This window comes from Drosophila novamexicana, unplaced genomic scaffold (genome assembly GCF_003285875.2).
Source record: "Drosophila novamexicana strain 15010-1031.04,08,12 unplaced genomic scaffold, DnovRS2.1 tig00000485-arrow-pilon, whole genome shotgun sequence".
In the NCBI taxonomy this organism is placed as follows: Eukaryota; Metazoa; Arthropoda; class Insecta; order Diptera; family Drosophilidae; genus Drosophila; species Drosophila novamexicana.
This window is the reverse complement of record NW_020824808.1, coordinates 3,808,843-3,930,790: the sequence shown is the minus strand read 5'-3', so window position 1 is coordinate 3,930,790 and position 121,948 is coordinate 3,808,843. Positions and strand designations below refer to the sequence as shown.

The following is a 121,948-nucleotide window of genomic DNA, read 5'->3' as shown; positions in this document are numbered from 1 at the left end:
CAGCACGATAAGTAGAGGACTAGCTTGAAAGGATAGATGACTAGATGTTGCCAGAGAAGCGGAGAAGCTAGGGAATTGGATGCAACAGCCCTCGGTATGTGAATTGTGTCCTTTGACTGACCGACGTCCTCGAATATCGTCCCTGTGGCTGTGTTGACTCAACATAGTCGCAAGTCCCCACTGCTTTGCTTGGGACGCTCCCTGTCCCGGTTCTCGCATGTATTTGGCAAATCAATGGCTGGCCGGGTGTCATTAAACGTTTGATCGTTTAATGCCCTCATTTCTGCCCACCTCTCCCTTTGCAGGCAGCAGCTGTTACTGCCACAGTCACTGCCACAGCCACTGGCACTTCGACTGCTGCTGTTGCCCGTTGCTGCTCCTGTTTCTGTTGTTCTTGGTGAAGTATGTGCTGGGTTTCAATTGTCCTTGTTGCTGCTGCTGCCGTTGCTGCTGTTGCTGTTGCTGTTGGTGTTGGTGTTGCCTTTGCGACTCCTCTCGTTGCTGTTTATCGTTTCGCACTTCCGTTGGTCAACTTCCTGCAGCGATTGGGAAAGCAGCGACAAGGGGCCAAAATCAATTGGAAATTAATTTCATGCTTTGATTACCGGTTGTGTCGCACGTTTTATGACCTTGAATACGACACATTTGTGTCGTCACCAGCGCTGCCCTGTTGTCCTGTTGTCCTGTTGTCCTGTTGTCCTGCTGTCCTGTGGTCCTGTTGCCCTCATGGCCCCCGTGGCTGTGTCCATTTCCTCACTAAATTAGCCAGGCAATGGCATGAATTGAAACGAATCGACCAGCTATAGTTACAGGCACACATTTGTCGTCTTGGCTCTGTTGCTTCAATTTATCAAACACTACGGCTCATTCGTCCTCGATGCCTGTCAGGTGGAACTGCCAATGGAAATGGAGAGGTGAGAGCGTTAAAGAAAGCAGAATAAGCCGGACAATTGCGGCTGTGGCTCCGATCAGAATTGGCCCAGTGACGGCTACGTGTGGACCACGTTAATTGAAATGTTTATATGACTTTTTATGGGCTGCCAAAAAGGCTCATTACATTTACGAGATTTCAATGCTCCCTTTTCGGCCCATTCGAGCGCTGATTAAAGCAATTCGCACCAATAAGTCTTCTGTCTAAGTCAGCCACTGGAGCATCCGAATGCCATTATGCGATTACCATTCAGTTGCATATATATACATATGTATATATATTTTATTAGGTGCGCATATTTTATATATAGTGCCTTTTGTAGTAGTTTATATGTAAAAATATTGCACCAAATCAAGTTTGTCCGAGTTTGGCTAAAGGGCTGTTGCGGCTGCAGCTGTCCCGCTGCGCTGCGTCTTTCACCTTTTTGCATCCTTTGTGTCAGCAAAAGTTTTCTGCACGTTTGTGCAAATCCATTCAATATGGCTGCCGTTGCCGTTGCCGCTGTCGCTGCACAGGATACCTCGAGGAGCCACTTCTGCTGCTCCTTTTGCGCACCTCGGCAACATTCTTGGACTGCCTGCCTTCCTGCTGTCGGCTGGCTGCCTGCCGCCTAACATCTTGCACCTTGCCCTTTTGGCGTCCGTCGGCTCGTTCGCTTATTCAATGCTTTTCTTCGATTTTGCAGCACAGTTGGATTTTGCCTTTTATCAGGGGCAGCAGCGCATGGTGGGACGAGCAAACGCATTTGAGGATAACCAAAAGGTGCTTTTATATGCTTAATGGAAAATCTAATTTATGACCTATGGCTTTTCTGTTCGTTGCGTTTTCTTTGCCACGTCGTCGTCGTTCATCGATGCCGCAGACATTTGTGCTTTAGATTTGTATTTGTCCTTTTGCAGCTGGAGCTGGAGCTGGAGCTGAAGCAGCACTAGCAGCAGCAGCGGCAGCAGAGCCAGTCTATTCTGAAACAAATGAAGATTAATGCGAATCGAATGTGCTGCCTGTGAAAGTGCGGCCGTCAAAGTGTGCGTGTGTGCGTGTGTGTGTGTGTGTGTGTGTAGAAAGGAGTGCAAGTCCTAGCTGCTGCTGCTGCTGTTGGCCACACTATTCAAAAATTAAACATTCCGAATGCATTTATAATTTAAATGAATAACCCGGGCCACATTTTTTTCTTTTTTGGTTCACTCTTTGGTGCCAAATCAAATTGCATGCCATTTTTATACTTCAAATGAGCGGAAGTTTTGGCGCATAAATTTGAATGTAGGGATGGTCCCAAGTCGTTTCCTCAATGGCCAGCTGATGATCATTATGATGATGGCCATAATGATGATGGCGAGCGATGAGCTCAACGCCCACATAAGGCACGCAATAAATTGGCCAAAAATTATGTTTCGCAAAAGTTGCCGCAAATTGCGCAATTCGGAAAAAAGGCAACTCCTACTGGAACGGTAGCGTCAGCAGGAGGGGCAGCGGCAGCGACATGGCGGGGGCGGGGGCGGGGGCAACACCAACTGCAATGCATTGCAATTGACGTCGATTATCGCGCCGAAAATAGTTAGTTTGTTTGTTCAACATTTTCGTTTTACGCTGGGTCTATTGGTGTTTTAAACGTTATCGAAAACTAACCAAAAACTCCAAAACTATCGAGCGTTCCTAAGCTCGTGCGGCTGTGTGTGTGTGTGTGTGTGTGTGTGTGTGTGTGTGTGTGTGCCTGGGTGAGCTCAAACAGTTATAAGCCCCTTCATGTACATTGGTTGCCAAGTGTGCGCGTGTGTGTGTGTTTGAGTGTGTGAATTGTGCAGTGCCTGCCAAAAGTTGCAGTTGCAATTGCGCTTTTTGTTAGCGGGTCGAGGTTTGGTCTAGCCGGCTCTGGCGTCTCTCCCACCCCGCAGCCGTTCCCGTTCCCGCGCCCGCCAGCCCGCCAGCCCACCAGTTCAATTGGGGCAAAGCGGAGCAATTAAGTGTAAAAATGCGAAACACATACGCTCAAAGTGCACACACACCCACACACACACACGCACACACACGCGTACCAGAACAACCCTCTTGGCATTTTTGGCCCTGGCCAGAGCTTCCACAATCATGCCAAGCCCGTCCGTTGCGTCCGTCGCGTCCGTTCCGTGCGGCCCGCTGCCCGTTGCCGCAGATGCCACGCATGTGCCATGGCCATGTCACCTTCTAAACGAAATGAGCAGCAAATTGGCAGTAAATTTGTTTGCTATTTTTCTTCTGCTGTTCTGTTGATGTTGTTGTTTTACTAGTTCTTGTTCTGGTTGCTGTTGCTGTTGCTGTGGCAGCGTCTGCTGCTGCTGTTTTTGGTGGCTGCAGCAGCCTTTAGAAATGCAACAGTTTTTTTTTATTTTGTTTTTGTTGCATTGCAAACGAGTTTGGCGTGCACTGGCCAAATAGCCCTGGGCATGGACCAAGGGCACGGGTGTGGGCGGCGCCCGGCGTTGCAGTCGTTTAGGGCAACACGCAAGCAACAAAAACGCGTCTCCAACACCAATGCTATTCGGCTGGAGCCCCGCTGCCAGTTTGCCACTTTGCCACCACTTAAACTTGTTCTGTGCGCAAATTTAATTTTTTCGCAACTGAGATTCGAATTGCATGGCATAAAGGCGGCAGCTATTGCTGCTGTTGCATATGCAGCTGCGATTGCCGTCGCGGCGTGGTTCTGGTTTTGTGCAGCCGCCCAGCGACATCGTCGACTGCAATAACTGGCAATAACTCGAAATCAAAACTCAGCGGGCAGCCGGCAGGCGGCCGTCTAGGCACTCTGTCATGCACTTGCCGTGAACACGCCCTGTGCTGACCCCGCGACCTCAGCAACGAGCTGCCGGCCAGTGCCCGGCGGTGGTCTCTATGTGGACATCATTTACTGCTGCTGCTGACACGCGCTTGAAACCTGCCCCGCTGGGCATTTCGATAGCCACAGGCAACAAATTGCGCAAGTGCTGAGCGCGTACACAGAAAATGATTCAAACGTTCGTCCCTCGATTTGCGGACAGACCCCAAGCCGGACAGTCCTATCGCAACTATCTGCGCCCTCGGTTATATCGTCGACTTCACGCTATTGTTTAGAGAAATCAGCCCAGAAAATAACTAGGCTGCATGCATTCACATGGCACAGGGCCATTGCCAGTGTCCGTTCGCAGTAGCCGACCCATTAATTCGCCTCTCCCCCTCCCCAACCATCCTCCCTCAGCATCCACAGGCTTGTTAGCCCAACGATTCGACGAGAAGTGAATTTGCGCACAAATCGATTGGCAAATTATTATGTATGGGCCCTTTATAACTAGCATGTTGAATGGCTGGCCCGAGGTGTTCGCCGGCAGATTGCAAAATACTGTAGTGTCGGCATCCAAAGGGGCGTATCGATATTTGATATTTAATAAATTATTCCTTGAACGACTGCAAAAGCATGTTCTGTGCTTATCTAGTTAGCGGGCAATTTAAAAGATTAACTTAACTGTGTCTTTGAACTAAAGGTTTCAATTTGCTTATTTCATTTACTTTTCTATTTTTATCATCATTTTTTTTATTTAACATCAAATTTTTATTTCTTTTTTCGTAAACATACGTTACAAAAGTTGTGTTATGTGTTGACCGTTATATACGTAAGGCTGCCACATAGTCAAATAAACTTAGAGCGTTGCCCATCAGTAAAAACAAGAGTGTACTACACGTATCGCAGCAGTTTGCTTTTGCTTACCCAGCTACTAAAAGCTAATTGGTACAATACTGTAATATATTTAGCACCGTCTGTCTGAAGAGCTAAAAAATACAGGGTTTAATTATTTAGATCATACGATATTTAAGGGAAATATACGTACTAATATGAAGAGTACACTTCGCTGTGTGAAACTGGGCTGATACTTCATTTGAACGAATTCGGTGAGCCTTCGTTAAAGCAATCGTTAGGAAATTTCCATAATCAAATCTACTTCGCACTTAACGAACAGCTCTAGACTTAACGGAACTCTACCCCTACACTTCGCTGTGTGAAACTTGACTGAAATCACAAATGAACGAATTCAGTGCGCCTTCGTTAAAGCAATCGTTAGGAAACTGCCATAATCAAATGTACTTCGCACTTAACGAACAGCTCTATACTTAACGAAACTCTAACCCTGATAGCAAAACGACTCCACACTTAACATAACGGCTCCACACCTAGCATGGACGACTCCACACTGAGCATAAACTACTCCACATTTAACAGAACTGCAACTCCACAATTAACAGAGTGAGTTATGTAGACTTTTTGAGTAAAATAAGAAAACATTTCGGTTAATAATTCGATGCACTTTAAAAAATTCATGAAGTGGTTAATAACCAAATCTAATTTGCTGTACAGCCAGGCTGAAACTAGGCTGCTTCTCACCCAGAAATAAGTTTGTTTAGCCACAAGAGGGAAGTTTTATCTGAAACTTGCTCTCGTACTGGCGACAAAAGTGGGCCTCAAAGTTATAGCGAATGCTGCTCTGCTCGTAGGCCGCAAAATGCTGTGAATTTAAATGAGTGATAAGGACAGTTTGTCAACTGCAGCCAGCGCACTTACATTGTCAATCACAATACTGGGCACAAAGGATAGCTCGAGTGCCAGAGTCTCCTTGCCGTAGGGCAGCAGGATATCGGGGGTCTTGCGCGTGTGCTTGCACTCCTTGGCTGCGGTCACGTTGAGGCGCAGGTGGGTGGCACAGCCATCAATGCTGTTGCCATAGGTGCGCAGCATGCAGTAGATCAGATCAAAGGCCTGACGCAGCTCCAGATGCTCCAGCACACAGACATGCAGGGCATTCAGCTCGCACTCATCATCGCCGTGCTGGCAAAACACTTGCAGCTCTCCGATCTCAGTGTTGTTGTAGAACTGCCAATGAGAGTGATTCAATTTGGATGCTCTCGCAGATCGGGGTAAAGCATCTACTTACTGCCGCCTTGCCAAAGGGATAGAGCTTCAGCTCGGTGCGTGACCACCAATCGTTGTCCAGCAGCGCATCGTAGAGTCTACGCCTTATAAAGTACATGCTATCCGGGCAGAGCGCCTCGTAGTGTATGGCCAGTGGTAGCCTGGGTATTGTCGTAGTAGCCGTAGACGTGGCCGTCTCCAGCGTAGCTTCATCCGCCAGCTGCGTTTGACCAGAGACGCTAGTTATTGTAATAGTCGCAAGCGATAAGGCGCACAATGCGCACAATGCCCAAAACGTTTTATCCATTGCCAGAGACCGTTGCGGTGCTACCTTACGGACTCACAAATGGAACACAACTGTTCAGCCAGTATATACTTATGATCCGCATGCTCTCCCGTTTTCACAGCGCTATGCAAACTACGCGTGGTCCACAATACTCATTTTATTATCTAAGTATAAATACAAATTTGCGTCCGTGTGTGCGCATTTGTACTCGCACGTGCATGTGTGTGTGTGTGTGTGTGTGTGTGTGTGTGTGTGTGTGTGTGTGTGTATTGAATACGTCGAATTAACCCATTAAACAATGGGCTGCATTTTAAATGAATGTTGTAAAGTACATGATACTTACTTTACTAGGGGAAAGACAATGGGCTAAAAAGGAAGCTGACTTGTAAAAAAGCAAAGAAAATATTGTTATTTAGTTGAATTCTGTAATAACTTATAAGCACAAGATTTTTTGAGAAAACGCGTTTAAACTATTCAATTTAGTATAAATTTAATAAAAAAAACTGTGTTTATCATGTTCTCACGTAAAGGCTATACAAGATTTACAAGATATAAAGATTGATATATTGAATAATGCTGCAGCATTACTCATATATTCCTTTTTTTACCCTTTTAGAGGGTTTTATAATTTTGAAATGAAATTTGGCATCAACAGACAAGTCGTTATAGTCATGCCCGAATCCACGTCTGTCGCCTTCCATGCAAACTAGTCTCTCAGAAAGCTTGAGCCGTATTTCTGATGCAGGCAGTACATAAGTCGAATCCCGCCGGATCGAATCACTATATCATAATAGCTTCAATGGGAATGCTCGGTATGAACAAGTTTTTTGTTTATCAAGACATAAAGTGTCCAAACTAGGCATTTATTAGATTCATATGACCGATAATTTTGAGCCAAGGCTTATCAACAACGGAATACTTCATTTTATAGCTCTGTAGAAAGAATCGATCGAGTTTTTGTGTGACAACATTTTCGCTACTCAAGATACGTTCACCAAATCCAGCAATTACGAGCTATACAAATCTTTTTCCATATCTGGAAAACCGCAAAAAAATTCTAACAATTCTAAGCCTTTCTTTCTGGTTTTGCGCTTATGACAGCCTCTTAATAAATGAGCTATATGTATATCAAACCATTAAAGTATCATTTAAAAATTAATGGAAAATAAAATAATATATATTATTTATAGGCAAGCTAGGCTCAAACTTAACATTTATGTGCCTGCATTTGGGTTAGTTAGATTATTTTTTTGTGATATCTGCATATTTATTTGACGTATTTACAATTTGCGAAGAGCACGAGCGGGTTAAGTTGTGTGAATCGTTTGACGTCAGATTTGGTAGCAGATACGTATTCATACTTATTCATGCCCAATTATGCTTGTCCACGGTGCCCGCTGGCCATTAACAATTCATAAACAATGAAGACTTCATGCGCAACAAGTTCAGTGCACTGTCATGTCGCGCCGGCGCTAATTGACAGACAGCTCCATTTTGGAAGCGAAGGCCGGAGTAACTGTTTCGGCGATCCAACCGGTTGGACAACCCACACGCGATATACAAGGAGCAACTGTCGTCGGCACGAGTGCCATTGACCAGAGCCTGGCCAGAGCTTGACCAGAGCTTGGACAATTTCAATTTCTAACTTATTTACAATGGATTTAATTGCCATTGAATTCTTCAAATGGCTGTCAGAAGCATTTATGGTGCGTGTTTCATGGTCAAGGCTTGCGCCCAAGAATGCCGCCCGACTAGCCTGGCTAATTGTGTGGCAACTAGCAACTGGCAGCTGCCCATTTCCATCGGCCAGCCAGCTAGCTGGCCAGCTAGCCAGCCATGCAGTCCAAGACAAGTTGGTTGCAAAAAGTGACAGTGTTTTTTATGAGGCGCCTTGCAGATTTCCGCACATTAATTGGCCGCTGGCCGAGCCCGAATCCGACTCCGACTCCGGCTCTGACTCTGACTCTGTCTCTGAGAATATGATCCGCAGCGGAGCTCCAATGCGTCACTGCAGCAATTAACCCAAATTGAGCTTGCTGTCCAATTGGGCGGCAACTGAAACTCTCTGCACGCCCAGGCACAGCTCCAGGCCCACTCACGAATATCGTTTATTTCTCGCTGGTGTTGTTTGTCCCAGTTTCTCACTCTTCCGCTCTTCCACTCTTCCCCAGTCTCCGATTCCAATTTGCATTTGTGCTCTGGCTGTTGCTGTAATTTGCTTTTGTTGCTTGAGTGTTGCTCGTGTCGCTTGCTGTCTGTCTTGTATTTAAGTGCCGTGTTCTTTTCATACCCTGCACAGATAAAAATGCTTTAAATGCTTTGAATTGCGCAAAGCAATAGAAAGACTCGAACAACTCGAAGTGGGAAGTCGAGAAAGTCCAATTAATAAGCAAGGGAGAAATCTGCGCGTTTTTCTTCCGGAAGTTCTTGCTATCTTATGCAAATAAAAACACAGCGAAATCTCTTGACTGCGACCATTACAGGGCAGCAGCTAGTCGAACATTCTCGACCATTCTAACTTGTTGTTTCATCGGTTTATGGCCAAAGCTGTTCTCATTGCAACATTTTAACCGCTAGTGAGTAAAGCCAACATCGTGATGTTGTTGCTGTTACTGATCTTGTTTAGCTGCCAAAAAATAAAAAAACGGGTAAGTCATGGACATTAACCTTTGTGTTTGCAGTCGGACACAGACGCAATAATCATCATGCACACGTATAGATATGCATGTACTCGTGACAACATTGGCGAAATAATGCGTGCTTGAGTGAGCACCAATACACTCACACATTGGGAGTCTTCGATGGGACCCGCGTCCAAATATGTCCTCATTATACTTTGTTTAGTATACACAAAGTTTGTTAAATTCCGCTGTTCTTTTGTTTTGTTAACTTTGTGCGATGCATAATAAGCGTTGGATTCTTGCTTATGACAAGCGCGCTTTTTATAAAATATAGTAGGTACTATAATACAATGATAGCTCCCATAACCGTACGCCCACCATCCTGGTGCTTATGCCCAGCTGTGGAAGACGGCGCCAATGCAAAGTTTCAAGACGATAGCTTTAAAACTTAGACTTGTTCGAATAGAAAACAGACGGACAGACAGACGGCCGGACGAACAGACGGACGGACAGACAGACATATCACATGATGTTAATGATGATCTAGAATATATTTACTTTTTAGGGTTGGAGATGACTCCTTCTATGCCTTGCACACTAAATGTCTACATTTTAATGCTCTTTACAAGGGTATACACATTGAGACGGGTTAAGGTACCAAGCTCTTCAAGAAATCTGCAAAATCTTTGCCATTTTTAAGACTTGGGGCATGAGTATGCACACTTGTATCAAAATGGGAACAACCTATTTAATGGGCATCAAATATGGTTGAAAACTAATTACAAGTGGCTTACAGTTCTTGTTTGAGTTCTGTTGCATCTGTTCGCTTATGAGAGATGTAAAGGTGTGGATGACTCTTCGTATTTTATATTGAGAAAATTTGTCCGGTTGTAAGAGCAGTCGGGTTGTGGAAGCCCTCCGTGATGGGAGCTTTCACTGTATATTATATGTTGGACTTAAATAGCAGTCGGAGCCGTCAGTTTGAAATGTAATTGAGATCATCTGGGCCATCACAACATCTTCCGTTTAGCTCTCTTTGAAATTGTAAAAACAATTTAAGAAATGTAAATTTTTGGTAACAACACATTAATTGGGTCTTTTTTGCCGCCTCGCAACTCGAGTGTTAAAGGCAATTCTCAATGTGGCTTCGCATGCGGCCATTTGTGGGTCATGGTAGACCAGTTTTCGCCGGGTAGGAAGAAATTGGCTGCTGCGCATATCATTTGGAACAGCGCACTTTCCCGCTCAGGCTCTTGCGGCGCAGTGAGTGTTTTTTATTTTTTTGTGGCTGAAAGAGCTGAATAAAGCTGATGGAAAATTTCACAAGATTTACAAATTAGTGACCGTTATACGCTTAAAGGGGCACATGCTCCTTTTGTCTAAGCCCCGAGAGATGCGTCCAGTGCACGTTTGGGGCCGTGCTGGGGCATAACATAACAATAAAATGCGTCTCTAAGCCGAAGTCTTATGCAAATGACGTCTCTCTAAATGCCCAATTTCCGCTGATTCAGCGGCATTGTCAATTTCTGATTCTCTGCGGCAAACAGACGCGAGTGTCGAGACTTATTAGAGACTCGCTGGCATAACTCAGTTGGGGCTTGCCTCATCGCTATATTTCTTGGGTGTTACATGATGACTGGCAGCGGCTTGGCCGGGCTTGGCTGTCTTTCGGTTTGCGTGCAAACCTCAAATAATGCAGAGAGAATGCATTTTTCGGCATTCGAAGACTTGCGGATGCGCTGTAATCGTGTTAAATGTGAACATATGAAACATAGACTAGCAGCTTGACAGACCTAGCTGTATCTGTTGCCTTAACTTTATTGATTGAAACTCACAAGTTGAATATATTTCTTGCGAGTGACAAACATGTTACCGAAATCAAGCGAACCCTTTTTGCAGAGTCTTGCCGCACAAGAAACTGAAGCCAAAGCCAAAGACAAAGCTATGAGCCAAGTTAATGACGCCACAGCCAAAATGCATTCTCCATATAAAGCTGCTGGCGGCTCCCTAACAATTGCTGCTTGGGCGGCTCTAGTGTGTTTCGGTCTGGGGCTGGGCTGTGATTCAACTTTGGCATTCAATACCCTCGACTTGTCCAAGCGTCATTAAAGTATTCGACAGCTTTTGCATTTCTGCGGCGCATTCAAAGAATTTCATACAAAATATGCGCGCTCCACTTAGGCAACTTGAGGAATTGGCGGAACATCAACTCGAATCGAATCTGTTTCGCATTTTCAGAGCAAGTGCCAGACTGAAAACTGGTTCTCATATCTTCGGTTAGCGGTTAAGTGCCATTTTCATCTCAGCCATGTTACGTGGAGCATCACTTTTTTTTATGACACTTGCCACTGAATGTTGCAACCGCAGAGAAAACAGTTAGCACCGATGCCAATAACCTGTATCAATGTGCTGAGCAAACCTAAGCTCAGTTACAAGGTACGTGCCATATTCTACGTACCTTCATTCGATAATAACCGAGTCCATAAATTATATGTGATGGAGCAGATAGTGCAGTGCATAGTACACAACACCTTTGGAGCATGAGCTAAGCGCCCCAAACTGGGCACAAAACCAACGCAGATAAAACGCCTCTGGCTGTAAGGCACCTACATACATGTGAGATACGCTGGGGCTTATTTATAATTGTCACATAATTGTCTTGTGGCAAACATCGAAAATAGCAGCTGACTCAAATTGAGAGCACAGCAACCTAATCGGCTGACGGCGACTGATACTGACTTTAGTAGGGCAACTGCTGCTCGGTCGTTGGCTGCTTTTTTTTTCTAAATTGGATATTGAGCGCGCAGACCTAACTGCAAGCTAAGAGCTGAAAGATACAAATACTATGCTTGTTCTACATGCTAAACAAACGAAAGGCTAAATACAAATAACGACTTTTTCTAGTCTCTATTTAATATACACTTCAGAGCGTGTTTTAACTATGTCGCACAAGATTAATGCCTATGTAGACGCTTCGAATGATATGGACATATCGAATCATATGGAATGCGGTCTAACTATCTACCTTTTATTTTCATAAAGTTAACATAGTTTTTAATCAAACATTTCTACTATTGTATACTTAAAAAAATCAAAAAGAACATCTTAAAATGACTGATATCTGTGTATTAACTTGGTTTTTCCAAAATTTTGAGTTAAAAGAAAGGCAAATATATATAATAAAATATTTATAGATATAATTAATTAATTTTTGAAAAAATTTTCTTAAAATTTTATCTACATTTGACATTTTCTACTTTTTAGAATAGGAATCTCTGGGTTTCAGTTTTTCAGTTTTTTTATTTGTTTTTTTTTTTTTTAGGAATGGGACGAATCCTCTTAAGGCAGACTTTAAAGGCAAATTTCTAAGTTAGGACAATTTGTTACTATATTTTATTGTGGATGTAAAAAATAATCTATTAAAAGATACTTTTTACTTATATCCCATAAATATAGAATGTTATGGACATATCATATCATATGGAATGCGTTCGATATCTGACTGTTTTTATACGTTCTACTTTTTATCTTAATACGGATTCGATCATTTTTAATTTAAAATTATTTGGTTTATTATGAATAAACCCTAAAAAGATACTTTTTACTTATATCACATAAGTATCTGCCCCAGGTGAAAGTGAGCGTATTTTGAGTTCGGGCTGCCTAGTTTCCGTGCTTTTATGTTTTCCCATTTGCTTGTTTTGTCAGCAGTGAGAATAGCAAATATGTTGCTTTGCCGGGCAGGTAGAAGCGGAAACGCCACGCAAAAATTTACGAGCATTGGCCGGTGGCTTCTTGCGGCAAGGCTGGCGGCGTTGATGCGTTGAGCAACAAGTGGTCGTGGTCAAGCCAACGTCAAGTTCTAATCACATTAGCACACTGACCAACAATGGGCTATTAGAACAAACGTTCACGACCCGGCCATAATTTGCGGCTGTGCAAATAGAGTTTATGCCCAGGCAAATCCATTGTTTGGCTTGGCACGGCTCGAAGGTGTTCACAGGCCACAGCCCACGCCAATGAGCCATTGCGCAAGATTTATAACGCCTCTGGCCGGGGAATCTTCGAATCTACGTACATAGTATCTACCGAATACAAATAGCTTGGAGCTTCCGTTAGAAGCGGTAGCAATTGCTTTAAGCCCGGCGCAAATGTGGGTCTAGGTCGCCGCGCAGAGGTTGACGTTGCCTGCGGCCACACTGGTCGAGTGCAGCCAACTGTGCAGTCAGCTGAGAAATTCTTTGACGTCTATTTTGGTTGCCAGTCCGGTTGGTGTGTGTGTGTGTGTGTGTGTGTGACACAAATTTTGGGGTCTTCGGTCTGGCGAAAAGCAAATTACAATTTGCTGCCAAGTGACGATTTTTGGGAGTGTGACAGCCAAAATAGTATCTAATTGTGTGCTTGGGGGATTGCAATTTGTTGCTGCCTCTGGCACAGGCAGGGTCGCATCTGCGCCCCCTCTATTGGAAACTCGTTTCCGTCTACCTTGGCTTTGTTTTTGTTCATGTTGATTACAATTATTTTCAATTAAATGTGAGAGCATTCAAAAGCTTTTTTCACAGTCTGTTTACATTTTGTGCACGCCAAACAGCTGTTTTGGTGAGCGCGAGAGCGAACGCTCGACGGCGGGAGAGCGGTTGAATGGGAGAAAGAGAGCGCGAGCACAGATGAGAACGCTGTAATGAAAAGCTAAGCCTCTGCAAAACTTTTGTCAATTGATTGAGCGGCAGCCCCAACACCAATACACAGCCGCAAACTACACTACACCGACAACCACTGTGCATGCCGAGGCATCACACGTAGTAGAAACATCGCAAAGCAACGGAAAGCAAAGCAAAGCCAACAAACAAAACTCAGAGGCCCGCTGCTGTGCCTCAGTCAGTTGTTATCGGAACTTGCTGCCGCTGTCATGTCCGAGACGTAGACGCGCACGGTTCGTTTGCTGGTGGGTTTGTCTGTTTTGGGTCTGTGCTGGGTCTGGTCTGGCATGGTGTTGATTGCCTTACCTTACCTCTTTTTCGTTTTCTGTTCGGTTTACGGCCGCGCGCGCTCTCTTTTTCTCGCCCTCTCTTCTTCTCTCCGTCTCAACATCTTACATCTCCCACGCGCGCTCTCTTGACATCGTACACACAATATATTTTATAGTTGCTTATTTTGTTTGTGGCAGCTGAAAATTTACTAAAATAACGAAAAGCTATTGAATAAATCTGTGAAGTGCACATATAAATATATATATATATATATATTTAAAAATACGAATTTGAATTGCCTCTATTAAGTCGGATTGTTGTGAATGCAAATGAATTCTACCTATGCACACAAACACACAACGTTTAATAATCAATTTATACAGCGAAATCAAATTTCTTTGGTGTGCACCTCAAGTTCACGGCTTTGGCTCTAGCTCTTGTTGTTTGTTGTTGTTGTCAAAACAATAATTTCGTGTGTACTTGCGCAAAGTGAAATTATTTGGCGCAGTGAAATTGTTTATAAGAAAAAAATCAATTTACCTCCGACCGTCTATGCTACTCAAATCTATCACTATTGTTCACGAATACCTATGTACGCCTATGTATGGCCTGCCGGTCTTTTTGGGTTTCGGTTCCCTCTGCTTGTCTTTTATCATGGTATCTTATCGTTTGTTGTTAACAGCGTACTAGGCCTGGCAAGCTGAGCATGAATGAACGAACGAATACATAGAGATGTTTATGTACGTATGTACGAGTATGTATGTACATATGTAGTGATGAACTGTACAACCGTGTCGTACAAGCTGCTGTTATTGTGCTGATTGCATAGTTGTTCAATTTGTATACATGTCTGATTGGGCATCTTTATCTGCGCCCATCGTCAGCATATTCGAGGCTGATAACGCAGTTAGCTCTTTCGTTAGTCTATCGTCTATATTTCCATAGTCTTATCTGTCTGACCCGCCTACGACCTGCCACCGGTCAATTCAATGTTATACTAACTACGTACATACACATGTACCTATTGTACATTGTATATGTGTACACTGAGATCAGTTGCTTGCGGGGATTTCGCGTGTGCGATAGTCGCCAGTTTTCACTGTCGTCGTTTAGCAAATCGTCTTGCAAAATGTCTTCATCAGCTGAGCTGTGCGAATGTAAAAGCTATAATCATATGCAAGCGGCGCAGAAAACAAACGCGAGTGCATAAATAAATAATAATTGTATATGTGTGTTTTAATTGCATTTAATTCAAAGCGGAAATACACACAAATACACATACGGATATATAAATGTACAGATGCACAATAATAAGAGATTGTTGCTATAAAAAATAAGTATAATTATAACGTATTTTATAAAAAATACCAAGTGCAAGAAAGGAAACCAAAAACAAAATTAAAAAATCAGCTAACTAGCTAAAAGTTATAATCAGAGCTGACTCAATCCATATCGAGTGGTAAGTTTAATCATTAATTAGCTAATTAAGCAGTTATCATATGCCGTAGAAATGTCCATTGCTGGGTTCAGGAAATTAATTCCCAGCACCCACGCACACCGTCATAAAAAACTGCCACAAAAATCAATAAAAGTTGATATTTGACGTCGTGCATACGCGAGTGCACCCCGCTCCGCAGCCGCTTTTCATTGCTAAGCCAGGCGACGCTTTTGTATTAGCAACAGCTGATTGCACAAGTTGCTGACTAAATGACCTCCCACCTTTGCTCAAAGTATGCCCCAGTCGACAATCGTCTAACCTTGGCGCGCCCAGCTTGAAGGAGTGGCAGACTTTGTGGGCGTGTGTGCTAACTGTTTGTTGTTGCCGTTTGCGCTGCTCGCTTTTCCGGCGCCTTATTAGTTTGTCCCCAGACGACGCGACGCTGGCTTGTCACACATGAGATACTTTCGCTGGGACCCCAACGCGCTCCCTTTTTCCTTCGGCTCTCAAGTGTCCCGCCCATTTGCTGTTCTGGTTGCTGCTGTCGCTGGCTGAAGTGGACACTGCTCGGCTCTCAAGTGCAGCATTTGCTTCTTCTTCATTATGTCAATCAAAGTCGCTGTGAGCTGGGTGCTCTTTGTGTGTGCCACAGTTCGCTTGTCTAATCAGGCCAACTTTTAACAACAAACCCACACCAGCCCGAAACAACAACAATAACAAGAGCTTAGCTTGTTTTGACATTAGAAGCGACTGCGCAAAGCTTATCCTGGCGCTGCTCTCTCTCTCTCTCTCGCTCGCTCTCATTGGCAACCACGTGATTTTCACATGCTCAGCTGTCGGCTGCACTTTGACTTTCGTTTCTTAGCCCCGGAGCGCAAAAAAGCTGACTCAAAGCTTTAACGGTAGTTGCCAAGCCAGCGCATCCATCAAATGCGCCACCTTGAGCTTCTGTTCCTTGCATTGTATGTGAATACTTTTGCATTGCACACTTGTTGATGTCACTTGGGCAAAATGTATTTTAAAGTCCTTGCTGATGTCATTTCGGTCCTCTTGTGTTCTATTGTGGTTCCATATGCAGTATACCGTTCGGTTATGAATGGAACCGATTTGAACCTAGAAGTTCAATTTGCTACCGAACCATATGTTCAAATATTTTTATACTTACATTATATTGCAAACTTTGTTATCCTATTTAATAGTGTCACGAATAAATTATGTTTTATTGCACATCAAAATACTGTGCTGAAGGATGTGGGTATTAAGTCCTACGAATCGAATCTAAACTCTAAACTAACAGACTTGTTGTAAGTAGCTGTGTTTGTTCGTAGGGTCTGTTTGAGGTTTATAAAAACTGGATGATTTTCAACGCTAATTACAGTTATTTGCCGAGCCGCAGTTGTTTGGGCCGTATATGTTTGTTTTGCTCTGGGCATTTGACTTTTGCCAGGTGCACTTTCACTCGCCCCGATCGCATTCTAAAGTGAAAGGAGCTAGCTATACATAGGTAAGCTGATGCTGTTGCCGCTTTGCTGCTTTCTAAATGATGGCCACTTACTCTGTGCTAACAACAAAATAGTTGGCCATGAGAGTGCCATTCACAATAGCCAGTACACACACGCTAAGAAAACTGATCGTGTATCTTTTATGGGTTCCCAGCGCCCACATCATTCATAAACGATAGACGAGACCGGCAAAAAACTGACCAGCAACATTCTATTTCAATTAGTGTAACTGACCTATGCCATTTGCCATGGCCTGAAGATTAATCGGTACGTTTTCAGCACATTTTTGTATGCATTGGCCTTTTGTTTATGCCCACAAAAACTGGGCGAACGCATGACCAATCCGAAGCAGCAAACGATAAACAGTTCAATGTCTAATGTATTTGGCTTAACTGAATCGTTGGCATTCACAGCAAAAACCACAACTACAGCAACAACAACAACAACAACAAAAAGAACAACAACAATATACATCGATGACAACAACTTCACATGAATATGAAACTCTTGCACGGCCTGCTTTGTGGATATTCGTTTCTAGTTTCCACTTTGATTACAAAATTTCGGAGTGTTATTCGAGTTTATCTGATGTGATTTTAATACGCCCCCAAACAGTACAAAAACACGATTTACTTAACGTTATTCATAACTATTTAAGCGTGGGAGCACTTGTATCGGATTTATAAACACAAGCAAGGTGCGATGTTCACATTAAGACAGTCTTTTACTTGATTTTTAAAATTTGTTGATTCAAATGAAACACAGTAAATCAATTATCCGAGCAGCTAGCTTAAGGTAATTGCCTAAATTAGCTAACCTGCAGCTGGCTGTAAATGTGATTATTACTAAATTCAGTCGGAACCACTCAATTTTGAGTCACGCAAAGTCATGCATCCGCAATATATCATCTTGGTATACCTCATTGAATGTGTCTGTAAGTGCCGCCAATTTCCATTACATCAATCATCCTTAATGCCGTTTGCGGGCATTTGATTGTATTATATTTGACGAGCTGTCCGCTATTTTGATATATATATGTATATAAATATTTTTCTTCTTTTTTTTTTTGCTGAAAACTTGTGTGTAGTAAAAAACGGTGTATGTAAAAACTTAGTAATTTATACATTCGTACAAATGCGCATGCATCATACAATTTATGAAATGTGTTTTGACATTGACGTTTAATACCTGCCACGACTCCGTTGTCGGTGTCGCTGTCGTGTGAAGGCCCCGCTTACCGTTAACTGGTTGATACCGCAACCCTCCCAATGCCCGAACAGCGTGCCAAAGGTATTCGTTTTTACCTTACACGGTTGATTTCTTTTTTGTTGTTGTTTTCTGGCTGATTGCTCTTCGACTAACTGTTGTTTTGACGGCCGGCATAACATAAAAAATGCAACCACGCAGAATTATACAATCGACCACATTAAATGCATGGGACGTACAAATATATCTGAAAATATTTTGTACATTTTTTGGCCAACGGTTCAAATTACACTTAAAAGCAATTTTTGTAATTACTTTGCAATTTATCATACATTTTTGTTTATTTTGTTGTTTTGTTTTATTGTTTAAAAATGCTTCATTTGTAGTTTATAGCACGCGAACTTTCCAAAAGCCCAGCACGGTCCCATAGCTTTGCTTAGTTGCCAGGATTTTGCATAGAGGGCGTTGCTTGCTGAGAGCTTTGACAGGCAGCGCTTGCTAAAAGCTTCGTTTCCCCAGGACCTGTTGCACTCAGTTGACCTTATCGTATGATATCAGCGTATTAAATGCCCCTTTTCGCTTATCAGCATATATATGTCAGCCAACAATGCTGTGATAAACAGCTGGCTGATTAGCTGATAAGGGACATGAATTCTCTGGAACCATTGCAGTTGCGTTTGTAAAACTTATCATGTAATTTTTATAAGCACTTGAGTGCATACGCGCCTGTATATACATATGACTTATTTTTGTGCGCGACACATCGCGTGGGTGCGCTGTGAACGTGCGCATCAACAACAATAGATGGAGTACAAAAATGAATAACAACAATAATAATAATAATAATAATAAATGAAACAACTGCATATAGAAACGAAAACCAAATGACGTTTGTCATTAAAATGAAACAACTGCAATGTGAGCAAATGTCACGTTTATGTAACAGCAGCAGCCCGTTTTCGGCTGGGGCTTGCTTTGGAAAATGAAATAGTCTCGTATTAGCAACAAATCTCATAAACAATAGAAACAAAAGTCGAATAACAATTGCCAATTGCCGATGTTCAAAAAAAAAATACGCACAAATTTTGGCTTGCTCTGCAGCAGGAAATTAAATATTGCAAGCGATATAAAACTGGGCACCTAAAGCAAACCCCAAAATAAATGACGTGACATCAAAACAGCAAAAACAATAAACAGTGCCAGCCAAATGTAAACCACACAGAAACGTGCGAGCCGGTTTTTTGCATTGAATTTTGATGATTGAACGAGCATGAGTGAGAGATACAGATACATATACAGATACAGATATAGATACAGATACAAAGACAACAACTATATAGATACATTTCGTGGGCTTGTGTAAAAATAAAAACTTATTGGGGCATCTAGGCAGTCTGCTTATATTTAAGAATCACAAAGACGGAGAGGGAAATATTTATATTGAATCGATCATTTTCCCTGCATAATCCAATAAATTGGCTGCTTGAGTTGGGCTTGAGAAAGTGCTAGAGGCCAGTAACACATTTAATTATTTAACATATAACAAAAGCCATATTAAACAAAGGGTGATTTGTTGATTTTATTATTTGTTAAGCATCTAGCTGAACATAGTCGTAGTTGGCAATAGTAATAGGAATAGCATGTCTTTGACATTTCTTTCATCAAACCGGTTCAGCTCCAAACCGCATTTACAGATCTCCGAATGTACATAAATGGTAAAGAATCAGCTCTCGCGTTCTACATAAATTTGCATATTTTTTAAGAAAGACAACGGCCACGACAACATCGGCCTGGCAACTTTTAGTTACTGTTGCAGACGAGTTTACAGCTGACATGAAAAAAGAGAAAAAAACACAAAAAGTTCGGGAAAAAAAAACACCCAAAACTGTGTCAATGAAATTTCGAGCATTAAATTGCAATGGTCGCACCGAAAATGCCGGACTGCCTGTTGTGTGGCGTCTTTGAATTGCCAACTTTTTTGATACCCTTCCAAGGCAGCGCGTCAATTTGCAACGCGCGAAGGACGTCATTGTTCATACTTTTAATTACAGCTGCATGCAATAAATAACTATTATCAACTTTAGCCAACTTTAACTATTAACACACTGTATGAACAATCTTAAGCTCGACTTTCATTTTACGCTCAGAGCTACCTGAGAAATATTCTCATATGAACGTGATGCCATTAACATTTGCTGAGATCAAAATCTAACTAGAGCATAATTAGTAGCATTTATGAGTACAACCTCCTTTTCATGTGAATCACAAACTTGTTTATTTTAATAGGTTGCTTAAACGACCTCCCTGGCCCGAGGTTTCGATGGGCTTGCGTTGAGCGTTAAGCGAGTATCTATGAGTATTTAAGCAATTAGCTTGTATCATTTGAATTTTGTTTGCTAGACGAATTGTGCTCAGGCATTCGACTTAGCTCAAAACAAGTTAGACTAGTCGATGTCGTCAACATCGTCACTTTACTAAGCGTCGCACACCCTCACGAGTCTACATCCATTCTTTGGCCATATCTGTTGTGCGAGCGGTAGGTATTATTAAATAACTAATGTATTTTATCTGAAATTAGTATGCATAGCAGCGCATCGCACTCTAGAGACCAGGAAGCCGCAGCACAAGCCAAGCTGCCAGCCTGTTTTGTATTCTTTGGCTGTCAGCTTGTTACATTTGTTGTATCATAGTGCACTTGAGGTTCGTTTCGATTGCAGGCAGTTGTGATTGGCTTTCTCTGCCTATGACGATGCAGCGCCAAGCTTTTCCCTATATAGCTTATGATTGGTATAAGCTGCAAAGGGGAAAATATTTCCGTTGCATTTAACGATATGAGTTTAATCGGGCATTGCTCCCATTATGCTACATTATAGCTGCATAAGCCGCTGGACTATCAAGTGCCGATGGGCAGCAAAGCCATCCCGTTAAAAGGTTGACCCAAGTACGTACAGCTTTACCTTGTTGCAAGTGCGTGAATCATCAATGGAATAGAAATTCTTCTTAAGAGCAATTTTATTGTTGCTGCTCTTGATATTATTATTGTTCTTGGCATTAAACTGCATGATTAAACAGAAATATAATTGTAATTGTTGCTGGCAAAATGTGAAAATCATGGCGAGTCTGACAAAACGACTCAATTGCTGTTTTTGCCCCTTCGCTCTAGTTTTCTCTAACATCGGCTCAAGCTAATGAAGCACATTCAACGAAGCTCAAATGTGTTGAGTATTTTACAGATGCTTAAAGTGCCGCTCTGTGCCAGTGACACACAAGCCAGATACAACTTAGACAAACATAAACATACACACAAACATTGACAGACGCACGATCCACACACATGTTTACGCAGCAGACGTCAAAGAGAAGTTTCTGGCCATTTGCTGGGTTCGGTCGAAAAGGTTAATGATTTATAAAACTTAACCCATGCGCTTTGCCTGGTGAAAAAGATACGCATTATTAAAATCCCCTTTATGCGCATGTGTGTGTCTGCAATTGTCATATGCCAGACATAATAGTGTTTTAGTGGTCCCTTAGAGATACACAGATATAAGTACAATTTTCACTCTGCTTTTATTTCGTATTATATTTATTTTTCTTTTCCTTTTGTTGCTCTGTTATTTTGTTACGCTTTCCAGAACATGACTCGTACATTTTCGGCATGGCTTTCGTTTTTGGGGAAAGAGTCTTTCAGAATTTCACGCCAGCTTTCTGCGCAGCATAAAGACATCTCAAGGTAGAATTATAATGGCATTTATATGAAAAGAGGACCGAGTAGACTCAATCTCAGTGATGGCAACAGAAGCAGCAGCTAAACGACCCAGAAACTGTGTCAAACATTTAACAAAAGTGCAAAGCTTATAAACAGAACAATGCCAAAAAGGGGCCAGCAAACGGGGCAGCATTTAGGCGGCAAAAGCTGGAAATACAAAGCGTAACTGTTTATATATATTTTTTGGGCTAGTTTGCTTTTTGGCCTGGCCGAGGGCAGGTGAAAGGGGGCGTCGTAATTAAATCTTATAGAATACTGGAATACTGGATACAAAAATAAAGCAACCAAATCGTTGCGCTGTGTTTTGCAACACCGGCAAGCTCAAGCTCTACGGCACTGGCCATGCTTGAGTTGGCTGTCAAAGTTGCCTGCTTTGCGCTTACGGTTCTTTTATTTCGGGGCTAAGCATTTTGGATAAGAAAAGATACTAGACGAACCGCAACCAAGCGCGCAACAGCCCAAGCCCAACCTTAAAACGCTCGATTACCTCCGGTGACAGTTGCAGCTAAAAAGGGCGTGACTTAACCCTCGCCTTCTGCGTTCCGCGCTCAAACATCAAAATATGTCGCAATATACATACCATATTCTTTGCCTACGGCTTTGGGCTAACACATTGCCACAATTCAGACACATTTAATTTGATTTCCATCCGATATGGTTTTTCTTTTAGCACGAATCCGGCGGTTACATAGCGAAGTGCTGTTGTTGTTGCCGTGCTGACTGATTGATTTCGGGTTGGTTTTTCTTTTTTTTTTGTCATTTCGAATTGCAGCTAAATGCCCATGCCTGCCAATGCTGCGTCGTCTCTTTTCATCTGCTGCTGTCAATCAAACTGTTAGGTTTTCATCTATGGGTTATATTTGAATGCGCGTTGATGTCGCACGTTGTCCAATTCAAATTAAGCGCAGTTAAGCAACCATTTTGGTTGATACAAATTAAGATGGATGCATTGAACACTTTACTAACTTTGAATCGGACTTTAAACTATTTAAAAGGCTGGTTAACAAATTTTGTTAGTACTTTTCCATACAAAAACACATAAAATTTGGCTTATAAGTGTGCTTAATTTAATTTAATTGCCTGGGCGAATTGTAGATTTATCTATTAGCACAGTCATTGACAGATCATTTTGTACCTATATGTATATATCTTTGCGCATTTTATGAATAAGTTGGTATGGTTTGAATTTCAAGCCGACTTTGACCAGTGTTGACAAACACATATTAGTACATACATACATGCCAAATTAGCACACTTAACTTGTTTGTTTTGTAATTTGGAAATATTAAATATTTCAGCGAAAAAATAACCCTGAACTATTTGGCAAAGTTTTGTTATTGTTATTTAACACCTTCAAAAAGAATTGCCCGGTAAGCTGCCAGCCTTTACACAAGTGCATAGAGTTTCCACAAGTTCAAACGGGAGCACCATAAGTACATATGTGAGTTAAACCTACTCCGAGTTCCGACAAGATGTACTCATTTGCACTTTAGTTTTCTAATGCTTAGCTAGTTCTATTATCAAAGTGTGGCCAAAGCTAAAAAATTGCTGTAGTCCAGCTGTATTATATGTACATGTGTAAACTTCCTAATTGCTTGCTTTGATCTGGAGGCATCTGAGGTCGCTTATTATTTTTTACCAAACTTCATTTTGAATGCCTTTAATTTGATTTATGTTCGAAATTCAAAGGAAAAAATACTTGCATAACATCATTACTGCGCCTCTGTCGGGAACAGTACAATTTACAGATACATATTTGCAATTGCATACTTGTGCATATCGCTTAAAATCTGTTCAAATATAAGAATTTATATTTATTTTTGTTTGGCTTTTAATTTTGTGCATGTTCGCTCGTGCATGAAATGGCAGTTTGAACAGCGCATGTCAGGCAAAAATTTAATTTCGAGTTGTAAACAGAAAATATTTTTGATTTACTCTTAAAGTTTATATAATATTAACTTCCGTTTTGGCATTCATTTATTGAAAATACATTTCAAGTATTCCTGTTGGATAGATGCGTGAGAAAATGTGTAAGCAAGTAAATACATTTATATATCAAATGCTTGGAAACTTATGCATACATACGTATCACTCGGAAGTATAATAACGAAGCGGATAGTAAAAAACATGATACTGGGCTTAGCCAACATTTAAAGGCCTGCTGCATCATCACGAATTTATTTTGTCAGTCAATAGAAAAGTGGTCTTTCAAATATTTATTGGATATGTACACTAAGTACTTGCACTTGCACTAATTATACATATGCGTATCTAATTCATACTTGGGCATTTTCAATTAAGATATTTTTAGCTTTCACATTTGAATATCCCTTCACATATAATGCCGCTCACTTTTTAAATAGAATTCGTCCCATTTAGCTGGCCCCGTATCTTGTGTCGTAAGGTTATTTAGCCTTCACACTGCTGTAAGGCATACAGAGTACATAAAAAATGCTCATTATTCTAATTTTCTATTTTTTAGTTCAGGGCTTTTGCTTATGTAAATTGGGCAAAGCATTGTAATTGTCTTAAATCAAATTCAAATACTTACCCATTGAGCGATTCGCTGAGAGCCTTTTAAAAATAGACGCCTCTATTTATAATGCTCTAATTTGGCCTGCAAGCTATTCAGTTGCCGCTGATGAATTTATTTCTAGTTCAAAATTTAATGCGAAATAAGTTTGGTTGAAATTAATTTTAAAGTTCGGGAATTGTTTTTGTTTGCTTTTAATTATAAAACCTCAATGTTGGCCGTCGCGGACAGCATGTTGATAGCCATAGATCGTTCGTGGTGTTGTTGCCGCTTTCCGGTGCTGCTGCCTGTTTATCAATTTTCAATATTGACCTTTGCCTTCTTCACCTTTTCCTTTGCTCTTTTAGTTTAGGCACATTAAGTATATACACAGCATGAACGTTGCGCATTTGCTCCGTGTTGCTTTTTGCCGCTGTCTTTACACCTTCGGCCATTGGGAGGCTATGAAAATGTTGTTGTTACTAGCAGCTTGGCGACAACAGCCACAGTTCCCAAAAGAGAACGAGAGAGAGGCACGAATAATTGTTTTATGTGTCTTGGGGAATTTAGCGCTGCGTCGCGGTCTTTCTCTCTCATATCTGCTCACACTTAGTTATACTTTTAAAAGTTTTGGTATCGCGGCAAAAAATAGAATTCAGTTCCATATCAATTGAATTAGACCCACAAATGCGAGACGATCTGCGTGAGCTAATTAATTTGAAGTGCATGGCATAAGCAATGCCGTTGTTCATTGATTAGTCACCGCTCAACGGCAGGCCAGCTGATAAGCGGCAGCGCACTTAACCTAATTACGTAGTTGGCCAAATGATGATAAAATAATTGCATTTAATTTAATTTGATTTCAATTCAGTTGTGAGTAACGCTGAGAAGTTGAGCACAAAGCGGAACGCAGCTAATTAATCATTTCATCTGGGATTGGCAGCTTCTGTTGGCCTTTAATTTCATTTTCAAGCAGCCAAGATTTCTACACGGTCTCCGTTGGTTCTGATTTTTCTTTACTTTCTAATAGGATTCAAGTTTCAATGCAAGTTAAATTAACGTCTGTATGTAGCGAAAGTTGACGCAATATCAGGGAAAACGGGAAAGAGTTGAGAGTCATCAGCTCGCAGCATAAAGAAAAAATGTTTTATCCTAGGCTATTGACCATTCCGTTTGCCTTGCTACAATGCATGTTAAAAAGAATAAAACAATATAAAACTATCTGAAAAAATAAACTGCTTTGACTTCAACTAAATTCGCATCCATAGAAACTTGTCAGCACAAAAGCTGTGACAAGTTTAATCAGAATTTTATTTCTTCAATTAAATGAGTTATCCAAACGGTTATCGCAATTAGAATTCCATGAATAATGGCAAAGTCTGTGTTTTTACATTTACTATGTTTTCTTTTTTGTTTTTTTATCATGCATGGCAAATGGAGGATCTATGATTGACATTGCAATTTTGTTGCAATCCGGCAAAAATAATCAAAAAGTTTGCGACACTTTACGTGTGGAAAAATGTGTTTTCATGTCTGAATTGTTTTTTTTTTTTAATTTTTTTTTTGGTTTATTCTTTTATTGTTATGTGTGTGCACAGATTTTTGTATTCGTTCTTATTTTTTTTAGCCTTTTTGAGTTCAAATTGTTTTTCCAGAACGTTGCCTGGACAAATTAAAAATTGGTCCTTCATGTTACGTATACGCAACACTGCCCGTGGACTTAATTGATTCTTGTTTTTAATGACTGTCCAAATTTTAAAATAAATGACAAAAAAAACATAATTGAGTGCGCCATTGAAGAGGATCTACTAATTTGTAGTTTTAAATGTAAAACTTTGATAACGTCAAGCGCATTTATTTATTAAAAATATTTCAAACAAATTGTATATATAAAATGTTTTTGATATTTTTATTTGTCATCAATATTGAATTTAATTGCATCATATATTTTCGGTTTTTAAATGAAAATTGACGTTGCATAAGATATAAATGGTTTTTATAATTGTGCTTCTGTTTTTGAACAGAAAAAGTGAGCATTTTAAGGTAGCTTTTATGTATAAGACTGGGAGTCAAATATATATTGGACAAGTGAATATATAAATTAATTTTTTTTAACAATTATTACAAGTCCTTGTCGTTGCACTTAACTATGAAAGCTTTTTAGCTGGAAATAAAACTTTAAAATCTTGGCTTTGTACGTACTTTAACTTAGACTTGGAAGACAGAAAATGTCCTTGCATGATGAACTGAGTTTTCCATTGTTTAATTTTGTTGGTAAAAGGATCAATTATTGTCGTGGTGACAGTTTGTTGTTGCGTACTTTTGATTTTCATGAAGAGTTTAGTCAATATGGTCTATAAGTCTCTTCGTGTGCCTCACAATGCGCCGCTTATTATTTAGCGAAACATCATTAACCTAATTACCATTACGTTGGGCTTATATTTAATCAACTAATTTCCTTATACTCTTGGTCTTACAAATATGATTTTTTTTACTCAACAGCTCTTAAATTTCACAGCCCAAGACCTTGGTTTGGTCTTGAGCTAGCCCATGATACATATTTAAGCTAATTTAATGCAAGAGTCGCATGTCAAAAGACATTTGAACTCTTGCCCATTTTAGTTGGTAGCTAGACGGGTCCCAGCAGCCTTTAGCTTCCGTCTAGGCTGGTAATTATTTTTATGGCATTTTAATGACTTAATTAAACAATTTACTTTAAACCCAGCGATAGTTCAATTATGTAAACAGCTGCAGTCGCAACAGTATGAGACTGCGACTGACTCTGAACCCAAGCCATGGCGGCATTCAAGATGCAAACAATTAAATGTTCATTAAAAACAAAGGCAAAAAGAATCGGGCCAGAAGATTAAGAGACGCAGTAAAAATTGTTTGGCTTTGCGGGCAGCCGCAGTTGCAGCAACAAAGAATCTAATTGTGTACCAAGTGCAAGTGTAATTGTAATTGTGGGTGTATGGTTGCGAATACTTAGCTGGGGTGTGTAAGTGTATGTGCGCATGTATGGGAACGAGTGCATTTTGTGCGCCAATAAGCAATTCGCAGACCTAGAGGCGAACGCCTTGCCTCACTTGTAAACTAATTCAATTAACCACTAAGCAGCTTAACATTAAGTGCCTTCAGCGGCTGTGTATGTGCGAGTGTGGATGTGGCTGGTGCTTTGAGTAACTCAAAAGGTTGACCCATAACTCGTTGCAAAACCGACAACATCAGCAATGTCTTAATTAGTAAGGCGCACGTATCAAACTTCAAGGCATCATGTGGAGTGCACTTTAAACATTTGCCCATTGGCTTAAGTTATGCAATAACCATTAAGCCGATTGTGACATTTTCCAAGCCGTCGAGAGCTGACAAAAAGAGTAAGACTTTTGCCATTATTTGCTGGCTACATGGGGGGTTTGATCTTGAGTTGTATATCTGCGCTGACTTCTTGACAGCTTTGGCTGTGTTGTGCACATTTCAAGCGACACTCGTATTTTGTTCATAGCTTCGACTCTAGCTTTAACTCTGAGTCTGCCTGTGGTCTCTGACTTATTGTTTAAGCCACGTCAAGTGCACGAAGCTCCATTTGTGGCTTTTGGAGTATTTTGTTTTGTTTTTGTTAGCGGAAGCGTGCCGGCTTAAAAGAAAAACTGGGTTGAGCAGTTAATCAAATCGCCCGACATTAGCATATTAATCATGTTTGCTTTTTGTTCTCTTTGCAGACAATTGCCGTGTATGGTGGACTGAAGTAGGTGAGTAAAAGCGACCAAAACAATGCTGTGAAAACGTTACACACAGACTGTTTTGCAACATTTACTTACAGTACTTATCAAACAGAGTAAGAGAATTGACGTCAACCAATTTTGTCGCACTATCATCATAAGTCGCAGTTTTGGACGTTCCCACAGTTGTTCTTTTTTTTTTGTCTACTTGCTTGTATCTGATCTTGCAAATGTGGCAAATGCGGTAGTTCTCGCAATTGTAAAGCTTATCTGACAAACAGGTACTTGAGGTGCCTATTTGCCTCTTGATTCACACTCTTTATTAAATAAGCAGAAGTCCGATAATTAGATAGCCGACACATGTATATAAATATACGAATATGAAATTGCATTGTACTATTGGTTATGTGCGACTTTTGATTTGTATGGCTGCCATAAAAGCATTTTATCATTTAACCGGCGAATTTATTTGCTATTTTCTATTTACCGGGTCTGGGTCCGGGTCGTTTGTAATCGCCAGGGCTTTGCAGCGTATCAACTGAGGCATTAGCATGTCAGGGGCAGATAAAAAATTGCGCATGGACAATGGAATTAAGTACATTTGTACAAGTGTGTATGCCAAATAGATACCAAATAACTTAGTTAAATATTTGCTAGCCTCAAATTTGTCTGTTTACAGTTGACGAATGCAGTCATTTCTCTGTGACATCCGAAAATGGGACATACAAGATTTTTCGAAAATTCAAAGTAAAACGTAAGGAATATTTTCCAACTGTGCAAATAAAGTGTTGGAACAATGAGGACTTTAGCTAATCGATTTGTTTAACATGGTAAATATTTTTAAGACATAAAGGTAAATACGAAATTTGATCAACAGGTCCATATGCTCGGCATATATGTGCGTGACACAAACATTTACTAAAACATTTGCTAAAATTATATTTAAGTGCCATTTCGTACATTCAGTCATTTATGAGGTCGGAGATACCACAGCCAATATAGATTAGCAAATATATTTGAAATTAAAATAAATATGTGCACATACTAAATAAATGCTGATACATTTTAATGGCAACAACATTTACAGGCGTTAAACGAATAGCACAATTAAAACCACCAATTAGCCAACTTTCACATGCAGCCATAAAGACCAATTTTCATTTTATCATTTTATTTAAATGCACTTCCATTAGGTATGGCATAGAAAGTGCACGCTAATAGAAATCAATAACAAACAAAGGCAAGTCGCTTGGCTGTCGGCTTATCAGCTAGTTGTTGGCAGCAGCAGCAGCTGCTTAGGTAAATGGGTGAGTAAGTAAATATTTGTGCATATTTGCGCTGACACAACAGTATTACACATACGCCATGTGGGCCCAACCAATAGTATATACAAATCTTGGCCAATTGCTTGTGTGATTTCAAATGCTTTAGGCGCTTACTTAAGAAACATGCAATTATTTGCGAATTTAGTAGCTTCAACGGTCAGTTAAAATACTTATGGTTTCTCAAAGAATAATATATACTACAAAATACCAATTGAAAGCTGTTTTATTTGCTCGAGAAACCACATATTATATTTTCCTATCTAATCAACTAAAAATTTGTGCATTTTTTTATTGGTGCAATTGACCCACTTTAAGGGTTGTTTTCCAGAAAGCCTTGCACCTCTTGGCCTATATTCTAGTTTCCCAACTCGAACCATATCTCTGGGGAAGGCTGAGCCACTTGTTGTTAACAAACTTTTACAGTGGCGAAATTGAAAACGTGTGCGAGAAAACTAATTTGATGCCCAAATATTCTATTCAAAACTTGAATTTTACTACTTTTTTCTTGCTGCTCACATATGGTTATATTAGTGGTTGTGTTGTTGTTGTAAAAGAAATAATTGCTTTAATGTTGCCAAAAGTTGCGCCCATTTTGTGCACTTTGGCTAGAGTGTTGTTTGGAAATAATGTATTGTTCAGCACACATTAATGAAAATGTTCGTATGCAAATTCTAAGTGAAAATTGGCAGAAAAATTTAAATAAATAAATGCGACACAATTATGCAAATGACCAAAATGGGCATGCCACGCCAAAAGGTCAGCTAAAAAACAACAGCAACAAAAAACAAACAACAAACAACGTAATTAAGCCGTTGTTGAGCCGCCCGCTTGCAATTAGCAGCGAGTGTTTTTGGCTTTTCTTGTAGCCGCTCCCCCAAAAAGGTGTCAACTTATTTAGCATGTCGAATTTGGCGAAACATGAAAATCTACAAGATGTGTTGAAAAAATATGCTAATTTTAATGGGCTGGCATTGAAGCGGGGCCATAATTGAACCAAGACTCTCAGCTTGAGGTCGCGGCTCAAAGCCGAGCCAGCCACCTCTTCATTAGCATTTGGATTGAAGACATCATTCGGTTCTTGTTCCTTTGTCAGCTCATAATTGGCGTGAGAATTTGGTTGCATTTCTTTCTTTTGGCTACTTCGTTAGGGCTTGTTAATTTTACTTGAGTTTCTTTTTATCAACATCAGAGTTAATGCTTCCACAATATGTTTGTAGTTTGTTAGCAATGGAAATCAACTTATTTCAAGGTTCATCTCGTTAAATAATTCAAGAGCTAATAGCTAAAAACATTTTCCATTTATAAAAGACAATGCTGTGATAGTTGACGATCAAACATGAAATACATAAGTATGTACTTATTGTATGGATATTAATGCGTACATACTTTGTTCACACCATTTCATCCTGTTACCTTTTCCATGAAGTCAATTCATGTTTAGAGCACTCCTGATAAAAATAACACGTCTCTTGACAGTTTGTGTATTTATCCTTTCGAATGTGCGCCAGTGCACAAACATAAGCAGTCATAAAGTAGCCATAATGATCCTGGAGCCTATGTCGACAGGGATTTACTGAATTTTTATTGACTCGCCCATGAAGGCTGTCAGGCAGACAGCCAGTCATCCAGGCGGGCCACTTAAGCGTCAGGCCCAGGCAAGGACAATGACAGGCACTGGCTTCTAATCCAATAAAAGTCGTCATCATAATTTGGTTGGCTTGACACATAAGCGCCGGCTAGCAGGTTCGCAGAGCCCATAAATGCCCATTGTCCGTGCACATTATTCGCACATTTTGTCGCAGTTTATGGGCGTGGCAGCTGGTAAAGCTTTTACGCTCTTAGCGTCTGTTGTCAGTCAAGCGTTTGCCTAATCATTATTTGGGCTTGCGGCTGGCGCTATTCAAGGATCACCAAGTGTTGATTTTTACTGTTAGCGAAATAATTTTTTAATTAAATTTTTACGACGTGCGCGCCCACAAAAACCACATTTGGCCATTGGCCAAAACTAAATATTGTGTCTCGCCTTTTTGTAGCCACCCCAAAATTGTTTTCAAATGGCCTGAGCAGCAGGACAATGACAATGCCGATTCCTTCACCGTTGTCTGTGGACAGCTTTGCGTGTTTTATACATTTCGCTTGTAAGAAAGGATACAAAAAAAAAAAAATAGTAAATACAGTGTACCCTTTGTTTTCCTTTTTTTTGCAAAGGATCTGGTGCGTGTTCGTATGAAATGCACAAATAGGACAGAAAGGATTGTGCTGAGCGTGTAGAGGGGGTATTCGTTTGTATTATATTGGTTATACAGGCGCTAATAAATTTTCCCCGCAAAGAATTTCAATTGATTTGATTGATAGCGGTTTTTTAATTACAAATTTTATAAAACATTTAAACTATAAAATATGTTATTTTAGCAATGTGTTCAAGGGTATTTTAATGTTGAGTTTCATGGCATTTCGTTTATTTTATTTTATATTTGCCATTTGTTGTGTGTGTTTTTTTTTTTTTTTTAGCAAAAACGTAGGATTCCGTTGAAAAAATGACGTTCATTTTATTGCTTTCTATGCTTTTGGGTTCTAGTTTAAGTTTCAGTCCTCAACCGTGAGGCACAACGCATTGAATTGGCTTTTTTACGTTTTTGAGTTTAAGGTTAGCTTGGGGTCACTCTGTTACATGAATTGCCCGTCTGGGCTACATACTATAAACATGCAAATGTGCAAAAATGTTTGTTCAGTCCCTATTTGTATGCGTGTGCAAATCTTTTACAAAGGGTTAGTCGACCGAACTGGCTGGATGGGTTATTCTTTGTCCACTTGTAGTCTACTCTCAATGTCCCCAGTTCAATTCAATGGAAAATAATTGAATTGCATATATGCACATTACGTTGACATTCCAAAAATTATGCAAATTGAAATTCAATTGGTTGGAAAATGCTACGACCCGCCCACACACTGCTACGCCCATAACATTCGTATCGGTTCAAGTTTAACTGACTTAGTCACGCATACAATATGTTCTCATAATGCCGAACCAATTTGAATGTGATTTCCATTTCGCCTACACTTCAATTCCATGTAAATATTCGTAAACCATTTGTAACGCTAAAATCCGTCTGCAGGTTTTATTTGTTACCTATGTTGGCCTTTCCGTTGCCATTCGACAGTTCTAAGTCCGCGATATGTTTGTTTTTCACACAGTTATCCTTTTGGGTTGGTTGGCGTTGCCATTGGCCCACTCGAAAGAGACCGACTCTGCCTTATTCAATCATTTTAATGAGTCAAATATTTGACAACACATAAGCCGTGGTGAGCCCCATAAACCATAAATCGCACTCTCAAATGTATATATACCATAAATTTTGTCAGTGCCTGAAAGTGTCACAAGTTCGTCCTGCAAAGCTATCGCAGCGCCAAAAGTGTAAATAAAAACATAAATAGCTTGTTGATGCTTTAAACTCTTATGAATTTAAATTAAATATCTGTAATTGAAATAAATATAAATTAAAATATAAAAACATATTAATAACATCTCTTTTAGAGAAACTGTTAGCTTTGAAAACATTTTATTTCCAAGTGAAAGCGTTTGACTTTTCGTTTACAATGATTTATTGGTGCTCCAAAAGGATTACCGAGCTTAGGCCAAAATAAATGCGAGGCCAAAAGGGCTGAACCACAGAATTTGGCACGCACAATTCTACTACCCGTAATGCGTGTTTAGGCCGTAATAAATACACACGCTTACAAAAACGCGGTCGATTGTGCAACTGAAAAGAGCCGTTCAAACAATGAGATTGAGCCATTGTAACCAAAGGCACATCATCAATTTCAGTTAATTTGATTAATGGGAAAGTGTAAACGCAGCTGTATTGATTTTTAGTTCTTGCTTGGAAAGCAGATTGATTTGCCGAGCGGTTAATCAACTGTGGTCAATGTGTATGCATATTTGGTAGTTAACTGTGTGGCCAGTTGTCAATCCGACCGCCCATAGATTTGAATTGTAAACTAATTATGGCCAACCGGCAACATTATGGGCTTCATTTCACTTAATTGTGGTGTGCATGAGATTGCAACTGGGTCCTTGCACAATAACAGCTGAACGACAAGTCGATAATTTGCCTGGCCATACAAAGCCAAATGCAGATTTTGAACGGAACAAAAAGAAAGAAAAAACTTGCTCAGAGTATCAAAATTTGATTTACCCTCTAATATAAGTTATCGATTTTCCTAGAATGCAATCCTGTGGGTTATAGTTGCTGAGTGCAAATACAAAGTAAGCTTGTAATACATTTGATTCCTATTTCAGATTAATATTGACAAAAAAAAACATTGAGCACATCGAACAATATTACCTTCCTGAAAAATAAATTGTTAGGTTTTTTACAGGGTATTGGCGACGTTTTAGTCGTCAATTGCATTGACTCTTCGCTGGCCAGCTCGCGCGGCCAATTACCTGGCAGGAAAAGCAGCTTAAACAAATAATTTGTTTACACAAGCGACAACGAACTTTTGAACTTTTCCGCGACTTGAGCCAGCCAGCCAGTGTCATTCGGGCAGTTTGTCAGTCAGTCAGTCAGTCGGCCAGTCCACTGACAGACGTCAGTTGGGCTACTGCCGCCCTGTTGCCTGTCTCAGGCTTTTGTCTTTTGGCTCTCCGAATGTAATTTTGTTGCAAGTTGCGCGTCACATTAAAAGCATTTTGTGTTTTGGCATGTTTGCCTTTGCACCTGCCCTGCCCACCCACCTCCCTTGACAGCTGTCGGGTTGCAGCTAGACAACAAACAAATTGACAGATGACCTGACAATTGAATTCGTTTGCTTTTATTTTAAGGCAGCTTGGCAACTAAACGGCTTCAGCTAGTTTAGCATCAGCTTGTGCTCCAAATTCGATGGACGCAATTACAACTCAGCTGCTGGAAATACCATCAGCATGCAAATTTCACTGGCCAAAGTCAATTACTGCCACAGAGAAACAACAAAATTGAAAGTGCTCTGTACTATGTATATTCGTGTTTAAATTAAAACGCATCCCATCCCAGTTTTGTCTGCCCCGGGCTACTGGAGACCGCAAACTTTTTGTGCCATGCCCTGTTACTTACTTTGCTCAGCAAATAACAATTTCAATTTTGCGATTCAAGCAAATCGCGTAAATTCAAATTTTGTAGCTGCGACACCTAAGGGTAGCCCCTAAGCGGAATTTAGTCGGTGTTAGATATTTTCACACGCGCCGCGCTCGTTGAAAGTTTTGCTTTGTCTGCCTTTGGGCGCACTAGCTCGTGGCGCTGTTCGCAAAAGGCTCTCGCGCCATGCTACAAAAACTAACAATAATGACAGCAAATCAATATCATCGATATGGCTCGGGGGATTATCAAAGTAAAAGTCTGGTTTGTAATTCAGCGCAACCCGCAAAAAACTGTGTGATTTGCATTCGTCGCCTGTTAGCCCGAAGACTTTTTGAGATTGCCATGGTTGTGCCTGCTTGATGGGTCGTTAGTTGTTTTTTACCTTATTTGCTGGCTACCAATGCACACAAAAACTAACACACACACACACTGGCCGCTCATTCACTCACACCCTGCACACGCATTCATTCACTCAACCAAGCATTCAGTCAGTCATGCAATGAAATGCAATGCACTTGAATTACAACAGAAGGAAACTTGCTGCAGCTATTTATTACCCACATGCCAAGGGATAGGCAGGGGGATGTTGTGGTCTTCCCTCGCACAGATGCGAATAGCTTAGCTGTTTGCCTCTACTCAGTCAAGCATTCAGGCGACAGTAGTTGCAATTGATTGCAGTTGTTGTTTGTTTGTTTCTGGTCGTGCTTTGTGTTAGTGCTGCACCGAAGTGTGATACGATAGTTTTGTGACCTACTAGCATATAGCTTCAAATAGAATTTATAATTAAAAGCAGATACTGTACACCCTCAGAATCAAATCCATTATCAATATAGCAATATAGCTGTGTGTACAAACGTACATACTTGAACTACCTTGAATGTAATGAAATTTAGAATGGCTTACTTATTCATTTACCAACCATAAATACCTCCTAATTATTTACTTATAGTTTCTCCTTTATGCTTTTGACATTTATTTTATTTTCTTGAACATGCAACATTGCCTGGTTGTTGCTTTATGTTGCAGGTTTCGGTAAACATTGTTGGACACCGTGTGCCATTTATAAGTCTCTTGCTCAACTCCGACGCTTTACGACCAGCTCGAAAAGGCGGCATCCTCAGCGGGCTCACATAATACTCACATACTACGGGGTAACATGAGATCAGAGACTTAGCAATGCGCGGCTGCTGTTGTTGTTGCTGGTACAGCTGCTTCTGCCTTTGCCCCCTGTGACTCGTCGACGCATTGTTGTGACAACAACACATTGTTGTTGCCGTTGTGCCACATAAGTATGTATGTCCCGCGTGTCGCCTGGGCTACACATAAGGCTAGAGTTAGAAAGTGAAATTTTCGCATACGCTGCTGCTTCCGGCTCGCGATGCTCAGCTGCTGCAGTGATGAGAGTTACGCTTAATATTTACCTTTGCAATGATGCCACCAGGCAGCTGTCAGTGGCTGCTGCAGACGTCAGTCGCTGCCACTCGTCGCCTCTCAACTGACAAGTTGCACGTGAAAAGTGAAATTGCTGGCAGCGCTGAGTAGCGCCAAGTAGCAATTGCTTCTAATTGTTATGGCTGCTAGTATTTGGCTTAGAGGCTTCTCGACCCAACTGACATTTTATAGCAGCATTTAAATTCAACTTTGTTCAACGCTTAAGTGCAATGCAATTAAGTGATAAGCGCGGAAAACGGTTAAACAGCGCGTATGTTGAAAATGACAAATAATTCGAGGGATTTATTGCGACGCTTGTGTAGTTAAAATAATGTATATGTAAATTGGCATATTAACAGGACGAAAGCGGCCAAAGAAATGATAGCGATAAACGCAAATAAAGCATTGACAACAGCACACGCCAACACACAGTCGCACACATACTCGCTAAGCCCTCCGTGGAGAGCAATTATGCTGAGCGAAAAGCGGCACAAATGACCAACGGCAGGAAAGCGAATGTGTCCTTTATGCGTTGGCGCTTTGCCGGTCTGCTTTATTTTTCATTCATATAATGCTGCATATCCGTATCTGCGTTGCGTATACGCAATGTGTGCTTTAATAACTGTCGCCGGAGCTGCCGTCAGTTGGGCTGTCAATTACATTTTAAATTCGTTGTCGTTAATTTTGATGCATCTCGGTTGAGGCAACGCAGCGCTTTTAAACAGATTAAGGACACGCTTCGGCAGCCTCGTCTTCTGGCTTGTTCATTTAATTCGCCTGATTTTTTATCTGCTGGCCTTATATTTTCACAACGGTCAACGTCATTAAATTTCACCTTTATAAATGTCCTTTCGGTCATTGTGAAATTGCGTTTTTATATTTGGCCTTAGCCCGCTGCCATCTCTCAGCAGCTAAATTCATTTGGCTCGCAATCAGCAGCAGCAGGAGCACCAGCGACAAATGTTTACATATACATAAAGATAAATTGGTTCTGTCCATACGACAAGCCAGAAACGTCTAGCATCCTGCTCTGACCCAGTCTTACTCAGGTGTAGCTGCATCATCAGAAACCGTCTCACTTTTTATTAGTTAAAAACTGGGACAGGTTTATTTACCTGTGCGAATTTTTTTTGTGCTCTCGCTTCGCTTGTTAATTTGATTTTTATCTGGCTTTTATTTTTTACTGGCGCCAGTTGGCAACTAGGCATCTCATTGCCACGTCACGTATACATCACCCCTCTGTTAATTTTATTAGGGTCTATTTATTAAGGTCCTGCCTAGGATATGGGATGCATTTGTTGCTTGTAACCCATCGCAAAAAGATTCCCTACTGTTCTCACTTAATTAATTTAATTAATATTACCTGGCTCAGACCTGGGTTATGGGCCAACTTTCAGCTCGTTTACTAAGCCATCAAGGAGTTTAACGTGCTTTGCTTGAAACTTACCAATTATGTGCAGAGCTTTAATTACTTCCTGGCCCAGTGCATCCGCTCCCTGGCACATTTTTATAATAATGATTCCGGATATTTGAGTAGTTTCGAGCATAAGCTGCCAACTACTAACAACCAACAACAACAACAAACAGTAATAACAATAATGCCTCTTGGGGCGCATCTTCGCCTTTTGTGTGTTGGGCAAGCAAAAATATCTGAGCAGAACAAAGGCCATGGAAAGCGATAACAGACATGTACAGTGGAAAAGTATTCATTTTTTCATACAGATTCTTATTGCAATTGTTGTGATGGTTGTGTATCAAATTTATAATAATAATTTAGAAAAATACAATTCTACAAATATGATATTTATTCGTCCAAGCAAGTTCAATAACGGTCAGCACTGTACAATTTTTAAAATTTTCTTATCATTTTATTCCATTGTACTTCGTACATCCCATGTCGCCAGTTGTAAAGCAGAAGCGCTTCGAGTCTGGGTCTAATGATTTCCGCTAACTTCCGGTCGGCATCGTCAACGTCTCAATCTTTTTTGTCCGATTCCAATGTAGACAACATTGCGTAAGCTTAATTTGAAGACCAAAAATGTTTATTTTTTATGAAACATGCAACTTAATCCAAGTTTTGATTCGTTTGTTGCTGTTGTTGCAATGTGCATTTTATATTTAATTTAATGTATTTCGAAAATATTTTCAGAGAGCGACAGAACTTTTAATCAGTTTGTTGTGTCAGTAAATCGAGGCATTTGAAAGTCGTTAACTAGCGACAATTGTTGTTAATGAAATTGTCTGACAGAATGCGCAGCGGCTTGCTTGTGAGTTTGTCTGCAAATGAAATTATTTATAAGTACTTATAATTTAACAGCTTACAGTTAATAAAGAAATGCAGAAACCAAACATTGCGAGCGCAAAACGCACTGCAAACAAATTCAATTAACTCGTTTATACAGCAAATGTCTACGAAAAGAGAATTATATACGACTGTCGCAAACCCTTAATATTAAGTAGTTATTTTGTATATGTAGTTAATAGAGATGATCTAATTTGTTAGTAGCTTAGAACGGTTCTGGCATTGTTTAAATAGGCAGTCAGTTGATTAATTTGTTTTATACATTTGTATGAGTAAGCAGGATACTAGTGTATTCTGAAACATGCATAAGAGTACATATATTTCACATACTATGTGCAAACGAATAGTCTACACAATGCAACTCGCATGCAACAGCCAAATTACGACAATGACAACAATACCACAAACAGCAACAGCAACAGCAACAACAACAACAAAAACAATCAAACTCGTTTTGAGTGGTTCCCATAATCAACAACGCCAACTTCGTGTCGTGTGAATTTTTTCGAAACGAGCTCCCTCAACATTTTGGAAGATTTCTTGCTGCCACAATTGCACTGCACTTAACTGCAAGTACGAGTAGGAGTAGGAGTTCGAGTAGGAATACGGGTACGTGTACGAGTATGAATGAGTATGAGTATGAGTATGAGTTGTGGCCGTTGAATGTATGTAGCAGCTATTTTCACAATATTTCACGGATACGTGCGCATCGCTTTTGTTGGTGTGGAAAAGCGCGCTCTGCCGTTAAATTGCGCACAATTTTTGCCTTTTGGCTTAACTAACTGAACGTTCAGTTGTTTGCATTTGCCAAGAGCTGATGGCGAGTGCAGCATAGCAGAAAATTATGAGTTAATGGATTTTGTTTAATTCTCATACACAATTGCAGACCGGCAATTATCACGTATGCAACAATTTGCAATAGCGTTAAATGTGTTGACAATAACGAACACGTGTTGATGCATTCAATTGACAGAGCATGAAAGTGTTGGCAGTTTTCAATCCACAAACAACAACAAATTAAATCGTTTAATCTGCAGTAGTTTCAAGTTCAATGTTATGATATACCAAGGCACCATAACAGGAAACTCATTGACGCTAAATACTTGCTTGAAAATGGCACTGGCATTGGACATGCCAAGAAGTTAACAATAGGCAAAAGTTCAAATACTCTTGCCCAATAAAGCTATTACATAAATTGAAATAAACTTAAAATACCAAATTTAAAATTATGTAATGCCAGCGTAAAGGGTTTGCTCTAGCGTCCCTTTGGAAGAGTATAATCAACTCTCCGCCTATAAAGCACGGCCCAATAGTCAGGCCATTTCGTATTAATGTATTTTGATTGATCCGCATACACGCAATGCAAATTTGCAATTATTATGGCCTAATGGTTTTCAATATTTATACAAAAATAGGCAACCGCATTCGTAGTTAGAAAATGGGAAATTAAATACATTGCGTTAATCAGAACAGAGTATATTAGGAAATAACAATTTTTTGTAGAATATAATAAAATATGGCATGCAATAAAGTCTGGCTTAACCCGAAAACTGGCTTCGTAATTAAAATTTAAAAATGTATTTAGGCAAATGTAAATCCTATTAAATATATTGTTGTTGACCTAATTATCAATTTAAATTTCAATAACGAACGAAATATGCCAAAATCCCTGAACACGTTTCATTTATTTTAATTTATGCATACATTATTTTAATTATGTATAATTCTAGCTTTTCCAGCGGGGCATTAAAATTTTATGTCAATCTTTGTTTTTATTTTAATTATTTATGTAGCTTGAATTGATTTTTTTTTCTGGTATATAATGGATTAAATTGAATAAAGCCAAATATATACATCTGGCTTGTGGCCATTCGGCTGCGCATTGCATCAAAGTCTGACGGATACAAAAATAGTTAAATTATATTATTGTAATATTTATTAAAGGAACACGTATTAAGGGGATTAACAGAATAAGCTGGAAAGGCAACTTTCTAGTATATATTAATGAATAATATAATAATATCTCTTTTTCATGAGCTTGCGGACAGCCAGTTAATTATTTAAAGTACTTATGGCTGTGGCTTTCGATGTATTGTATCCTATTAACATTGCTGTCTCATTATCACTTTAATCAAATGCTTACTTAACATGTCATTTCAGTTGACTTTACTTTGCTTATCCTCTCACGTTTTAAAGATACGTCACATGCTCCTTGTTTAAACAAGTTTCTCTAGCTGGCTTACTGCTTCCTCGTTGCTTTGGATAGATTTTGCTTGTACTTTTATGTTTTTAGAAAAGCGAAATTGCATATTTGCTTTTATTATAATAAATGCCAATTTAGCTGCCAGCAATTCAATTACGTGAGCACCGTAAAATTTCCCTTTTTGTTTTCGCTTTTCTGCACAAAACGTGCAGTGCCTGAATCTTGGCTGGTCTCATAATCTAAGGCGCATGATCACGTCGACCAAATCGTGAGGTTCGTGTATCAATGACTGAATCTGGCTTGGGAGGCTCTCGATCTATTACCACAACATAATGAGGCACAGCCATCGGGCAGTTGGCAACCCGCACTTAAGCCATAAATTTGCGTTTATAGAAAAATACAGGGGCCTGATGAGCGATGACGATAACGACAATGTTGCCACGTTTGAGTGAATTGGATAATTGTGCATATCTAAATGCTCTGGCCCACGGGCTGCAGTTTCCTGCAATATTACGACCTTATTGCGTTGTCTTGTCGCGGCTGTTGTGCTGCCATCTGATATCTTACGCGATATTGCTTTTAAAAGCCAATGTTAATGTGCGGCTGTTTATCATGGCATCTGCACGGTGTCCTATTAATTCACATCGATGCCAATATTCGATCTGGAAGGGCCAAACAGCTTTTGTGCATTATGCGTAGGTTTACTGTGGATGGAGTGGGTGTTGTGCGGAGTATCTATCAGTTGGCTTATCAAAAGTTGCAGCATAAAAGCTGCCATATATAGGCCTCATAGATGCGGCAGATACAGCAACAATGCAACTGCGAAAGCAATAACAATGCAGACTCAATCGCATGAAGAGATAGATAATTACATTTGACTATACATGAAATGTAGCTGACAGCTGACATTTCTATTTGAATCAAATTGCTGCGTTAATGTGTTGTCATCTCCTTGGCTTGGCTTAAGTTAACAATTCAATTTATTTCCAATTACATCAAACCAAGCAACGACTTGAGGTCTATAAACTATTTCATTCGGATTGCAACTGTTATATACGAATGAGTCAATAAATGAATTGTGTATTTAATTTTAATTGACATTTGGTTCTCGCATTAAAAAAGAAATCATTAGGTATAAGACATTAAGGAGGAATATGAATAAACATATTTGAAATGAATGTTGTTGAATGTTTTAAGCTAATGAAACAAATGTTTGCACTATTTTCAGTTGATAATTCATCGTATTTGCATAAACCCGTCGGCCACATCCAATTGTTAGCTGGTGGAGCTTGTTTGGTAAGTGCTCGTTTGTTAGATTTTGTTTGCCTTGTTTTATTTCGCTTGTTATCGCCAAATATTGAAAAAGTCAAACCCTGGCCAAATATCACACGTTCATTCTCACACCAAGGATTAGTATTTGTTGGGCGTCAAAACGCTAACAGCGCTCCATGGAGCTGTACACTCGTCCGGTTGAGGCTGTCATCAGCATGCAACATTTGCGGGGCGGACAGTTTTGCATGTGATACCCGCGATATTGCATAGATAGGGGGCGAGTATGCAGAATGCGTGATGCAAAGTGTTGCATGTTGCATTTTAAATGAATATTTTATGGTCGACATCAGCAGCAACGCTGGAAATGACGTTGGCAGCAGCGGCTTGCTGCTGATTGTTTCAGTTGACTGCGTGCGCGAGCGCCTTAAATTATGCAATGGTATCGCAACGCGTTGCATGCGTGTTGCATTTTAATGGGCGTTCGCTGTCGCAAGCCTACTTGCCGTTTTTTATGGCACATGCAATAAAATACACAATAAAATATTTATAGACCCCGCATACTACAGCTGCGTATTCTTAAAGCCACACTATTCGATCAGGGTGTCAAAAATATTTATCGGGGACATTGACAACAGCTCAACGTGAATGGACAAACAAGTGCAAGGCAAGTGCACTTTAGTTGAAACAAAATATATGACTGAAGTAAAATAAGAACCACACGGAGCTACTGTTCGAAGTTCATCGTGCCAGGCATTCATCTCAATTTATCGCTCCTAGTCGCATATCCGTGCAGATAGAAGTGTCGCCTGCATATATCAGAGTTCTGGCCTGGACATGGATACATGTGTAGGTGTGGCCGAAGCAGATGCACCCTTGGCCGAGTCTGGCATCGATTGCTACAGCTGACCTCCATGACCGCCAATCTGTTGCCACTGCAAACAAGTAATTTCACTTGACATGCATTTTTTGGATGCTCTGGCTCTACTTCGTTCGGTGGAACAAACAAACAGATGTAAAGTTGCATCAGATAGAACGACACGTCCCGTATCCAATCTTGTCAGTTTGTTTTTCTGTGTGCGCTTATGTGTGTGCGTGTTTGCCATTGTTGTTGGTGAACACTTTTGATTATTTTTCTTGCGAAACCACAAAAAATTAAAAGTACTAATATTATACAGACGAGGGGAAACTGACATACCTTGGGCTAAATGGGACATGACTAGGGAGTATTTAAATCAGTCGTTGACACGTTCAAATTTAGATAAACTTTCTCAACGCGTGTCAGATAAAAGCAGGGACACAAATTAAGCTGGTAAAACAAAATAACCCAATATTTGCAAAAACACTTTTCAATAGTTACAGACCACTTTGATCAAATTTACAATTGGTCTGCGAGCTGCAAAATTCAAAAGTACTCAATTTGCATGCAAGCAATGTTTTCGGGCTGAATGTATTGATTGATCTTTCAATCAGATCTTTTATCATACTTTATCTACCTTTTACAACTCTTAATAGAGCCTCAATAGTATATATTCCTTCGACTGCTTAGCTGCTCTCTGAATCTGTGGCAAGTTCGATCTTCTGCTTCTGCTGTTATTGTTGTGCGCTTTGCCACTCAAAATGCGAATATAAAGGAGCCTTAACCGAGCTACAGAGCAGCTGAAGCTCAAGCATACAGTGCTTCACATTTGTATTGATGTGGCTTTGTATTTTTGGCACTCGCCTGAGCTCCATACGCTCGCTGTTGCTCTGTTTGCTATGCATTTGAGAATTGCTTGGCATCAGCACTTAGATGTTCACACATGCTTCCGATTCCATACTATGTTGGGCTTTCCAAATTGTGCTGCAGTTGCTGTTTTGTTGTCAATGCTTTGTTTGGGTATTATCCGCTTATGCTAATCTGTCTTACGTTTCAAATTTTCTCTCGTCTATCTCTGCTCGTTCCGATTTCTTTGCCATGTTTGCTGTATACCGGTGTTTTACGGATGAAGAGATTGAGTCGACTTTGAGGCGCAAACAAAATTTTCTGTATCCGTATACTTTGATGACCCCCTGAATTGTTTGCTCTCTACTTACGGCTGGTTCAATGTCACTTTCGTCAAGGATATCGCTGACAGGCACTGTAAGTACTACATTTTCCGAAGTTGTTACGCTTATAAACTGCTCCAAAAGTAACTCATCCAAATTTATCTTCAAATTGAGTTAACCAAAGTTGCCTTTTACGTCTCCTCTGGTAGCCCGTTTATAACAATTGTTACCGTTATTATGATGTTTGCTCCGTTGCCGTCTTGCAGCTGTGTTCTTTACTAACCAACAAATTTGTTGCTGAATTTCCTTGAGCATGATTTGTCTGAGCGTCAGAATTTTTCCTAGCGCCAGTCCAATTAACAATATTAAACGGCCAAAAAAACCGCTTCTAGCTGAAAAAGAAATGAAAACCAAATTGCAAACAATTCACAATTATTCAGGTTAAGCAGAACAGCGACGCGGGCAACGCCCAATTTTGCGCCACCCAACGCAATGCAAACATACGGAATCTGTTTGCGCCTACCCCGGCGGCGCTGGCCAAGCGAAAGGCAGCACGACAGCGCAGCCAAAGTAGTGTATGCCTGGAACGGGATCGGTTGGAGTCAAAGGAGCTTCAGAAGCAAGTGGGTACCCAAGCTCAGCAGCTGGAACAAGGCCTCTCCCAAAGTAGTCAAGCGCTGCGAAGATCCATGGGACAAATAGCCAGCTACAATGGGAATAATAAGAACAATGGTGATTACCAGCGGAGCATATGCCGAGAGAGCGATAGCTCAGGCATAAATCAAAAAGCAATGGCAAAGAATCAATCAGCAATAAAACAATATAATGGGGTTAACAACAATTCAAGGGGCGGGCAAAGCCGCCAGTACCATGCCTATGGTGACTGCAACAGCGACGAGGACTATACTGACTCAAGCTATGCACTGGGTGACTTGGCTAACAAGGAAAACAATGGCTGGCATCAGAGCGCCATTCAATTGGCTACAGAACAGCTGCAGGAGCAGCAGCAACCAGTCGGAGCCTCCTCTCGTCGTCCTTCCTTGGCCTGGCAGGAACGAAAGAACTGGCAGGCAATGAGCCAGCCAGAAAATTTTATTAACAGCGTCATGGAAAAACAGCAGAAGGAACAGCAAGCCCTGCAGCTTAAGCTGGCTGGAATCTGGGACAACAACAATGTTGACTTTGGTAATGAAATGACCTGGGGCAAAGCAACGGAGAAATCGCAGCCACTGTATCACCTGAGACTGCTGCAGGAGTCCCTGCCGTTGGATGTTAGTAAGGCGGACAAACACCGTGACATTTATTCTACTGGCATTGCTGCTGCAGCTCCTGCTTACGATTACGATGAAGATAAGGCTGATGAGCTGCTGGAGAGTCCGCAGGACCAACATCAAAGTTTGCAAAGCGAAAGGTAAATTGACGAAACACAAAAGCAAATCGCCGAGAAAAAACAAAAGAATGGCAAAATAAATCTGAGCTGAGTTCCTTTTAATTTAAAACAATTTTGTAGACAATATATTTAATTATTTGAAATCGAAACCCATGGTTAATCAAATTAAAATACAAATTCAATCTAGAGGGCAAATGATTCATGATAAAAATGGTTCTCGTACTAATTTTTATGCACGTTAATGGCTAAAAATTATAATACGTATCATTAATAAACTAATCCATAAAAACAATGTTTTGGATAAACGGAATAAGAATAACAAATATAATGTAAGCTTACCATGGCTAGAATAGAATTTCGAGTTAAATTGTGTTTAGTTTCGACAAAGTTATGCGAGTGGGATGTCTAGGAAAAGTTTAAGGCATTTGTTGTACAAGTTTTCTTAATGTTGGCATCAATTTGGCTTAGTTTAGCAATTCGTTTAAGTTTTGCGCTTCCACTATCATTTGTATACGTAAGTAGATGGGGAAAACCCTAACAAAATGAGCCAAATTAGTCAAGTGAGAACTACAAATAACCTTGACATCCTCTGGCAAACGAACTGCAACTGCAACAGTTTGTCAGGCATTTGCATATCGGATTGCAGTTCGTTTGATTGGCTCGCTCGATTGGTCGATAAAGCAAATTTGCAGTGGTCGTGGATGTTGTTCTTGTTATGTTTGTTACAATTTTTTTGTTTTTGGTGTTGTCGCAAGCAGCTCAAGTGCAACCGCTGACAACAATCCCATAAAATCGATAAGTCTTTTGCCAGCCATTCTCGCTGTTGCTTGGCATGTCGGCAGCAGCCCAATGCCGAACATTCTTCAACCTCATTGATGCGTGGCAAACAACAAACAGCTGAAGCGGGCGGAGTGGCACGAAAGGGCGGCGTGCCACTGAACGCATTAAGCGTGTCATTTTTAGCAGTTGTTGTTGCACAATCGCCACTGATTTGATTTAAGTTTGCTGAGTTTGCCAACGCGTCAAGTTTGTGCGGGTTACGCGTTTACTCGCACTTACAACAAAATTGCACAGCACTGTGATCACCCTATGTGGCGCAACTGTGCTATGGGAAATAGTTTCCGAAAATCAATCATGCGTAGCTGCTGGCATGCATGAGAGGCTGCAGGGGGGCAGTGGGCAGCTGCACTGATTCGATTGGGGGAAAATGCATAATCTTGTTGTCGACGCTGGCAAGTTCACTGACTGAAGCTAATTGAGCAGGAGAAAGGTAGCGGAAAGCAATTTGTCATTTGATTGAAAGTGAGTTTGATTTATACAATGGGGTCGATAATGAGGGCAACTTGTGTCAGCCAGATAACTACAGAAATGTACATTAAACGGAATAGTCTACGGTCTTAGCAAAAGGTATTCACGGGTTAACAACTAGGCTATACCTGTCTATACTCCACTTTACCACTACTCGTAATTAGCGATAAGATATTCAATTGAAGTACTCTGACTCTAATTGATTGATAATAAATGTGCCGCTTGTTTTGGCCAAGTGCTGCACGTTTCTTATCAATATGAGTATGGGCTCTTTTGCACGTACTGCATACATTGAACTCTCCTGCCCTTAACTCTGTTGATACGCTTTTGTTGTTTTCTCTTTCATCTGATTAATGAAAACAGAGCTTAAATTGGAAGGGAAATTGCTGTCACTCACTCCAGTTGATATGGTTGTTGTTGCTGTTGCTTTTGCATTGTCGGCAATTGCATTAAAGCAACGCTGTTGCCAGTCTTAGCTGTAGTCAACGTTCCCTGGCCCCATCGTTCCATCATTAATATACCGCATCAGTTTAATTTAATGCAACGCAGCAACTTTATTAAGCAGCAACAGAAACAGCAAAGTTGTCGACAACAACATGCGGCTATAGCAATTTCTATTAACGCGCCTTAAGCCCCTTTCCCCACTCACACTTAGCACTTTTAGGTCGCTTTGTTGTTGTTGCTGCTGCTGTCGCTTATCACCCGTTTGTTACAGTCGATGTCATACGATAAATGTACGTAGTATCGACTACCCGTTCTCCTGGAGTATATGAACTCGTCTATGCTATACCACAGAATTTGTTCAGGTCACGTTACTGCTGTTCCTGTCTGGATTTGACTGGCATTGCCGGGCGCCCATTCAACTAGCAGCGTCGATGTCTGCAATTGATTTGATTGTTGCAGGCATTGCGCATATCTCAGATATATACTCATTCATGCTAAAGCGTCTGCCTGTGGCCCCTGGTCGCGTCCACTATCAGCGTCTGCACCCAGTTATATGCTTCTGTCTGGATCTAGCTGTCAAATCGTCGCGCCATGATATGCAACTTTGATAGGCAACATCGGCAATTGGCACGATATTTGATTTGATTGACATGGTGCCTAGCTATGGCCCGTCGCAAAGTTCAGTTGGGGCATTTTACAATTTGACGGCACCTTTGTCGTGTTATCTGTCAGGCACTGCTCTAATCAGCAATTTTTGCATATTTCATATGGTATATGGCTCGTTTCTAAATTTCTATTAAGCTAGCGACTATTTCTGCCAGCTTACTTATGTCATGTCAGTAGCATGCGGGCCGTAACGTTATTTTTCTTGCAATCTGAAAATGCCAGTAAATGTGTCATGTGTCTTCAATTTGCACATGCACGTAGTTGTTATCGTAGCTTTTTGTGAGCTGCATTTAGATGCTGAAGCGGCCACAAACATAGCAACAATATTGTTATCGGAGTAGCTTAGACAACGATTGTTGGCTCTTCTTGTGGGCAAGCAACAAGCTTCGTTAACTTTGACCTGCCTATCAACAGCAAAAACAACAAATATAGATACTGTAACCCCTCTCGAGCCCATTGTAGTAATAGTTCAAATTCTGATTGTCTGGCAGCCGCACACACACACCCTCACACAAACAAGGCAAAACAACAGCGCATGGAAAAAAAATATGCTTCATGCAAACAACAAAAAAAGTATATAGGATGTACAGGCAGACAGTAGAAAACAACAACGACGGCGGCAAAGTTAGCGGCACAAAAAATGGACTCTGCCGCATTTCCGGCAGCAGTCAACATGGCGGATGGTCGTGACGCCGCTTTCTGCACAAATAATAAAAAACAACTCCACTACGGTGGCCGCTTGTTCATATTTTTGACACTCGTTCTCCTTGTTATCCCCATAACAATGGAAGCTTTATAACTTTGCCATGGCGCTTACAAGGCAGGAAAAAAGTGTCCTACAGCTATGTTAATCTCAAAGTGAATGACATCCTTAGCCCTTCTAACCAAGCAATCACATTGAGCGCGCATCAGAGTTCTTTGCTTAATCCGGATCTTAATGAATTCGGCGACTATCGCGGTATATCAAGCTTATTTGCTGGTAAATTTGTTGTATATAATGTAGATTTTTTGTTACACAGATCAAAAATGTTTCTATTTATGGATACCTTCCACCGTCCCCAAAGAAAGAAAAATTTGCATTTATAAATGCCATATTTATGCCCTTTTTGTGTGGGTGTTTTGCGTATAAAGATATAGATAGAAAAAAGATAGTAGGTTGGCAACGGCAGCTTGCAACAGAGTTCAAGGTGTCTCCTTGTCGGGCACTCTTACTTATTTTTTCTTGAAGCTTTGAATGATTGTTCTTGTAGATTGTTCAAACTTGGTCCTCAGTAGCGCAATTGATTGCATTTCACACAACATTCGACTCGTTTAAGATTTGACGATCTCGCATACATATGTATCTGCCATGCTAACGAAAGTGTCTCCTCTCTTTGCAGCTGTGCGCAGTTTGCGCCCCTAGCGGAGCGGTTGCAGCGGTTCCGGCAGCGACAGCAGCGTTACAATAGCGCTGATATCAACGATAACGATTTATCAGCTGAACAAATAGGCGTTTCCAATTTGCATGGGCATAGCGAGAACAGCAACAACAGCAGCCACTGCAAATCTGCCGTTCGACGTTCCAGCGCAAACGCCAGCGCTGCAGTTGACTCCACCGAGCGCTGCTCAACTGACGCGTTAGAGGAGGCAGTTTCCGAATTTGGAATCCAGCAAAGCGAGAGTGGCAATAAGGAGTCAGCGCCACGACGACGTGTGCTCATCAAGCGGCGCATTGTGCGCTCGCCACGCGCCCGTGACGCTGCAGCATCACCAACTTCCGGCTCCCCGCACATGCAGGCAGCCAGGCCAGAGGAGAAACAGGATTGTCATCTCGACTGGCTTTCAAGGCTGCGCAATTTTTGTGCCACCCAGTCCAACAGCAAGCCGGAGGGCTCCACAGCAGCGGCTTTTGCTCCACGACAATTAAATAGCAACAACAGCAATAGGAGTGCTTCTCCTTCGCCCATTATGGCCGTCCTGCGTACCATGAAGCTTAAAGAGCGTCTGGCTATTAGCCTGGGAGCGACGCTCGTGCTGCTCACGCTGCTGCTCATTGTGGATGTGCAAATGGACTTTGGGGTTGCAAACCGCCATCTGCTGCAGCAACAGCATCAAAAGCTGCGCTTTGGCAATAACAATGATTACAACGAAGTTGCCTCGGCCGGAGGCGGAGGTATGCTGCACGAGTTTAAACGAAAGTTCCTGCAAAAGAGGTAAGAAACGACTTAGAATTTTGTTTCATTTTCGGTACAATTAGATTTTTAAGTCTCAGTGAATTTACCTGATAATCAAGGCATATTTTTATTATTTTTTATTTTTTTTTTATTTATACATTTTACCGAGAAGTAAAGTTTACTCAGTTCACGAACGGAGCCCAAAAGCAGGAAGTTTGTTCGTATCGTCAACCAAACTATGAACAATTTCTTTTGGGCTTGCAACCCTGCTGAGAATACAGACTGTTTTCTATTTGTAAAGAGTGTAGTGCGCATAGTTTTTGTAATTTATAGTGCATATTTCACAAGAAATCTTAAGTACTAAAACCTACGTACTGATGCCTATTAAGTATTTAGAAAACAACTCTGCTGATTAACTTTCAGTGCATTCGCTAGTAACAGGTAAATAATAGTTACTATCCGGGCATTGCTCCCGCATAGTAGCTCGTCACCGCCGCTGGCACACCCCCCATGTCGTCTATTATATATAATTTAATTTTTCAAATGCAACAAAAGTTGCAATAAACCATGGCTGGCCTGGCATTAAAACGTAATTTTCTGTAAGCAGGCCAGCGGTTGCTGGAACTTAAGACAGCGCACGGTCAGGACAAACGTTCCTGGAAACTACGACTCCATGTAATAGCAACAACAATGGCCGTAACAGACATCTTTACCACTGCGTGCAGCTTTCTATGCTTACCATACCCCTGCACACACATACACACACACACACACACGCCGAAACGGGCCAATTGGCCAACTCGCAATTGCGCTTTTACGCTGCCTTCAACATGCTGCTCCTTTTTGTCGTATGTGTGTGGGCGTATGTTTCAGAGGGCAGCCAGTTTTATGCTGCGGCTCGCGGAAGTCATGTAATAAAACACGAAAATGACGCAGCTACCCACAAGACGTGCTGCCAAGACAGGCAAGACACGCTTCCGTCTGAGCCAAGCAACCTGTTAGCTAGAAATTCATCCCATAAGCTCCCAGGTGCAGCGACTGGAGCTATATTGCGCCATCCACCACCTAGTAAGGAAACATAAAACGCGAATGTATAGTTGGTAAAAATTTAATTAATTCATAAGCCGATTGGTGCTGCCTCTAAAAGGGTTTTCATATTTTCTTTGGCTCGGTTCGTACACCTAATACCAACCTGGAGAAAATCCATGCGGTTCAGCGTGTAATTAAAGCGTTAAAATTCTATGTGAGCTTCAAATATCTGATGTTGCTTTGTCTGGCTTGATATTTGAAATAATTCATAAGATCTACTTATATATAAATTTAACCATCATCATAGTAATACTATAAATACTCTTGGTTATCTGCAAATAAGAGAAATAATATTATTTAGTCGCATAATTTGCAGCACTCACTGACCTGCAGAGCAGAGCTAACAGACAGCGGCATCACTCCAAGCAGTCGAATCACACCCGGTTGCTGACTTTTGACTAGCATAAAAAACACGAAGCGCTGATGTTCAGCGCGCAGATCGTAGAACGATATGTTGTACATCTCGTACATAACGTTGTCATTCTTAAGGGGATAGAATATTTTTGATTAATTTCAGACATTTAACTTTGGCTGATCTGCAACATACGCAGCTCTCGAGCATTGTCCCAAGTACGCAATAGAGATACAAGTTGGAAACGAGAATACATAGATAACAGTAGCCCCCTAACCACTCGCTAGTAAGCAACGCAAAGATTGTTATGACAATGCACAAGGCAGAGGATGCAACCTGAACGGATACCAATATAAAAAACATGTCATTGCACTTGGCTATGAATCTGTAAAGGCAGAGGTTACTCATTGCGTGCGAACTTTGGTCCGTTTTTACTCACGTTGTAAAGATCTGGTGCCACCTTGCAATATCAACAAGCATCTGGGAGGTCTGATATTGTAGCTTATCGTTTTGTACTATGTTGACATGCGTATTTAGCGCATCCACCTTGAATTTCAAAAAATCCGCATAGACAAAAGATTGCAGCAGATAGACTATGATAACCATGTCTCCTGCATACAGCCCAGTTCCACCAATAACAACGCATACGCAATGCACTGCTAGGGTCACCCAGCCACCCAGTTTGGTATTCACATCTAAGCCGGGTAGATGAAAGTGCATACTTAAATAGGTATGGCCAGTTATAATGGATGCCACAACCGTTGTGAGGATGATTCCGCAGACGCCAATCACGTAGATGGCGCCAACCAATAACAGAACGCGTTTTAGCTTGCTACAGTTGTTTAAGAGTGCTTTTGGATATCTGGGATCATGGTCCTTTTCGAAGTCCAAATATATGTTCTCTATTTGCAGGTAGAGCTCTGATACTGTGCGGGCAGAAAGGATTCCAACGCATAACTTGTTGATGCCTTGCACCACGCTGCCGGTCGTAGCAAATGCCTGTATCAAGAACATCCAGTTCTTCTTGAATTCCTTGAACACAGTTACGCTCGTAAAGCACATGTACATTATGATGGAGCCCGTTGTAAAGGCTGTGATAGTGTTAAACCGATAACTCGGATCGTAGGCATCGACACCAATGCAGCCCGATATAAAGCGCACAAAGCGCATAATGTTGCGAAATATTTCACTTGGTCGCGGCGACATTGCACACTTTGATGGGCTCTTTGTCCGAACAGTAGCTTATATAGTCACCAATCTGGGACCTTAGCCAGCTGCAGTTGACACGTTCCTGTCTTCCTTGCAGCCTTGCAAATTTGCTTAACTGCTTGAGAGATCATAAATCAGACGTCACCTGTGTCACGCACGACACATGACACCTTAATAAGGAATCTCTGTCATTAGTTTAATTAAATGCACGCAACTTCGCGCATCGATGGCATTGACAATCCTGCCACGTTGCTGGTTAGCTGCAATCAGCCATATAATCTGTTCTGGCCCCAAAAACAGCTTTGAACATTACATAAAAGGTTTAAATAAAGTTACGGGGTTTGTGCATAGAGTGTGAGGTCTGATTCGTCGGTAAGGCTTGAATGTACATGCAACAAAGTCAGATTATTGCCAAAAATAACAGCATTATCTGCCCTGCTTCTGACGAATGAGAGCCAGACACCAATTAGAGTTGAGGAACTTCTTAATTAAAAGAGCTTCAACCCAAGACAACATGTAAACGATGTAGACATACAAATTGAATTTAATATGTGTATTTCTCTAAGCGAGACAAATAGATTAAATAAATTCACAAAGCGATACAAATAGCTTAAAAAATACACATATTAAATTCAATTTGTACATCGGGCCGATTCGGGGGGATAGCATAGGGACCCTCTGCATGAAAATCTAATTCGCCAATGTTAAGCCAGTAAACATTTAATTAATTAATAAGTCATTTTTGCTCAGAGCCAAAGGAAACATGATCACCATTTGGCAGGTCATGTTTCCTTTGGCTCTAACCCTCAATATATCAAATAATTAGTGCCGTGACAAATGAATAATTCTACATGTGGTCCGGAGTGATGTTGATACGATGCACATTTAAATAAGCATAATTATTTGACGGTTTTTTTTCCGCTCTCCGCCTATCGTTTGAGATTTGGACAGGTTAATTATTTGTAAGGTCAAAACGGATTCTAACTCCAATTGGGCGACCCAAGAAGGGGCAGCACCAATTTTGTTATTTATAAATTATTAATTATTAATGTAGAAATTCAATCAACACAATGTGTAGCTACAAATATATTTCGTTATCAGCAAATGCGCGCAAGCATTTTTTTTTTTAAGAGCTATAATTCGAATCGATCATTGACCTGCAGAGCAAAGCTAACGAACACGCCGAATCACATCCGGTTGTTTATTTTTCCCAAGACTCTGATAGAATTAAAGCGATAATTCGGATCGTAGGCATTAACGCCACATAATACTCTTATCGATTTCGCTGAGTGCTGAAGAAATTTTTGTATGTGCAGGGATCTGTTTATAAACAAAAGTTTATACTAACCAGTCTGGAAGCGCAGTCAGCTGTACTTGACACTAACCAGAATGAGCCAGTGGTATATTCAATATCTAAACTGGTTAATTAACCACATAATGTTGCATACCTGAGTGAAGATAATGCTCCACGCATCACACGTGACACTTTAATGAGGAAATTTGTCGTTGGTTTAATTAAGTGCAGGCCACATCGAGCATCGATCCATGCTGCCGTGTTGCCATATTGTCATGTTGCGTTACATAGCTGTTGCTAAATAATGCGAGTGACTTACCTGACACGTGGCTTGTTAGCCACAATCACATAATGTATGTCTGACCGGAAAATCAATGTGGTCTGTTGCATAAATATATTTAAATGGAGCCTAAGTACTTTTGCATTTCTAACTGGTGGTAAACTGATTTAATGTATACGTGCAACAAAGTAAGCTCATTGTCACACATAATGTCATTACGTCGCATGCTTCAGTGTACGACGGCATTAAACGCGTAAAATCTGCTGAGCCTCGTTAAGCGGTGTGCGTTATGAGCCCTTCGGCAATGACAAAGACAGTGAGCAAAAGGATCCGACGCTCTAAAGCGGCTGTAAAGTTTAAGCTTGCCGGCAACTGTTAATTGAAAAAGTTTCGCACTTCGCCCGCCGCTGCACATGTGCGCACCTTTTGACTGACGCCCAGAGACAAGCCCAGAACAAAGACATTTAATATGGGCATCAAGATGGTGAGGTAGTAAAAAATAACCTGAAATTGTTGCGCACTTAAAAATTCAAGCGACAATGCACAAAGTTTTGCGGCTGAGTTGAAGCAATTTGCAGGACTTGATTTGAGCCAACTCTCAGCGCGTAAGCCCTTCGTTTAATGATGCAACATCCGTCTTTTGCATTTTACCAACTTGTCGTAGGCATATTTGAAATTCATTTTAATGACCAAAGCGAGCAGCACTCCAATTACGAGAAGCACACGCGCAACTGCCGAATATTATGATAACAAGCAGCTGCAAGAACCTGACTGCCATCGGCTCCAAGTTCAAAGTAAGCCAAACAACAACAGCAACTGAGATGAGCTGAGTGAAAAGTCTCATAGATGTAGCTTGCATGGCCCAGTCTTATAAGAAAATAGCTGGTGGACTAACAGATGTGTGGACCATGTATATATATATATATATGTATGTTTACATTTTATAAATACTTTTCTAGTGTCGTTCACTGTTTAGCCAATGACACAATTTAAGCTGGCTCTTATAGAAAAAGGCCTCTCAGCTTGTAATCCTGGCCACAACAGTCAAGATGAATGTGCGCTTGTGTGTTTGGGTGTAGGGCATAGGCCTAAGATTAAATGTAACTATAGCGTAGCTCGACCTTGTGGGCAAGTCCTTTAGCGTGCAACTTGCGCCAGTCGGTTGTGTGCGCAGTGCATTAGTTGAGCGCCAGAGGTACTTGTGAATTGCAATTAGCAGTAACTGACTAGGCCCATTATAAAGTGTGCCTGGAATTCAAAATAATGTTTTCCTTTTTTAACGCACTTTCTTACAGCAACTCTTCAGGCTCCAAGGAGGCTTCAACTCAGGCTCAACCCTCGGGCAGTCAAAGTGGCGGCACAACGAGTGGCCAGGAGACGGTAGTCGCTGGTTCTACGCTCACCACGCGAAAGGTAACGCCACACGATCGGTATGTGGATCTGCAGAAGCTGCTGGTGTCTGACGAGTACGTTCATGTCATAGTTGATAATGCGCCAGATGTGACGGTTAACAACCCCACGCTGGCAGAGATGCTGCATCGCCAAGTTGGGTGAGTGATATTGAGTAGTTAAGTGTTATTGTTAATAGCAGACAAGCGGAAGCTGGACAAAAAATTCAATTTCCCTTAAGCGGAAGGCATAATGCTTAGTGTTTTACCTACCTTCTTGCTTACCTTCGTACTTTGGTTTGCATTGCCAGATTACGGTTTCACTTACATCTGCCAGGCGCGTAGGCCGACTTCTGTAATTGTGGAGATGGCAGCCACCCAAGCCACCCACCAAGACTACGTACATTTTCAGCCTGCCCGTGTGGCGTACGATTGAAGCAGTTACGGTTCCTTTTGGCTTTGGTAGAATTGAAATGATTTTATTGAAATTTACGCTCCATTTACGTGACACATTTAGGTTTTAGATGCTTACTCTAACGTTAACATTTCCGCATCCGGTTGCCCCTGCTCCATCCTCATAAGTGTTAGTGGATTGTTGGTGCTGCGGTTGACGTTTCCGCTTATGTTGTTGTTGTTGATGTTGACAACGATTGCATGCGTGATGCCACTCGCTGATGGGTCTGATGAGATTTTAGCTCTATGTTACAGTACTTGTCTCAACATTGCGTATACGTAATTTTATATGAGCGCAATCAAATAAACTTGCAATAAAGAAATCAATGCGGATTGGGTACCATAGCTGCCCCAGCTCTCATTTAATGTAGCAAGGGATTTTTCCTCGCTGCAAATTCATTTGATTTCCTTGCACAGTAATCAGCTTAGGTTTTACCTTCTTCCGTTCCGTTCACGAAAAGTCGTGCAGCTGCTTCATCGTCGTCGCTGCTTCGAATCAGTCTGGCAGTCTTTATAAAAATTGAAAACGTGGCGTATGAGTAATTTCATTTACTCGAATAGCTGGCGCACAAGAAAAGTAGGAAAAATAAAAGTAAAGTGGTGAAAACTTGTCAAGCTAAAAGTATGTTATTCTTAGCGCTGGCGTTTCGTTGCCGTCTGAGGGTGTTGGCATTAGCATAAAATTCTTGATTTTCTAATTTATCGCACATCACCGAAATAGAGTCAAATGTTTTTTGCGCTGCACGTAGCACAAATGCAAATTTCATTATCAAGCAAAATTGCTTGCAGTAAACGTGCAAAAAAAAAACAGGAAGGTTCTAGCTATTATTGCTAGACTTTTAGATACTCTGTGTATAGCTCAAATAGGATCAGACACATCAACGAATACGTATGTATTTTACTTAAGTGTTTATTCTAAGCTGGAAATGCTTTAACTGACAAATTTAAAGTACATATTCTCTTCTAAGTAACATAAATTTGGTAGCAATATCGCATTGTTTTAAATATGGTGCAGGACATAGTCGCAATTCGATCTATGCTCTGGCTCTGCTGTTACAGCTTTCGTCAGTGATATCTCATTAAAATTCCGTTTCGCGGGCTGGCATTGTTAGCTGCTATAGTAGACGCGTGCCGAGCTCATGTGGCTTAGGCCGCCTTCTGCCTTGTCTCTTTATTGTCAGGGTGCGGGCTGTGGCAGCTTTGTCAGCAGTTTTGTGACGATTTTTTCAAGCATGCAACGACGCTCAGGTGGCTTTGTTAGAAAATGCAGCTTACAGAAAATGCAAATCTGCCTAAAAATTACTGTATGATATATGAAGAGCAGTATGGTAGCTGGGTAGCTTACTAGTATAAGCTGCGCTCTTTATTGGCTAAAACATAATTAGGTACATTTTTCACGTTTTGATGATGCAGTGCTGCAGCTGCCACTGATTTACCATAAGCCGCAGGGTCCTGCTGTCGTCCTGCTGTTATCCCGTCACGTCTTTTCATGGCGTGCATTTAATTAGTATGACAAATTTTTAATTAGCCCGCAATTGCGACCACGTTGAGCTGGGACAGTAATCTTATTTCAAACGAATTACAGCCGAATAACAAGAGACAAAAAAAAAGAAGAAAAACTCGCTAACCAACTGCAAGTTAAGCAGCTGTTGGCCCGGCCCGCATCTGACTGCGGATGGCATTGCGGTTGCCACAGACGCGTCCTAATAAAAGACTATGCTCAATGTCGGCGAGTGTGTTAAACTAAAGTACGCTGACATTTTGCCAGCTAGCATGGATATTCCTTATTCAGTTGCCGTCGCAGCAGCAGCTGGCTCGCTGTCACTGGTTTTAATGTTCGCGCTCTGCCGCGGCTGAAGTTTATCCTTGTTGCCTGGCAAACGCAACAATATAAGTTTAATTTTCGCTTTGTTTGCGTTGTTTTTGCAACTCAGTTCAAAGTGTCCGCCTGTCGGCTGTCGGCTGTCGCCTGTCGCCGCTAGAATCTTGGCCGCGGTTGCGTTGTTGGGCTATTCGCTGGTTGTCTGCTTGCCACAATTTCACACGCACAAAGTTTTTCACTTTCTAAGCACTCGGCCAAGATCTGGAAGTGGTTGTGCCCTGGTGCAGCTGTAAACGGAATCGGAGATGGCAAAGTTTACCGACGTTTTCTTATGCTGAAATAATTATGGGGCGGAGGTAAAGTTACAGCGAACGTCTTAGGACACACCCGCAACATGCCGGCTGATAGCAGTTATTGCAACAAATAAAATAAGTCAAGGGTGGGGACAACTACTTCAACTGAGAGCTAGACCCTTAGACAGATTTGGCCAACCGCAAGGTTTGATTAAAGTTAAATGTGCTATAAATACAAAAAAAAAAATACTTTAAATTCTGATATTTTACTTTTCAGTTAAATAGTTTATTTTATGAAGTTGAAAGAGAGGTTAGTCGACAGCTATATATTTGCGATTCAGTAAAATTGAAAATTTTCTTTAAAAGTACTCATATCTAAAATAAAATACAAGAGCAGTTGAATAAAGTTTAATTTTATGTTAATTAACCTGGAATTGCACTTAATGAATATAAACGAGAATACAATCAAAATGCATTTTCCCTTTGTGCAATCTGCTTGGCTTTCCTTTAGTCAACAATAACAAAGATTTTCATCTTGTTGATATGCTTCTTCTCTTAGCTGTCGTAACGAGGTTTATTAGTGAGCTTTGTTTAAAATTTATAAATGAACAAGTTCTTTTGAAAGAAACTGGAAAATATGTATAGTATCATTTGAAATGTTATGATCATTATCAATAAAGCTGCGCTCAATACCAATCAGTTACCAGGGACGCCACTAACAACATGTTGACATGTTATATAAAAATCTTTGCAGCTTGTTTCTATTATTGTCACCGACTTGTCAACATTTTGTATAGAAAACTATCGTCTGAATACGTGTTTGTGTGTGTGGGCCACTTGCCACTTTCAGGTTTTCATATTACTTGGTTATAGTAACATCTGAGTAATATTTGCTGCACATACAATGCAAAATGGTCTCCCACATGTAGTTGATAGCGTGTAACTGATAACAAGGGGCTTTCATCAAGTAATGCGTACAAAATATGTTGGAGGGGCTTACACAATATCTCTTAAAGCTTCCAACCATTGGCAGAATATTTGAACAACCCGCCAACCTCAACATATAGCCAGCTGGGCAGCGCCTTGTGATTAGTCAATGTCTGGAAGAGCTGCTTCATCAATTACGCAGCTCTCCAGCTGCCCCATTGCTTTCTGGGGCATTTGACAAATGAAACATGCACGGAAATTGGATTCGTAGTCACCAGTGTAGTCGCAATGCTCTGCACTGGCTCGAATGAACTATAACCCCTGCTGGTGTGCCAACTGTCGACCACACTTAGCAGCTGCGCCTGCGACCTCAACATGAACCCACGTCAATTTCTTGGCTATTTCATGACAATTGCCATCTGCTGCCAAGGCATAACCAAATCATCTGCTCTTAATTGCAGACAAGGCTAACGCTTTAAAAATTTAAAACGCCGCATGCAGCTCGCTCATTTTTCACAGTCTTTGAACTTTTGTGCAAACACTTAGCGCACTCATTACTAGGCAGTCCAGGTAGACAGGAAACTGCCCCCATTTTCATAAAAAGTTAAAATATTGAAAGTCATTTTGCGTCGGTCTTTGCACACAGGGGTTGGCTGTTCAGACAGTTGTTTCCTTCCTGCCACCCAGAGCAGGTGCAAGCAGCAGCACAGGAAGCAGCATTAAAGCGTTGCCTGCGTAAAGTATCACAGACATCATCTAGCAAATTATGAAAAGGATTTAAGTCAGAGCACCAGCACCAAGTTGACTCTGGGCCAACAGCAGCAAGCCAGCCAGTTAACCAGCTAGACAGACGGCCAGACGCCCAGACAGGCAGGAACAGCAATCATTGTAGTTGACAGTGACGACAACGACAAAAAGGATAACGATGTAAGGGACGCTGGCCATGGAAGTTACGTGAGTGCAGCCAAGCTAGCTGCTAGCCTCAAAAGAGTTAGACGAACGCTGACTACATTATCTTGATAAATATGGCACACAATGCCGTAGACACTGTCCCTTGCTCATGCTGTGCGTGGTTGGCCCTGTGGCAAGCTTCACAGTTTGACCAGCAGCAACAGCAACATTTCAACAATTCAATTTGTCACTTGCTGTGTTTCTTGGTATTTATTTAGTTTTTCTTCAGGGCTGATAATTTGTTGCGCGTTTTGTCAGCAGTTACACCAGCAGCCGAAAAGTATGCCACTGCAATTGCAATAAAGCAGATTGAGCGCATTTAAGTTGGAAATTGCAATCGGATTTAATGCTTAGTCAGGTAAACTAAAGCAAACTGCTTAAATAAACTGTTGGACTGCGAACGTTAAAAGACGAAAAAAAAGCCAAACAAGCTGTGTGTAAGAGTTTAAAATGCCATATAGAGAGATCAAGAGGGGGAGAAAGTAGGGAGTTCTGCATGCTCGAAAGTGTGGCAAAAAAGCAGTTTGTTTTATTTTTTACTGGCCATCGCCAGCTGGCAAAAGCGGGCAACACACTTCAAGAAAAAATGTTCAAAGGCAATGCGACCATTACATCGAAAAAATGCATATGCGTGCTTCTTTGTGTGCGTATGATTCAATGCAGACAAAGCGGGAGATTGCATTTGTAAGCCAAATTGGCATGGCAAAAACACAGAGAGCGAAGAGTGCAATATCGAAGATTTCCTGCATCAGCTGCCGGCTGGCGGCTGCTTTGATAAATCATTGTGACAATCATTACAGCAACTTGATACTCGCATTGCGGCCCAAGGCGTTCTCGTAGCATGCTTATATGCGCTTCCGCTGTGTTCCTCAAGCTGGCTGATTGTCGGTCTTAATGCTCGCGAAACGACAGCTGACTAAAGTTTCTTTTATTTCTTACTTACATTGCAGAGCAAACGCTAGCAATTTGGAACGCTTCCAATTGCGCATTACGAAGAAGGAGCTATACAGCGAGCAGGATACCCTGGTCGATGCGGTGCTACGTGACATGATCAGGCTGCCAATACAGCATGTGGGTAAGTGCTACCTTTTTTCATATGAGCTGCTCAAACACCAACTCACATTTAAACCCATAGTAAATCCATAAATACGCGACTGCTTGCCCTCCCAGCATTCAAGTTGAGCGGCTTTTGTAAACTTATTTGCCCTCTGGCTGGTTGCACATTTAACTTAATTAGGCGAAGGAGCGGCACAAAACTTACTCGGATTATAGAGAGCCGCCAAGGTGGCAGGCAAAACTATTTTCATTTGAAAGTTTACTATGGCTCTAATTTATTAATAATAAACTTTGCAGCATGCGCACAAAAAGCACGCAACAACATTAAAATGTAAAATGTACAAGACAAAGTGCAAAACTCATTCAGCGTTCGCAGCGCCACAACAACAACAACAATGACAACAATGTCTCATACGTTTTAAGGAACTAACTTTTGCATAAATTGACTGAGCTGTGTGTTGCCTACAATAAATCACGAATACGCCACGTTAACTGGAATATGCTGAAATTGAAATACCCTTATGCCAATTAACTGATTGATGCAACATTCTGGGCATGTGTATATTTCATTTGTACCTTATCACTGCAGTCGTCTATTGAATTCATTTATAAAAGTCCTCGATTATTTCATTTCACTAGTAAAAGAATATCTTCGTTTTCCTTAAGTTTCGATTGGAGTTTAAAGGAATTTGTAGGAAGTCGAGCTGCCCAGCAGCTGAGTGTTTCTTGTATTGCACATGGTATGTTTGGCTCTGGCTTAGGATTTAATGGTGTTTGTGCAGCACAGGATTAGGTTTTCCTGTACTTATGGCCTCTGTCTTCTGCACACAAGAGACTTCTGCCTTTAAATAAATATGTGTACGGCCAACAAAAATATGGTTTTGATGTGTCTATTATTGTGTTGCTCAGTCCGACGGACAGAAGCATAGCAATTTTGTTTCATTGTGACCACTTTGCGTAAAAGTAATATTTCTGTTGGCTTTATGCATTTTAATTGCAATTTAGTCAAGTGTAATTTGGGCATGCACTTTCGCTTAATGCTATTTCAATGATTGCCATATAAGCAAAAGCCGCTGCTGTTGTTGTTGTTTCTTTTCGCCTTCCACTTCTTCATATTGTGGCCCATAGCATATGTGCAACGTTGTGCAAATTGTGTGCTGAGCTACAGCCTTTTAAGCCACAAACTGTTCGTTCAATCAAACTCAAGAATGCGTTCTTTTGCGTTACCGAAATAATTAAATTGTTTTCTCTCTGCTCTTACGCTTTCCACAGTCCAGAAAGAGGGCGGAACACAGCTGAAGCTAATTATTGAGTATCCCAATGACATCAAGGCTCTAATGAAGCCCATGCGGTAAGTGCGAGAACACACATGATTTTTAAGCGTAAGTTAAAAAGAGCGAAAATATTGTTAAAATTCTCATCGATTGCAATTGCTACTTGTCAGCACTTCCGACCTGGGTAAATATAATTTACCAACCCTGACATCGCTGTGGCCAGCAAATGGTTGCTGCAGTGAATTCAATGTACTGAAATGCGCTTAAAATGGATTGTAACTTGACTCGAACATTTATACGCGATTTTTAATGAGATTTCAACGCGGTCTTTGGTCAGCTTGCACGGGCCAAGCCACAGCAACCGCTGCAGTTGCCAAAGTATAGTGTAAAGTGTCCTTTTAATGTTCTTCATTTGCAATTTAAATGAAACGTTTTTTGAATTACGCTGCGGTGTCGCAGTGTAAGTAATTAAGAAGCCATATAGCAATCAGTTAACCGCGCCAACAAACCGCCCCATCTCCGTCCATTCAACCCTCCAGCCGTCCGTTTCTATAGTAAAAGAAGCCGTTTCTCGCGCAATATGCAAATGCACTTAAATGAAAATGGTGCCCACACTTTAAATTTAATTAATTATCATACGAACTTTTGTGCCTTTTCCATTTGTTTTTTCCAGGTTTCCAAGGGACCAACAAACGTTGCCCAATCATTTCTACTTCACAGACTATGAGCGCCACAATGCCGAGATTGCAGCCTTCCATTTGGACAGGTGAGTTTTCGGCTTCTTCTCAGCCACGTTCACAAATGTCATTGGAAGCGCAGTGAACTGTGCAAAAAATGCAGTTGCAATTTATGCAATAAAATTCATCGAATCGCTCGCATTTTTGCATGCGAAATTACCGTATATTTATTTTAGATTTTATTTTTAATTGCATTTATCACATTGAACGAAAATATTTATGCAAATTGAATTAATAAATTAAATAGACTATGGCAGTAGAATGCAATAATTAAATGTAAGTCTCTGTATAGATATGCGCGCGAATAAATGCTCTATCAGCAGACAACAGTTATTTTCATTTGAAAATAAACGAAAATTGTGATTTGCCACAAGCGAGGCCTGTTTCATCGAACAAGTTTTATTATTGTTTTATAATATAACCAGTCATTTCGGCTGTGTCCTTTAATCAACATTGGTAAAATCCGTTTACACCATGCCTGTTGTCTTGCGATTAGAAGTTCAAATTTAACATCCACAGAGCTGAGAAAAATCTGTTGGCAACAATCCAATATATGTTTTTTATTTATGATGACTGGGCACACATCCTAACAGTGATGCGATATATGCAAATAATTGATCTTAAATAAGAAAGAAATGTATGAAATGAGTGTGCCTATTGTAAAAGCCAATTAAAGCGCACACTTAACTTGGATTGAAATTGTTAGCATAGCTAGTAGATTACTGCCTTCATAATTGTTAGCATAGCTAGTTGTTGCTGCCTTCATAATCAGATTCCTGCAGCATCGCTTTAGATTTAAATAGACATCAGAGCTTTTATTTGTTGTGGCAGCCACACGCACCCATAATCAAATCTCCGTTCGAAGGGCTCCCAGGATACAAACTTGTTGGCCACACAATAATGGAACGCCGCCAGAATTATGGCATTTCACTGGTAACCACGGGTCACATTCCCCAGACACTGAACATTTTTCATGTACCCAAACAATTTTTGGGCAGTTCATCTACTTGGTGGCCCCCTCTGCCGGCCAAACATAAGCGGCGTGTCTGACAGATACTTGTAAATAGATTTTCCGCATTCCCTTTAGAGCCCACAGTTCACACCATTTGGTATTACGTTGCAGTTAGGTTAAAGATAAACGGGAACTCTGAATAGTTCAAGCCCTAAAGACAAAATAAAATAGTCATGTTGCACAGGTTGCTTGGCCTCATATACGATTTTATTTAAAAAAGATGTATGGTAAGTCTTCAATTACTACAATGTAGAGTATTTCAAAGTCTACTAGCGATGTGCATAGCATTCGTTTTCTTTGCACACGCACTCTAGCAAAAATGTTTATTTACCACTTATTTTTCTCACAGCGCTCATGGCATAAACATTTTTTTTTGTTTTTTTCAGAGTCCTGGGCTTTCGTCGCGCAATGCCTGTCGCTGGTCGCACGCTGAACATAACGACCGAAATTTATCAACTGGCCGACGAGAATTTATTGAAGACATTCTTTGTTTCGCCATCGTTGAATTTATGCTTCCATGGCAAGTGCTCGTACTATTGCGACACTTCGCATGCCATTTGTGGCAATCCGGACATGCTGGAGGGCTCCTTTGCCGCATTCCTGCCCAGCTTTGAGACCTCCAATCGCAAGGTAGGTCAGCAACAAACAACTCTCGGAACTCGACAGCACACACACTCATACACACATACGGGTCTCATGTTGGTCAACCCATAAGGGACGCATGTAGTAGGCTCTTTAGTAGGCCCGACTAAGTGGCTTTTGATCAATGCATAGAAACTCCTAACGCAGTACTAGATTAGACATTATATTCTCTGATCGCTAGAGTCTTCCGCTTACATTACTAATTTCGTACGCTTGGTCAAACTAAATATAAAATCACATTATGTACTAAGCATGTGCTCACATGCGAGTCCAGCTAAACCTGCAACAGGTAAGCTCTTTGCCTGCTTTACGTAATATAAGCTTTATAAACCCTGCTCTGACCCTGGTATTCCAATGGCAAGCAGCTCGCTTAGTTCGCTTGGTATGTTGGCAGCACCGGATAAGGATAAGGGGAGAATTTAACTGGCTACTTACTTGGAAGGCACTTCATTGCTTTATTGTTGGTCCTAAAAACTCGCATTTAATTTGCATAATTTTTTCTATTTCGTATCCTTATTCGCCTCAGCACTCGGCCTGGTCAGTCAGCCATTCAGTCCATTCATTCGTTTTGCCGCCTGACGCTTCAATTACTTAAAAACAAAAATATTTGTATCAGTTCTTCAGCGGCTCGTAAAGCGTTAAATTAAATATAAATGCAGCTTCTCGGGTAGACGTTAATAAATTCTAAAGTACACTCCATCAAAAGGGTACAGCGGCAACGGGTTTTAAATGCAAATCAGTGCAAATTTAAAGCAAAACCTAAACCCAGCTCCCCCAGCAGTGTTTTGCATCAGCTGCGAGGTTAGATGAGCTTTTATCCCTTTGACCGTGTCCCCCAGCATTTTGCAGACAGATTTGCCGCAGTTGAAACATTTATATACATATTTCTTTTTTTGCACTTGTGCCTCAAAGGAATTATTCTATTAATTTTTTTTCTACTTGTTTTCGGCTTGCCTTCCAGCACTTAACAAGTAGAAAATGGTTAAGAGTATACCAGAGATTTAGCGTAAGCAACGCTGTAAATTATGCACAGGAGATTATTTTACTTGAGAAAACAGCATAGGGGTTTTCCTATTGTTTTTGTTGCAGCAGCCTTTTGGCTTTTATTCACTTTAACTGCTCTTTGAAGTCGCCTCGAGGCAACCGTCTAAAGAAAATAACAAACAATTTCGCAACAGTGGAGAATTTTAATTATATTGCAAATTTGATTTGCACCCTCGTTAATTGCTGTGCAGAAACAAAGAGCAGCTGACGATGGCAAAATTGTATTCGTGCTTTGCTGAGCTGTGAATGGCTTAAAATATGGCTAAGCTTTATACAAAATACTTTATTCTTACTTCACTTTATTTCGATTTTATTTTAATAATTGAATATCACATTTCATTGCCATATTTCACAAGCTTAACATCTTACTAATAATATTGGGTTGATAATTTAGTTTAATTTATTTAAATTGCTTGTCATAAACTTTCATCCATGCGAATTTTCAAGCATTGCGCTAAAGCATTTAACATGCAGCAAACTAAATAAAACTCTGAAAATGCTTGCTTCATACTCGTCTTGCCACATTTTTGGTGCTTTTTTTTTTTTGGTCGCCTCAACGCTTTTTCTGCATGCCCTTGTCTTTTTGTGGGAATTTAATTTCGCTTGATTTATGCACTTTATGCGGAGGCGGAGGGATCTGCTTTATATGCAAACAATCCTTTCCCCGTCGTCGCATTGTTGCCGTTAACTTACCTTACTTTTACGTGTTGGCCGTGTGTTTGCTTTTTGCTGCTGCATCTACTTTGGTGCGCTTCCTGGTTTTTTATTTGCTTTTACGCCTCCTGCTACATTTTGTGGCCCATGTGGGCTTCCGGTCATTACACAGACATGCCACGCCCACGCAGCGGCGAACGCACAGCGATTTTATTATTATGATTTTTATCTGAACCTTTCTTTTTAATTTTTCTACATATTTTTGGTCACTGCATTGTTGTTGTTACCGACCCTCCCACGAACATAAAATGCTTCGCTACACCAAAACGCGCTCCTTGCCATTGCCAATTGCATAGGGACGGAAGGTAAGTTGCGGTCGTTGAGGTCCGGCATAAAGCCGTCGCGAAGCCAAGCAAAATGCTGGATAGCGTTTTATTACGTTTCTTAGTAGCCCGGCAAATAATTTAATTTCGCTTATAGTGCAGAAGCGTCCCAACAAAATCAAGCAGAAACGAAATAAAAAATAAAAGTACAAAAATACAAAAATAATATTGTCATATTGCGAGGATGATAAATAAACGTTTTAGCTGATGCCCACCCGACGCACACTCGTGGCATATTAATGCTGCGCAGCAGCTTTAGATTCTTACACTGTGCAGCTCAAATTGATATTGATTTTATATTCCGTCTTCTTCTACAGCTCTGGCGGCATCCTTGGCGACGTTCCTATCACAAGCGAAAGAAGGCTCAATGGGAGACAGATGCCAATTATTGTGCTCTGGTAAGTAAACCGTTCGCCAGTTGGTTACTAACTATGAGGGGCGGAGGGTGAATGGCGGTCGCCTTTTGCTTACCCCAATTTTGTGTTCCATTTCCATTTCCACTTCCGGTTGCGCCCGCTACGCTTTGTCTGCAGCTCTTCTTGCTGCGGTTATTTTATTTAATTTGCATTTAAGCTTGAGTGGAATGCAAATGTTTTCATTTGTTACTTTTGCTCCAGCTTTTGTAATGGCAATCATTCCTGACTTAATTAAGTCGTCGCCAGCCTGCATCAATTCCTTTGCATAGTTTTTTCCGACAGATGTCTCATTTAGCATCTGATTTTTGTCACAGGTACGCGATATACCGCCCTACGATGAGGGCCGACGTTTGCTTGACCTCATGGACATGGCTGTATTTGATTTTCTCACTGGCAACATGGATCGTCACCATTATGAGACCTTTAAGTGAGTATGGGCGGAGGGCTCCTCGGCCTCACAAGTGGGAACTAGGCGTATAATCTAATGCGATTGGCTTATTTCCGCATAAATGGCGTTGTTGGCTCCTTGCCTACAATGTGGCTGCGCGTTACGTATACGCTTAATATCCGCTTCACTGCTGCCGGGTCTATATTTGGTAAGGGTGTTGCACAGCATGCTCAACGACAGGACCAAATGCCTCGGAAAGATATTTACATGCATGCTGCAAAAAGCAGCTAAATCTGTCTGCTGCTCAAGACAGCAGCCGGCAACCGCATCGTATCAGCATGCATTCCGAAGCTGCCAGGTGCCCTGGCTGCCACGGTGTTTGTTATGCAGGGGAGCGTTGGTTGAGCTAATGGCATTGGCATTGTCAGTGGCCGGTTACACCCGATTGCGTTACGTCAGGGCTTAGGCCGATCCCTGGCGGTTGTCTCTAATCACATTTGAAGGAAATTATGCTTATGCAATGCTAAACGCCGGTCGTATGCGCAATTTGACAGCAAAACTTTTGCTACATTTTACAGAATCTATGGCAACGAGACCTTCCCCCTGCACTTGGACCATGGACGCGGATTTGGGCGTCCCTTTCACGATGAGCTTTCGATACTGGCGCCAGTTCTGCAGTGCTGCCTGATACGAAAGACGACGCTCACTAAGCTGCTAGAGTGAGTAACCGCAAAGATATATCCAAGTCGTATGTTTTGCTGAGCAATTGACTACTGTTGTGCTTCATCTTTCAAGATTCCACAATGGGCCCAAGCCGTTATCGCAGGTTATGCGTGAATCGCTGAGCGAGGATCCAGTCAGTCCGGTGCTCTGGCAACCCCATCTGGAGGCGCTAGATCGACGAGTTGGCATCATTCTGCAAAGCATACGGGACTGCATTAAGCGAAATCCACCCGGCGAGCTTGATGCGTCCGATACGGACGTATCGCCATAGCGCTAAGCCTCAAAACAGAGTTAGAGTCTAAACTTAGCTGTAAGTTTGCGTGTCTTTTGTACTGTCTAGATTTAAGAGTTGAAATCGTGACAGGGGCCTTTGTAAAAGGTCGCGCTGCCCAGCGATATCCTTGCAGCTCCGTCTGCACATACCAAAAAAAACCAAACAACTAAGAGCAACCAAACAATTTAATGTACTGCATGTTCTGTGCATTTTTTGGTTCATTCTATTAAGTATATATGTAACCAAGTTAGCCGATGAATGGAATCGAATCGTTATGGGGTCTGATGTAAAATGATGTACCTTCAGCACACTGCACATAGCAAAAAACAAGAAATCACACACTTCCTGAGCAGCTAAATGGTGTAGTAACTCAACTTCAACTTACTACAAATACAACCACAGTAGGTGCCAAAAGTAAAACAACACATATACGAGTGCGAAGCATTGTACTCAAACTTAATTGATTCTTAGAGCAAAACTAAATTTACATTGCGCTAGAGTGAAACTTCTTGAAAAGACTATAACAAAAAACTATTTGCTAAATATTTATTTATAATTTTTTCATAACCTTTACAACAAAAAACATGTATATTTATGTATGTGTTTATGCAACTGGTAAATTGCCAGCACCGGAAAAGAACGAAAACAAAAATTGTTGGAATTTTAGTTGGTAAGTCTTGACTCTAAACTATACGATCGATATCGATATCAGATGTAGCTTTATCTGAATGCCTAAAACTGTTCCCCAACCTGCAAGCGAGGACATGTTCTGTTTTATAGCTTATCTCATTAGTTAATTGAATCAGTTTCAGACTAAAAATATGTCAAGATGCAAGAGTTATCGACTACAGTTAGCAACTAATTATGACTATCGAGTATAAATATAGTTAATTTCGTTTGTTTTTAATCTAAAAATTTAAATCGTACCTAATGTAGTTGCAAGTGACGCCGTTTGTTGTTGGCCAATTAAGAAAAGTAAAAACTAAACTAGAAATAAAACATGTTAGACATAGCAAAAATTTAGTGAAAATTTCAGATATTGAATAAAAAATACCAAAGAAAGTAATCCTTTTGTTATTTAATTATCTGTTACGCTGCATTTGTTAACGTGTGAACTGATTTAAGTAATAACCTGCCTAAGTAATTATTATAAAGTTTCTAATTGAAAACTCTATATTCCGATTTTCTGAAACATGTTAACATTATTATTGTAGAGATTTGAAAATAAGTGTAAAGTCGATCGGACAAAATTAAAGCCTTCGCCAGTCTCGGACCCTACCACTTTTTCGCACATACGAGTGGAATCCGGCTTTTACTTCTGGCGATATTATCAAACAACATAACTCCGCCGTTGATATAAGCGAGAGTAAGTACTTTTAAAGCGAAACCACACAACTCCACCGTTGATTATGGCAAGATTACTCCTACTTACGTAAAAGTAAGTTTATACATATATACATACATATGATTGTTTGTATAAGTAAAAGTTCATATGCAAGTGACTACGCTCGCAGTTATGATTTATTATGAACAGAAACATCTGCTGGAGGAGACATGTCGGTTGTAGAACGGCAGAGATACATATGTCGCGCGATATAACATCGTAACCTCGTGAAACTTTTCAAAAACTATCTGAGAGTGCCATTATTGTCATCTTTAATGTAATTATTGTGGCCAATCAGTCAGTCAGTCGGGCAGTCAGGACAAACCTTTTTACATATGCAAACACACGGGCTTCATTATGTTATGAACTTTCGCAACGAAACATATCAGTCGGTCCCACTGTGCCTTACATCGATCGACGCTCAATCAGCTGAGCACAGACGTTTTTACTCTCTTGGGAAATTTTCTCTGCTGGAAACGAACGGCGCCCAGTGCCCACATGGGGATTGCTGCCAGCTGTTACGTTCAGTTCATTCTGTGTGGTGAGCGTAGCAAGTGCCGTTTTTTGCTATTCTATTTTTTTTTTTTTTTTTTGTTCCCGCAATAAGTATCTGCTCTTTGTGAGTTGTTGGTGTTTTTATGTTGTGCGAATGTGATATAATTCTATTACTGTTCAATTAATATGTTTAACAATTTGGCTGTTGTCAGTCATAGATGTGGTAGGGCTGTGTATCAATAACACACGTGTTGCTCTCGCCAGTAACTTGATGCTTACATACGCATATGCAGGAACACGTATTTTACATGGGGGGCATTGATTATTGTTTTGGATTTCTAACTGTTATCGCCAATAAGCTGAATGGGGTACTTGTAGCAAGTGTTCAATTATAGGTGCACAGACCTGACTTGACTGGCATCCAGGTCACCCCAGGCCCTAATTGAATGTCGCTTATCAATTTGAAATTGATAATGCAAATATTTTTATTTGATTTGACATTTTCCTTGCATAGCTCAGTGTCGCCTTAGACGGCATGTGAGCTTGTCTCAAATAGTGTCAGCTTGACTTAAATAGTGAATGCAAGGCGAGTTGGCAGAAACGACATATGCAAATTCTAGCAACTGAATTTGCAATTCAACAACTGTTCACTACCACGTGGAAATTTTACAATTTGTAGGAAAAGCATAAAATGTCTGCTAATATTGTTGACCTGCGCTCGGACACCGTCAGTCTGCCCACGCCCGAGATGCGGGAACGCATGGCCGCCGCTGTGGTGGGCGACGATGTCTACGGCGAGGATCCCACTGTTGCTGAGCTGCAGGCGAAGACTGCGGCAATTTTCGGCAAGGAGGCTGGCCTGTTTGTGCCCAGCGGCACCATGGGAAATCTTTTAGCTGGTAAGTGGCTCGACGTGTACATAAATAACACTGGTCCGCAATTTAGGACCTAAATATCTTATAAAGGGAGCCGCCGCCTCGGACACGTAAGTGCATATTAGCTTAAAGTGAAGATGGCTCATGCCCCTTATATAATGCGCTCTGGCTGGCCGAAACTTTAAATGAAAACAAAAATGTTTAGAAAAGACGCCCATATCATGCAGCAGGCTCATAATCGTTAAGGTTACGGGCACATCCATAAACATAACAGTTATTTTTATGTACTTAAATGTTGGGCGTGTGCAGAACAGCAGCAGGAGATGCAGAACCTCCTTGGCTGCTGAGGGAGCCACCCTAGCTAATATTTCTAATGGCATGGCAACTTTATTAAAGTCGAACACACTGAAAACCCTTAATTCATTATTTCAATTGACCCAACTCCTTAAACTTTTGCTTGCAGTTATGGTTCATTGCAACCGACGCGGCTCGGAGGCCATTGTGGGAGATTTATCACATATCTTTCTCTATGAACAAGGTGGGATAACGCAGAGCAATAAATAACAGGTGCAGCAGCTACATTCTAATCCCACTTAGGTGGTTCCGCGCATTTGGCTGGCGTGCAATTAGCCACGATAAGGAACCAGCAGGACGGCACCTTTAGCTTAGAGGAGTTGCGGCACAAGATACGCCAGTATGAGGACTGCCATGAGCCGGTTACCTCCTTAGTTGTTGTGGAGAACACCCACAACATTTGCGGTGGCAAGGTGATGCCTCTTTCATATCTGGATGAGCTGGTGGCATTGGTACGTGATTCTGGCCTGGGCATTGTTCGTATCGGCCTGCACATGGACGGCGCCCGGGTGTTTAATGCGGCAGCAGCTTTAGGCGTTAGTGTTGAACGCATCGCCCGTGGCTTCGACTCAGTGTCCGTTTGTCTGAGCAAGAGCTTGTCCGCACCGGTGGGCTCCGTTCTGGTCGGCTCTAAGGCTTTCATTGCGGAGTAAGTATCGAACGCTTCTGTGGATATCACTTGCCTCATCATCTGCCTTCTCTTCGAAGAGCTCACCGACTTCGCAAAGCCTTGGGTGGTGGCATGCGGCAGGTGGGCATCTTGGCAGCTGCCGGCCTGGTGGCCCTTGAGCAGGTGGTGCCGCTGCTGGCTAAAGACCATGAACATACGTTGCGCATTGCAAAAAGTAAGTCGCTTAAACATTTTGTTATCATCTCTTGATACTCATATTCATAGGCATTGAGCAACTTCGGAGCCCTAATGTAACCGTGGATTTGGCAACTGTGCAAAGCAACATTCTGCTGGTACAGATTAAGCAGCCCAAGTTGACTGCCAATCAGTTTGCCGAACGTCTGGCAGTTGTCGAGCCGGATGAGCTGACAGCTGGTGTAGCCGGCAAAAACGGAGCGGGCATCATAGTCAAGGCCAGCGCACGCAATTGGGAGTTTATGCGTCTAGTGTTCTATCACCAGGTGGACGACGAACTGGTCGAGCTGGCCATTAAGAAACTCACGTATGTCATAAAACAGTACGATGCACGTTGGCCCTGAATCTTGTATCCCTTAAACCCTGCCAAATTTGTATTAACTGATAACAAAAACTAGAATAAAGCCGGGAACACAAAATAATTAGATTTTATTTTGGCCCTTTAATTAAAAACCAAAGCTGCAAACTGACAAAACTCGAATTAGTGCTTCTTGAGTGGCTCGAAGCAGCGCTTACATTCACGCATGACTGCATCCAATCATTGGGAACGCCGGCCAACAGTCCTGATGGACTTCTGTTGCCATTGCTGGGCTTGGAGCTGTCTGCATGAATACCCCACTGAATGAAGTAATAAAATTATTTTTAAAAAATCATTGTCAATTTTGCGATGCTCATCGATTTAAAAGCATGCGCCGTTCCAGTGCCCAGTGGAATCTAGCTGGCATCCAGCTCCTTCTATTCGTCGAAAGTTTCTGATTTATATGCGTGCTTACCATGTGATTGCTAAGCGGCTGCGGGGACAGGATCCACAACTCGGCAACTGTGGAACAAATCGAGCAACATATAATAGATTGAGGTATCTTCGGTAAGATGCCTTTTGTGCTGGTCTTTGCTTTGAAATGTTATATGCTGTGCATAATGCAGAGATGAAATTCACTTAGAGAAGCACTTAATAAATTGAAATTATTATCAATAAACGAATAAAGGTCGTGTTCTATCTCTTGTCAGTGCGTACCATCATCCCGAGTATCAACATTCAACACAAAGAGAGGTATCTTTTTACAAAGAGTATACATAAAATTATAAAAGACATATGATATATTCTACTGTTGCATCAAAACTTTTGTTCGACCGCACAGATAGATAACGTTACTAAAACTAAAATTCCAATATATAATGTGGGCCTCCATAGAGTAAGCTTTAATTTTTAACTCTTCAAATTATATGCCTGAAAAGTATGCAACAATTTAAAAAACCTCGTCTCCGAAAGCACACACGCTTAAGCTTTTAGCTTTCGATGAAGAGAACGAGAACAATTCCCGTCTATAAATAGCCACCAGACATGCAACGCTGACGCCGACGTTGGGGCGCGAAAACGCGTGTTTTTCTTAATGCCTTTATTGTTTTTTGAGAGAGAGAGTATTTTAAAGTACTTATAACTCCATTTTTGTTCTGATAGTCCGTTTGCTCCCTTAATTACGGCGCTCTGGCAACATAATCTCAACATGTCAGGATGGCCGAGCGGTCTAAGGCGCCAGACTCAAGATTAACAGTCTTACGTTTCATAGAAATGTTGGTGAGCGTTCTGGTCCTCTCTGAGGGCGTGGGTTCGAATCCCACTTCTGACAAATACTTTTTACATTTTTTAAAATTATATTTCTCCACCCTGATTTTGCGTAAATGGAGGAAACTCTGACCACATATACCAACCATACGTCATAAAAACAATAACAACTGAATACTTGCAAATTGATATGGTGTTTTAAGCATACGTCGAGCAGTATAGGAGCTGGACTAGAGTTGAAACTATAACCCACTTAATTGTTTTAAAATTTAAATTTTTCACAATAATCTTTAACATTAAGTTTCACACATTTGTTTTATTAATGTGTGCATAGATTGCGAATTATCAACAGTTTAAAGCACTTGAAGCTTATTATCTCATTTACATAAATGATGAATTGTACTTGACTATGCCATGTCCATATGAGTCAATAATACAACAGAATTAATTTGTTCCTACTTATAAAAAGTTTGTGTGATTGGAATCAATAAAGTTAAGCTTATAGCTAATTAATTAAAGATTGGCACGCTTGACATTTTTAAGTAAATAGCATTTTAATAATCAGCCGGAATGTTTTAAAATACATATTCCCCATTTTAGTGATCGTTAGCATATTTTGTATTGTGTTATATGTACAAGAGAGGCTTTAACTCTATTGGCAGCCCAGTGGGCGGCACGTGCCAGGACCTGGCATTCTTTTAATATTGCCGCAAATACGTGATGTATGGGCTCTAGAGCCTTCGCATGGCGGACCGAACTAAAAACGCAATTCCTCCATTATGCCAACACTGTCGTGTTACACCTAAATGACATACAGTCATGAAATAAAGTCGTAAACTCAGCGCTAAGCAGGCCTGGATATCAGCCAAGGACCCCCAAACTAAACTAAACTAAACTAAAAGTAAATTGTTGCTGCATAAATTGAAATTTGCATAAAGTGCCGCGCCAAACGATGATTCAATAAGCAAAAATCAAAAGCAGGCTCCATCAATTTTTATGTGTTTCTGTATTCTATTTGAATTCGATGTAATTTAATTAATTGCATTGCGCGCAAAAAAACTAAGCTTTTTTTATTTAACCAATGGAAAATAAATTACACGAGTCGAGAGGGAAGAGTGAAAAAAGAAATGCAGAAAGAGAGTGAGATAGGTAAAAAGAGGGAAAGAGAGAGCTGCGAGTAGAAATGGGCACAGGCCTTGCAGGTTTCGTGTTCCTTGTTTCTCAATGAACATAAATTATTTGTTTGCAATTTGATTAGCTAACAAATTGATGATGAGGTAATGCTAAATAGTATAAGCATTAAAAGTGTGCTCTAAATAATTACAATAACTTTATGTAAAATATATTTAAGTGGAATGATTGTGCCTCAATATTTAATAATTAATAATTAATAACAAATTTCGCAAATGTTTGCTCCACGCAAATATTGTTTATCTTAATTCGATATAAAAGCTTTTTATGTCTGCATTTAATTATGGGAACAATAAAACTGTTCACAATATTTGTGAATAGGGAATTTGAGAGCATTTGTAGTCTACTTTTAGGGTGGGTGAAAAAATATCTGCATTTCTGCTGCATAGCTGCAGGCTGCATCAAAAATATGTTATTGAAAAATATTTTGGATACAGTAATTCAAATGCTCTCGTAATTAAAAATGTGTATTTTATTTTATGTTATGTTATTTGCTTAATAAATTGGAAGCTGCGGTAGTGCAACTTTGAATTGTTATTTGTGATTCTTCGATTCGCTTATTTATATCCGATTATGAATGATTCTCGGTTATCAACGCACAGCTCCAACTGTAAGAGCTGCGATAAGAGTGCTTTGGAAAATTGCATCAATTTTTTGTTTGTCATACGATCTACTTTAAGCTCATTTTCAAAATATGTACACAGAGAGTCATTGAAGGCTTGCGGTATACTTTTTAGAAAGCCAGCCTAATGGGGGGAAAATTGAAAAAAAAGCTATGGGCGAGATTTTATTTATACTCGTTTGGCCTAAGCTCTTTTTATACCCTGAACCCATTAAACATGGGTATAAGGGTATATTGTATTTGTGCAAAATCCAAATGTATGTAACAGGCAGAAGGAAGCATCTCCGACCCCATAAAGTATATACAAATATTCTTGATCAGCATCAATAGCCGAGTCGATCTATTTAGATGTAGGTGCTTCTAGCGACCGCGCAGATCGAGTTTGTTTCCGATAATCGATAACTTACTCCGTTTCCAAGCAATCGATAAAAATCGATATCGAAATTCTGTTTTTTGGGCAATTTTGGTAAATAATAAGAGCTAGAGTTACCAAACTTGACATATAGCTTCTAAAATAGAATATATATATTCATTTAATGTTGGAAGAAGAGGGTTCAGGGTATCCCAGAGCTCCCGACTATAACCTCTTACTTGGTAAAACCTGTATTCTATGATTGACCACCATGCGTTTTTCATAAATTGCAGGCATTCAAGATTTTATTTGAAGTATTGTATTTTAAAGTCATCTGTCCAATAAAATTTATCTAAATTCAATTTACTCTCTGGTACCTTCTCTCTTTCTATTTAAGTCTCTTCCTTTCTGCTTCTCAATTGCTTGTGAATTAATGCGTTCTTAAATAAAACTAATTAAATTTATATATAAATAAGAATATGTGTAAAATCAGCTATTACCCGTCCACGGCCCATTTGCAAGTTGTGCTATGATTGGATATCTATGTTAGAAATTTGAATCCATTTCTATTTTTGTGGCACTTCTATGAATGGGTTAATATATGTTTCATGCAAGAAATTTAAAGCAAGCTGCAATCAGAGTAGACAAGAACTTAAAGCGTAAATACTGTCGGAAATGCAAACACATTTTGGCAAATGCGCAAGAGACGCCCCTTAAATGTATCTCGGCTGGCCTGCCAAGCAGCAATGCACTCACTGCATACGTATGGATGAGCTAGCGGTAGCTGGTAGACTAAGTAAGACATTAATTTACTAGGTTGAGCTTCCGTCTTGCCTAGGATCCCACATGCATCAGTCACCCGCAGAAGGGACTGCGTTTGCGTGTTGTGTGTAGATTTGAGGCGCTAAACAAATGAAAGCTTCATGAGTTGAATCGACTTTCTTCATGGGCAATGCCATAAAGTACACGTGCCACAGTGCAACTGCTTGCAATAAACGTCTGTTCGGTGTAAAGCCAAGTGCCTATTCCACTCCCAGCTCTGACGTGGTGGCCGTGTGGACGGAGGAGCGACGCGACGGCTCTGCGCATATTTTATGGAAACTTACAGAGAACTTGCACCGGGCACAGGCGGAGGCAACTTAATTAGCTGCTGGCTGCGACTTCGATTGCAACTGCAACTGCAACTGCATTGCACCTGACATTTAACATTATTACGCGACGCCTGCTGCTGCGACCAGTCGAATATATTACGATGCCCGATTCGTGCAGCCGGCAGCAGGCAGCTTGCAGCCATTGCATGCGGCAATAAACTTGCCCTTTAAAGTTCTGCGACTCGACGATGTGCCGCGTTTGAGCAGCATTAACCGTAATGTGCACAACATTGACGCCATTTGGCTTGCCACACCCAAAGTGGCCGCCCATCAAAAGGTGCACCAGCCGCTCCACCAGAAACCAACGCGAGCCTCCATAAAAATAAACGCTGGCACATTTGTGACTTTGGTGTGGCAAAAAGTTTGCGTGTTTCATTGCATTTCTTTGCATTTTCTGGCGAAGAGAGTAGAGCAGACAGCGGTACAGTCGGCCTTTGAAGAGTCGAGTAATCGATGGGAGCAGCTGAATTACGATTCATTCGCGTTCAACGGATTAGTCCAACAAATTTAACGTTTTGGACCAAATTTAAAAGGGACCAGCATAATTTCGTATCGTTTTGCCTATATAAGCGATTTGACATTAGTTTTTCTTGAGGTTAGGCACAAAGTTGATAGTGCTGGGCGTTGCAAAAGGACTTGTATGCATATGTATGTTTATTATTGTATAAATCAGGGGATAAGCTTGCATATAAATTTTTACTGTTCAGTTGAATGCGGCCGGGATCCAGCTCTGGCTGGTTTGCCCTTGTAGAGGCGCACTACCTGAGCTAAACGAACACTCGGCCACCACATAAACTCATATGTAAAATTGTTGTTCTGCATAGTTTAAGGATTATAAAATGTATTTGCAGCAGCAACATTAACGAGCCCAGCAAGTACAACAAAAGCAAAACCTGTGGCAATAATATCGCAGCCAAGCGCAACTTTTTTGTCCAATTCAAACTTGAGCGTTGCCTGAAAGAGGGATTCGAATGTGTTGCGTATGTGCATGTGTAGTTTGGGGTGTTGCGATTGTTGCATTGCTGTTATATTTCAATGGCAAACTTCACCGGACATGCTTCATAGCTCTAATTATACATGCGCCTTCCTAGAAACGACTTCCTACGAGAGGTGCACTAAGAATAACAAAAGCTATTGGGGTTGTTTCTGTTGTTGTGGCTGTTGTTGTTGCAACAAAGTGTATGCATGTATGTTGTGTTTTTCTTGCTGTGTGTTTGTGTTTAGAAGCAACTTTGGCCCTCTGCCAGCGTCTGCAGTGGTGAAAAGGAAGCGGGTCGTATGTGCAAGTTAGCCCATTTCTTTTATTTTTATACCCAATACAAGCTATGCGTGTGTGTGTGTGTGTAACTTTTGTTTGGTTTGAACTCCTGAGGTGGCCCGAAAACTTTGCATGTCTGCTTGGTAATTCATGGATTGCTGTTCATGAGGTGGCGGTTTGGGTCGTCTCTCTCTTGATTTGATTAGCCGACAACCACAACACAGTTCGGCGGACCAGTAAATAAATTTATGTATATTTTCCAAGCATAAAATATGGCATTAAAACTTAATGTGCGGCTCCGAGCACGCAACGAGGAAGAAGCAGAATATAATACACAAAAGGGCAGCATATAAAGACATTATTCGAATGTTGAATACAAATTGCTGACTAAATTACAGGCTGGCTAATAAGCCGTCCAGCCCAGATAATTACGTGCTGGCGTCTTCTATTTGCCACCCTGATTAACGAAGCCGCATTAGCATATTTTTCTATTTCAAAAGTTGTGACAAATCACTTTATTGACATTTTTTTATGAAGCGGCGAGTTGCGGCTTCTTAAGCTTTACGTAAACAATCAGTCTCAAATGGAAAATGCCTGCTTTAAGGCGTGCCCACGCCCTCAGTGCGCGAGCTTAAGATTGACGCGCCATTTACGTGCCACAGAAACATTTTTCTTCCTTCCGCGTGTCTTAATTAACAGTCCCACATATCAAACCATTAAAAATTGCCCGACCAAAGTCTAGGCATAAATTTATGTTTTCTAGATAAAGGCTGCCAGTTAAGACGACAACAGTGCCATTGTCTTTGGACTAGTTCGTGCGACGGTGGATGCTAATGAACTGCGCCAGCCTATGGGGCGGTAAGAACAATGCCACGATGCTGCAAGCAAGGGCAAAAGTTTGCACAACAAACTTATCGATTTGGTACTATAATAACGCACAATAGGAAAGAGCACATCGAAGTTTTCAAAGGTTAATGGATGAAATGTGTAAAAGTTTGCCATTTTCCTTTTTGAATATGCTTGACTATATCTAAGCAATTTCCTCTTATAGACGTTTGCATTTTTAAAGTGACCGAGTCGTTAAGGCAATGGTTACGATGTTGGCCAGTGTATTTGCAAGGTTCGGTTGATATTGCACTAATTTGAACTGTAATTTATGAGTAATTTTATGCGAAAATATACGTAGGCAACAACTACAACTAGGCATACGCATACCATCATCTGGGTCCACATAATTTAATGGCATTTAACCATCCAATCGTTTATGTATATAATGCAGCTTGTGTGCACTTTGTTGTCAAATAGCTACATCATAATATGCATCGCTGGTTGGTTACCTTCGCATTCAGCGTGGCACTCTTCTGGTGAGCATGTGGCACTCGTTGTATGCTAATTGCCGCATAATTGTGGAAATTTTGTGGGCATGCTGCTGTGCAGTCAGGCGAACAACGTAATTGGTCCAGCTAATTGCGGGACGGCACTTGCTTCGAAATTGATTTAGAAAGTGGGCTAGTGAAGTAAAATGCAAGCTCTACGATTAAGGCCATCTGCAAAAGCTGAGCGGGGGCGTCCCAAAAGCCTGTAGCGAAAACTGTATCATTTTGCTACTAATTTGGTCAGTTCTGACATCGACTGGCGTTCTGCTATTCAGAGCCAAACGAGCGATTTTGCATGCAAAATGCGGTCAAAATGCGGCCAACAGCTGTTGGAATCATAACAATGTCATTACGCCAATGACAGAAAAGTTAAGTGACGCCGACGACTCTCCCGTCGTTTGGACCCGCAGACAGTAAGCATCGCATGGCATGCATAATGTTATAGCGAACACTTTTGGCGGATGCCACACCCAGTTGCTACCCGGTCACTGCAGCATCATTACACAGCCAGAGAGGCCGAAGTTGTTGCGACTTTATTGAATGCCTGACGTTCACTGACATTTTTCATTTTCGAATTTATTGTTGCTGGTCAAGCTGGACGCAAATTTTCTAATTGCCGAGCGAGGAAAACAGTGCCGTGCACTAATGGAGATTTTGACCGGTTATGAGATTGCCTTTAGATCGTATGGGTGTTGGCCTTCGGCAGAGTCCATTTGTGGAGCTTGGCTTAAATTTATGTAGATTTTCAGTCAAGACCATTCAGCCATCTCATGCTTATATTTCATGCGCCCTCTATTAGCCGAATTCATGCAGTCGCAATGGCCGAGATTGATTTATACAATCCATGGCATGCCCTCAGCCATGGATTGCACGCGGACTCTTCGTTGGACATAACGTACTCAGCCGTACCAAATGGAAATTGAATCAATATTATGCAAATAGTTACCGTGGGGGCAGGCCGCTTGTCCGTGTGCTAAGGCTTCCGTCTCCACATGTGTCGCACTGCTCCCATTTTTTTTTCAATCGTCGTCCTATTATTTCGTTGTACTCCATTTCGCTTCGCTCCATGTACCATAACAGTGCATATTGATTTGCCATTAATGGGTGAAATCGGCCTGGAGCGGGCAAGTGGGTCACCAAAGCAGCATATAGCCATCGAGGCAAACAATCGATATATTGCACGTGAATGCCTGAATAGTATTCTACAGTAAATTTATGTTTTTTAGTGTATTTTATTGTGATATTTTTTCAAGCCTATGGGCGCAATCTGCAAAACAAAGCATAATACTATTGTGTTCAAATAAATATTTCTCTAGAATCTCAGAACTTAATAGTGGTAGTAAATAGTTTTGCTGGCAATGATATTATTTTTCCATCGTTGCCCTACAATTTCCAAAAACACGGCATTTATATTTGCTGTGCAACACATTTTAATTAAAATTTCGCTGAGAAAACTCATCAGAAACTTCTCGTTTCCACGAAGCTGTCAGAATTTACCGTGTTCTCATTAATCATAGCTGTTAAAAACTAATTTAATACAACTTAAATCAAATGCAATTGCTCTTGTTGTTGTTGCTGTTGCAGTGCTGCAATTTAGTCATGCACTTCCGCATGACGCACACACACTTAAGGACACGCACACCCGTACACACGCGTGTCGATTGGGGCGTCATAATTACCAACACCCAACATCGCCCATATTTCGGCCAGTCCACCGCGCCTAGCTGGGGCAAAATAAATTTATTAGCTATGCAATCATTGGCAATAAATTTTTGCCCACTTCCTGCCAGGAGCGAAAGGGCCGCCAGCGTCGCCAGACTTCAGCCAGCGAGCTCTGGACATGTTTAAATGGCACCGCTTATGCAATGCATGCTATATATTAATCTTAGACGTCCTGCAAAGGTGCAGGAACAGATTAGAGTGGTCAGATTGCTGTCGGAAGAGGTTTCCTGGCCCACGCACGGCCGTGGTTTGTGGGCGCGTCCTTTGACGCGCTTGCGTGCGGTTCTCTTTCTTTTATTATTTCTGTTTCCATTTTTTCCGCATTTATGCGAGACTTTTGCGTGCGCTTGTATTTATGTGCACCGCATAAAGTTTACTTCATCATCAAATTGGGTAAGTCGCAATGGAAACGCCTGTGCGGCAAATAAACGGAAAATATTTTTACGCGCACACCGAAGAGTATGCACGGTTTTTTTTTTTTTGCAGCCGCCATTTTGTACGTGCGACTTCCGCTGCATGTGTCCATGTGAGCGTGCGTGTGCCGCGCACTGGGGTTTTGGTTTGCGCAGAACATTTGTACGTGGTATTTTAACTTTGCTTCTATTGTATTCTGTATAAATTTTATATGTTTTATTTTGTTGCAAAGAAACGGGTGTAGCAGCAACACCTGCACCGAAAAAGTTTGCTGCGGTTATACAGGTGTTAATGTTTATTATTTAGCCAGAGTGCGTGTCAGCTGTAAATAAAAGCAAATATGATTAAACATGCTCGTGTGAGAACCGACCCAAATACAAAAGACGCTTGACGCTTGTTTTCACATTTATATTTCAAACACTCAAGAGAGAAATAGACAGAGTGAGCTTGCTTTATTTATGCCACATTATATGTAGTTATATTAGCTGCCGCTTTTGGCATGTCATTTTTTAGTTTTAATGATCTACTTCAAACAAGTCAAAGGATGTTGTATTTCGAAAATATTAATCTAAATATCTTTACTACAAATAAAACTGCTTAATGATGAATTTATTTTTAACTTTTGCGTACTTATAGTATATATGTATAATAAACCCTCTACTGTTGTTCAATGGCCGAGGTCATTTTTGCACTCAATCGAAAAAAATATGTATATAAGGGGCCTTTGATTCAATTTTCGGTTATTTTATTATTTTAATTTATTTACCTTTTGTTTTTCATTTGAATTCTGATTTCTTTATTAAATAATATTAAAAGAATTTACAAAAATAATATGAATTTAGTAAACTTGAAATAGTAGAGTTTAAAACCCTTTGATACAGTTTTAAATTTGATACTGTTTTAAATTTAAACTGTTAAAATTAAACAAATTATTTTTAAGTAAATATAAATGCTGTCTTTCTTCAAACTGAAAATGACGCAAATGACATTCCTAAAGCAAATGTTATCTGTATGTAAGGGTGTGTGTGGTAAATTTGAGGCTTGAATTTCGCTTTGGTTTCATTAAATTACTTACACAGAAACTAAGCTCAACTATCCGTTTACTGTGTGAAAGGTTTGGGATGTTAGAATTGTCAAGCAAAAATGCTTTTAATTGGATTTCGTTTTGCCAGAGACTCACTTGAAGCAAACATTTAAATAACTATTTTTGTACGGTGTTCGTAGTACTCCTCTTTCACCGTCTGCCATTTTCCTCTCGTCTAAAAGTTAACAGTTAAGGATAGATATGCATTTGCACGCAAAGTGAAAACTTTACGCTTGTATGTGTGAGGGAGACATGATATTTGCACTAGATTTACCACATTTTGTCTAAAGTTACGATGCGTTTCAATTTAAAAATGGCTCTTTATAAATATAATCTGTATGTACCTGTGCGTGGGTATGTCTGTAATTCATCTTTGCTTTTTTTAGTACTAGCACACATACACTTTAGTACTAACATACAGACACTTACTTTTACTGATTGGGCCATCGATTTGAGTGGTTGCCGGGGAGTTTCCTGTTGTCGGTTATCGCTTAGAACTAAAGATTTTACACTTTAAGTATACAAAATCACCATTTATGCTTTGCAATTGCAATTGCAATTGAATTGAATTGAATTGAAAATCATGCATCCGCCCTAAACTCCACTCTCAAGTCACTTTAGGTCAGCTCGGGCTTGAGCAGCCACTGACCAATGCGCGCCAGGATGATGGTAATAGTCAGCAAGCGCAGTAAATTGCTCTCAACTTGGCCAGCCGAACTACGCACTATGAAAGGGCACAAAAAGCAATTAAACTAGGTGCCCAATAAGGCACACCCGCTGTACACTTACCCAGCAGCATGGTCTCGCGATTGTCAATAATGCCAGGACGGCGCTGTAGAATGCTTTCCCTGCCGCCTTTCCACAGCACAGGCGATATGCTAGCCAGGCACTTGACGCGCATTTCGCCGTCATGAAAGTGTCGTGGCTCCAACTCCAGCTGCAGGCCCAGTATCGAGGTGATTAGTCCGTGTTTATGCACAATATCGTTGTATTTGTGAAGGTACTGCTCTTCTAGTATCTGTAAGGTAAGCCCAGACATGTGCATTGTTTTTAGTAAGGTGAAGATGTCTGACTCTCTCTCTCTCTCTCTCTCTCTCTCTCTCTCTTTGTTTATTCCTATTCGCTTCCTCCGTATGACTGAGCACAAAGTTAAATAGCGTTTTCCTCTACGCTTGCTTTTAATTTTCTTCTTAAGCATTCGTATGACACACACATAACAACAACCACTATGCCGAAGTATTTCAGACGTGTCTGGCCAGCGCTCAAAGACTGTGCTAAAAGCAAATGGCCCTTTTGTTCGCAATGGAATGCTTAGATGTCTGAATTGAAGGTTGCAATTAAGAGAACATGCAGGCGCTTTTTAATTCCCCCCTTTAATGCTGCTGTTGTCAGCAAAATGGCGGTGAGTCCGATTAATGGTCTATGATGCACTCGCAGTATTCTAAAGCATATGTGAACAAAAATGAAGTCATTTGCTCAGACCTCAGCACCATAAATAAGAGAAATACGAAGTGAAGATACAAATTGTAAAATTGGAAAATAAATAGCTTGAACTTTTTGCTTCTATATTGGATTTGGAGTGAGATTGGATTGAGCGCGGATGCGGGCGCCGCAGTTTGGCACTTTGCAAGCGAAATTGTTGCCATTTGTTATGCGATTGGGTTGTCATTCTTTATGGCGTCCATAAAAATTACAAAGCTCCTGAATTCCAAAGTTGAAAGCGAGTTTAAACTTGAAAGGCATAAATTAAACATGCTGAAATGGTCGCAATTGTGTCTGTGCTAGACTGACATAAAAACATGCTGCAAATGCCAGCAGCTGTCCTGTGTCCAAACACAAAACATTGAACAAGGACGAGCAACTAGACAGACCCTATAAAACGGGGACATTTAAAATGCCCATCGCATTCCTAGTTAAAGCCAAAGACAGAAATGGGATCCAGAGCGAGCTCCAAATGTTCGTTAGACATTTTGTGGCCACAGCAAGGACAACGCAAGAATAATAACTTTCCTAAAATATCGGAAAAACATATTCCCCTGTCTATTGAGCATTAATTATTAGTTACAGGATCCTAAAAGCAGAGAAGTGGACTTATAAATAAATAAACCATTTATTTTTAAACGTTAATATGAGAAGCTACTAGACAAATCTTATTCAATAAACATTTAAAATGAAGTAAGTAATCCCCATTGGCGTGGTGCAAATAAGCCGAGAGACGTGCCTAATCGTACTTATTGATTTTTCTTTTATTTACACAAGTGGACACAGAAGGGCGGCCTAGGCAGCACTGGGCTCAGCAGCACCAGCAACATGGTACAATGAACTAACTCGTACCTTAACGCCTCGATTCACACAATTTGAGTAGCATGTAGTCGACAACTATAAAATGCATGGGGACCTAGTCCCTTAGTTGCCTCTTTATTCTTCATGCTCAGCTTCGGATCGGCAGCCGTTTTGTGTTCCGGCTACAGTATACGTGTAACGAGCTTTCAGCTAGATGGATGGCCCAGCTACACCTACAGAAAACTAACAACGTGCCATAAACCATTCCAAGGCCTATGGATAACTAGAGGGAGAGAGAGAGAGAGAGGGGGGGAGGTATTAAGGGTGAGGAAAAGGCGCGGAGATAGGCAAAGCTGGAATCCCAGCCCGGTACATGATTTTTGCTCGTGAAATAATTTCTGGCACCTACATCTGGCAGCTGTGCCAGACATTTGGATACTGCTCCCGTACCCACTCGACCCCTTGGACCATTGTTGGGAGTTTAAATATTTACTGTATGCATAATTTGAAAATTGTTAGTAGTAGCAACTTGTGTAGGAGGGACCTGGCGAGCTTACCCAAACAACAAGAAATTGACAGAAAAAGTTGGATTTTGGTGTTTTGGTCGTGTTTTAGAACCTACCGGTTGCTCATTGATGAACCACTGTAAATGCGATGCTGGGTGTGATTTCCCCGATGTGCAGTTTAAAGTTAAATATTCACCGATTTGATACTGATGTTGCTGCCCCCTAATGTGGGGCCCGTCGCGCGGTAAAACTGCAAATGAGAACCAGCCAAGAGATTAAATACAAGTTCATAAATACATACACCGTTTAAATTTCTTCATCAGTTCCATATTCCTTATATTTCTCTATTGACCAACTTAATAAAAAATTTATATTTGGTCAAGTACTCAAGATTATTTCACCATTATTGGTGAAGCAAGCAAGGCGCTAAAATATTTACAAATCCCAGTCTAAACAAATATATGTAGTCTAGCTACTCAAATAATACGAAAGCACCACTAGTTCAATAAAAAAAAATTGCACATAAGTTGTGAATATAAAAACGCTAACAAACACAAAATATGCTGTACGTGGCCAAGCTGCGGAAATATCCATTAAAACGGCATTTTAACTTATAAATCGTCGGCTTCGACCCATAGCTATAACTGCCGACCGTTACCATGCCAAATATATTGATATAGCCAGCGCTTCCGTAACGCCCACTGTTCAACCCGGGCAGCAGTTTTACATATTCCCTTTTCAGCTGGTGTTGTCCATTTGGCTTAAACAAATACGTGCATGAACATGCCTGTGCACAATACAAAAACTACAGTGAATAAAACTGCATGCGATAAACAAAAAAACATACACATTCGTGAAATTACAGATAAATGCTATTATGGAACCGCAGCTTATGAATGGCTTTTTAAAAGCATTCCAAACACTATACAAACAGCTCAGGAAGCCGCATTTACCGCTCTAAAAAAACTGCATAAAATGAGTTCAACTTTAAGCGATGTGTGTGTGCGTGTTCGTGTGAACATGTGTGTGTTCCTGTGGGTGTGACATTCTGTGTATTCATTAGTGTATGTATGTGTGGCATTGCACTTATTGTTATAGTCCAGAGTGTCTGACTAATAGATACCCTTAGATAGGCTTAAATTGGCCTGACACAGATATTTATACCTTCTACATATGGCTATACATTTACAAGTAAAATAAAGGTTTAAGTTTCAGCAACATTAAAATAAATAGAGTATTTTTTTTTATTTATTTAAACTGTTGACTTTGGAATTAAAAAGAAAAAGTTAAACAAATATAGCGACTCGAATGCTAACACCAATGGAAATGGCCAACGACCAAAACAAAATGGTTTGTAAACATGACATATGTAGTCGGTGAATTTATCTTAAATACATATACTAACTAAATGCCACATTTATGAAATTTTCATAAATAAATAAACCTATTTGTGTACCAATTCAATATTTGTCTGTATTTGCAAAAGAAATTTGTATGCAAATATTTGCTTAATGTTGGTGTTAGTCGGAAAGCTGGTTTGGGTTCTAGATGGAATGCTAAAATAATATCTGAAGGATTTTACTTACAGACAATGTCCAGGCGACCTTCGCCTTGCACTGAAGAGAAATTTGGCGCCTCGGCGGAGATTTCACAGCGGTAGAGGCCGGTTGAGTTGAGGGTCAGACCACGCAGCAGCACGCGGCTAGCATCCGACAGCTCCTCCTGTAAAATATAGGTAATGGTCTTGAGCGAACACTGAATAGTTGTTTACGTACAATCACGCGCACGCCTTCAACGCGGTAGCTGGTCTTGGCCGGACGCGCCTTTGGCACATAGCGATAGAACTCCTCGTTGTCTTTGTACCATTTAATGGCGTACAGCTCCTCGCCTTCCTCCTGAGGCTCTTCGTCCTCTTCGCTCTCATCATATCCATCTTCCCGTCCAAAGTCGGGTATGTAGGAAATGGAAGCGCTTGCGGTGCCACTGCTGCTGACACTGTTACCGCTGCCCCCGCCTCCATTGTGAACACTGGCGCCCACACGACTCCCCAGATAACCTGATGCTGCACTGCCCCGATAAACACTGTGGCCGTACGGCGACTTCTCGGGCAGCGGCGGATGGTGTCTGTCCGTTTGACTTTGATATTGCCTCAGTGCCAATGGCTGATGCTGCTGTCGACGCTGTTGATACTGCCGCTGTCCTTGATGCGTACGACGATGCGGCTGCCGGTCAAAGTCCGTATCCACGTCGTGTGGATCGCCTCCGCCATGTGAGAAGCGATCGCGAACTCGATGTCCGCTGCTAATTATTTGTGGTCCGTGCGTCCGATTTAGCTCGTATTGGCATTCCATAAAGGCCGACTCCCCACGCATCTTGAAGGCGGGTATGGAGACTTTGACCATGCGCACGCCCAGTGCGAAACCTGCTAACGAGAAAAAGCAAGCGCAGCTTGCATTAAGGGACTGCCATAATAATGCCTGCAGGTCATGCACCAAGCCAACTTTTGCACTGCCCAATAAACTTTTCATTGCGTATTATACGTTTCATTGCGTATTGGCGTAATTGATATTTGCCAAATGATATGGGTTCTGGCTTAGTGAGTGAAGTTCTGACAGAATATACATTTAACACACAACACCAATATGAATTCATAATTTATGAGTGAAAATCTGAAAAATTGGATGAAAAAGCGATGCATGTAGGCAATCTTAAATGCTGCCAATGAGGTTCCCTTTTTTATTATTCTGTAGCTGCATGGCTCGTAAATATTCATAACTGACTACGTAATCGCGCTTAATCCTTTGTAAAATTATGACGCCGGCTGCCACGTCGCACATCCTGGCCACAAATTACAAATCGCGAACGAAGAGCGCCAACAGGATATTGGCTCGCATCCTCGCCAACTGGGGTTGCTGCTGTTGGGGCCATGTTCATGCAGCGTTAAATTAGAATTTCAGCTTTCTGTTTTGTCCTTTTTTAAATAAACAATTTAATAACTAATAAAACTCTACGGCTTTTAAAGTAAACAAAAAAGTCGTTGAAAATTTAAAATTTGTTTTTTGGCTAACAAAACAATCGCAGTGCTGCCAACGTTTTATAGCTCATGTTCAGCATTCCACAGAAAGACCATATAAAAATTAGTTCAGCTATAAACTCATTTCAAATAATGAAATGGAGTACTATTCAGGTAGGTGCAACAAATAAAATATACTGAAAAATATTCAAGGACTCAACATGAGTTCGCGTACAGTTTTTGGGACAACTGTCAGGATTAAAGTCTTATTATTCTTTTAAAAATATACAGCTTTTCTGTGTGGCAGATAGTTTCACGCAGACTGCATATGGGCCCACTGAGATAGGCCCATGAAGTAACAGTTGCTTTGACACAAATGTACATTTGCACACATTGACACAAAGCAGCAGCGTCGACAAAGCAGACACATGTCATTTTGTCTGCATAACAAAGTACATTAATTAAAAGGAAAAATACTTAAAAACCCGCATCCACATCAGCGGCAACAGCAGCCAGAAGACAAAAGAAATGCCTGCAGAAACGACATGGACAAAATGTCTGGGCTACAATGGGGAAAACAACAGAACATCTGATTAAATGTTCTGGAAAAACAGATTTTACATAAAATGCTGAAGAGATTGAATGAAAAAGATATAATACACAATTCTTTATTATTAGATGGAAATCCATCATATACCAATCTCTTAACCTATTGTGGCTTGAATTTTATAAATGCTGCCATCAGTTGCTTTCAGAGCTCTAAGGTTTAACTCTGCTTAAAATTATGGAAAAGAATGCCCGATGCGGCGCTCTGTTTACAAGTTCATTTTGCATAAGTAGCAACAGCAGAGGGGGTGCGATATCCGGCGAGCAAAATTACTCAGAATACATGATTAATTATGTATGATTTTCTTCTCATTAACGCATTTTGAAACAGGCTATTCCCGCCTGGGTACCTGTGGTCTGCATCGTTCTCTGTAGCAGCCTTGTCTGAAATTAAACGCTTAGCATAATTCGATAACATTGTCAAACATGGGGAATGAACGGTGGAAAAGTGAAAAAGCGAGCAAAGCTACAAAAGGGGATAACAAGCAGCGTAAAATAGGTTAAATCGGGTGCAGCAGCGAAAAGCATCGCTTCCATCACAGAGGGCTAAACCGAAGTGCCTTGCCAAACAGCGCATAATGAAGGCCGCCATTAGAAGATAAAACAGGCCAAAAATCTATCAAAGCGGCTTACTTGGACGGCCAACAAGCGGACGGCCTCGGGGTCGGCCATAGTGAAAGGGACTAAAATTTCAGACCACTAATGAGTTCAGTGCCTGCACAGCAATTATACGGCCCCAGTCGGGAGAAAAAACTTTTTATCTGCCAAACCGTTTAGCGTAAAATTCTGTCAGTGCCAGGGCCAATCTTCTGCAGACAATGGCCTGCTTGGCAGCCTATCAGTAAAAAGTTACCAAAAACTGTCAAAATATTAAAGGTTCGAGAACAACAAATTCTGTCAGAGATATTCAAATGCCAGGCAATTAAACGTGATGCGCATTAAGGCCTCTCTTATTGCTCGTTGAGCTTGTAGTTGTTGAGCAGATTAAAGTGTCTAGACTTCATTAACATGTACATTTATCATTCTGCCCCTTATGCATAACGATGAGGTATTGACATTTTAAATTTTCCCTTGTGTATTTAAAAAGCGATTAAAAGACAATTAATGCTATTCTCAATTATGGGGAACTTGATGGCGCCCGAAAAAATAAATTTCTTGTGGACGCTGCTTGACCTTGACCTAAATATGAAAACAATCTTTTTTTAAAATATGAATTTCATCTGAGAGAATTTATAATAAAAAGGCTTTAGGTTAGTTTGACGCAGTAAGCGAGCAACAACAAAAGCTGCGGTGGGGACAGCACAGAGTCTAAAGCGTCCTGTGGTGCGGCAACTCATCAAAAACAACAACAACAATAATATAATAGAAAAAATTACAACAGTTTTCAGGCGCTTAGCTAGCTCAAAGGTAACACTACGCTACACATTCCATACTCATACGCCCCGTTGCTGTGCGATTGCGTGTGCATTTTTGTTTTGAGCCGCAACAAGCGACAACAACAATAACAAAAAAAAAAATGTATTCAAGTTGACACAAATCTGGCGCAAATCCGCAAACACAAACAGAAAGAAAAACTAACGAGAACAAAACAACAACAACAACAGCAACGACTTCAACAATGCAACTTTAAACGGGTCTGACATGACGAGCGATGCAAATGTATATAAAAGTGTGTTGGCTTACACTGTGATGGTGCGTGCTGTTGTATGAGAGAAGTACTCTTGACTCGCAGCAAAGCATTTATGAATAAAATAACACTAACGACAGCAACAAGCGTCTGACAAGCGATGCCAAATTAAAAGCGAAATAAAAAATTCGTTTGTGGCTGGCGTCGTTGCAGCTAAGCTTACACATAATTGAAAAAGTAATAACAATAAATGCAGCACCAGGATGAGCCAAGTTTGACTGAACCACAGAGCGTATGAGTGATGGTAGCCACGTCACGGAAATTGTAAGATATCATATGATTTGATGGCACTTGAAATTAAATACTGCTCTCATGCAACGAGAGACAGAGAGAAAGAGTCAAATACAAGAAAATTTGCTGCACAAATTGAATTGAGCACCGGGGACGGACCCCGGCACCCGCCGCACGTACGTTCGGTGACGCAACACGAAATAGCGAACGGTCTTGTTGCTCTTGTGGTAAATACAGCGTGGTGGCAGGATGGGAGCGAGTGCGTCACACCCCTTAACTGGTTCATTTGGCATGTGTGTTTTGTGCGCACTTTGAGTACGATTACAGGTTTGCAAAATGAAATGGAATTTATGCCAATGCCAATGCAACAGCAGCTGCAAGTCCCTGTTGGGGCGCGTGCGTCACCGCCGTAGCATATGTGGATATGCATATGACTGATTTCTGCAGGGAGCTACAGCTCCGAGCCAAATATTTATCAGCTGCAGCAAAAACCGAGCTACCTGGCCCTTCACAGTTGCAGCTATTGTAACTGCATTGAGTTTCAATTGAGCCAACTTCAAGCTCAACAGTCATGCAAAAATTCTCTTTAAAAATTATCATGTTTTATTTACGAAAAACTCTAAATGATCGTCAGGTTTATATGAGTCAAGGACCCCTATTTGTAACAGCAACACGTGCGTCTCACATGGAACATAATCTAAATAAGCAAAAGAAACAGCTGCTACGGGGAGTGAAGCATTGTGTATGGCTGTACCAACGGGCATATGCTGTTATCGGTACACACACGAAGGCAGCCAAAAATAACACAAGCCACAGAGACAACTGTGCGGGTGTGGTGGCGCCGTGGTGTTTAAACGCCAAAAGTGACTAAGTTCGGCAGTTACAATTTGCTTTTTATTGACTTGCAAGGTGCTGACAGGCGACACCCCGCGTCGACTTTTTGCTCAGTCGCGAATTTGGCAAATTCCGTACCTTCCCCCCACCGACATCTCCTGCAATTGGAAATTTTGACACTCACCTTGTAGTAAGCAGCAAATGAGCAGAACGATGCGCATATCGTTTGTGAGTTTCATATTTATGACATAATAATTCCTTACGTCAAGCTTGTGATACAACGCCCTACGTTGGGCGTGGCGCAAAAATTGGTATGCGCCTGGAGTTAAAGTTATCTGCGACTTTGGATCTCTTTGTGAGATGTTTTCCTGCAGACTTAAGTGATTTCGTCTTTTTCTTTTTCAACAGTTCCTCGTGTTAGTTTTTGTTTCATTTGTTTATTGGATTTGTTGGCATGGCTAGTTCGGCTTGTTTTGTTTGCATATTGTTTTGTGCAACTTTTCGCATAAATTTCAGCCTGTTGCCATTTATAGTTGGCATTGTTAAGAGTCTCGAGTAGAGAGTTCCAAGTCCCATGTGTAGACACAGCTAGTGGCTCATTAAATGCGAGTCTGAAGTCTGCAAAGAATATAAATAGACTTAAATAAGCTTTAAGCAGCATCATTTCAGCCTAAGTTGATAATTTATGTAAATGCAAAATATAGGAATTCAATATAATGAAATATAAACTTAAATAGGCCAATAAGATTGTTGAGAAAAAAACTGAGTCCTATGGCCAGCACATATCTTATGAATTCTACTATTCCCCGCTTTGATTGTTATTTTTGTTTCTCCAACACAAAAAATAGATAAACACAAGTGGACGACGCCGTTACTTCAACAAGGGAAATTATTGTTAAACATGAGCTCTTCAACTATTATTGATTTCCATTGACATTTTAAGGACTCTGATAGCAAATGTTCTCTTGACAAATATAAAGCACATCATTTATCTAGTCAAGTATGATAATGTGAACAAAGAGTGCTGCATCAATTTATCATAGAGCATTTAAGAACAATAAATTTTAAAATACACAAATATATAAAAAATAAAAATAAAAGCATAAAAACGGAATACCATGAAATTTAAGTAATAAATAAAATACACCCTGCCTTGTCCAAGCTCCTAAATCAAAGAGCATTTGTCGTGTTTTTGATTTAAAATTAAATACAAATCAAAAGTCATCACAAAGGAAACAAATGTGTGGCAGAGGAGCAGAGCGAAAATGTAAATGTTAAGTGAAACGTTATGATGTTGATGTCGACTTGGTTCCTGTTGCCCTCGTCTCTCGTTGCAATTTTTTTCGCATTTGGCAAATGAAACTTTCTGATGCCTTTACCCACAGACGCAGATGAATTTGTCTGTTCTAGTTCCTATTGCTGCCCCGGCGGGACACTATGCGCAGTTTCAGAAAAGTTTGTAGAGTCTTCTAAAGTTTATTTTGTATTCCAATTGCTTTTGTTGTTATCAGTGAACGAAAAATGCTGTGCCTGCGATTATGCAGTAAAAACTTTTGCTGCGCCGCCATTTTGCATTGCAAAGCGCGGGTACCCAAATTGGGCTGCGCGATGGGCGACACTACGTGACACGGCGCGACGAAAGTTTCTGGATTGACGGCATGATTGCATGCAAAAGAGGGTCTATAAGACTAAGGTAATGCAGCAAGCAGCATTTTTCCGCTGCATTTTCTGGGAAAATTGACTAACTCTTAAGTTTCTTAAATATGTGCAAACATTGCTGCAACAAATGTTATTCATCTTTGACATTCTTCAGGGGATTGAAAATTTGAGCTTTGTAACACTTTAAATACCGATTCCTATGCCGCATGTCTGTGGGAATATGGTATTTCCTTTTTTTGCCTGGCTATGGTCCGGCCAGAGTTGTGGCTCTGTTACCATTAGAATGCAGCTGCAGATTCACAGTCGACTGCAACTGCTGTTTTTGTTTGCTTTTCTCCTGCCCTCAATTTACTCACAACTCTGGCCCTGTCGTCATCTTCATCAGGAACTTTGTTGTGGTTCTTACTGCTGCAAAAGTTATTAAAGCTGCAGCCGCACTTTATTATTGTAAAACAAGCAAGCGCCACAACCGACAACTTGTCCCTCTGGTCTGCCATTTAGTTTGCAGTTGTTTATTTTTCATAGTTGTCTGAAGTTTTTGGGGTCATGTGTTTGAGTTTTTGTGTGCTGATTTGGTTTATCAAGTATACCTCAACTTTGTGATAGATAAAAAATGGCAATTAATACAAACTATTGCTTCTTATACGCAACATAAATACATGTATATATATATATATATATATAGATATATATATACAAGCAGTATATATATATATTATATATATGTTCACTGACAAATTAAATTTACGCGATGACCCACGAAGTACCACTTGCACTCCCTGACCACATGTCAAAGATGTCAAGCTGCCTATTTGTGCATAATATTGATTTTTGGTTTTGACGGACGACTGGGGACCCACACCAGATATTAACAAATTGACAAACCGTTTCACACAAATACCCACAGATATAATATATTCCATATATCTACAATTTGAGTATTGTATAAATATGTATGCTTGTTTTAGCTGCTCGTGTCGTCGCGCCTGTGCGGGCAGACCGTGCATTACCAAAAATCAGATTATAATTCAAAACAGCAAATTGCTGTTGGCTTAGGTCAAAATGTTTGACACTTAATCCAATTTAAATATAAATTTTACATTAGTAGGGAATACAAAATTAAGTAGATTACTAAAATTGCCTTAACGTCAGCTTTTATAATATTAAAATGAAGCGGGCTATCTGGCTGACATCAGTATTATAATATTTTATTATATATAAAAAGCTTCCATTTGACCAAACTAAGTTCAAATTTTCAATTTTTTCAGTAAGCTCAGAAATGTATTTTGAAACGCATAATTTCTTTAGATATTGTTCAAATTGAAGGAACATATATTGTAAATAAGTAAGCTTTGGCTTTAATAAATATAATTGATCGCCTTTCCATTAGGTATCGAAGAATTTTAATCATTTGTCTTTTAAGAATATCATATGTAGGGCGGCCAGTTATTAACAAACGACATATGACAACTGCGTGAGCCATTTATCATTTATTGGTATATGGATATCCATCGGCTAACATTTCTCAATTGTTGTAAAAAATTAATCAGGTTCCAGTTTGCAAGTGAAGCAGCTGTCAAAAACGTCTGAAACGTGTCAAATTCATGAGGGCCCATTGAAATATGATTGTGAGCGCAAATGCATCTGAAATCGTGAGACATTGCTATATATTTTACTTATAGTTGGCACTGAGGTAAGTCCTGAGAGGCGTCGAACTTTAACGGATGTTGAATAAAGCGACAAACACACAACAGATACACTGGCTCAAATATGTGCTGCAAAAGCTCTAAAACAAACATGATGGACGTATTTTTACGTTTCAGTTGTTAAATATAATGCTTGCAAATAAAACCAGCTCATAGCTTCATACATAAAAAAAATACTTCTGTGCCATGTGGGGGCAAAGTGTTTACGGCCTTTTCATGGTGCTGCAACGTAGAAAATTACCCAAGCCTAAACTAACCATAACATAAATAAACTATGATTATTTATGCACAGCTACGTGTGAGAACTAATAATCTGACATTTAGGCACGCACGCAGCCAGCGTCCTTTATTGCTGTTTACCTATTAAGAGTTGAATACTTGTTCATTTTTGTTAAACTCTGACAGCTGACATAAAAACTAAAAATTTTCAATTTCTTTGGTGTGTGGAATAATTTGAGCACATACACTAAAATTAAATCAACGTCAGGATGAAAACACCATGCAAAATGTATAATATACAAACAGTCAGGAAGACAGCCAACTATAAAAGAAACGGCATTCATTGGCAAAGAAAAAACTTCAATGTTTAATGGCAACGTCACCTTGCGTGCGTCTATGATGATTTATGTGCATGGCACATTAAACATAAATGAGTGCACAGTCCAATATAACAGACACAACAAGAGCTCCAACACCAAAAAGCAGCTCGGTTGCCAATGCTAAGCTGAATTGAGGCAGGTGCACGTCTCCATGCTATGACACAGTACTGCATGTTTCGGTTTTATGTGTGAATTAGGGTGGTGGTAACATTGAGCTATACTCTTTCGTTATTATTCTTTGTCGCAGCCTCGTAGAGTACTGCCATACTTGAAGCACGGCAAGGCTCTCTCTTTTCCTTGACAAGCAAAAGAGACAACAGCTTGTTGTTGCATTAAGAAAAATATTTTGTGTATATGTCACGTGATTTAGTTGGATTTTTTGAGTAATTGCTTTATTGTGGCACTTTCTACGTGACTTAGTACGTTTCCTTATTAATCGCAAATTGGTAAAAATTTTAATATATGTTACCACAGTCTTAATGCGGTGAGAGCATACTATTAATTAACGCCGTCTGATGTCTAATAATAGTTATTTTTACCCGCACACATACACAGCATCCAGTGTTTCCATACCAACGTTTTGTGGTTGCGGTAAGAGCTCCACGACGCCAGGTCCCAAACTGTCGTTGGGCAACCGCAGACGCGCTTCAGTAGGCAAAGCCAAAGTGGGGCTACCCTCAGAAGAGGTAAGGTTTACGCTTGGGTGTCAGTCACATAAAGTCAAAAAATTAACTATTTCATGGAAGACTTGTCGCTCAAGAAAAAATAAATATCAACACCATCCTTATGCGAAAGTCGTGAGATTGCCTTTCGCACCTTGCGCTTAAATTGCGTATGAGTTATGAGCTCGTTCATTTTCTTGATATTATTAGTCTTGCGTGTCACCCTAAGTAAATTTGATGTAAGACTTATTAGCATGAAGCGTGAGGAACTTGAAGCAATGTTGCTTTAAAATTAAAAGCAAACAGCTGGCATTCAGTTTGTGGCTATCCCTCTGGTTAAGCAAAAACAAAATTACGATGGAATAAAGGAACAGGCAAAATATGAGTGTCACGGCCGCTTATCTCAGTTAAGCTACTGCAAATTATTTAAGCCGGAAATTGCGAGCAGCGTCAAAAGGAAGTTTGTCTTAATGTACTAAAGTAAAATGTCGCGTAAGCTTTTGTTAAGCAGAAACAGCTTAACAAATTGTGTGCATAAAAAAAATATATATATATTACTTAATGTTTATTTGTAATCAAACAAATCGGTAATATTTTGAGTAAACTTAAGACATATATATGCATTCACAATATATTTCATGCTCACACCGTCGTATATCTAATGGAAGATTGCTTTTTCATATATATATATAGATTAAATTTGACCTGATCAAAAATTGTTAGTGATATTTTTTTACCAAGCCCACAATTCCGTATGACGAGGCAATGTCGGCATGACTTTGAACGATAAAAACTTTTACTAACAAAACGACCAAAAGAAGAAAAATGTAAAAATAAATTTTTGTAGACGTGAATTCTTGGGGAAAAATGACACATCATTTGAAAAGTTGCGGCACGGAAAGTGTAAAAAATATTCAAGTTTCGCTCAAGTGGCATCCACATTATTGAAAGAACGAAGCTGACGCCTGCAGCTTGAATATTTATGGAATTCTGAAAAAGGATAATTATGAAGTCACGAAGTAGCTTTTATTTTAATAATCAATCTAGAAGCAGAAATGGTGCGTAACTTGCGACTTATTTATATTTGTATGTACATAAGTGCATATCTGACGATATGTTAAGCTATTGTATTCATATTAAGGACAATCATTGTTTACTGTTGTTCGCCATTGTTTAATTTGCATATATTTTCGATTGAATTTTAATTGAATTTATGACGGGGCGCCAAATTGTTTGCCTATGTGGCGCTGTCTACCCCCATTATTTATCTTTTGTTATTGGCAAAGTAACCAAATCATTTTTGCCCCTAGAGTGTGCATTGTTTGTCCAATACTCCCGGTTCCCCGACCTCTGGCCCAATGCTAAGTTCGTTGCAATGTTTGCCAATGGGGTCAACGACTGCCTTTCCAGGGTTGCGAACAGTTGGCAGTTGGACTGCATGATCGCAAAGGTTTCGTGTACATGTGTTTCAAGCTTTGAATGCCTTTTCGATCTAGATGTCAATATTTTATTTGATTTACTCTCTTGCCACAACATTGTCAGTTACTGTTTTCATTTACCGCCCACGCATTACCTACCATTTTTGTTTTCCCTTAAGACTTAAGCACTTACATAATTAACTTTTATATTTTTCCCAGTGCTAGGTTTGCTCAGTCCTTGGCTGCCAATGCTTTATTCACAAGTATCCATCTAGCTGGAAATGTACTTCGTGTGCTTCGATTTTGATCCAATTATGGTTGTTGTTCTTTGAATTCCGCTGTTGGTTCAGCTGACGTTTTTGCACTTTTTACACAAACGCTATTGCCGACTTTTCTATTTCATGTCGTTTAACTGCCTGGACGAGTAATTTATGTCGTGACTTGCATCAGGCAGCCATCAAGCTACCATTAGACGTCACTCGTCAGCGAGTCTGAAACTTTAATTGCCCGCTCACTTTGAAAACAATTGCATACTAATAATTTTCACGCCTGGGCTACTGAGCTGCAGTTCACTTTCTCAACACACACACTGACGTGGCGAAGGCAATGGGCCAAGTTTTACGAAAGGCATTATGCCTACTTGTCGAATTAACGTTGGTATTTGGCAGCTAATTCCACAACCGCAAATTATTGTTAGCATACGATCGCATCCAGCCAGCCAGCCGCTGTCACGTCCGCGCCGTAGACCTAACCGATTCTGACTGAACTGTTCCTGGAACGGGCGCATTTAACATGTTCATAGCCGAGGAGCCGCACAACCTACAATCGGCAATAGCCGCGCCATCGTCCACATTCAGTTCATCGTGCTCCTTGCCATCTTCGGTTGAGCGTTCGGTTGACAGGAGCCAAGCGATTCGTGAGCTTTTTTAGTACACTGAGCGCTTTTGTATGGCCCGCTCATATCGTATGCGTTTTTAAGAGAGTGAAAAGAGGACAGTAAGCATGTAAAAGGTAAAGCATTAAGAGCGTATGAATAGGTAGAACAAATTACTTAAGTACGGTAAAACGTTACCTCAGCTCTATCCAACGAAGTGGGCCGTATTCTAGGCTAAGGGCTAAGGCCTTTGCCGGTTTTGTCATTTCAAATTTTAAGTCTTAAAGGCTCCAACTTGCTGGCATATATATATTTTATTAATTTAAATTCTTCTTGTTAGTGATATGACCAAATTTGACTGAGCACGCTTTTCCTAATGTGGCAGCCAGCAACCAAGAAATAGAAAACACACAAAACCACAGTGAGACACACGCATAGTGCACCCGTATCTATGTGTAGGTTTGCCTGATTGTGTTTCTGTGTGTGCTGAGCGGGCGTTTCAAACGTTGTGGCTTTGCAAAATTCTTAAAAAATATAATAAAAAAGAAAAATAGCGCACAAAGCTGACGTCAAGCAGAGCAAAACCAGGAGCAGCAACCAAAACTGTTAACCTTTTGGGGATATCAAGCATTTACGGCAGCTCGCGGCAACAGTAACATTTAAGTTTTTATCAGAACAAAATAAAGTTTTGCTGTACGGATTGCGCCGCCCACAAAACAAACACAAGAGTAAGGCAGAAGGCGCCTGGCAGCCACAAGTGCGCGCGCTTTGCCTCGAAGGACGCTTGAGGACTTAAAGCAACATTTTTTGTTTTTTCTTCTGTTCGTAAAAGTTGCTTATCCCTTTCAATTCGATTTTTGCCAGAGAACTTAAGAGGGATTTAAATTTAGGTACAGTAGCGGTAACTATTCTTCGTTCAGGTGAGTCAGAAAAGTTGGCGGATGACGCCGTCTAGACGCGTTTCGCATTATTTCCGCAACAATTAAATGCAAATCAAATGTGGGACGAGTGAAAGCTGGTATAAACGTGAAAACGTGAAAACCGTTCTTCATATGCGACATTCAGTGAACCATGTGATCGTCTAATTTGATTTGCATTAAACTGCTTGAATGACGCTTTGCTCACACCTGCTCACACCTGCTCACAGCCACAATGAGCAAAAAAAGGAGCCGCATTGGAAGCAAGCCGGAGGCAACGAATATGCCAAATACTATTTTACCGGCTAAAGCAAATGTCTGTAAGTGTCCCAATAATGGTATTTCCACTGATCGACTGGCTGGCATTGAGGACATTGCCCAGTGCGACAGCTCGGGCGTACCATTTATTTTGGTCGATGGTGTATGTATAAAGTCTCGACAGCAGCTGCAAGCGGCGCTGTCAAAGAGAGAAAAAAAGAATATGAAGCGCATCCAGAAGAAATGCTGCGTGCTTCCTTGGCTGGATCACACGAGCCCTGCAACTGATACGGTACCTATCACTGAGTCGGAGAAAGATGCTAAGGAGGAAAGTGACTTCCTGGCAGATATGCAGCGACTACAGCTAGACATGCTGAGAGCTGATGGAAAACCCGTAGCATATTTGGCAACAGGCTCGATTACGCCTATTGCGCATGCCACCAGTGTTGAGGATCTAGTGCCGCAAATGTCAAGAATGGATGAAATCCGCATACAACTAGAGAAACTGCGCGAACAGCAGCAGAGCGATCCGATTACAGCCACTCCACTGGCAGAGCAACAACGCATAAGGCGGCAAGCCACGTTTGACATTGAGCGAGATGCGCCGATTGAGACGTCTGCATCAAGCATCTCCCTTGACTTCCAGACCCCCATCTTTTCCCAACAGCGTCTGATTCGTGCCACAACCAGCAGCCAATTGCCGACAATTGACACACGACGGACCTTACAAAGGATGAACAGCACGACCTGCTTGTGCAAAAAAAGCACCTCCAGTATGGTGCTGGGAAGTAACAAGTCCTGCAAATTAGAGCCCTTTAATACTCAGAGATCACCTGTGTCACCCATTGTCAATCAAATCGGTGATCTGCTCATGCAGTTGCCACATCAACAACAAGAGAATCTGCCGCGAAACAGTGGACCCTTCTCCTATGTGGTAACCATTTCGCCGAACGTAGGCGGCACTAGCTGTAACGTAGAGCCGCTTCCATTGACCAAAACACGCTCGCTGACGATTCCAAATGCCTCACGCTGTGTAACTGAAACGATTAAGAGAGATTCGCCCATGGATATAGGTGCTGCCCCATCAACACTTCAGCCCAAGTCACGAACATTCTTAAAGATGCCTAGACTGTTCAAGAAAATAAAGAAGTGATTTGCAAACAGTGCTGACGAGTTTATTCGCAAGCGGCAGGATGAGTAGTTAGACATAATGTCTCTTGGCAATTTCATTGCTATTCAAACTTGCCGTTGTTATCTATTGAACTCTCATCAGTTTCAATAGTTATTCGATTAATATATTTCGAAATAAAAAAATATTTAAACGAATAACCAGCTGCTCCATTTATCTTAAAAATAAATGTCTATAAACACTCGCCACATAACAGACATGTGGTCAAGAATTTACTTTGTCTAAGTTTCTTAATGATGGCATAGCAGCCGAATGTGTACGCTAGATACTTATTATGTTCTATGGACGAAAATTACATCTTATTTTCCCCCAAATCTTAATGAGCAATATATTACCCAAACGACTCTCAAGCCTTTTTTGATGCAAAAACTCGTTGAGGCAAGTTCATTGGGGTGCCTAATTGCTGTACACACTTTACCTGCCACGCACTTGTCGCACTTGCATTGCACATTTCCGAGGCATCAGTACCAGGGTACAAGAATGTTTCTCGTTTGACAACGTTTGCTTAATTGTGTTAAAAGATCCTTAAGCTATGTTTTGCCACTTTGCCAGAGCTCGATTGTAAAGTGCCCTCGAGCTTGACCAGCTCTGGGCTCTCCTCAGCCTGGCTCTACAGCATCTCTCATTTCCTGGCCCCTATCAAACTTATGACAGATTTAGCAAAACGTCAGTCAAGTGCTTGGCATGTCTGTTGATGTTGTTCTTGTAGAAGGGGCCTCTCTCGGGTCCAAAAATAATTTGTAGCCTTTCTGGTTGGGCTCAAATTGCAAGGTTGACTGCTGTTCGGCTGGGCTGCCGGCAGCGGAGCAGCAACAAAGACACAACTTTCAATTAGTTTTGATTAAATATCTAAACAAAATTCTCTGTGGCGTGTGCGTTCTTTGAGGGTTTGTCATTGAATTTGCCCAGCAAAACAAAATTAAAAACAACATCTAAATTAATGCCACGGCTTCTAGCGGAGGGCGTGCTTGCGTTCACTCAAAGAGCTGACAACATTTGCAAATTGTTTTAGTTTTTTCTCGCATTTTCTCTAATAAATTTCATGATTTACTGCGGCCAAACAGGATAATACGCAAAGGACAGTCGACAACAGCAACGAGACGTAAAAAACCATTTCGCCACATTGTATGTATTTCGAGTTGTCGAGTGGGCGTTGGAAAGCTGCAGCTAAATAAAGTTTGCAATTAGATTTGGTAAAAGTACCCACAGAATCCGCGTGGACAACATTCCAACTACCCAGCCACCCCTGTGGCCACCCATGCGAGCAGCACACAGCCCAATTTTGAATGTAGAAACTTTAATCGGAAAGGCGACAGCGGCGCATTTCCGGCGTTTGTTGATTTTTAGACTGCATTTCCTGCAGCAACAGCGGCAGCAGCAGCAGTAGACAGCAGCGGCTAAAACACGAGAGCACTGCGGTCGACATCATCAAATTTTCTGCTTAGCGGTTACCAAGGACAAAGGACACACACCGTAGGCCGCACAGCAAATGCCAGCCCAGCTCCCGCTCTAGGAAATCTGTTGCCGAGGGGGCTTTAATTGCGGGCACAGTCTGGGGATTTCTGTTTGATCCCCACTAGACCTCAATGCACTTTCACTCGGCCCCCATTTGAGTGCACCAGAAATTACATAAATTTTTGATTAGCTCGCTTAATATGCTGAGGCAGAATTGCGGCGGCATCTTGAAATTCCCGTTGGTTGACTGCAGAGTTTGAATTTAAGCACTGTGTTAGCCTCATGATAACCCTTTGGACACAGCATGTGTTAAATAATTAAATTATTATGTATACACTTAATCTTTTTTAGTCATTGCAAAATAAATAAGTCACGCAATTAGAATGCATAATAGTAATTACGCCATAAATTTCAAGTCTTCCTACCTTATGGAAATGACGGTGGCGGTGAGTTTCTGTCCTTGCATTGTTGCCGGTTGCATCGAGAAATGAAAATAAATTGCAAGTCGCCAGCGTGCTGTGTTTTGGGCTTCCGGCGTGCTCCTCACTAATGGCGGCACTGGGTACTGGGTCACGTTTACATATTTGAGTACTAAGTTGAGCACTTGATCAGCGAGTGCCAGGCGTGGGCGAGAGATATACATCCTTTGTCAATGTGTGGGTGGGCTTGTGTGCGCTTGTGCGACAGCAAGATTAATAAAATTTATTATCATGGCGATAGTTCAGCCAGCAGGCAAAACAAACTAACAAAACACCCCACATATCCATCTGCGGGGCACACATGTATTTATGTGCCCGACACTAGACCAACAGGGAAAACATATCAAAATGAAGTAAAATTCATTTTACAGTACACACCAAGCTCAAACTGAAATTGCCATGCTGCAGAATTGCCTTGAGATCCAACAGCAGGATGGCGGAAGTTCGACGCCCAAGTGGCACCCGCGATAATAGTGCTCGGCATGTGTGCTAAAGTATTAGCATATAAACATATAAACACGCACACACACTGTCATGCTCAAGTTGCACATGTGTGTGTGTGTGTGTGCATGTGTGTGTGGCAAGTGTGAACGGAGAACTTTTGACTGCTGTGGCGCTATCTAGAGACACATAAATATGAAAATGCAGGCGGGACTCGAGAGCGGGCCGAGCTGCATGGCTGCAGCCAGGAGTGCGAATGTGAGTGCTCCTATAGCCAGCATGGCCTGGCGAATAGCGAGTACCTAGGCGCTGACTACTCGGTGCAAAAGAGTCATGCCACGCCCATAAGCAGCGCCCACACACGCGAGCAAAAGCAGCACAGTCGCGCCATGCTGTAGCATTTGAATATTATTGTCGCGCACATACGAGTCCGGGAACACTGGCCCTGGACAAGCCCCGAACCAGGAACAGTAACAACAATAAACACATTAGAAGCGCCACTCAGTATTTAATGGTGTTTGTGCGAAATAATAGCCCAGTACGACGCAAGACCCAGAAGCAGTGCGAGCCGCTCCTCATGGCGCCGTAAATTCAAATTAAGTCGCCCAAGTTGCTGACAGCTAAAATCTTCGTGGCAAAAATGTGGAGCGCAGCCAGGAAGTCGAGGTTCGGACTCCAACAGCAGCGGCAGCAGACGCAGTTGCAGCACAAGATCAGCTGCAGGCGCTACCCAGTAGTATGTCACCACGTTTATTTGTTGGTAAGTATATGTGAGCATTAGTTAGGACTAGTTTGGCCGAAGAGCGACAGGGTTGGTTTTAAATTTATTGCCCCAAAGTGCAGCCCTGAAGGCGGCACCAAACTGCAGATGGATTAAGTGCGATTTGTGTCGGAGAATGTAGTCGTGAGCAGCTGCCATATTTTAATTTTAATTAAATATTTTCCACAAGTCTCGTCGCCTTTATCACGCCACAAAATGTCAAGTGCTCTAGTTTACTTTCAGACTGTTTCCAGCCCCAAACTGGCCAAAGGCTAACACAATTTTAAAGAAACTCTTCATAATAAAAAGGTCTTTTTATTTTTCAGTCAGTTTACACTAACCTTTTAAGCTTGCAAATAAAGTTTTTTATATACTTAAATTAAAATTAATTGAGAGGTGAAAGGTTAAATGCATCAGCTAGTAAATAAAAACTCGCATATTATCCTTAGATTCAGATCTGTAGTGTTTTCAGTTGTACATATCAAGGGCTTTCGCTCCATATCTGTTAGCCTGGAATTTTGATACCAATTAGGAATGAGTGAAATAAGTGACAGGACACAAATTGACAGCCAGGCGCAGTAAGCAACAACTGACGCAAGGACGCCAGAGACCCAATGCAGACGAGTAGTAAATAGCTGACAAATGTAAAGCTGTGCAACCTTATAATGTAAGGGCCTGAGATAACTGAGATACAATTTGCAGATTGCGGCTCTAGCATTGAATCTGAGCAATCAACTAAATGGCAAAGAGCAAAACACATTAAAGCAACAAAACTTTTTAGCGGACTAACATGTAACGAATCATCGGGCATTACACTCAGCTGGTTGTGACAAAGGCAAACACTTGACAGGACAGGACAGGCTCGCCAACTGAAATGCTATTAGAAAGTGTGTGTGTTTGCGTGTGTGTGCGTGTATGTGTGCGTTTGAGTGTTGGCGAGTGCAAACAAAAGCCCCACAGCCTTTTAAAACATACAACTAAGCGGCACACGAGAAGGCGCCGGAAAAGCGCACAAGAAACGCCACTCTACATACCAAATTGTAAATATTTTCCTATAAAACAGCAGTCGGTCTTACCTGTTTGCCGGGAAAGCGAAAACGTCATCCCCTTGCCAGGCCGCCGACCATGGAAACGCATCGAGTGTGAATGAAGTGAGCACTTGGGCGTTTTGCGGCGTTTTAGAGCTGCAAAAAAAATAAAACGAAAATGTATACAACAAAAAATACACGAATGTCACTCGAAATGTTTTTATATTTTACTGTGACACTCTGCGGCGCCCATTTGATGGTCGTCTGGCAGCGGCATTTGCAGGTGGAGCTGTTGTGTCAGAGTTCACGTTGCCATTGCCATTGCCTAATGGTAACTCATAATTACGTTATGCTGTTTTTAGCAGTTGAATTGTGAGTATCGTTTTTGCTGCTGCTGCTGCTCTTGTTGTTGGGGTTGTTGTTTTTGCTGCAGTTGTCGCCAACAGTCAAGTGCAGCAGCATGCAACAAATGTTCAATGCAAAGGCAAACACTAAAGCCGCAGCTGCAAACTTGAAGTGGCGTTTGCCTTTGTTGTAGCGCTTCAGAAAGTGGCTTCAGCTTAGGCCTTGACGCATTAAAAACTTTACTCAGTGGCAGGTTGGTCTGCCATGGCCCACGCTGAAGGCCACTTGCAAGGCGGTGACATTAAAAGCCATTTTTGAGATTTACTTTATGTTATTCTATTCCAACTTTCGAGCACTCGAGCATGCAACATAAATAATCTTCTTTTTTTGAATCAAATTCTTGTCGGTGGTGCTCTTTTAAGGGTGGCTAAGGAATAGGGAGTTGTTAGTTGATTAGAAACCATTTGAATAGAATTCTAGAATGAACATTTAACTCAAATCTAATAAATAATAAATTTATACTCTCTGTAGCTACATTTTCATTTACCACAAGTTTTCTTCTGGTAATCTAGACCATACGACTATTGCAAATAACCAAATCGTTTAGGAAATATTAAATTTAAGATATGCTGCTAACTCGCAATTTAATATTAAGTATACGTCAAGTGGCCTGCCAACAGGCTGCCTCTGGCTTACTTGGACTTCTGGTTTCTCTGGATATCTGGGGCCCAGCTGCTCATAATCAATTTAGATGCCGGCCAACCGCAATAACAGCAACAACAATAATAATGGACACACCCTCCTTTACAATTATGTAAGGTGTGTGTGTATATTGCGCATTTCCTTTTTCGCTTACCCCTTAGTACCATACAGACTGTACTGCGGCTTCTTGGAACAAAGACCACAACACTCTGCCTGCCTGGAGACTGCATCTTGGCTGACTGGCTGGCTGGTTGGTTGGATGGTTGACTGCGTGGCTGCTGGACTGCTCCGCTTTTTCATGTTGTTCTTTTTTAACGTAAACATTATGATGCATTCGGTTCAGTAATTTTTATTGTATTTTTTCTCATTTTTCTTAGCCAGCCCGCTGGCCAGTTGAGTCTGAAAAGCTGCGCTGTTTACTTGGTCCTCAGCTTGAGATTTTGAGCTCTGCTCTGCTTTAATATTGCAAACATTGTGCAGGCTGCTCTAGCGTTCTCAAAGCTTTTATGGCCATTTTGCTCTTTATTTGGTTTTATTAAAAATACAAGCTTCCACTCCCGCACCTCTCATCAATGCCCTTTCACAGTGCCCTTATGCTGCATGGCATTTATTTTGTAGTTATTTATTACGTGCTAGACTCGTTTTGCAAACAATTTTTGTTATTATCATTCTTATATACTCGACCAACACACGCACACACACATACACACGCACACATAATTATACATATACAAAAAATTGCATATTGTGCCTAGAAGCTCTTTCTGCATTGTTCACATTGTTCTGGCCGCCCGAAGGCAGATGCGGCAACATGTTTTTAATGTAAGTAATTACTTATTACTAACGGAAATGTGTATAAATTGAATTTAGGAATTTTTGCCCAAAAGCTTGTAACGTCTAACCCGCCAAGCCCATGCTGTTTTTTTTGCTTTAGCTGACGTTCTCAATATTGTGCTAGTTGCATGTATTTTCATTACATGCGGGCAGTAAAAAAAGGGAAAGATGGCTTTCAGGAATGTGTGATTTTCTGTTTTATTTGCTGCTTTCATTGTGGTTTTACTTTGCGTTGCCTATGCGAATCCCAATAGCTCAACAGACCATCACCCTTACTGCTGCAATTTATAAACTTATACACATTCATTTCATACAATATCGTTTTTCTCATTCGTTCAATTTCTTGCGAGGCTCTCGGTGGGTTTTTTCCCTTGAGTAGAAAACCAATTTCATTCATGATTTTGAGTCGAATGCTACGGCTTTTACGTCACACAAATTTAAGAAATCTGTTAACTCTTATATGTGTCATATTAACTTGTTTGTGTTTCTATTAACGGCTTTAAGCAACAAGTGTCTAGTATACATTTTTACCTCATGAGGGCCACAAGTTTGGTAGCAGGCTAGCTTTGTGCCTGTTTCTGTGCTTCTCTGTTAAATATAATACGTGATGTATGTGGGGTTTTATATTAAAAGTTTATTATAAACAAGTGTATTGTTGATTTAACAAATTGTATTGCTTAGGATGATTATCATTCGAATCAAAGTAACACGTCGTTTCGTCGTTTTGTTCTCAGCCTTCATACCACACAGGTCCAGCGTTGAACTTTTCGTCTTAACGAGCAAACATCTTCTGCTCTACGTCCAGTACGTTGCCCTCGTGGCTTTGCACTGTCCTCGTTGATCGTCGTTTTTGGATAACTCGCCGTCTGCGAATTCGCCGTCTTCTTTGCTCGTTGTTACGCGTCGTGTATTCGTCGTTCGTCTTTTAGCGTGTTCGTTGTCTAGGGATTCTTGTGCTGTTGGTTGTGCACAGTGGGATTTGGGTATACAGCATTTACCCAACCCACATTCGGCCATTCTGACTAAGCGTTCGGCCCGAATGCTTCCTCGTCATCTTCATCATCGCTGCCAATGGACCATGGCTTCATATATTCGGCACACGTTGCAGAATTCTTCGGCCCATCGCAATTACCTACTTTCTGGACATCATACGCGTTGTTATGCTTAATCTTAACGACTTGATAGGGCCCCAAAAACTTAGGCTTTAATTTTAGGCCTCTACCAAACTGTGTGCGTTTTATGGCAATAAGGTCGCCAACATTATAACGTCTTGCATGCTTTCGTCTCAAATTGTATGTATTTCTATTTTCATTTTGAATTTTTAAAATTTGTGTTTTTGCCTTTGCTCTTAATTCGGTTCGATCGTCATTAAATAAAGCTATTGTTTCTTTATTGATTATATCTCGAATCTTCCGATCTTCTTTTGTTTTCATTTTTACACCAACTAAAAGCTCAAAAGGTGTCGCATCAATACTTCTGGAAAATGTCGAATTAATTGCCTGCTGTACTTGGTTGATGTGTCTGTACCATTTTGTTGGGTCATCAATGCTCAATTTTGAGAGTACTGAAATAATTATAGCATTCAGCCTCTCGACTTGACCGTTCACTCTTGGTAGGCCTGTAGTTGTCTTAACTAGTTTTATGCCTTCGTCGTCACAGTATTTAACAAAATCTTGCGAAGTAAAGGCAGAGCCCCTATCCGTAATGATAAATGCTGGGTTACCAAATACAATACTTTGATTAGTTAACTTTGTAATGACCTCGTTTGCATTAGTAGACTTCGTTGGATACAGCCAACAAAACTTGGTAAATGAGTCAATAATCGCCAAAATGTGTTTGTAGTCTTTATGCGTTGACTCAAGTGGACCCAAGAAATCGATGTGGTAAGTGTGTAGGGGAACGTCTTCCTTCTGTAGTGGGTGTAGCAGCCCTTCTTGTTTGCCTCTTTTGCGATTTGTTAAAATGCAGGGAACGCAACAATCTATATACTTTTTTATCTTCTCTTCGAGGTTAGGAATAAAGTATTCTCGGCAAATTAACTCTTTGGTCTTTTTTGCTGCAAAATGGCCTTTGTCATGAGCATAGCCAATAATTCTTTTTTGCATGTCACTGGGTACTACTATTAACTCATCATCTTTTATAAGTTTGTATAGAATACCTGATTTTATGAAGTAGTCGTCGTATGCTTTATTTTTATCGGTTAAAACTTCCTTAATTGCTTTTATCTTTTCGTCTCGGGCTTGTGCATCTTTCATAGCAATACTGATACTATCTTCGTTGATTATCATTACTGGGTATCTGCTTAAAGCGTCGACGTGCTTCATTCTTGTGCCAGCTCTATGTTCTACTGTATAATCGTATTCTTGTAGGAACATAATCCAGCGTGCCACCCTGGTGCATAAACTTTGTTTCTCTAGAGTTTTTGCAAATGCATTACAGTCTGTTACAAGTTTAAAATGAATACCTAGAAGATACACTCTAAACTTCGTCAATGCTTCTATGACTGCCAAAATTTCTAACTCATAGCTGCTGTATTTACGTTGGGCATCTGTAGTCTTTTTTGACATAAAGTAAACTGGATGCAGTTGACAATCTTCGGGGCTTTTCTGCAATAAAACTGCTCCAAAGCCATCAATCGATGCGTCTGTGTGTACCTCTGTCTCACACGTTTGATTGTAAATACTTAACACAGGGTTTTCAGTAAGAAGCTTTTTCAATAAGTTAACCGAATTCTCTTCTGCTATTTCAATTCTAAATTTCGCTTTATTCTTGGTCATCTCCGTTAAAGGTCTAGCTATTGTAGCATAATTTGGTATAAATTTTCTAAAATAGCCTGTCAAGCCTAAGAAACTTTCTACCTGCTTTATTGTTTGTGGCATCTTAAACTTAGATACAGCTTCAATTTTTTCTGGTGATGGGAATATCTTTTTATTACAGATCACATGACCAAGAAATTGAATACGTTTCTTTAAAAAATTGCATTTTTTAATGTTAAGCTCCAACCCATACTCCTTGCATGTGCCAATAACTTCCTTTAAATGTTGCACCGCTTCTAGCTCGTTTTTGGCTGGTATGATAATATCATCTACATATGGCAAAGCAATTCCTCTGCGTGACAGGTGACGAAATATCGCGTTAACATGGCGTTGAAAAACACCTGGTGAGTTTGAAAATCCGAACGGCACTCTCAGAAATTGATATTGTCCTCGATGTGTTACAAACGAAGTATATTTTCTACTTGATTCTGCCACTGGTACGTGAAAAAATCCATTTTTTAGATCAATTGTACTAAAAATATTCGCTTCTTGTAATCGATCCAGCTGATCCTCGATTAGTGGTAAAGGAAAATGGTCTTTAACAATTACCTTGTTGATTCTTCTATAATCTATGCATAGCCGGGTTGAACCATTGCGCTTTTTAACAAGTACTATCGGGCTAGTAAACTCGGATGTAGATTCTTCAATTATGCCATTTTCAAGCCACTCATCAATTTGCTCATCGACAATACTCATTTCCGTAAACGCCAATCTGCGCGGCCGTGAAAATATTGGTGCCTCATCTTTTACTACAATGCGCATCTCTACATTTGTTGTCTTCGTCTTATTTGGTTCATAGTTCGAAATAAGTTCTCGAACTTCTTGTTTAGCATACTCACTTGCTGTGTCTTCTATGTCGTATACGCAGTCGAAGTCTTCAGGGCAAATTCTTAGTATATTTATCTCTTCACTGTTTGACATTTTGCGAACTTGTAAACCGTTACGACTAAATACAATCTCAGCCTGTAAACATAGTTCTTCGCCAAGAATAACTTTGACATCAATACATTTAATTGGAACCACGTAAAAATCAAGTATAAACTCTTCATCGTCAATAAGAATTAGATGTTTAAAATGTCCAGTTGGTTTTATTTTATTCTCACTGCGCTCACTGCCGAATCCAATAAGAAAAACATTGCAGATTTCTAGCTTCGGCTTGCCAATTTCACAATAAAAGTCTTCACGGATGATATTGAATTTACTGCCAGTATCAAATAACGCTACACATTTCTTATTTGAGAAACATACTTCTTTACAGGATAAATCGTTTTTGGCTTGCAAACTGCGTGTATTTGATATTACGGCCTCACTTTTCTCAATTTGTTCACAATCTTTCGAGATGTGACCGTATTGATTGCATCTGAAACATTTTTTTCCTTTATTTTTATTTTGACAATAATTAGACGTATGCCCTTTTTCACCACAGTTAAAGCATTTCACATCTTTTTTTGCATCTTTGCTTACGTTGAAAGCTTTTTTGTCTCTTTCTTTAACACTGCAATCGTTACGCTTTGTTTTTTCCTTTTCGACTCGACACTCTTTTTCAATCATTGTTTTATAATATTTCAACTTTTCTTTGAATTGATTTAAATTTTTCGCACCGTATAATATGGATTTGTTTCCACCTCTCTCATCTATTCCGTCAATTAAATACTGTATGAAAGCGTCATCTGCAATTTTACCTCGAGAAGCAATGTCTTTCATTCTATAAAAGAATTCGAATACACACTCGTTGTTGCTGCGTTTCGTCTGCGCGAGCTGTTCGTGAATTTCTTTACTGCTTACACTTGAACTGAATTCTGCCAAGAGTGCTCGTTTGAGAGAGTTCCAAGTGCTTAAACCTCTCTCACTCAATACGAAGAGTTTCGCTATTCCTTTAAGTGCCTTTTTTGCGAACAGAAACTTCTGGAAATCGTTCCAATACGTGAGTGTTGCCTGCTCTTCATATTCTTCTATCCACACTTCTACTGGAATAGTGTTTGTGCCGTCAAAACAACGAATGCTCTCTTCCACGTCGCGAAAGCTGATCGCAAAGCGAGGAGCAATTTCGTAATTTTCAGCAATTCTCCTAGTTTTCGAGTTTTCCCTATTTCGAAGGTCAGCGGTCTGGAATGAAGCGTTGTCTGCTTCCTCTTCTATTTCATTTTCGTCGTCAGTTGCTTCTTCGTCTACTTCGTTGAATTCCATCAAATTGTTTTTCATCAGATTACGAAAAATGTGTCCATGCAAATCTGCGTGAACATATTCTATACCTAGAATGTTGCATATTGATACAAGGTCAGCCTGCGTTAAATTGTTCAATGCGTATTCCTTCTTTGCACTATACTCTGCGTCATTTTCTGTATACTCGAAGCCAGAAAATTCGCGTAGACGTTTGCGATTATTTCTGTCTCCCTCATTTTCAAAGATGAACTTGTGCAACGCAGTTATGCTCCCTTTTTTGCTTGAGCGTAAGCTAGCACTTATTAAATCATTAAGGCACGACATTTTTTTTTTGAATAGTTTCTTTTTTTTTTTTTTTTTTTTTGTTTTGCACAATTGTTGTTGTAACGTAAGATCGTTTTCAACTTTATTCACTCCTGTTCAATCTTGCACAATCTTGCTCACTTTTGCTCACACTTGCTCAATCTCGCTCAATCTTGCTCACTCCCGGACGAGCCCCCAAAATGTGGGGTTTTATATTAAAAGTTTATTATAAACAAGTGTATTGTTGATTTAACAAATTGTATTGCTTAGGATGATTATCATTCGAATCAAAGTAACACGTCGTTTCGTCGTTTTGTTCTCAGCCTTCATACCACACAGGTCCAGCGTTGAACTTTTCGTCTTAACGAGCAAACATCTTCTGCTCTACGTCCAGTACGTTGCCCTCGTGGCTTTGCACTGTCCTCGTTGATCGTCGTTTTTGGATAACTCGCCGTCTGCGAATTCGCCGTCTTCTTTGCTCGTTGTTACGCGTCGTGTATTCGTCGTTCGTCTTTTAGCGTGTTCGTTGTCTAGGGATTCTTGTGCTGTTGGTTGTGCACAGTGGGATTTGGGTATACAGCATTTACCCAACCCACATGTATATATATATACATAATTATTATTTTTAGACGAGGATGTGTTGTCTGTTTCCTGTCATATACAACTACAACGACTGTGTGTGATGTCAGCTGACATACACACACACAAACACCCACACTCACACACAGACACACACACACACACACATACGCGTTAATCCACAAACGCATCCATTGTCTGTTTGAAGCGGGTTGAATAACTTGATAGTATGTGTGTGTGTGCGCTTGTGTATTCAGACACTCCTTTGAATTTTTTATTAATGGATTAATTTTATCTGGTGTGCACTTTGTATAGTACTGCTTTGAATTAATCGGAAATTAGCTCTTTACGCCGCCTATCGGTAAAGTAAGTCTTTTAAGCGGAATCAAGTTTGGTTAATGCTGAAATTCAACTAAATGCAGTAAATATTAAATGTCTATCCTCATTTTCATCTAATACGCGAACTAATAAGCGAACTAAAGTCGCATATAATTGGGTAAAGTTCAAATTTCTCAGGCATTGTTAGGTACAGCATAAAGCTTCTGCTAAAATGTACGTCTAGTTTCTGCAAAAAGCCAAGCAATAACCAAAACGCTTGGCAATCTCATTCAATGCATTCGGTAACTAGGCACAAGCACCTACCATAGCTATATACGAAACCAAGGGCACGTCTTATTGATAGTTCTCCAATATGCTCGGAATGTCGAGCAAGCCCACCCACCGAACGCTTGATAAGCTATTTAATACACTAAACGGAATTTACATTGGAATTCCTGCCACATGAGTGACTTTATGAAACATGGGCATCGCCGGGACCGCAGGCAATCATTGTCACTGACATGCATAACTCAGGGCGCGATTCAAATATTTGCTTCCTCAACACAGTTCGGCATAGCTGAGGGGCGCGAAGAGTGCGTGTATGATTATAATATTTGCATATGTCATCCTGTGATTAAATATGTTTGTGATGTTCGCCATACTTACGGATGTATGTGCGCAGGCTCGTGTTACTTTTATTATAATGCGTATATGAACATTTATTTAAAAAACTATATGCAGCTATATGTGTGTGTAGCTGGCCTTCACAGATGTGCAAGCTTGAATGTGATTGTAGGTGAATGTGGTTATCAGCCATCAGTTGCAAAATAATTAAAATAAAAAGCGCATATTCAATTGTATTTTGTGGTAAGTTAACTGTAGAAACTAAAAAATACCTTGTACCCCAGTCTCAAGTTTCCTAACACACAGTCGAATTCATTATTATAAATTTACATATACATACAAAAAAAAACAAATGAACATGTAAAATCCGATGCACATATATTATATGTGTATATTTAGCTAAGAAAGATATTTAGGACTTCTATTGTGCGTTACATGCATGCGCATAACTATAGTCGTTTCTCGCGTACAGGGTATTACCACGAATTCGTTAAAAAATCGGATTTTATATTACTGCATAAATTATGTATGGCATTCGTACATAATTAAAACTACATAATCACATGAAACTCAATCAATGCATAATGGCAATCGCTTTTTGTGCTATCTGAGCCATAATAAATGCCAAAAAGTGATTTATTAAAAGCTTGCCAGGATTCGCAGCCTGCTGCACAGCAGCAGCAGCAACTAATTGCCAGCGGTCTTCAGTTTGTGGTCTGCCAAGAGCTATTAAGGTTTCGTTCGCACCGCGATAGTGCGATAGTTCAGCATAGCAGCAGCTGGCACCTGGCAAAGTTTCGAATCACCAAATTGAATCATTTCAAAACTTGGCAAAAACTTGCCGAAATTGTTTTTATAATGCGCAACTTTACGCTAATAGAGCAAACCAAATAAAAAATATGGAAAAAAAAAACTTTTTAGCTGTTGCCGTTGCAAATTAAATTTATGCGTTGCGTTTAAGCTGCATATTTTTTTAGGGTGCAACTGCAATCCAGCGCAGTTGCTGTCAGCGACAGTAACAACATGGATGAAGCGTCAGCTACCCCACGGGGGGCGTGTCGGCCCGCAACCGCAAATAAATGCAACTGGAGGCAGTAAGCACATATTTTTTTTGCGACCGTAGCTCACATGCAAGGAAACACACACGCTTCCACATAATAGTGTTATGGAAAGATGTGTTCCTGACTTTCATAGCTCAGGCAGATGGAAAAGTTTCCATCAGGCAACATAAATGTCAGAATTTCTGAACCGATATGGGCTATCAATATAACATGAATATATCTATGGACACAAGCCAACTTGTGTTTCTTGGCCTATAAATCTAACAACAGTCAATGAATGGAACTACTTAAATGTATGCCAATATATGAGCGAATGTCCATGTTTGTGATTGGGCAGATAACTTGCCTGATTATGCAAAGTTACAGGTTCATTTTGCTGGCTTGGTTAAATAGTTTGGGATTATTATTGCAATTAGTTTCGTAGGCTAAAAGGAAATTACTCGCCCAGCACAGGGCCAGACTAAACAGCTCTGGCAATTTCCTTGCCACAAAACAATTTAATATGAAATATTGAAATATTGCTATTATCAGAAGACATATGCATGTATTCCGCTTGCGTAAACAAATTACTTAAATATGTACATTATGACACTTAATTGTATCTAGATGTTGGCAATTGGCAGACTTTGAAATGCACGACCTAAATAGCTTGCATAGCCTTAAGAGAAATTTGATATTTATGTAACATAAATTATTGGCCAAAATATTCGAATAAATCTCTATGATAGCCACTAGAAGCAACATTTAACCTGCTCTTACTGGCATTTGCATTTGCATGCGCCTCAGAAGAGGCGGCAGTTTCTTGGCCGAGCTGAGGCGTATGTTGGTTGGGCTTGTGCAGGCAGTTGCATGCACTCAGCTAAATGAAAACGTGCACGATGTGCCCAAATAGTTTAGAGCCATGCAACACGAGGCGCTTTATTTTGTGGGCATACACGCCAACCGCACAACCTAAGCAGGCAGAAGCCGCAGCTCGCAGCTGCAGCAGCAAAAGTGCAAGACATGCAGCGCATATAAAACAGTCCAGCGCATACCTAGTCCTAGTCTGGAGTTGCCCCTATTTCGGGGTGAAAGTGTACTGGTTATAACAGCGCAGCGTGAAGACAAAGCCGGCAGTGTGCAGCAGAAGTTGATAATATGCAAGAGACGCCGCCCGAAGCTGCAACATCACAGGCTCCTCGTCGTTGTGCTGCGTTTGGTCTGGCATATAGTTTATATATATATAAGTGCATATGCAAGTCGCCGCTTCCGTAGCCTAATTTGATCATTTATCAAGTGTGAAATACAAAAGCTGGCAGCGGCAACCTACGGTCGACGTCAGCGTCCGTTCAGCCCGCCAGGCACGCTAGTAAATCAAAAGAGAAGCCCCCGCCGTCGACTGACAAATCTAAACAGGCATGTAATCATTTTAGCTGAGGTCTTAATACCGCAATGCTGTCACTGTCTATAGTCGCATACAGTTAGTTATAAAGGCAAACAGTGCGATGCGCTTCTGTGCGTGCAGTTGAGTGCACATGCGGCGTATGCGCAATATTTGCAATGCACATTGGCCGTACGCAGCGAGGACTGCAAGCTGTGTGTGTGAGGAGTTTCTGTTGCTAAATGATTAATTATTTAAACAAACATAGTCAACTGTAGTTATTAAAGAATACTTTTTAGTTTGTCTATTCAGTTTCTAGCAAGCTGTCCATTCCGTGGGCTAAAGCTCATATTGGCAATCTTTTAGAAGGTCTCACCTACTACATTTAAACCACTCAGCCACTTTTACTTTACATTTGCTCTCATTTGCAGCACTTAACTCCAGTTTCGTCTCCGCCTTTAAGCGGCCAGCAGCGCGTCAACATAACATTTTGCGCTTTATAAATATTTGAGCGCTTAAAAGCTAGAAGGGAGCATCTAAAGTGCCAGTGAGGTGGAGTTGGGGTGGTCTGCTGCACCCTTTGCCGTTTTAGTCTGGGTGTTGGCTGTTGTATGGTCGGCAGGTGCTTAATCGCATGAGGTGAGACCTAGCTTATTAAAGGTAATCAGGGCTTTCTTAGGTTCGTATCCCTATCCAGCTCATTTGCTCTTATTCGTGCATTTTGAATTTGAGCTTATACTTTGTGTATGACAATTAAAAAGTTGACAGGAAGCACAGGCATTGAAGATATCATTTGGATTTGTTTAGCTTGCATAATAACAACATGAGACAGCACCGCTGGGACGCAGCAACCACAGCCACAGCCACAGCAAAGGCCGCAGAGCCCGTTCTGGACTTGGATTTGGATTCCGATTCTACGGGTGGTGCTCAGGCTTTCTGTGGTGAATCTCGCATTAGTTTGCCATAGCCTTGTGCCAGTTGAGGCACACTCTCACACAGACTGCTTCTCCGGCTGTTGGATAATTTTGTTATTGTTCGTAGTAAGTATTATTGTGCCCAATGCGGTGCAAAGTTAGCCGCTTTACCCATTGTTCTGACCTAAGGCCACACAGCTTTTGCACAACTTTGTATGCTCTGCACACTTGACATGTTTTAAATTTCTAACAACTGTTTGCCAAAAGTTCACCATGGCTGCCACCCCAGAGCACTTTTTCTGCTTCATATTATTTTACAGAAGCCACTAAACGATGAACAAGACGCGACTGGAAATTGCTTCAGCAGCTACAAAAATAAACGAAATCGTCGAAATCAGCCACAGACAAACAGTGGAATTTAAAAGGCACTAGCTACATAAATAATTAATAAAGTTTTTTTTTTTTTATTATAGATATTAGATATAAGATATTTATTTGACGGCCTTTAAGGTCGCTGCTGCCTTAAACTCCATTTGTGTGTAAAAACTTGTTTGATTACAATAATTTGTTATACAATGTGCTAAAGGTACAAAGCATTAAAGGTCAAGTTCTTAATAAATGTCTATAAGCCCAGCGAGTAAATGCCAAGTATATCAGATGAAGGTAAGCATTGACAAAATGAACTTAATTCTTAAGTCCAAATAACGCGCTATTTATATGCTAAGGCACAATTATTGTTGAAATACATTTCAATACCAACAAATTTGTTATGGCGTGCATCCGTTTTGCTGCGACTCACGCAAGACATTTATTTATGCACAATAAAGAGAACAGAACACAATGACACATTTTACGTTTTGATGCTGGCTTCTGCTCGTTGTTTTCTGCCCCGTGCTCAGGCGTTGTCCTCCTCAAATGGCAGCTCGCGCACATCCTGGAGTGTCACATATCTCGACGCAAAAGTAAAAAGGCAACTGCGGCTTTTATTGTTTCCGCTGTTGACATTATCACGGTGCCGACACCTGCCTGCGCAACTTGGCAAGCATTTTAATGTTGTGACTTTAATGCAATGTGACAGCAGCAGCAGCACCACCAGCAGCAGCAGCAGCACCCACATGTGTGTAGAAAGTCAATAGAGCCCACACCTCAGTTGCCACATTAGGATAATTAAAAGCGTCCTTCGCTGGCGCCGCTGACTTCAAGAGTTTTCCAGCGGATTAGACAATGAATATGCAAAATAAATGAACGCTGAAAATTGGGCGTGTTGCTTCACTAACAAACTGTCACTGCGTAATTGGGCATCAGTCATTTTAAGCTAAGGCATTCTGAAGCTGTAGTTAGAAGACCCAGCAGATATTCAGATATTCTATTCATGCATAGAAATCTATTTCAATGCTGTCACCAATGTCTTGTCAATCCATTAGTAAAGCGAACTCGAAAGGAGCTGGCATTGATGCTGGTTTCAGCAGATTATTCGCAAATGCTTACACATTTCAATTTAAATACTTTAAGGAATGATGTTCAACTAAAATGTTGAATGTTTGCTTAAATGTTTTCATTTAGTGGCAATTATACATATTACTCAATTATTCGCATGACACATTGCCAACGAGCAAGTTGGGGCAAACTGATGACTGTGTTCCATCTATGCAGATGGACAGCGATGGCGACGTTAAAAAATACATGCTCAAATAACGCTCTACGATTTGATTACCAAGAATGACAGCCGGCATTTTGTCAGCAAACGAAATTGCCAGCCTGTTTTATTGGCAGGCGTGAAAGCTGGATGTGGGTTGCGGGCTGTGGGCTGCGGGTTGCGGGGTGCGGGGTGCATATCGAAAAATGTGGCTGCCATCAAGTTGGCAATGCAAACTCACGCATTTTATGAGAATCGTTTATTTGGCATTGAGCTCGCGCCCGGGCGAACTGCACGCCCTAGTCCCAGTTTCAGATACAGTTTCATTTTCAGTTTCGTATCCCAAAAGCAAAAAAAGGTATAACTATTTTTTATGCAACACTTTTGCGGTCGCTGTTAACGCTGATTTATGAGTGTTAAGTTAATTTGAGCTGCCAGCGATGCTGCATCTCCCACTGCAGTTGCCGCCGGTTCACATTTTCGGCACTGTTCATGTGATTCATGCATGTTTTACACACACACACACACACACACGCACACGCACACATTCATACAGCCACGCAGTGTAAATAAGTTTCCCCCTTATTCGCCGTACACTTTGAGTTATAGGCAAAATATAAACAATTTTATTTGCCGTTTGCATGCAACATAAATTAAAACAAGTAGCACTTTATATGATCCGATGCTGCAGTTAAGTAACTTTTGTAAATTGTCAGATCTAGTTGAGAAAATTAACTTGATTTCCCTGTAAACAGAAAAAGGGTAGTATCAGCACCTTCTTTAATTGGAATAAAAGCCAAACATAAAATGCATAAAACTGTTGCCAAACGGATAACAACTGAAGGAATTTATGTCTCTGGCTGTGGGAAGTTTTTTATTTCTTTAGTACCAAATTGTGAATTACCCTCTTCAAACTTAACAGTGACATCATATTTCCAGAAACGGACCTCATTTGGTACATTGTAAGCAGCATAGAGGGCGCCACAATGTTGAAAATCTCCACAGATGGCGAATGCCACACATGCGCATTCATACGTGTAAAAGAGATGGCAAGCCTAACTGACACAAATATATATATTTTATAAATATTAAAAGCGCAAAAAGCTTAGCCTCACAAACGTGTCATTTATGCTAATGCCATAAGTCTGTTTTTCTAGTTTTCTTTCGGCTACGCATGTTGTCTGCGATGGCGCCTCCCATGTATGGAAGTAATTGGATTAGCCATGACTCCAACCAATCGTATATTTTTACGAACCATCTATACGTGATGGCTACTTGAAAGAATTAACGAACACTGCTCCACATTTAACGAAACACTGTAACTTACATAAGATGACTGATACGAAACGAGAAAATAAAATAAGCGCGCGAACTCAAACGATTTCAACCAATGCATATTGCAGTCCCAAAATTATTATTAAGTTCAGGTAAGTGGCCACTTTATACCATACCCGTAATGTTATAGCCAAAACTGCAGACCAATTCTTGGCCAAACAAATAAAACCAAATATCAAATTAAATAAATTAGTTTCAGATAATATGTAATCATCTATTATATATTTCCCTACAAATATACAAAATCAATATCGGATCACTGCCATAGGAAGAATCAATTGGGTTCTTATGTATATATGTATATTCTGTTTTTCCAATATATATTTCCATCGAACTTCTCATCAACAACCTTTACTATTCTCACATGTCTACACAAGCGAAATGTCTACAAGTATTAAATCTTCAGCGTGCCCAAAATATCCTTATTTTCTCGGCTTTCCATGCATAGCCTGAACCTATTCAGATCTGGTCTAGCCCTTTAATGTCGATGACACTAAGAACTCCGTTGACCTCAGCAAGGCACATTGATTTGCAGTTGGCCCTGAACAGCGATTGCAACGGAAATACAGTTTCTGGTTTAGATAGGCTTTTATGAACTCTCACGCATCCACGTCAACGAATTTTTTGTTAATCTCAGTACTAATCTATATGTACGGCGTGCGTCAGTTTATTTTTATTTTAATTTAACTACCGGGTCGCTTTCGAAATTCTTGTTTGCCCAAGCGACGCCGAGCCGAGCCGCAACCCGGGAAGCGCTATATAATTTTGTGCGCATATTTTCATAATTTACGCCAGTCTAAATATTTGTATAGAACAATATGGTGACACACTTTCCAGTCAATAGAGCAGCAGCTGCGCGCTGACTGCACAATGTGGATTCGAAAATCGAAAATACGCATCGCATTCGAGGCTTATTTGAATTCTGGTACTCTGTAGGCTTTCGAAGGTTTTGTGTACTTAGTCAAGTGCAGATGCTGTAGATAAGACACAATAAGGTCACATGAGGTGATTTTTGTCTATGAAAATCGATGCCTGCATTGTGCCTTTTCATTGTCAGACGAGCAGATGAGGCAAAGTGATTGCACAACGAATTAAGGTGATTAGTGAAAACTCAATTAACATGTGGCATTAATTAAGGTTTCACCATTATTCAACTCTACTCTACTCCTACGGGCATTACAACGCCATTTACAGCAGTCATTTATCTCAATTTATTTCGTACATTCTTGCGTTGTCTGAGGGAGTACATCTGCATCTGTCTGCAGCTTTATGGCATGTGTAATTTGATCAAGTGTTTGCTTTATTATTGCACAGCGGCTACTTATGCTTCATCCTTGATCTCAAATTGTGAGCAAACTTTCAGGCGTCCACTTCTTGGTTCATTGTCAACTGCCTTTCCGAGCGCCGACCGAGCGCAATCGCAGCACTAACTAATTGCACGTGTCCATAGATTAACGATCTGCGCTTCGACGTGGCAGATGGGCACAGA

The 121,948-nt window shown here is 40.7% G+C and overlaps 6 protein-coding genes, 1 long non-coding RNA gene and 1 other non-coding gene across 9 annotated transcripts; 4 read left to right on the top strand and 4 right to left on the bottom strand.

Moving 5' to 3' along the window:
• Positions 1–5,221: 5,221 nt before the first annotated feature.
• On the bottom strand, positions 5,222–6,200 carry LOC115761372 (GILT-like protein 3). Its single transcript, XM_030703122.1, has 3 exons — positions 5,863–6,200; positions 5,493–5,801; positions 5,222–5,436 (listed from the first exon to the last, which is right to left on the bottom strand). The coding sequence occupies exons 1-3, from the start codon at positions 6,145–6,147 to the stop codon at positions 5,332–5,334; spliced, it is 699 nt and encodes a 232-aa protein (XP_030558982.1). The 5' UTR covers positions 6,148–6,200; the 3' UTR covers positions 5,222–5,331.
• A 7,435-nt stretch (positions 6,201–13,635) lies between these two features.
• Positions 13,636–69,223, top strand: LOC115761782 (extracellular serine/threonine protein CG31145). Of its 2 annotated transcripts, XM_030703717.1 has the most exons (16): positions 13,636–13,692; positions 14,975–15,176; positions 27,861–27,890; positions 41,467–41,534; positions 43,499–43,629; positions 43,976–44,946; positions 48,723–49,535; positions 55,016–55,270; positions 60,505–60,629; positions 61,883–61,961; positions 62,558–62,650; positions 64,020–64,263; positions 66,674–66,754; positions 67,087–67,199; positions 67,739–67,879; positions 67,956–69,223. In XM_030703717.1, the coding sequence occupies exons 5-16, from the start codon at positions 43,594–43,596 to the stop codon at positions 68,152–68,154; spliced, it is 3,150 nt and encodes a 1,049-aa protein (XP_030559577.1). In that variant the 5' UTR covers positions 13,636–13,692; positions 14,975–15,176; positions 27,861–27,890; positions 41,467–41,534; positions 43,499–43,593; the 3' UTR covers positions 68,155–69,223. The 2 variants fall into 2 exon arrangements, with proteins under 2 accessions (XP_030559577.1, XP_030559576.1); XM_030703716.1 differs by lacking the exons at positions 13,636–13,692; positions 14,975–15,176; positions 27,861–27,890; positions 41,467–41,534; positions 43,499–43,629 and adding an exon at positions 66,330–66,338 and having other exon boundaries at positions 44,880–44,946.
• On the bottom strand, positions 23,585–24,699 carry LOC115761784. Its single transcript, XR_004017769.1, has 3 exons — positions 24,370–24,699; positions 24,181–24,282; positions 23,585–24,053 (listed from the first exon to the last, which is right to left on the bottom strand). It is a non-coding gene; the product is annotated as an uncharacterized LOC115761784 (long non-coding RNA).
• LOC115761783 (putative odorant receptor 83c) lies at positions 50,846–53,234 on the bottom strand. Its single transcript, XM_030703718.1, has 3 exons — positions 51,377–53,234; positions 51,133–51,322; positions 50,846–51,068 (listed from the first exon to the last, which is right to left on the bottom strand). The coding sequence occupies exons 1-3, from the start codon at positions 52,141–52,143 to the stop codon at positions 50,883–50,885; spliced, it is 1,143 nt and encodes a 380-aa protein (XP_030559578.1). The 5' UTR covers positions 52,144–53,234; the 3' UTR covers positions 50,846–50,882.
• A 908-nt stretch (positions 69,224–70,131) lies between the features above and the next one.
• LOC115761309 (probable low-specificity L-threonine aldolase 2) lies at positions 70,132–72,552 on the top strand. The gene is made up of 6 exons (XM_030703039.1): positions 70,132–70,160; positions 70,716–70,935; positions 71,375–71,449; positions 71,509–71,914; positions 71,974–72,110; positions 72,161–72,552. The coding sequence occupies exons 2-6, from the start codon at positions 70,728–70,730 to the stop codon at positions 72,472–72,474; spliced, it is 1,140 nt and encodes a 379-aa protein (XP_030558899.1). The 5' UTR covers positions 70,132–70,160; positions 70,716–70,727; the 3' UTR covers positions 72,475–72,552.
• Positions 72,553–73,637: 1,085 nt separating this feature from the next.
• Positions 73,638–73,758, top strand: Trnal-caa. The gene is made up of 2 exons: positions 73,638–73,675; positions 73,714–73,758. It is a non-coding gene; the product is annotated as a tRNA-Leu (tRNA).
• An 8,829-nt stretch (positions 73,759–82,587) lies between these two features.
• Positions 82,588–98,772, bottom strand: LOC115761349. Its single transcript, XM_030703094.1, has 7 exons — positions 98,262–98,772; positions 92,209–92,642; positions 87,429–88,075; positions 87,240–87,375; positions 85,770–85,903; positions 83,654–83,882; positions 82,588–83,588 (listed from the first exon to the last, which is right to left on the bottom strand). Exons 2-7 carry the CDS (start codon positions 92,261–92,263, stop codon positions 83,482–83,484), a joined length of 1,308 nt encoding a protein of 435 aa, XP_030558954.1. The 5' UTR covers positions 92,264–92,642; positions 98,262–98,772; the 3' UTR covers positions 82,588–83,481.
• Positions 98,773–99,230: 458 nt separating this feature from the next.
• On the top strand, positions 99,231–101,454 carry LOC115761679. Its single transcript, XM_030703535.1, has 2 exons — positions 99,231–99,862; positions 100,090–101,454. Exon 2 carries the CDS (start codon positions 100,095–100,097, stop codon positions 101,268–101,270), a length of 1,176 nt encoding a protein of 391 aa, XP_030559395.1. The 5' UTR covers positions 99,231–99,862; positions 100,090–100,094; the 3' UTR covers positions 101,271–101,454.
• The last annotated feature ends 20,494 nt before the right edge of the window (positions 101,455–121,948 follow it).

Excerpts from the sequence above, each read along its gene's own strand:
- LOC115761372 (XM_030703122.1), bottom strand. The coding sequence starts at position 6,147 with ATGGATAAAACGTTTTGGGCATTGTGCGCATTGTGCGCCTTATCGCTT. Across the intron at positions 5,802-5,862 it reads ATCCCTTTGGCAAGGCGGCA|TTCTACAACAACACTGAGAT; the intron begins GTAAGTAGATGC and ends TCTCATTGGCAG. Across the intron at positions 5,437-5,492 it reads CCAGTATTGTGATTGACAAT|CATTTTGCGGCCTACGAGCA; the intron begins GTAAGTGCGCTG and ends TTAAATTCACAG.
- LOC115761782 (XM_030703717.1), top strand. The coding sequence starts at position 43,594 with ATGTCACTTTCGTCAAGGATATCGCTGACAGGCACT. Across the intron at positions 43,630-43,975 it reads GGATATCGCTGACAGGCACT|GTTAAGCAGAACAGCGACGC; the intron begins GTAAGTACTACA and ends ACAATTATTCAG. Across the intron at positions 67,880-67,955 it reads ACGCTCACTAAGCTGCTAGA|ATTCCACAATGGGCCCAAGC; the intron begins GTGAGTAACCGC and ends TCATCTTTCAAG.
- LOC115761783 (XM_030703718.1), bottom strand. The coding sequence starts at position 52,143 with ATGTCGCCGCGACCAAGTGAAATATTTCGCAACATTATGCGCTTTGTG. Across the intron at positions 51,323-51,376 it reads TGGCACCAGATCTTTACAAC|ATTCATAGCCAAGTGCAATG; the intron begins GTGAGTAAAAAC and ends CTGCCTTTACAG. Across the intron at positions 51,069-51,132 it reads GGACAATGCTCGAGAGCTGC|AATGACAACGTTATGTACGA; the intron begins GTATGTTGCAGA and ends TATCCCCTTAAG.
- LOC115761309 (XM_030703039.1), top strand. The coding sequence starts at position 70,728 with ATGTCTGCTAATATTGTTGACCTGCGCTCGGACACCGTCAGTCTGCCC. Across the intron at positions 71,450-71,508 it reads TATCTTTCTCTATGAACAAG|GTGGTTCCGCGCATTTGGCT; the intron begins GTGGGATAACGC and ends AATCCCACTTAG. Across the intron at positions 72,111-72,160 it reads TACGTTGCGCATTGCAAAAA|GCATTGAGCAACTTCGGAGC; the intron begins GTAAGTCGCTTA and ends TCATATTCATAG.
- LOC115761349 (XM_030703094.1), bottom strand. The coding sequence starts at position 92,263 with ATGAAACTCACAAACGATATGCGCATCGTTCTGCTCATTTGCTGCTTA. Across the intron at positions 87,376-87,428 it reads TTGAAGGCGTGCGCGTGATT|GAGGAGCTGTCGGATGCTAG; the intron begins GTACGTAAACAA and ends TATATTTTACAG. Across the intron at positions 83,883-85,769 it reads GGTTCATCAATGAGCAACCG|ATACTAGAAGAGCAGTACCT; the intron begins GTAGGTTCTAAA and ends CTTACCTTACAG.
- LOC115761679 (XM_030703535.1), top strand. The coding sequence starts at position 100,095 with ATGAGCAAAAAAAGGAGCCGCATTGGAAGCAAGCCGGAGGCAACGAAT.